General features: G+C 46.2%; 2 protein-coding genes across 9 annotated transcripts; both read left to right on the top strand.

Annotated features, from left to right (window-relative positions):
- The first annotated feature begins 15,321 nt into the window (after positions 1–15,321).
- Positions 15,322–30,911, top strand: LOC140119640 (apovitellenin-1-like). Its single transcript, XM_072138876.1, has 5 exons — positions 15,322–15,444; positions 16,973–17,078; positions 26,658–26,756; positions 27,170–27,233; positions 30,672–30,911. The coding sequence occupies exons 2-5, from the start codon at positions 17,024–17,026 to the stop codon at positions 30,760–30,762; spliced, it is 309 nt and encodes a 102-aa protein (XP_071994977.1). The 5' UTR covers positions 15,322–15,444; positions 16,973–17,023; the 3' UTR covers positions 30,763–30,911.
- A 43,703-nt stretch (positions 30,912–74,614) lies between these two features.
- LOC140119638 (OX-2 membrane glycoprotein-like) lies at positions 74,615–125,254 on the top strand. Of its 8 annotated transcripts, XR_011853409.1 has the most exons (13): positions 74,615–74,739; positions 83,390–83,713; positions 86,307–86,618; positions 93,927–94,032; positions 98,702–98,770; positions 103,284–103,429; positions 107,321–107,411; positions 112,676–112,735; positions 114,770–114,829; positions 116,307–116,366; positions 117,534–117,584; positions 119,865–124,184; positions 124,229–125,254. XR_011853409.1 is itself a non-coding variant. In XM_072138868.1 (12 exons), the coding sequence occupies exons 1-12, from the start codon at positions 74,688–74,690 to the stop codon at positions 119,878–119,880; spliced, it is 1,347 nt and encodes a 448-aa protein (XP_071994969.1). In that variant the 5' UTR covers positions 74,615–74,687; the 3' UTR covers positions 119,881–125,254. The 8 variants fall into 8 exon arrangements, 7 of the variants coding, with proteins under 7 accessions (XP_071994969.1, XP_071994970.1, XP_071994972.1 ...); XM_072138868.1 differs by having other exon boundaries at positions 119,865–125,254; XM_072138869.1 differs by lacking the exon at positions 112,676–112,735 and having other exon boundaries at positions 119,865–125,254.
- Positions 125,255–144,179: the final 18,925 nt, after the last annotated feature.

Genomic DNA, 144,179 nt, shown 5'->3' with positions numbered 1-144,179 from the left:
TGTCCCCCTAAGTGTCAGCGTGTCCTTGTCCTGTCCCCCCAAGTGTCAACGTGTCCCTATCCTGTCCCCCCGAGTGTCAGCGTGTCCCTGTCCTGTCCCCCCAAGTGTCAGCATGTCCCTGTCCTGTCCCCCCAAGTGTCAGCGTGTCCCTGTCCTGTCCCCCAAGTGTTAGCGTGTCTCTGTCCTGTCCCCCCAGTGTCAGCGTGTCCCTGTCCTGTCCCCCAAGTGTCAGCATGTCCCTGCCCTGTCCCCCAAGTGTCAGCATGTCCCTGTCCTGTCCCCCCAAGTGTCAGCATGTCCCTGTCCCCCAAGTGTCAGCGTGTCCCTGTCCTGTCCCCCCAAGTGTCAGCGTGTCCCTGTCCTGTCCCCAAGTGTCAGCGTGTCCCTGTCCTGTCCCCCAAGTGTCAGCGTGTCCCTGTCCTGTCCCCCCGAGTGTCAGGGTGTCCCTGTCCTGTCCCCCCAAGTGTCAGCGTGTCCCTGTCCTGTCCCCCAAGTGTCAGCGTGTCCCTGTCCTGTCCCCCCAAGTGTCAGCATGTCCCTGTCCTGTCCCCCCCAAGTGTCAGCGTGTCCCTGTCCTGTCCCCCCCAAGTGTCAGCGTGTCCCTGTCCTGTCCCCCCAAGTGTCAGCGTGTCCTTGTCCTGTCCCCCCAAGTGTCAGCGTGTCCCTATCCTGTCCCCCCGAGTGTCAGCGTGTCCCTGTCCTGTCCCCCCGAGTGTCAGCGTGTCCCTGTCCTGTCCCCCAAGTGTCAGCGTGTCCCTGTCCTGTCCCCCAAGTGTCAGCGTGTCCCTGTCCTGTCCCCCCAAGTGTCAGCGTGTCCCTGTCCTGTCCCCCCAAGTGTCAGCGTGTCCCTGTCCTGTCCCCCAAGTGTCAGCGTGTCCCTGTCCTGTCCCCCCAAGTGTCAGCGTGTCCCTATCCTGTCCCCCAAGTGTCAGCGTGTCCCTGTCCTGTCCCCCAAGTGTCAGCGTGTCCCTGTCCTGTCCCCCAAGTGTCAGCGTGTCCCTGTCCTGTCCCCCCCAGTGTCAGCGTGTCCCTGTCCTGTCCCCCAAGTGTCAGCGTGTCCCTGTCCTGTCCCCAAAGTGTCAGCGTGTCCCTGTCCTGTCCCCCCCAAGTGTCAGCGTGTCCCTGTCCTGTCCCCCAAGTGTCAGCGTGTCCCTGTCCTGTCCCCCAAGTGTCAGCGTGTCCCTGTCCTGTCCCCCCAAGTGTCAGCGTGTCCCTGTCCTGTCCCCCCCAAGTGTCAGCGTGTCCCTGTCCTGTCCCCCAAGTGTCAGCGTGTCCCTGTCCTGTCCCCCAAGTGTCAGCGTGTCCCTGTCCTGTCCCCCCCAAGTGTCAGCGTGTCCCTGTCCTGTCCCCCAAGTGTCAGCGTGTCCCTGTCCTGTCCCCCAAGTGTTAGCGTGTCCCTGTCCCCCAAGTGTCAGCGTGTCCCTGTCCCCCAAGTGTCAGCGTGTCCCTGTCCTGTCCCCCAAGTGTCAGCGTGTCCCTGTCCTGTCCCCCCAAGTGTCAGCGTGTCCCTGTCCTGTCCCCCCAAGTGTCAGCGTGTCCCTGTCCTGTCCCCCCAAGTGTCAGCGTGTCCCTGTCCCCCAAGTGTCAGCGTGTCCCTGTCCTGTCCCTCCAAGTGTCAGCGTGTCCCTGCCCTTTCTCCCAAGTGTCAGCGTGTCCCTGTCCTGTCCCCCCAAGTGTCAGCGTGTCCCTGTCCTGTCCCCCCAAGTGTCAGCATGTCCCTGTCCTGTCCCCCCAAGTGTCAGCGTGTCCCTGTCCTGTCCCCCCAAGTGTCAGCGTGTCCCTGCCCTTTCTCCCAAGTGTCAGCGTGTCCCTGTCCTGTCCCCCCAAGTGTCATCGTGTCCCTGTCCTGTCCCCCCAAGTGTCATCGTGTCCCTGTCCTGTCCCCCAAGTGTCAGCGTGTCCCTGTCCTGTCCCCCCCAAGTGTCAACGTGCCCCTGTCCCCCCAAGTGTCAGCGTGTCCCTTTCCTTTTCCCCTAAGTGTTAGCGTGTCCCTGTCCTGTCCCCCCCAAGTGTCAGCGTGTCCCTGTCCTGTCCCCCCAAGTGTCAGCGTGCCCCTGTCCTGTCCCCCAAGTGTCAGCGTGTCCCTGTCCTGTCCCCCAAGTGTCAGCGTGTCCCTGTCCTGTCCCCCAAGTGTCAGCGTGTCCCTGTCCTGTCACCCCCAAGTGTCAGCGTGTCCCTGTCCTGTACCCCAAGTGTCAGCGTGTCCCTGTCCTGTCCCCCCAAGTGTCAGCATGTCACTGTCCTGTCCCCCAAGTGTCAGCGTGTCCCTGTCCGGTCCCCCAAGTGTCAGCGTGTCCCTCTCCTGTACCCCAAGTGTCAGCGTGTCCCTGTCCTGTCCCCCAAGTGTCAGCGTGTCCCTGTCCTGTCCCCCAAGTGTCAGCGTGTCCCTGTCCTGTCCCCCAAGTGTCAGCGTGTCCCTGTCCTGTCCCCCAAGTGTCAGCGTGTCCCTGTCCTGTCCCCCCAAGTGTCAGCGTGTCCCTGTCCTGTCCCCCCAAGTGTCAGCGTGTCCCTGTCCTGTCCCCCCAAGTGTCAGCGTGTCCCTGTCCTGTCCCCCCAAGTGTCAGCGTGTCCCTGTCTTGTCCCCCCAAGTGTCAGCGTGTCCCTGTCCTGTCCCCCCAAGTGTCAGCGTGTCCTTGTCCTGTCCCTCCAAGTGTCAGCGTGTCCCTGTCCTGTCCCCAAGTGTCAGCGTGTCCCTGTCCTGTCCCCCAAGTGTCAGCGTGTCCCTGTCCTGTCCCCCCGAGTGTCAGGGTGTCCCTGTCCTGTCCCCCAAGTGTCAGCGTGTCCCTGTCCTGTCCCCCAAGTGTTAGCGTGTCCCTGTCCTGTCCCCCAAGTGTCAGCATGTCCCTGTCCTGTCCCCCAAGTGTCAGCGTGTCCCTGTCCTGTCCCCCAAGTGTCAGCATGTCCCTGTCCTGTCCCCCAAGTGTCAGCGTGTCCCTGTCCTGTCCCCCTAAGTGTCAGTGTGTCCCTGTCCTGTCCCCCCAAGTGTCAGCGTGTCCCTTTCCCCCAAGTGTCAGCGTGTCCCTGTCCTGTCCCCCAAGTGTCAGCGTGTCCCTGTCCCCCAAGTGTCAGCGTGTCCCTGTCCTGTCCCCCCAGTGTCAGCGTGTCCCTGTCCTGTCCCCCTAAGTGTCAGTGTGTCCCTGTCCTGTCCCCCTAAGTGTCAGCGTGTCCCTTTCCCCCAAGTGTCAGCGTGTCCCTGTCCTGTCCCCCAAGTGTCAGCGTGTCCCTGTCCCCCCATGTGTCAGCGTGTCCCTGTCCTGTCCCCCCGAGTGTCAGGGTGTCCCTGTCCTGTCCCCCCAAGTGTCAGCGTGTCCCTGTCCTGTCCCCCCAAGTGTCAGCGTGTCCCTGTCCTGTCCCCCTGAGTGTCAGGGTGTCCCTGTCCTGTCCCCCAAGTGTCAGCGTGTCCCTGTCCTGTCCCCCCGAGTGTCAGGTTGTCCCTGTCCTGTCCCCCCAAGTGTCAGCGTGTCCCTGTCCTGTCCCCCCGAGTGTCAGCGTGTCCCTGTCCTGTCCCCCCGAGTGTCAGCGTGTCCCTGTCCTGTCCCCCCAAGTGTCAGCGTGTCCCTGTCCTGTCCCCCAAGTGTCAGCGTGTCCCTGTCCTGTCCCCCCAAGTGTCAGCGTGTCCCTGTCCTGTCCCCCCGAGTGTCAGCGTGTCCCTGTCCCCCCATGTGTCAGCGTGTCCCTGTGCTGTGTCTTTACCCTGTTCTCCTGACATTTTCTTTACAGATCTTTCCTGCGTCACACAGATACCTGGGTCTCAGCTGTTGGGGTACAGTCATGCGTCTGCAGTTTATTGCCATCACCTGTTTTCTGCTCCTCCTGTCTTATGGTTGGTACCTGGAGCCCCTTGGGCTCATTTGCATAATTTGTAAAACCTTTTTTTTGTAAACGCAAGGGAATAAGAAGCTTAAAGTAGAGCAGAACAATTGTTCCATTTTTAGAATATAATTTGAGTTAACTTTAAAAAAAGACTAACTAAACACTCCTGTGTATACTGCAGACAGTATACAGAACGAAGAGGGAAGCTCCTGGGTCACGTATAGTAACATGCCCTCCTTTTTCCAGTTTCCAATACAAAGCCCATAATAAACTACTGCAGTGTTCCAGTACCATGTCCCAGCTGCTGGGGGTAGTAGTTATTCGGTGTCTAGGGAACACTTTATATAATTTTTTTGTCCATGTAAATGTTCATGACTCACTTGGATAGTGTCTTGGATAGGAAACAGTGAAGCTCCACATAGAGACAGGGAAACTTGTAATGTCCCGGTGGACGGGTCATCACTAAATTTAGCTCCAGTTAGTTTCCTGATCGGCTGGAGAGGGTCTGGCCATCTCTCCTATTCTACTTTTAGACTTTCTTTGCTCTTAAGGCTGGAGTTCCCAGGCTTGACGTCTATTCAATAGTTTTGCTTTGTAGGCCTTGGGTTGGGTTGCAGCTCTGTTAGCATTGACCTGAGAGACTTTTAGGAAAAAGGAAGAAACCCACTAAAAAGTCCAAGGAGCCCAGGTTGCTTTCCCATGTCTCTGTGCCTCATTCACTACCTGGGGCACTATCTCATGTACCACTGACCAGGCACTACTACTACACTGGGGGGATGGGGGAACCACTGTGCATCCGGGGAATGGGAGAACCACTGTGCATCCGGGGAATGGGGGAACCACTGTGCATCCGGGGAATGGGGGAACCACTGTGCAACCAGGGAATGGGGAACCACTGTGCATCCAGGGAATGGGGGAACCACTGTGCATCCAGGGAATGGGGGAACCACTGTGCAACCGGGGAATGGGGGAACCACTGTGCAACCGGCGAATGGGGGAACCACTGTGCATCCAGGGAATGGGGGAACCACTGTGCATCCAGGGAATGGGGGAACCACTGTGCAACCGGGGAATGGGGGAACCACTGTGCAACCGGCGAATGGGGGAACCACTGTGCATCCAGGGAATGGGGGAACCACTGTGCATCCAGGGAATGGGGGAACCACTGTGCAACCGGGGAATGGGGGAACCACTGTGCAACCGGCGAATGGGGGAACCACTGTGCATCCAGGGAATGGGGGAACCACTGTGCAACCGGGGAATGGGGGAACCACTGTGCAACCGGCGAATGGGGGAACCACTGTGCATCCAGGGAATGGGGGAACCACTGTGCATCCAGGGAATGGGGGAACCACTGTGCAACCGGGGAATGGGGGAACCACTGTGCAACCGGCGAATGGGGGAACCACTGTGCATCCAGGGAATGGGGGAACCACTGTGCATCGGGGAATGGGCGAACCGCTGTGCATCCAGGGAATGGGGGAACCACTGTGCAACCGGGGAATGGGCGAACCGCTGTGCAACCGGGGGAATGTGGGAACCGCTGTGCAACCGGGGGAACGTGGGAACCGCTGTGCAACCGGGGAATGGGGGAACCGCTGTGCATCCAGGGAATGGGGGAACCACTGTGCATCCAGGGAATGGGGGAACCACTGTGCATCCAGGGAATGGGGGAACCACTGTGCAACCGGGGAATGGGCGAACTGCTGTGCAACCGGGGGAATGTGGGAACCACTGTGCATCCAGGGAATGGGGGAACCACTGTGCATCCAGGGAATGGGGGAACTGCTGTGCAACCGGGGGAATGTGGGAACCGCTGTGCATCCAGGGAATGTGGGAACCACTGTGCATCCAGGGAATGGGGGAACCACTGTGCATCCAGGGAATGGGGGAACCACTGTGCAACCGGGGAATGGGCGAACCGCTGTGCATCCAGGGAATGGGGGAACCACTGTGCATCCAGGGAATGGGGGAACCACTGTGCATCCAGGGAATGGGGGAACCACTGTGCATCCAGGGAATGGGGGAACCACTGTGCAACCGGGGAATGGGCGAACCGCTGTGCAACCGGGGGAATGTGGGAACCGCTGTGCAACCGGGGGAACGTGGGAACCGCTGTGCAACCGGGGAATGGGCGAACCGCTGTGCATCCAGGGAATGGGGGAACCACTGTGCATCCAGGGAATGGGGGAACCACTGTGCATCCAGGGAATGGGGGAACCACTGTGCAACCGGGGAATGGGCGAACTGCTGTGCAACCGGGGGAATGTGGGAACCACTGTGCATCCAGGGAATGGGGGAACCACTGTGCATCCAGGGAATGGGGGAACTGCTGTGCAACCGGGGGAATGTGGGAACCGCTGTGCATCCAGGGAATGTGGGAACCACTGTGCATCCAGGGAATGGGGGAACCACTGTACAACTGGGGAATGGGGGAACCACTGTGCAACCGGGGAATGGGGGAACCACTGTACAACTGGGGAATGGGGGAACCACTGTGCAACCGGGGAATGGGGGAACCACTGTGCATCCAGGGAATGGGGGAACCACTGTGCAACCGGGGAATGGGCGAACCGCTGTGCATCCAGGGAATGGGGGAACCACTGTGCATCCAGGGAATGGGGGAACCACTGTGCAACCGGGGAATGGGGGAACCACTGTGCAACCGGGGAATGGGGGAACCACTGTGCATCCAGGGAATGGGGGAACCACTGTGCAACCGGGGAATGAGCGAACCGCTGTGCATCCAGGGAATGGGGGAACCACTGTGCAACCGGGGAATGGGGAACCACTGTGCATCCAGGGAATGGGGGAACCACTGTGCATCCAGGGAATGGGGGAACCACTGTGCATCCAGGGAATGGGGGAACCACTGTGCAACCGGGGAATGGGGGAACCACTGTGCAACCGGGGAATGGGGGAACCACTGTGCATCCAGGGAATGGGGGAACCACTGTGCAACCGGGGAATGGGCGAACCGCTGTGCATCCAGGGAATGGGGGAACCACTGTGCATCCAGGGAATGGGGGAACCACTGTGCAACCGGGGAACGGGCGAACCGCTGTGCAACCGGGGAATGGGGGAACCACTGTGCATCCAGGGAATGGGGGAACCACTGTGCAACCGGGGAATGGGCGAACCGCTGTGCATCCAGGGAATGGGGGAACCACTGTGCATCCAGGGAATGGGGGAACCACTGTGCATCCAGGGAATGGGGGAACCACTGTGCATCCAGGGAATGGGGGAACCACTGTGCAACCGGGGAATGGGCGAACTGCTGTGCAACCGGGGGAATGTGGGAACCAATTTGCATCCAGGGAATGGGGGAACCACTGTGCATCCAGGGAATGGGGGAACCACTGTGCAACCGGGGAATGGGCGAACTGCTGTGCAACCGGGGGAATGTGGGAACCGCTGTGCAACCGGGGGAATGTGGGAACCACTCTGTGCCCCTCCTTATCACTGTTGCCCCAGCAGTTTCCAGGACAGGTGTGATCATTCAGTGCCTCGAGGAACTCGTCAGCCTCCATCTGTTTTACTATCTTTTGATTTTGCTGCAGGAGTAGAAGGAAAAGCCGTGTCCAAGAGACACATGCCCAGAGTGGACTGGGCGCTGCTTCCGGCCGCGGCAGCCGAGTATTTATTTGGTGTTGTGGATAAGATCTCTCCAGAGGTTGGGAAGAATCTCAGGGAAAAGTATAAAGAACCTCTGGACCAAACATGGTAACAACTTTCATGTACATTTTCTATTAACCATTTAGAATATATAAAAGGGATTTATCAGAGGTGTCTGAGAAGATGTAGTAGGTTCATTAGATCCCCAGAACGATGGTACTGATTTGTCCAATAACATCGTAGCCGGTGCTGCCCGGTTGTAAGCACCATAGTTGTCACTTCTGTACCCCCCACCCAAACCTCAACCAGAGCAATCAATGTCATTATTTTTGTACTGTCAGATGGGCGGAGCTAAGCTTTCTGCTCAAGCCTTGGACCACACACCTGACATTACAGAACCTAATTAGCATAAATTCAGATTAGCTTCAATATGCTAATTAGGTCTCTACAGTCAGGTGGGTGGTCCTGGGCTCTGCCTGCTACATGAAGAGGCCCTGGTCTCCTGATGTATCTGGCGGGTGGCAGTGCTGGAGTACAAGGGGAACGTTCACATGGTCTAGGTAGTGCACAGGCCAGGGACAAGGAACACCAACACCGGCCAAGTCCCCCTATACGCCCCTCTACACCCACTTTTTGGCTTACAAATTAGATTTAAGATTGAAAACAGTAAACTTTGGTGTCAGAAATGAAGAATCAGTCCGTAACAAAAAATGGATCAAAGAAAGATCCATGAAAAAGAAGAACCAATCTGACAATCTGGTTGTTTTGTGTTACGTCGAACTTGTAATTCATGATTTATGGTCATGCAGACCTGACACATGCTAAGGCACCTACCTCTACTATGTTAGGTGCCTTAGCATGAGGACTCTGATGCATGAGTTGTCTCGCTCCTCGTGCTGGATTGTTTAACAACCTCTGACTCTGGGGGAAGGGCAGAGAATCCTACACTGCAGGGTCAAGTTAAAGTAAGGGGTATATTAGATTACTCGGCCACTTACAGGCTTCCGCTCCACCAGTTTCTTTACTTCCACATTGCTCACATCGAGTAAACCTCTACATGTTCCTCCTCTTCCTATTTGCTTGCGTTCTTTGATCTTTAGCTTCCTCGGTTCTTAGCCTGTGGTTGTTTCACCATCAGTCCATGGATGGTCCGTGTAACTCTCACGTTCTTCTCCTCCTTTTACTTTCTATATCATAGACTTGACCTCTTCCTCAGATTATGTTTTTCTTTCACAGGAAATTCTTAAGGGAAGAAACTGATGAATTTTTACTGGAAATCGCACTAATCTACCAGCACATCTCCATGGTTGTGCAGGGGACGGAGTGAAGTTCAGGTCAACAACGAGAAGACAATCCTCAGACATGTTGTGAAGTCTTCCTTCTGACCATGAATGGTCCACTTTTTCCAATGTTTTGGATTTTCCGTTCGGTGTTGGAGCATGTGGCAAATATCTATGAGATCAATGACTGTAATTCATTAAAATAATTACTGAAGACCTGGTGGTTGTCAAATTATTGTTTAGATGAGTCCAGGGTACAAAAAGACCCTTCCATTCCCTACCATGACGCCACAGGTACTCAGTGTGACCCTACAGTAAGCCTCTTCCATGGGATGAGAAAGGGCATTCATCTTATTCGAGGCTTAGGGTAGATTATTAATGAACACTTAAAGGGGTTACACAGGATTGGGTGTAAGTATCAGATCCTGGTGAATGGGCGCTGTGGTCCAGCATCAATCTGAACTTCATTTCACAGACCTGTAGGCCCTTGTTCTCATTGGGGTCCAGACTACCCCTGTACATCTCTGAGGCCGCACATTAGTGGGTCCCTATGATTCCACTTGTAGGGTTTTTGGCCTTCTTCTGGATCCACCCTGAAGGATTTTAGGTTAGCTTTGATGATTCTTACTTCACCGATGAGATAAAACATGACTTTGAGTTGTATAAAGCTAAAGCCCAGATGTATAGTGGATTTCATCCCAGAATGATGATAAGGGACGATCACTGATGATCCATGGACGGGTGTCAGGGCAGGTCTATTTCTACTGGGTTGGGCTAAATTCCAGCTCCATCACTGAGCAGATCTGTGAATCACATCATCTCTAATGTCAAAGTACAGGAATTATACACACAGTGATGTCAAAGTAAAGGGATAATACACATAGAGATGTGCAACAACCCTGCCAATGCATAGCCGGGCTGGTAGTTGCGAATAGCGAGTCGTGAACCCTCTAGGAAGGTTCTAGAATCTGGGTATTGTGCAATTGCAGCTGTAGATACTGCCTGGGAAGGTAACAGTTAACTGGTGTATGTAACTATCCAATGACAGTTATATCAGCTGGAATGTGATTGGAGAGGTGCTACCACCTGACCAGGGGTTTATAAAACCCCCTGCTGGGTGAGAGCACATGGTCTTAGTCTGGGGTCTTATACCAAAGAGAGCACCTTCAGTGCTGGCTCAGCCATCCATCCCAGGAACTTCTAGTGCCTCAGGCCTACTGCCTGGCACCCAGGGAAGTCTGGAGACTTGAGCCCAGAACTGCAAATTCCACCACTTGGACTCAGTTCCACCTGAACCAGCCCAGCCTGGGCTCTCAGGCTGGGCTCTCCATGACCACTCCAGCTACAATGAATTTGCTGTTTAACAAAGAACTGTAAGTTGATTTGCACAACGTTGCCTCTGTCTGATCCCTGGATATGGCTGTTACCACCATGGGCTCCCCATCCATTACCCAGAGACATATCTTACAGACACTCAGGGGTTGCCCGGGGGAGAAACCAGTACAGAAGCCTCTCCCTCCATATTTCTGCTGGAGACTTGCCAGGCTGTAGGTCAGTCCTCCGGTACCCATACCAATGTCACAGTACAGGTATATGTACATGATGTCTGAGTGCACGGATAATATACTTAGTGATGTCTCAGTACAGGGATAATTCATGCTAAAGTTGCCAAATAAGGAATTTAAAATAAAAAATGGAAAAGTCTCTTCATAGATAATATTATGTTGTATATGTAGAAAATCTGTGATGATGAGTAATTGCTGTGATACTTTTTCTCTTGGTAAATCCTTCCTAATCTCTATCAGTCTTCCCTTCTCCTCCTTCCTAACATATTTGGCTGAGTACTGAGCTTCATCAGAAGATGCGGGAAACCCTCCTCACATCAACCTCATTAACAGAAACATCATCTTGTATCATAGGAAGCGATTATCCGCTGCGCTAGAGGTCATGGAGACAGCGGGATACGGGAATGGTGTAATCCTATGGAAAGAGCGGAGGAGGAACTAATCAGATTATTTGCATCACTGGCAGAGAAAAGATAATGTCACTTACCTCCTCCACAATAATGTGCATAGGGGACGTCATGGAAAGCCGTGGGGGTGGCCACTAATGACTCTCGTGACTTCTTCCTATCGTCATCACATTCCTATGGCCAGATACTGGTGTATAACATCCTGGTACTGGTCTACACTACCCTCCGGCAGTGGTTCTACTGGGTGAACATATAGCCCGGCATCAAAGCCTGGTTTGGGGAGTGCCCAGCCTGTGCCATTGCTCAGGGAGAGACATAATCAAAGGGCCCCTCTACACCCCATTGTGAGCCATCGCCCTCTGGAGATTGTGGACCTAGTCCACATAAAGGTGGAGCCCAGCAGATCTGGTCATGCCTTGCTCATCCGGTCAGAGATTTCTCCGCTAGAGCCACTGTGGTGGCCCTTTGGAAGAGTTTCATCCTCCCCTACAGCTGTCCGGATAAAATCCTAATGGACCAAAGGGCGGCACTTAAATCTCAAGTGTTCCAAGAGCTGTGCACCCTCTATGGCTGTAAGAAGTTGCGGAGCACAGCCTATCACCCGCGAGAAAAGTCAGTGAGAAAATAAACCAGACCCTCATCAACATGCTGAGGACTCTGACCCCTGCAGAAAGGGCTGACTGGCCCAAGCTTCTACCGGAGCTGGTCTATCTATACAGATATTGCTCCACCGGATACACTCCCTACTACCTCATGTTTGGGAGACACGGCCATCTTTCCGCCAATATGTCCTTGGACATGGAAGCCCTTGACTCCCAATCTTTGCTCCCCCAGACAGATTGGGTCCAGGAACACCAGAGGCGTCTGGCGGATGCCAGGGAAATTGTGGATCTACGGGTAGAGGAGGCCCGGGACAAACAAAAGAGACCCCTGTTGCGGAGTCTCTTGTCTTGAGTGTGGCTGCAGAACAACCATCCCACTAGTAAGTTAGATGGGCGTTGGGAACGTGAGCCACACCTAGTGAGGGACAGTCTCTTCCCTGAAGTCTTCGAGATCTCAGTTCTCCGGGAACCGGCTGAAGAGATGTCTTTGTTCCATCACCCCTGAGTCAACATCTCTGAGCCCAACACCCATGTAATACCTGCGCCTGACTCTGAGGATGATGATGACGAGACAGTGTTTTTCTCTCAACAGGCACTCCGGAGGTCTCAATGAGAGACAAGAGGAAAGGCTCCTGCCTACCTGCAGGATTACCAGCTTTCCCAGAGCAAGGGTCGTAACCCTAAGCAGGTAAATTTCTCGGACCCTGAGGTCCTAACCACTGTTGCAGACTCAGACAGGGAGTAACTCCCTGATGGGTTGAAGCCCTTATCAGGATGTATATAGTGTACTGCTTTTTGATTTTTTTTACTTCAAATTGGGCTGTGCCCATTATCCTTATAGATCCAGAGACTCTCATCCCTTGCTAATAAGTTAAGAGACTCTCCATGAACTTCTTCCCCGGTGTGTTATGAAAGCACCCCTCTTTTCTGATGCAGAGCTGCCTATTCAAGAGGAGACCCTTTGTATTATTTCTTCTACTTTTACCTCCACCAAGGACTGTGCCCAGAGGATGGACTCTCCACAATAGAGCTCTCTGAGAGACTTATAGTCAATTTGCTTTGTATTTATTGTAATGTTATGTGACGTTCTAAGCGTTGTACCCATTGGGCTGTTTAAACCCTTGTAATTGTTTGCACAACTATGCTAACAAATAATAAGTCAGGTTGCAATGACCTTTAATAGGCTTTACAGCTGAGTCAAGACTGTGTTGGACCGCCTCTCCATCTATATATCTTTATGATGATGCCACCTAGGTGACGTGTCCCCGGACAAATTTCAGGCCTTGGTGCAAGGAGTGGATTAGAGGACATGACACCACACCTTCCCTAAGAAAACAGCTGGTTTAAGGGCATTAGCTACCAACTGTTGGGACCTCATTTAAGTAAATTAAGTCCGACACCAACCCCGGTTCCAATAGCCAGGACCATGGGCGGCTTGTCTTCTACACACTTTATGTGCTGCCCATAGCCTAAGCATTTTGTCAAAGTGCATTGTATTTTCGCCCCTTCAAGTCTGTAGCGTGCATGGACCATCTGGAGGTTTTGTACTATGTCCGGCCCCAGCCCTTATACCCATCAGGTCCATATCTGAGCCGTGGACAGCTTGTTCAATTACTAGGGGGGTATGCAACACTCCTGCAGATGCAAAAGGTTAGGTAGGTGTTGCAAAAGGGTGAATCTCCATGTCAGAAGCTTTGACATAAGAAAATTAGAAAGATTAGAGCTTGAATATACTGCCTGGAAAGGCAACAGTTAAATTGGTGTAAGTAATTATCCAATGATGTGGCTGTATTGTTAGCTGTAGTGTGATTGGAGAGGTGATACCACCTGACCAGGGGGAGTATAAAACCCCTGTGCAGTGAGAGCACATGGTGTTTGGTCCTGGTCAGTCAGTCAGACTTCAGAGACAGAGTGAGTAGCCAGTGTGTGCAGCGCACCTTCAGTGCTGCCACAGACTCTAATCCCAGATAGTGCCTCAGGCCTACTGCCGGACACAAAGGGCGAGTCAGGAGACTATAGCCCAGAGCTATAGCTTCCACAATTTGGACACAGCTCCACCTCAACTATCCCAGCCTGCATCTACTATAAGGCTTGTGCACCATTCCTGCAGATTCCTCTCCATGACCAATCCAGTAATCCGACTTTACCATGTTTATCGTTTGGCCATTGCCTGCTGTCTGAAGTTCAATAAAGAACTGTAATTTGATTTGCAAAATGTTGCCTCCCTCTGATCCCTGGATACAGCTGGCACCACCACGGGCTCCCCATCCATTAGCCAGGGATCTATATTACAGACACTCAGGGGTTGCCCCATGGAAAACCAGTACATCAGCCTCTCCCTCTACATCTCTTGCACACACCTCCTGCTGGAGACCTGCCAGGCTGTAGGACAGCCCTCCGGTCCCCATATGAAGCACTGTGACATCAGCGTGTCTAGTACACCACCGCCAGCCACTCCGGTATTCTAGGCCCCGGCTGCCTCCAGGCCCCCAAGAAAAGTCTGGGACCTGGTGGGGGATGTTGTACATTGTCTTGCAACACAATTTTTAAGTTAAATCCCGTGCTCAGTCCAAATCAGTCGGAACGTCCGACAGCACGATCCCCAATTTCTGTTGCATAAAAGCAGCGCAGCTGCGCCAAAATCCATTCACGTGCGACACAATGTCAGTGCAGACCCCTGTTAAATACCTGTCACAGCTGTGTAATCCTTGAAAACGTTGAAACGTGCGCGCAAGGAGCCTTAGTACATAAGCCCCAATGTTCTTACTCTACACTTGGGGGCTACAAACTTTGCCAATGGTTTCAGTGGCAGTAGATGAGCTTGTGCTGATTTGCCTTCTGCACAGATCATATTAAACTTTGGCAATAGAAATTTTGGATTCCCACCTGGCTCAGAACTCCATCCAGTGGAAAGACTATGACCCTTTGGAGTGGACATGTGCAAGTTTCTTTAAAGTTTACCATCGCCAGAACCCTTCCCAGAATCATGGTGGGAACAATGAGGGTAAAGTATCCTCATAAAATTTGCGGATACTGTTACACCCAATCAGGCTTGAGTGTGAAGTGTCTGTGAAGTACAACTTAAATTTGTGTACTTAGTTAGCATTTTGTCCATATCCACCACACCTGTTAATCTCCTGTTGACTTTGTTCTGGGCTGAAGACAGTTAGCTGTGATGGACATATGCCTCCTCTACTCACATTTCTCTCCTGATAGTCTGGAGGTCACAGATCTGATACAATCACATTTCTGAAATATATGGTTTGCTAACCATTTCCTCTTTGCTTGCTATAATTCTACTTTGCAGCCAGCTGGATTCTTTGAGCCTTTGATTGGTTTTTGACTATCCATTTACCCATCAATCCTGTATTGCATTGGCATCTTGGTTCTAACCTGTATTTGTCAATTGCTCTTCTATGTGCATATTTTTCTAGTATTTGTCTTTGCAATTTGGAGCAGGAAGTAAATGTTGAAAAGTTGTCACCTACCACTTAGTGTAGGCTGGGCAATTAGGCAGGGAAAGCTGGGAAGGGGCTTACGTCTAGGGCTCACTGTCCTAGGCTATCCAAGCTCTTCCTGTTTCCACCACTACTATAGCTCAACCGGCAACTCCATCAATTACTGGGGATGGAAACCAACTAAGTGGTCGAAACCCCCTCTGATCAGATTGTTAACTGTAGGTAGGGGATAACAAAAGAACTTGGGACAACCCCTTCAATCATAAAAAAGCTAAATTATAAAATTATAGGTTCCCAAGGCCAATAACATTTCACCTTTCAACATCTTTAACTGTGAAATTAGCAAAATCTGATGCCGACCAAAGCTGAAAATTGTGGAGTAAAAAGTTACCAAACCGAAGAGCAAATAACAAATCAGTCATCTTCCTGTAAAAGCGGAGGATTTACATTTTCCGTGTCTTGTAGTTTCTTAATATTTTGTTCTTTTCCTGTGATTTGGAAATTTCCCGGTTTATAGGAATATAAAAATAAACATGACTTTTCCTGTAAAATTCCTGCAACATTGATTTAAGCTCGGTGCCAGTGTTACACAATATGGAGTTTGTCCTGTAAACAGTGATGTGAGGTTTTATATTTATCCCTCGCAGTCATCACTCAACAGAACCGACGCTGAGAGTGGGCGACCCGAGACTGCCGGAACCGGGGTAAGGAGAAGAGACAGGACACCGGGAGATTATACCCGAACCTCCGGATATGTACAGGAAACAGCCACTGCCTGCAGGATAACGTCACTGCTGTGTACCCCAAGTGTCAGCATGTCCCTGTCCTGTCCCCCAAGTGTTAGCATGTCCCTATCCTGTCCCCCAAGTGTTAGCATGTCCCTATCCTGTCCCCCAAGTGTCAGCGTGTCCCTGTCCTGTCCCCCAAGTGTCAGCGTGTCCCTGTCCTGTCCCCCAAGTGTTAGCATGTCCCTGTCCTGTCCCCCAAGTGTTAGCGTGTCCCTATCCTGTCCCCCAAGTGTTAGCATGTCCCTATCCTGTCACCCCCAAGTGTCAGCGTGTCCCTGTCCTGTCCCCCAAGTGTCAGCGTGTCCCTGTCCTGTCCCCCAAGTGTTAGCATGTCCCTGTCCTGTCCCCCAAGTGTTAGCGTGTCCCTATCCTGTCCCCCAAGTGTCAGCGTGTCCCTGTCCTGTCCCCCAAGTGTCAGCGTGTCCCTGTCCTGTCCCCCAAGTATCAGCGTGTCCCTGTCCTGTCCCCCAAGTGTCAGCGTGTCCCTGTCCTGTCCCCCAAGTGTCAGCGTGTCCCTATCCTGTCCCCCCAAGTGTCAGCGTGTCCCTGTCCTGTCCCCCAAGTGTTAGCATGTCCCTGTCCTGTCCCCCCAAGTGTCAGCGTGTCCCTGTCCTGTCCCCCAAGTGTCAGCGTGTCCCTGTCCTGTCCCCCAAGTGTCAGCGTGTCCCTATCCTGTCCCTCCAAGTGTCAGCGTGTCCCTGTCCTGTCCCCCCAAGTGTCAGCGTGTCCCTGTCCTGTCCCCCAAGTGTCAGCGTGTCCCTGTCCTGTCCCCCAAGTGTCAGCGTGTCCCTGTCCTGCCCCCCCAAGTGTCAGCGTGTCCCTGTCCTGTCCCCCAACTGTCAGTGTGTCCCTGTCCTGTCCCCCAACTGTCAGTGTGTCCCTGTCCTGTCCCCCAAGTGTCAGCATGTCCCTGTCCTGTCCCCTAAGTGTCGGCGTGTCCCTGTCCTGTCCACCCAAGTGTCAGCGTGTCCCTGTCCTGCCCCCCCAAGTGTCAGCGTGTCCCTGTCCCCCAAGTGTCAGCGTGTCCCTGTACTGTACCCCAAGTGTCAGCGTGTCCCTGTCCTGTCCCCCCAAGTGTCAGCGTGACCCTGTCCTGTCCCCCAAGTGTCAGCGTGTCCCTGTCCTGTCCCCCAAGTGTCAGCGTGTCCCTGTCCTGTCCCCCAAGTGTCAGCGTGTCCCTGTCCTGTCCCCCCCAAGTGTCAGCGTGTCCCTGTCCTGTCCCCCAAGTGTCAGCGTGTCCCTGTCTTGCACCCCAAGTGTCAGCATCTCTCTGTCCTGCCCCCCCAAGTGTCAGCTTGTCCCTGTCCCATCCCCCCAAGTGTCAGTGTGTCCCTGTCCTGTCCCCCCAAGTGTCAGCGTGTCCCTGTCCTGTCCCCCCAAGTGTCAGCGTGTCCCTGTCCTGTCCCCCAAGTGTCTGGTTTTCATAAAATTTTGTTTTTTACAGGTCCAGCCTCCGTCACACAGATACCTAGTTCTCAGCTGTTGGGGTACAGTCATGCGTCTTCAGGTTATTGCCATCATCTGTTGTTTTCTGCTCCTCTTGTCTTATGGTAGGTGAATCCTAACAGAGAATCACAATTACTTGACAGATACTATAACAGAACTAAGCTAAGGCTACATTCACACTGCCGTATGGGGGACATATATACGGCCGACGTATATACGGCCGATATACGTCCCCCATAGACAGCAATGGGCGCACGGCGCCCTACGGGTGCGGTATGGTGCAGCACACGTGCGGCACCCTACCGCTCTGTACCCTGGAAAAAGATAGGACATGTCCTATCTTTGTCCGTAGTATGGCGCCGTGCGCCATAACTTCCTATGGAGAGGTTTAGCATCTTTTTGACCCAAACTTATTGCTGTTCTCATGCGCCCATAAAGATCACTGTTGTAACTCCACAGTAGCTAATATAGTCACAGGTGGCCAACAGTAGCCAATATAGTCACAGGTGCCCAACAGCAACCAATATAGAAACAATGGGGCAGATTTACTTACCCGGTCCAGTCGCGAACCAGCGGCGGGTTCTCTGACGCTGATTCGGGTCCAGCCGGGATTCACTAAGGTCCGTGCGCCGATATCCACTAGGTGTCGCTGCTGCGCGGAGGTCCGCTGGAGTTCGCCGGAGTTCACCATTCTATTCCTGGTGCAGGTAAGTGTGTGTCAAGCAACACTTTAAAAAAAAAAAAAATACCCCAATATTTTTCCGAAGCCGTCAGGTTTTCCAACGGCCACGCCCCCTGATTTCCTTCGCATGCATACCGGCGTCGAAGCGCCACAATCTGATCGCGTGCGTCAAAAACCCGGGGCAATTCGGCGCAAATCAGAAAAATTCGGAAAACCCATCGAAAAAAAGCGATTCGGGCCCTTATCCTACTCAACACAACCCAAATGTTCCTCTCTCATTGAGGCAAGTTATCTAAGTAAATCCGCTCTAATTTGAAATGATACACAGTGTTATGGGCATCAGACAGATGATTGTTGGGCGTTACTTCTGGGAGGACTCATGTCTGGCTCGCCCATGGCCTAAGTGGTCAAGACCTGACTCATTGGAAATGACAACCCTTTGCCAAAGTCACTGCTTCTGTATAATCCACATATTGTCTATGGTGATGGTAGAACCTCCTCTCCTCTAGGTGTAGAGGATGCCCCCTGTCTATGGTGATGGTAGAACCTCCTCTCCTCTAGGTGTAGAGGATGTCCCCTGTCTATGGTGATGGTAGAAACTCCTCTCCTCTAGGTGTAGAGGATGCCCCCTGTCTATGGTGATGGTAGAACCTCCTCTCCTCTAGGTGTAGAGGATGCCCCCTGTCTATGGTGATGGTAGAACCTCCTCTGCTCTAGGTGTAGAGGATGCCCCCTGTCTATGGTGATGGTAGAACCTCCTCTAGGTGTAGAGGATGCCCCCTGTCTATGGTGATGGTAGAACCTCCTCTAGGTGTAGAGGATGCCCCCTGACTATGGTGATGGTAGAACCTCCTCTAGGTGTAGAGGATGCCCCCTGTCTATGGTGATGGTAGAACCTCCTCTCCTCTAGGTGTAGCGGATGTCCCCTGTCTATGGTGATAGTAGAACCACCTCTCCTCTAGGTGTAGAGGATGTCCCCTGTCTATGGTGATGGTAGAACCTCCTGTCGTCTAGGTATAGAGGATGCCCCCTGTCTATGGTGATGGTAGAACCACCTCTCCTTTAGGTGTAGAGGATGCCCCCTGTATATGGTGATGGTAGAACCTCCTCTCCTCTAGGTGTAGAGGATGCCCCCTGTCTATGGTGATGGTAGAACCTCCTCTGCTCTAGGTGTAGAGGATGCCCCCTGTCTATGGTGATGGTAGAACCTCCTCTCCTCTAGGTGTAGAGGATGCCCCCTGTCTATGGTGATGGTAGAACCTCCTCTCCTCTAGGTGTGAGGATGATCCCTGTCTATGGTGATGGTAGAACCTCCTGTCGGCTAGGTATAGAGGATGCCCCCTGTCTATGGTGATGGTAGAACCTCCTCTCCACTAGGTGTAGAGGATGCCCCCTGTCTATGGTGATGGTAGAACCTCCTCTCCTCTAGGTGTAGAGGATGCCCCCTGTCTAGGGTGATGGTAGAACCTCCTCTCCTCTAGGTGTAGAAGATGCCCCCTGTCTATGGTTATGGTAGAAACTCCTCTCCTCTAGGTGTAGAGGATGCACCCTGTCTATGGTGATGGTAGAACCTCCTCTGCTTTAGGTGTAGAGGATGCACACTGTCTATGGTGATGGTAGAACCTCCTCTCCTCTAGGTGTAGAGGATGCCCCCATGTCTATGGTGATGGTAGAACCTCCTCTCCTCTAGGTGTAGAGGATGCCCCCTGTCTATGGTGATTGTAGAACCTCCGCTAGGTGTAGAGGATGCCCTCTGCCTATGGTGATGGTAGGACCTCCTCTCCTCTAGGTGTAGAGGATGCCCCCTGTATATGGTGATGGTAGAACCTCCTCTCCTCTAGGTGTAGAGGACACCCCTGTCTATGGTGATGGTAGAACCTCCTATCCTCTAGGTGTAGAGGATGCCCCATGTCTATGGTGATGGTAGAACCTCCTCTGCTCCAGGTGTAGAGGATGCCCCATGCCTATGGTGATGGTAGAACCTCCTCTCCTCTAGGTGTAGAGGATGCTCCCTCTCTATGGCGATGGTAGAACCTCCTCTTCTCGAGGTGTAGAGGATGCCCCTTGTCTATGGTGATGGTAGAGCCTCCTCCCCTCTAGGTGTAGATGATGTCCCCTGTCTATGGTGATGGTAGAACCACCTCTCCTCTAGGTGTAGAGGACGCCCCCTGTCTATGGTGATGGTAGAGCCTCCTCTTCTCTAGGTGTAGAGGATGTCCTCTGTCGATGGTGATGGTAGAACCTCCTCTAGGTGTAGAGGATTCCCCCTGTCTATGGTGATGGTAGAACCTCCTCTAGGTGTAGAGGATTCCCCCTGTCTATGGTGATGGTAGAACCTCCTATCCTCTACGTGTAGAGGATGTCCCCTGTCAATGGTGATGGTAGACGCTCCTCTCTTCTAGGTGTAGGTGATGTCTCCTGTCTATGGTGATGGTAGAACCACCTCTCCACTAGGTGTAGAGGACGCCCCCTGTCTATGGTGATGGAAGAGCCTCCTCTTCTCTAGGTGTAGAGGATGTCCTCTGTCTATGGTGATGGTAGAACCTCCTCTAGGTGTAGAGGATGCCCCCTGTCTATGGTGATGGTAGAACCTCCTCTCCTCTAGGTGTAGAGGATTCCCCCTGTCTATGGTGATGGTAGAACCTCCTATCCTCTAAGTGTAGAGGATGTCCCCTGTCTATGGTGATGGTAGACCCTCCTCTCTTCTAGGTGTAGCGGATGTCCCCTGTCTATGGTGAAAGTAGAACCACCTCTCCTCTAGGTGTAGAGGATGTCCCCTGTCTATGGTGATGGTAGAACCTCCTGTCATCTAGGTATAGAGGATGCCCCCTGTCTATGGTGATGGTAGAACCTCCTCTCCTCTAGGTGTAGAGGATTCCCCCTGTCTATGCTGATGGTAGAACCTCCTCTCCACTAGATGTAGAGGACGCCCCCTGTCTATGGTGATGGTAGAACCTCCTCTCCTCTAGGTGTAGAGGATGCTCCCTCTCTATGGCGATGGTAGAACCTCATCTCCTCTAGGTGTAGAGGATGCCCCCTGTCTATGGAGATGGTAGAACCTCCTCTCCTCTAGGTGTAGAGGATACCCCCTGTCTATGGTGATGGTAGAACCTCCTCTCCTTTAGGTGTAGAGGATGCCCCCTGTCTATGGTGATGGTAGAACCTCCTCTCCTCTAGGTGTAGAGGATGTCCCCTGTCTACGGTGATGGTAGAACCTCCTCTCCTCTAGGTGTAGAGGATGCCCCCTTTCTATGGTGATGGTAGAACCTCCTCTCCTCTAGGTGTAGAGGATGCCCCCTGTCTATGGTGATGGTAGAACCTCCTCTCCTCTAGGTGTAGAGGATGCCCCATGTCTATGGTGATGGTAGAACCTCCTCTCCTCTAGGTGTAGAGGATGCCCCCTGTCTACGGTGATGGTAGAACCTCCTCCCCTCTAGGTGTAGAGGATGCCCCCTGTCTATGGTGATGGTAGAACCTCCTCTCCTCTAGGTGTAGAGGATGCCCCTTTCTATGGTGATGGTAGAACCTCCTCTCCTCTAGGTGTAGAGGATGTCCCCTGTCTATGGTGATGATAGAACCTCCTCTCCTCTAGGTGTAGAGGATGCCCCCTCTCTATGGCGATGGTAGAACCTCCTCTTCTCGAGGTGTAGAAAATGCCCCCTGTCTATGGTGATGGTAGAGCCTCCTCTCCTCTAGGTGTAGATGATGTCCCCTTTCTATGGTGATGGTAGAACCACCTCTCCTCTAGGTGTAGAGGACGCCCCCTGTCTATGGTGATGGTAGAACCTCCTCTCTTCTAGGTGTAGAGGATGTCCCCTGTCTATGGTGATGGTAGAGCCTCCTCTTCTCTAGGTGTAGAGGATGTCCTCTGTCTATGGTGATGGTAGAACCTCCTCTCCTCTAGGTGTAGAGGATTCCTCCTGTCTATGGTGATGGTAGAACCTCCTATCCTCTAAGTGTAGAGGATGTCCCCTGTCTATGGTGATGGTAGACCCTCCTCTCTTCTAGGTGTAGCGGATGTCCCCTGTCTATGTGGATAGTAGAACCACCTCTCCTCTAGGTGTAGAGGATGCCCCCTGTCTATGGTGATGGTAGAACCTCATCTCCTCTAGGTATAGAGGATGCCCCCTGTCTATGGTGATGTAGAACCTCATCTCCTCTAGGTATAGAGGATGCCCCCTGTCTATGGTGATGGTAGAACCTCCTCTCTTCTAGGTGTAGAGGATTCCCCCTGTCTATGCTGATGGTAGAACCTCCTCTGCACTAGGTGTAGAGGACGCCCCCTGTCTATGGTGATGGTAGAACCTCCTCTCCTCTAGGTGTAGAGGATGCTCCCTCTCCATGGCGATGGTAGAACCTCCTTTCCTCTAGGTGTAGAGGATGCCCCCTGTCTATGGAGATGGTAGAACCTCCTCTCCTCTAGGTGTAGAGGATGCCCCTGTCTATGGTGATGGTAGAACCTCCTCTCCTCTAGGTGTAGAGGACACCCCTGTCTATGGTGATGGTAGAACCTCCTCTCCTCTAGGTGTAGAGGATGCCCCCTGTCTATGGTGATGGTAGAACCTCCTCTCCTCTAGGTGTAGAGGATGTCCCCTGTCTACGGTGATGGTAGAACCTCCTCTCCTCTAGGTGTAGAGGATGCCCCCTTTCTATGGTGATGGTAGAACCTCCTCTCCTCTAGGTGTAGAGGATGCCCCCTGTCTATGGTGATGGTAGAACCTCCTCTCCTCTAGGTGTAGAGGATGCCCCATGTCTATGGTGATGGTAGAACCTCCTCCCCGCTAGGTGTAGAGGATGCCCCCTGTCTATGGTGATGGTAGAACCTCCTCTCTTCTAGGTGTAGAGGATGCCCCCTGTCTACGGTGATGGTAGAACCTCCTCCCCTCTGGGTGTAGAGGATGCCCCCTGTCTATGGTGATGGTAGAACCTCCTCCCCTCTAGGTGTAGAGGATGCCCCTGTCTATGGTGATGGTAGAACCTCCTCTCCTCTAGGTGTAGAGGATGCCCTCTGTCTATGGTGATGGTAGAACCTCCTCTCCTCTAGGTGTAGAGGATGCCCCTGTCTGTGGTGATGGTAGAACCTCCTCTCCTCTAGGTGTAGAGGATGCCACCTGTCTATGGTGATGATAGAACCTCCTCTCCTCTAGGTGTAGAAGATGCCCCCTGTCTATGGTGATGGTAGAACCTCCTCTCTAGGTGTAGAGGATGTCCCCTGTCTATGGTGATGATAGAACCTCCTCTCCTCTAGGTGTAGAGGATGCCCCCTGTCTATGGTGATGGTAGAACCTCCTCTCCTCTAGGTGTAGAGGATGCCCCTGTCTATGGTGATGGTAGAACCTCCTCTCCTCTAGGTGTAGAGGATGTCCCCCGTCTATGGTGATGGTAGAACCTCCTCTCCTCTAGGTGTAGAGGATGCCCCCTGTCTATGGTGATGGTAGAACCTCCTCTCCTCTAGGTGTAGAGGATGCCCCCTGTCTATGGTGATGGTAGAACCTCCTCTCCTCTAGGTGTAGAGGATGCCCCCTGTCTATGGTGATGGTAGAACCTCCTCTCCTCTAGGTGTAGAGGATGCCCCCTGTCTATGGTGATGGTAGAACCTCCTATCCTCTAGGTGTCGAGGATGTCCCCTGTCTATGGTGATGGTAGAGCCTCCTCTCCTCTAGGTGTAGAGGATGCCCCTGTCTATGGTGATGGTAGAACCTCCTCTCCTCTAGGTGTAGAGGATGCCCCCTGTCTATGGTGATGGTAGAACCTCCTCTCCTCTAGGTGTAGAGGATGTCCCCTGTCTACGGTGATGGTAGAACCTCCTCTCCTCTAGGTTTAGAGGATGCCCCCTTTCTATGGTGATGGTAGAACCTCCTCTCCTCTAGGTGTAGAGGATGCCCCCTGTCTATGGTGATGGTAGAACCTCCTCTCCTCTAGGTGTAGAGGATGCCCCATGTCTATGGTGATGGTAGAACCTCCTCCCCTCTAGGTGTAGAGGATGCCCCCTGTCTATGGTGATGGTAGAACCTCCTCTCTTCTAGGTGTAGAGGATGCCCTCTGTCTATGGTGATGGTAGAACCTCCTCTCTAGGTGTAGAGGATGTCCCCTGTCTATGGTGATGATAGAACCTCCTCTCCTCTAGGTGTAGAGGATGCCCCCTGTCTATGGTGATGGTAGAACCTCCTCTCCTCTAGGTGTAGAGGATGCCCCTGTCTATGGTGATGGTAGAACCTCCTCTCCTCTAGGTGTAGAGGATGTCCCCCGTCTATGGTGATGGTAGAACCTCCTCTCCTCTAGGTGTAGAGGATGTCCCCTGTCTATGGTGATGATAGAACCTCCTCTCTTCTAGGTGTAGAGGATGCCACCTGTCTACGGTGATGGTAGAACCTCCTCCCCTCTGGGTGTAGAGGATGCCCCCTGTCTATGGTGATGGTAGAACCTCCTCTCCTCTAGGTGTAGAGGATGCCCCTGTCTATGGTGATGGTAGAACCTCCTCTCCTCTAGGTGTAGAGGATGCCCTCTGTCTATGGTGATGGTAGAACCTCCTCTCCTCTAGGTGTAGAGGATGCCCCTGTCTGTGGTGATGGTAGAACCTCCTCTCCTCTAGGTGTAGAGGATGCCACCTGTCTATGGTGATGATAGAACCTTCTCTCCTCTAGGTGTAGAAGATGCCCCCTGTCTATGGTGATGGTAGAACCTCCTCTCTAGGTGTAGAGGATGTCCCCTGTCTATGGTGATGATAGAACCTCCTCTCCTCTAGGTGTAGAGGATGCCCCCTGTCTATGGTGATGGTAGAACCTCCTCTCCTCTAGGTGTAGAGGATGCCCCTGTCTATGGTGATGGTAGAACCTCCTCTCCTCTAGGTGTAGAGGATGTCCCCCGTCTATGGTGATGGTAGAACCTCCTCTCCTCTAGGTGTAGAGGATGTCCCCTGTCTATGGTGATGGTAGAACCTCCTCTCCTCTAGGTGTAGAGGATGCCCCCTGTCTATGGTGATGGTAGATCCTCCTCTCCTCTAGGTGTAGAGGATGCCCCCTGTCTATGGTGATGATAGAACCTCCTCTCCTCTAGGTGTAGAGGATGCCCCCTCTCTATGGTGATGGTAGAACCTCCTCTCCTCTAGGTGTAGAGGATGCCCTCTGTCTATGGTGATGGTAGAACCTCCTCTCCTCTAGGTGTAGAGGATGCCCCTGTCTGTGGTGATGGTAGAACCTCCTCTCCTCTAGGTGTAGAAGATGCCCCCTGTCTATGGTGATGGTAGAACCTCCTCTCTAGGTGTAGAGGATGTCCCCTGTCTATGGTGATGATAGAACCTCCTCTCCTCTAGGTGTAGAGGAAGCCCCCTGTCTATGGTGATGGTAGAACCTCCTCTCCTCTAGGTATAGAGGATGCCCCCTGTCTATGGTGATGGTAGAATCTCCTCTTCTCTAGGTATAGAGGATGCCCCCTGTCTATGGTGATGGTAGAACCTCCTCTCCTCTAGGTGTAGAGGATGCCCCCTGTCTATGGAGATGGTAGAACCTCCTCTCCTCTAGGTGTAGAGAATGCCCCCTGTCTATGGTGATGGTAGAACCTCCTCTCCTCTAGGTGTAGAGGATGCCCCTGTCTATGGTGATGGTAGAACCTCCTCTCCTCTAGGTGTAGAGGATGCCCCCTGTCTATGGAGATGGTAGAACCTCCTCTCCTCTAGGTGTAGAGGATGCCCCCTGTCTATGGTGATGGTAGAACCTCCTCTCCTCTAGGTGTAGAGGATGCCCCTGTCTATGGTGATGGTAGAACCTCCTCTCCTCTAGGTGTAGAGGATGTCCCCCGTCTATGGTGATGGTAGAACCTCCTCTCCTCTAGGTGTAGAGGATGCCCCCTGTCTATGGTGATGGTAGAACCTCCTCTCCTCTAGGTGTAGAGGATGACCCTGTCTATGGTGATGGTAGAACCTCCTCTCCTCTAGGTGTAGTGGATGTCCCCTGTCTGTGGTGATGGTAGAACCTCCTCTCCTCTAGGTGTAGAGGATGCCCCTGTCTATGGTGATGGTAGAACCTCCGCTCCTCTAGGTGTAGAAGATGCCCCCTGTCTATGGTGATGGTAGAACCTCCTCCCCTCTAGGTGTAGAGGATGCCCCCTGTCTATGGTGATGGTAGAACCTCCTCTCCTCTAGGTGTAGAGGATGCCCCCTGTCTATGGTGATGGTAGAACCTCCTCTCCTCTAGGTGTAGAGGATGCCCCCTGTCTATGGTGATGGTAGAACCTCCTCTCCTCTAGGTGTAGAGGATGCCCCCTGTCTATGGTGATGGTAGAACCTCCTCTCCTCTAGGTGTAGAGGATGCCCCCTGTCTATGGTGATGGTAGAACCTCCTCTCCTCTAGGTGTAGAGGATGCCCCCTGTCTATGGTGATGGTAGAACCTCCTATCCTCTAGGTGTAGAGGATGCCCCCTGTCTATGGTGATGGTAGAACCTCCTCTCCTCTAGGTGTAGAGGATGCCCCTGTCTATGGTGATGGTAGAACCTCCTCTCCTCTAGGTGTAGAGGATGCCCCCTGTCTATGGTGATGACCACTTCACCCCACGTATTTATGTGCAAACTATTCCAGAATACTGCCACATGCACATTAATGACTCTGGGCCAATGTCTGGGACCTTGTGACTATTTTTCTCTTATTGTTGCATATATAAATATCCCTTGATTTCTGTGCATCTATATATCTATAAATGCTAGCATCCTGTTGCCTCCTCAAGGGGGAGCTGATTGTGTACAACCAGGTACAAATTCTATTGAAGTGAATTGGTGTAATATAAAAACCTTTTTAGTATCTGTTCCATTCATTGGTGGCCAAATTTTGATGTGTTAATTTTCTAATCACCATGGTAACCCCGTAAGTGCTATTGTTCCTCTCTGCTGTATAGTACATGTAATCAATGTACCAGGGTCTAAACGTAGATGTGGGGAATGTCCAGTCTTTACCGTATGTTTGATCAATTTTATTAAGTTACGATTACTCCCGGTTCTCTCCCCCAACAGGAGCTGAAGGAAAAGCCGTCTCCAAGAGACACGTGCGCCGGGACTGGTTGATCATCCCGGATACGGTGGCCTTCTACATCTACTCAGCTGTGAACAATGGGGCAAATTTACTTACCCGGCCCATTCGCGATCCAGCGGCGCGTTCTCTGCTCTGGATTCGGGTCCGGCCGGGATTCATGAAGGCAGTTCCTCCGCCGTCCACCAGGTGGCGCTGCTGCGCTGAAAATCATCTCCACGCGCCGGAATGCACCACCTCGGACCAGGTGAAGGTAAGCGGCCTAAAAGCGACACTTTTTCGGTTTTTAAATGCGGCGGTTTTTCCGAATCCGTCGGGTTTTCGTTCGGCCCCGCCCCCCGATTTCCGTCGCGCGCATGCCGGCGCCGATGCGCCACAATCCGATCGCGTGCGACACAATCCCGGGGCAATTCAGGTACAATCGGCGCAAATCGGAAATATTCGGGTAACACGTCGGGAAAACGCGATTCAGGCCCTTAGTAAATGACCCCCAATGTCTCTCCAGAAGCCGGGCAGAAGCTCATGGATGCGTTTGGGAATCCTGTCATCCAAGAAATACGGTAACGATTTCTCTGTTTGTTATTTGTCTGAGTTTTATAATTTTTTCCACCTTTTTAAAAAGTTTAAAAAAGTCCCTTTTAAAAAAAGTGAAAATCTACTTTTCATATTGTAAAGGGTGAGGTCTAATCACTGGAAGTTACAGCTGCGAGGCCTTAGGCTGCACTACTGAGATATATCCGTGGCGGCCATTAGTGTGGACAGTTTGGTGATTTGGGTCTATAATAAGATGATGTTGGAGCCATGAGAAAGGACAGGTAGCCTTAGCAGTTATAGGAGGACACACTGCCCCCTGCTGGTGTGATGATGGGGGGGCATGGTATATGACAGTCAGTCACCTCTAGTAGTGATAGGAGGACACACTGCCCCCTGCTGGTCCGATGATGTGTGAGCCATGGTATAGGACAGTCACCCCTAGTAGTGATAGGAGGACACACTGCCCCTGCTGGTGTGATGATGTGGGGCTATGGTACAGGACAGTCACCCCTAGTAGTGATAGGAGGACACACTGCCCCCTGCTGGTCCGATGATGTGGGGGCCATGGTATAGGACAGTCACCCCTAGTAGTGATAGGAGGACACTCTGCCTCCTGCTGGTGAAATGATGTGGGGGTCCACGGTATAGGACAGTCACCCCTAACAGTGATGGGAGGAGGACAAAGGGGCTCATTTACTAAGGGCCCGAATCGGGTTACCCGAAAATTACCGGTTTCGGATTCGGAAAAACAGCGGTGTTTGAAAAAAAAAATGTGTCGCTTGACACGCACTCACAAACACCACGAAGAAGAAGGTGAACTCCGGCGGACCTCGGCGCTGCAGCGACACCTGCTGGATATCAGGCGCACGGCCTTAGTGAATCCCGGCAGACCCGAATCAACGTCGGACAACGCGCCGCGGGATTGCGAATGGACCGGGTAAGTAAATGTGCCCCAATGTCTGATGCTGGTGTGTTGATGTGGGGGGGGGGGGGGGGGCATGGTATAGGACAGTCAGTATTCTCTGAAAGTGATAGGAGGACACACTGTCCCCTGCTGGTGTGATGATTTGGGTGTCCAAGGTATTGAACAGACAGTAACCCCTAGAAGTAATAGGAGGACACGCTGCCCCCTGCTGGTGTGATGATGTTGGAGGGGGGGGTATAGGTGGGTTCTCAGTGACTGTACATTGCTCTGATAATTAATATACTCATAAAACAATAACCATGAGTCTTGTGCAGATACTACCTGGTGCCAGACATTGTACCTGGTGCCAGACATTGTACCTGGTGCCAGACGCTATTGACCAATTTGTTACCAAACCAAGATCAAAGACGTTTTAGCCGTTAATTGCTAAAACTAAGACTCCAGTGTGAGGTCGGATAACAAAGCCTCCGATAAATTCACTAAACAGGTTTCACAAGTGGGAGCGTTACGGGAGGAGGGAGGGGGATTCTGGGTCTTGTATGAATGAGCTGTATTATTGTGCTGTTATTACTGGTTGAGTGTTGGAATGTGATGGCCCCCACTCAGGTTACTGCTACCAGGCTGTGGCCCCTGAGGAATAGCTTATATTTTCTTGACTTGCGTTTCCTGGTTGCTGGATCATATATATATGTGATGAGATTAAGAACCTATTCACATTATTATTTTGTCCATGTCCATTGAGAATCAAAATGTTTGGGTGAATATAACATAACCAGTACATTTAGATTTATTGTATTGGGGATATGCCTTGAGTTACCTCGGTTATGAAGCTGTAGGATCTGACAGAATCCCTTTAAGAAGAGTATTGCGAGTCACATGCAGTTATGTGCCTTAGCATTAGTGCATGTGGTTGTTAGGTGCCTTAGCACTAGTGCAGGGACATGTTAGTTGCCTTAGCATTAGTGCATGGGGTTGTTAGGTGACATAGCATGAGGGCATGGAAGTGTTAGGTGCCTTAGCATTAGTGTATGGGGTTGTTAGGTGCCATAGCATAAGGGCATGGAAGTGTTAGTTGCCTTAGCATTAGTGCATGGGGTTGTTAGGTGACATAGCATGAGGGCATGGAAGTGTTAGGTGCCTTAGCATTAGTGTATGGGGTTGTTAGGTGCCATAGCATAAGGGCATGGAAGTGTTAGTTGCCTTAGCATTAGTGCATGGAGTTGTTAGGTGACATAGCATAAGGGCATGGAAGTGTTAGGTGCCTTAACATTAGTGCATGGAGTTGTTAGGTGACATAGCATGAGGGCATGGAAGTGTTAGGTGCCTTAGCATTAGTGCATGGAGTTGTTAGGTGACATAGCATGAGGGCATGGAAGTGTTTGGTGCCTTAACATTAGTGCATGGAGTTGTTAGGTGCCTTAGCATTGGTGCATGGAAGTGTTTGGTGCCTTAGCATGAGGGCATGGGGTTGTTAGGTGCCTTAGCATGAGGGTATGGAAGTGCTAGGTGCCTTAGCATTAGTGCATGGGGTTGTTAGGTGCCATAGCATGAGGGCATGGAAGTGTTAGGTGCCTTAGCATTAGTGCATGGGGTTGTAATGTGCCTCAGCATTAGTGTATGGAAGTGTTTGGTGCCTTAGCATTAGTGCATGCGGTTGTTAGGTGCCTCAGCATTAGTGCATGGAAGTGTTTGGTGCCTTAGAATAAGGGCATGGGGTTGTTAGGTGCCATAGCATGAGGGCATGGAAGTGCTAGGTGCCTTAGCATTAGTGCATGGGGTTGTTAGGTGCCATAGCATGAGGGCATGGAAGTGTTAGGTGCCTTAGCATTAGTGCATGGGGTTGTAATGTGCCTCAGCATTAGTGCATGGAAGTGTTTGGTGCCTTAGCATGAGGGCATGGGGTTGTTATGTGCCTCAGCATTAGTGTATGGAAGTGTTTGGTGCCTTAGCATGAGGGCAAGGGGTTGTTAGGTGCCTTAGAATGAGGTTAAGGGCGTGTTGGGTGTCTTGTGAAGGTGTGTCTAGGGGGCAAAGACTTGTGGTTGCAGGGTCAATTTTAAGGGACTGTTTCAAGTTTAAAATGTATCCCTTGTCCACAGTATAATTGTAGGGTCTCTTTGACCTGCTTCATACCAGATTTGGAAGGGCCATAGAAGTCAATGCGCCTCCGCTACTCTATTGACTTCTCCGGCTTGACTTACATGTTGGCCTAAACCAAAAAAAAGTCCTACTGCTATGTAGCAGGTTGGGCTAATTGTGGTCCCTAGTTGTGAGCATTGAGGGGCGTCTCAGTTGTGGAACCATCTATGTTCCTAAATTTATCCCTTACCCACCCTTAAATTTGATACAACCTTTTTAAGTGAGGACTGGTTCCCCACCGGCACAAGATTTTACGCATTGTAATAGATCATGGCGGTAATTTTGGAACATCACTAGGTCCAAACTGATGTTAGAAGATGCAAGATTAGAAAGTTCATGGAATTGAAAGACTAATAATAACCTAAAGGATATTAACATTCCCAATACTTGTCTTTTACAGGAGTTTATTAATAGCAAAAACATCTGAACTCTCCCGACAAACAGAGGAACTGTATCAAAAAGTTTTCGAGTTCTTCCAGGGGAAAGAGTGAAGTTCTACAGGTCAACCACGAGGTGACAATCTTCAGACAAGATCCAATCTGACCATCGATGGACGGGTTTTCCAGATAATGCTTTGGGTTTTCCTTTCCGACGGATATGTCTAAGAGAACAACAAAAAGTCATTAAAATTAACAATGAAGTCCTGGTGGTTGCCAATATATTGTTTCCTTGAGTCCAGGGTTGGTATGATGACACATGGTGACCCTACCACTGTCTACCATGAAGACTTGTGTCTCTTCTCATTATGAAGACCCCAGATTTACAGCCAATGTCAACTTTCTAGTAAATCTCATTACAGAATTATATCTCGGAGGTCTCGGGTTCATTTTCAATAGGGTAGATTAGTAGTGTTTTGCCATTTTCTACTCATATTTCCTATCCACAGGATTGGGCATAAGTGTCTGATCTTTAGGTGGACCAACCATGGACCTGCAATGACCACAAAAATGGAGAACTGCAATAGAGGAATGGTGCATTGAGTACCTAACCAGAGCTCTATTCATCTATGGGACTATGGATCAAGTTACAAAAGAGTGTATGGAGCATTGGTCAGGGACTCCAAAGGCTCCATTCATATGCAGGGGTGTGAACCTAAACCCTCTGCTGCCTGAGGCGAGTTACTCCACTCCACCCTATGCAGTAGGTAGGTTCTCCATGTAGTGTCTTACACCTGTAATGACAATGGGGCACATTTACTAAGGGTCCGCAGCCGCGAATCCGTCGGGTTTTTCCCGAATATTTCCTCTTTGCGCTGTATTTCACGGAATTGTGGCGCACGCGATCGATTTTTGGCGCAATCGCGCCGACTTTCGCGCAACAGAAATCGGGGGGCGTGGCCACCGGACAACCCGAAGGATTCGGAAAAACCACAGAATTTATAAAGCCATTTGTGTCGCAAGATCAAGCACTCACATACACCAGAAAAAAGCAGGTGAACTCCGGCGGACCTCGGCGCAGCAGCGACACCTGGTGAATATCGGTGCACGGACCTTAGTGAATCCCAGCAGAACCCGAATCAGCGTTGGAGAACCCGCCGCTGGATCGCGACTGGACCGGGTAAGTAAATGTGCCCCATTGAGTGTGAAGAGACAAAGGCCCAGATATATGAAAACTTGTGCAATACGTCTTGGTGCAGTTTGTGCCAGATATTGCATTAAAAAAAAAAACTAATGGACAAGTCTATTGAAAAAAACGGGAAAAAAATGGATCCGTTATTTGTCTGTTTTCAAAACAGAAATGTGAGCGCAGATGGGAACTCGCCTAAATTTTAATACATAAAAACTTACAATGTTCTTCAATAAGGAAGGACACAATCCCTATTGACTCCTGAGACACAACTAAAATTAAATGAATCCTCCCTTGGACCGTGGACGTAGGGCATAGAGACATCATTGAGGAGTGAAGTCCTTTCTACAAGCCAGGGTTCTGCTCCCCTTTTGCACATAGTCTGAAGGAGCCATGTTTATGATAGACCTTGGTGTTCAGGTGGAAGCCTCATACAATGGGCCATTAGGGTCCTGTCTGAGGGTGGAGGGCTCAGTAACTTATCTCTGAGCTGGAGAACGTATAACAGTAGGTCTATATAAGGGACAGATAATGGGTGTGGTGGTGTGTGTGTATCGCAATGGTCTCTAAAGGCATTCTAATCTACATCAGACAGTATGACTAGACTCGTAGCACCCGCTACCGGGTCTGACAAATCACCACCCATGTGGTGTAGGCTTTGAGGTCACAAGGAGCAGCTCTGATATGCATTAAGCAGAGGTATTATATCTGATTTGCTGTGGCAAAGACTGTCCAGAATTAGTCATGGTCACATCAAAGCCAATTCCCAAACCCCCTAAAGGCTCCTGTAGATAACCTTCTGTAGAGGTCCTGTAGAGGTCCTATGCACCGCCACTCCATGTCTCCATACACTTATAGGTCTAGAGGTGTAGGACTGACCTGTGTTCCCATAGCTTTGCTCAGTATTTTTGGTAAGTCTCTTCCAGTTTCCGCTGTCTCACTATACTGGTGAAGCAGGAAGCCATGGAAAACCGCTCCACCATTGTGCCACTGCCGTCCGCAGTTTTTAGGCTGTTAGATACGATTTGATGGCTTCATAGCAGCAAAAAAGGAGAACTTCTGAGAGGAAACGAGGAGAGGTAAGTATCTGATGAATAAGATGATCAAACATAAGGAGGGGGGCTACAAAGCTGTGGCTTTTATAAGGGGGCTACAAAAATGGGTAATAGCAGTTGGCTTCCATATAAAGAGGATGATTTATAAGTGGAGGCTATAGGATGGGGGGACTATGGAAGTAGCCGCTACAGGAAGGGGGCAATATTAGATGGTAGGACACATTTGAGGGATTGTAAATAGGTAAAAAAAGTCAGCAAAAATAAAAAAATTTATATGGGGACTTTTGGTGAAGCGTAAATGGATTTATGAACTGCGGTTTTGGGGCACATTTACGTAAAAGGTCACTGGAGTTCACTGAAAGTGCTCTGCCCGTATTTAATGCACGGCGCGACGAGTCACTAAGATCGTGCTCCAGAAATCATGAATGTGTCAGAAGCAGGAACCGGAGCAGGGTCAGAACTTTTTGGGGGTTTTTTATTAGACACATCTGCCCTGTTCCCCGGGAGCTTTACTGTGGTTCCCCAAAAACCCTTTTAGGCAAATACAAAAACCTCAACCAAAGGTAAAATCCCGTTTATTAGAATGACGCTGCCTGATGTGCATGAACACTGAAGCCTGGATAATGAGATGACTAGAATCACGCACTAGCCGGCACGTGAAAACCCAGCAGACAATGACTCTCGTCAGAAAGCGAAATGAGAAATTTCTTGCAAAAGCTTTTCCGGGAAAGTCATTTACTTTCACGTGGCTTTCTCATGATCACATTAGTTACAGTATCAGCCGTGCTCAGGGGCATACTGCAGCCTGCAAATGTCTGACTGGACACCAACATGAAGAACAGTAAAAAAAATAATAGTATCTATAATAATAATAATAATAATAATAACAATAGTATCTATAATCCGTGTGGCTTTCAGGAACTTCAGGCCCTCATGGACCATCCCCAGCACAGGTTCTAGTCTCTTATGCTGCAACATAACCAGTAATACTAACATTTAAAAAATAATTTTGGGGTTCCCAATGGCTATAAGGGCCCATTATCTTTCCTGACCGTGTTCTTTTCTGTATCATGTCTGATAGAATTACCAGGCACATGGACAGAGATTATCGCCCGCCCCCCCCCCATCCCTTGTGTGACTGAATACAACACTGTGCACGGCAGCCGGGTGTGACATACAGAGCTCTCCGCACCATGACCTGGGGCCATAGACCTCTTTGGGGGCCGTGATCTGGCCACCAATTTCAAGACAAGATCACGGCTCCTATAAGGGTCTCTGCAGGAATAACCCCCTCCCCCCCGACTCCCTGCCACAAGTCAACACATGGACCTCTGAAAATACAACAGTCACAATAGTGTCCCCTTTGGTTCCACTTGGGTTCAGCCTTTGACTCTATGCTGGACCCAAGAAGACTAGGAGATGACAGCCCAATGTGGAGACAACTAGGTTTTTTTTCTCTAGGTCTTTATAGAGGTTGGTCCTGTAGAATAATTTTATCTGTTAGGCCTAAAGAACCACTAAAGTAATTTCTGCATCTACCCCCAAGCATCAAGTCGCTATTTCCCCTTAGGCCTCACGCACATGAGCGTAAATGTGTGCTGTGAGCTAGCGGCACACGACCCAATGCTTGCGACCCGGAAATCATTTGTGTGCACAAAGCCTTAGGCATCATATCTACTCTCTCCCCAGACATGATGGCCTTACATCCTAGCAATCATAGATTACACTAGACTGCTGCATCCTGTGCCCATGTTGGATGTCACGGGTGCCCCCTGCGATCCATGTTTCACCTCTCCACGCTCCTGCTCCCATCCGGCCTGGTGCGCACGTGTGTCCCCGCACTCTAGGGCGCGCGCTCGCCGCTCTTCCTATGTTCCCTGCATTGTTCCTGTTCCCTGCTCTGCCATATTCCTGTTGTGACCTCGGACTTGATCTCTGACCTCTGCATCTCTGACGCCTGCCCTGACTCTGTGCCCATTTCTGATGTTGAGCCTGGACTCCGATTCTGTACCTCTACCTCGGCTGCCACCGCGGGCCTAGTCGTGGACCTGTGGAACAACCTGGTGGCACTCCGCCACAGCAAGACCATCACGCTTTGGTGAAAACCAGGTGCCACTTAGACTCCGGTCCCAGGTGTTGGCTAGTACCACCTCCCGTGGTGGTCCAGAGGGTTCCCGGAACCAGAACCCTTGACATTGGATACCTCAGAAGGCTGCAGTAAGGGAATGTTAGTCCTGAACCCCTGAACTTGCGGTTTTCTGTAGATATATTCTTCTATAATATACAGAATGTAGTTGACCATGTCCTCGGGGACACTTGGGTGAAGACAGAAGGGTCTTGATACAAACTAGTAAAACATTAATGGGTTGTCCAAGATTAACTTCTTTAACACTGGCAATGAGTAACCGGGTTACTGCAAATATCCTCATTGCATGTGACCTTTCCCTTTTGCCGGCCATTCTCTCTATGTGAGCCCTAAAGCCTCATCTTCTGTGGTTCTCCAGGACAGTAGTTTCCTCTATAATGTACAACAACACAACTTGGTGAACTCTTCTGTAAGTCGCTGATAAGAGCAGCCTAGATGAGTTCGGTTTGGATCAGGATTGGTACCTGGTTAATTTTCAACTACAGAAAGTACCTGCTTCTCCTTTTGATGACCAATCAAAGCTGAGCAGTGTGAACATGTGACATGATCGTACCACATCAAATCCCTTGGTACCCAGCGTTAAAGGGAACCTACCACCCCGATTCTACCTATAAAGGTAGAAGGGGTGGTAGGTGGATGAATGGGACGTGAGGATAGCCCTTTTTTGGGCTATCCTCACGTCCCGGGTGTCTTTTTAGAAAACTTTATTGCAGGTATATGCAAATTTTTTTACGCGGCTACTGGGGCGTGGAGTAGCCGGACATGAGGTCTATTCTAAAGGTCCATAGGAGCCTCCCACCCATCACCTACTGTCCACCTACACTTAGGAAGGGTCATCGGGACAATGGGGCACATTTACTTACCCGGCCCTCTCACTAAGGTCCGTGTGCCCGATATCCACCAGGTGTCGCCACTGCGCCGAGGTCCGCCAGAGTTCACCTTCTTTTTCCCGGTGCATGTAAGTGCTGATCTTGCGACACAAATTCTTTTTTAAATTATTCGTTTTTTCCGAATCTGTCGGGTTGTCCGACGGCCACGCCCCTTGATTTCTGTTGCGTGAAAGCCGGCGCCGATGCAGCAAAATCTGATTGAGTGCGCCAAAATCCTGGGGCAATTCAGCGCAAATTGTCGACGAAAGTGAGCGATTTGGACCCCCAAAATGTACTTAAGTCTTTGATACATGGGCAGCCTGTGCATGATTATTTTAGCTCCCACCATCTGTACCTATCTCCACCTTTGCAGTACAGGTGGTCCCCTACTTAAGGACACCCGACTTACAGACAACCCCTTGTTACAGACGGACCCCTCTGCCCCCTGTGACCTCTGGTGACCTCTCTGGATGTTACTATAGTCCCAGTCTATATGGTCTATTTTGTTACATTTTTTCCCCTGTAGATCCTTATATAAACTGTTTCTATGGTAACAGACTACAGGAAAACTCTGAGTAGTCTGAAATTATACAATTTTTCATTTATCTCTTATTCTAAATGAAAATCATCTCTTTGTCTCAGCTGAGGATCATTTTTTCCGTTCTCCAGGATCCTTGAACATCCCTCCCCCAGATAATTATCTCTCATCTGTCCCAAGTCCAAGATTATCTCTATCCTGAGGTAGCACCTCCCATCCCAGAGCCGGCATCCGTCTATGTGCGCCCCAATATACAACCTCCTCTGTACCTCCTGCCATGATCTTTCCATACCTCACCCGTGGGAGATGTGACGGCGGCCATATTGGTTATTACTTTTATTTATTTATTTTTGTAGAAGAAATTACATCAAACAAGAATCGGGTAAAAAGTGCAAGTTTTAGTCTTCATTTAAAGCATGTATGCAAATATATGCAAATTAATCAGGGAGAACTGTACAGATGAAGCCCCTTTAGGTTACAGTATAGGAACTCTATATAGAGTTTGGGGACACTGTATTGCAAAGTGCTCCCAATGCATTTGCGTGTATATAGTGCACTTGATTGAATTTGCATATATACAACGCCCCCAATGCAGTGTGTGTGTATATGCAAATGATCGGGGGTACTTTAGAATTTATATGAAAAATAAATGTACAGAGCCTGATTCTGTTGCTGTATTTCTGACAGAGCCCAGTTCTGGTGCTGTATTTCTGTACAGAGCCCAGTTTTGGTGCTGTATTTCTGTACAGAGCCCAGTTCTGGTGCTGTATTACTTTATGGCTCTGGTGCTGAGTTTGTAGGCAGTTCTTGGTTCTAGTGCAGAGCTGATGCACTAAGCTTGTTGCAGGTGATGTATTTATTTTCTGAGCTATATTGTGATTTGGCGCCTGGTACATATTTCAATTAAGTGGGGGGGGGGGGGGGGGGTGTCACTGTCCATGCAAAAACTATTTTAAAGAAGCAAAGTGAATACTAGCTCAGGGGGTCGTACTGCATATACTATTATTATAGTTTTGTTTCTCATTGGTCCTGGCAGTAGAGCGGAAAGAAAACTACACGAGTTATTTGAAAACCTCCCACGGCATGTTAATTATTAAGGAGCGCCTTAAGAAAAGTGTAAGAAACAGCTGTAGGGTCAGCAGGGCCACAATTTTTCGGATTTGGGAATCAATTTTTCGGATTCTTATTTTGAAGTTGACAGTAGGAATGGCAGCTGCCTCGGGGGACTTATCTTCTTGTGGTTGACATGACACAGGGATAAGATCACTTGTTCAGCTTTGCTTGTTAAACTGATTGCTCATTGTGTTGGGGGCATCTTTATTTTTTCCCTATTAATAATTAATAATAATTCGTTATGTATATAGCGCCTACAGATTACGCAGCGCTGTACAAAGCTTGCCAAATTGGTTCTTGTCCCCAAGGGGCTCACAATCTAATCACCTACCAGTGTGTTTTGGAGTGTGGGAGGAAACCAGAGGACCTGGAGGAAACCCACGCAAACACGGAGAGAACATACAAACTATTTGCAGATGTTGACCTGGGTGAGATTCGAACTCAGGACCCCAGTGCTGCAAGGCAGAAGTGCTACTCACTCAGGCCCCATGCCGCCTATTACATTGTATTGGGGCAGGGTGTCTGTTGTGAGGTCGATAGTAATTGTCAGTCCCCAACAAATACACAGGTGAGGACGGTAGATAAAGGAACTACCTAGTAAATTGTAGCACAATTTCAATGCCAAGATTATGGGGCAGATTTACTTACCCGGTCCATTCGCGATCCAGCGGCGCGTTCTGTGCAGTGGATCCGGGTCTTCCGGCGATTCACTAAGGCAGTTTCTCCGATGTCCACCAGATGTCGCTGCTGCGCTGAAGTTCCCTGAGGTCCGCCGGAGTGCACCATCCTATACCTGGTGAAGGTAAGTGCGTGTCCCGCGACATTTTTTTTTTTTAAATGAGGCGGTTTCTCCGAATCCGTAGGGTTTTCGTTCGGCCACGCCCCTGATTTCCGTCGCGTGCATGCCGACGCCAATGCGCCACAATCCGATCGTGTGCGCCAAAAACCCGGGGCAATACAGGGAAAATCGCCGCAAATCGGAAATATTCGGGTAACACGTCGGAAAAAGGCGAATCGGGGCCTTAGTAAATGACCCCTCATGTTTCAGCCATGCAAATTTGCTGCACAACCCACAGTCATGATGTAGTCTGAGCCCGCAGGTTGATAATGATGGTTCCCTTGAATAATTGGGCAAGTATCTATATGTCACAAAGAGTAAATGAAATATCTGAAGCCTTCACAGGTTCCTAAACTTCCACCCATCCACTGGAATGAGCGTCAAGCACGAACGCGGCCACTACAGTTATAGTTTATAAAATTTATGGAGCTTGATGGAGCAGCGGTGGACATGGGACATGGACCTCTGCTCTCCTGGGATATCATTATTTCTCAGTGTTTTTATTGTTGTCACTACACAAGATGGTAAAACAGGTTGTAGTGGCAGAGGTCCATGTAGTCAGCACGTTATCTTGCTTGGTGAGCGGTCAGCTCTTTTCTCGTCCTGGCCCTGGTCTTGTTGCTGTACTTTGGCCACTCCATCTCCCAGGCCTATAGGGTGCGAGCGTGGCGTTATGGCTCTTTCTGCCTTCTAATGGGCCACCACATGTCCTGAGCCTTAAAGAAACTCTACCAGTCTTATTTAGTAAAATTAAATTAAACGTACATGTCTCTAGCTGTCTTTTCCAAGATCCCGGTGATGGTCTTCTCTAATTTTGCCGGGATTGCTGTAAAAAAAAAAAGAGTTATAAAAAGCAACTACAGAGCGCCGGACAGTAAAGAAGACCAGCACCGGCATACTGGAGAAGACAGCTCTAGGTGTGTATGTTTGGTTCAGTTTTACTTAATAACACCGGTAGATCTCCTTTATGTTTCGTTGTCTCTTAGCTCCCTCTGAATGTAAACCTTCGTTCTGACATGATGTTCCTGTTGTTGGCTTCTGACCTGCTATTCTCTCGTGAGAACTCCAGGTCTCCCCGACTACAAATCTCCACCTGACCTGAGCTGGCCATGCTCTTGACTTTTCATTGCCTGATGCCTGATTTACTGCACAGTAAATGGATGACCATGTCAAAGCAAAGTCAGATAGATATATGTACATACAACTGAATCCACCATCTGGAGCACCAATTGAGGAAGTCATTCATGTCACACCTGCCTTCACTCCCATCGGCCAACTCTCTTCCCATCTCCTTCTGTCTTCTTTGTCAGCCACTCCTGTTTCAAAGGTCCTGTCCAGTATCATCCAACGTCATGTGCCTTCTGCTGTGCCTCAAAGTTAAATAAAGTAGAGAGTGACCACACCTTGTACCCAACCTGGTTTGTGTGGTGGACTTTCACCTAGATATTTTCCTGAAGAACATCTGTTCCTATCTCACTCCTAATTGGATGTTTTGAGCACAATATGACCTTGGCAAACATTGGCACAAGGTACCGTTCATATCAGTTATTGACATGTGCAGAAGACACATAGAGGAAGGATCATCTCATTAGTAAAAGTTGGTAGAGAGTGGCTGGATCTAGCTGAACATATGTTTCAAACTCAGGGTCGTTCGACTACTACAAGGTGTCTGTTCTGTTAGGTGCACTCCGACAGCACCAAGGAAGCCGCACTCTGTATAGTAGAGGCGGCCACTCTAACAATTAGGTCACACCATTGGAAGTAACCTCAGTCTAAACGACACAGTGAGACCACATCCCACTGATTGTTACACATACCACGATCCATAGAGATGCCTTCAACTTGGGTTAAGTCTTCCTCCTTCTCTTACCAATCCAAGCAACATGTCTGCTAGATGTAAGGTCAGGGTCCAAAAATAAAATATGCAGAATGAAAGAAAAGTTTCTGACCCGGTTATTGAGGCTCATCCTTCATGCCCACGTCTTCCATAACATCCAAGTGAAAGCAACTCCTCATACCCAACCCTACAGCTCTTACTCTTCTTGTAGCACACACACAAGTGTTTTTTGGACCATGACTATGGACGGCAGATGCTACTGAAGAGTGATATGCGTTACTAATCGTGGGCGGTCAAGGCCTGCCATCTCTTTTTCCCTACTGATCCCTCAATCATTGTGAGTTTCATTTTGCCTGGGTGTAGGGGCTTTGCGACCTGGTCATACACTGTTCCCAACTTGATCCTCCAGCATGAAGTCCATTGGAGTGTCTGTTTTTCTCTTTCCACCCACTGCTGGCTCTAAAATAAGAATTAATAAGAAATAAGTTATTTAGTTGGCTTTCAAAATTGATGTTTTGGTTGCCGCCTTATATCGTAATGTCTGAGAAGATGATCTTATTAAGATGCCAGTGTCTCAGCTCCACAGATGTCTTCTGCTTTGCTGCTGCTTGAGGTCATTGTTGACAGCTCCACTTGCTGAGAGATTTTGAGCTTGGAATTCATTTGATAATGAATGATCTTCTGTGGAAGAAATTCTATGTACCAGACGAGAGAGGCGCGCTGAAGAGGACATCCTACTAAGAACAAATGTAACATTGCGAAAGTTGCCTTCACAATTGCTGTAGTCCTTCACTCTTCCCTCCACCTAATTTCTTCTTCTTTGCCCAGTCCTGATTCCAAGGTCCAGTCCCGCATCATCTACCGTCTTGTGCCTCCTGCTATTACCCAAAAATATAGTAGTGAGAGACAAAATTTTTTTTCCAAACCTACACAGAGGGGCAGATTTACTTACCCGGTCCTGTCGCGATCCCGTGGCGCGTTGTCGGATGAGGATTCGGGTCTGCCGCGATTCACTAAGATCGTACACCCGAGTTCCTGCATCCATCGAGATCCGCCGGAGTTCGACAGCTTCTTCCCGGTGCTTGTAAGTGCGTGTCTTGTGACACAATTCTAAATGTTAAATCCTGCGCGTTGTCCGAATCCGTCAGGTTGTCCGACGGCCCGCTCCCCTGATTTGTGTAGCGTGCCAAGCCGGTGCTGATGTGCTAAAATCTGATCGCATGTGGGGCAATTTGGCGCAAAATGGAAATAGTCGAAATCCCCGACGAAAATGCGTCCGGCGTACCCTTAGTAAATGAGCCCCAATGGGTACCACCACTATTGACTTTACTGAGCAACCTTCTTCATTTGACAACTGATCTATGGCATCTTGACACATAGTAACAACCATTGAGTGTAGGTCCTTCTGAATAATAATAATTCTTTATTTATATAGCGCACACAGAATACGCAGTGCTGCACAAAGCTTGTCAAAGTGGTCCCTGTCCCCATGGGGCTCACAATCTAATCACCCTACCAGTATGTTTTGTAGTGTGGGAGGAAACCAGAGGGCCCGGAGGAAACCACGCAAACACGGAGAGAACATACAAACTCTTTGCAGATGTTGACCTGGGTGGACTTCTTGGTAGAACTTCTCCTATTTCCTTCCCTGGTAAGGTAAAGCAATACTTTTGGCTATAAAACCCCTACAATTTATCATTAACTTTAAAATCACAGGGTAAATTTTAGGATTCTGAAAGATTTGCAAGCTGAATACTTGGTAGTATAACAACCTCTGTCCTCCTCACCATCAGTAATTCAAGACGCAAACATGAACCATCTCTACCATTTACATATCACTGCATTCGATCAAAATCAATGGTGGTCCCATATCAGAGGGTTTAGTATGAGAGGGATAAGGCTCCATTCACACCTTGCTCTATGCTTCCATTTGAGGTTCATGTTGGAAATTTTTCATTTTTTTGCAAATTATTCTTCCAAAGAAAACCAAACCTTAAAGAGGGCTTCCTTCTGCACATCACTTTGCTCTTATTCTCCTCCTTCCTTTACTCCTTTTTACTCTGAAATTCTGTCTTGCTAGCAAGATGGAGGGAAGGTCACCGAGGTGTCAAATTACATAGAAGTCTATGGAGAAGGAAGGGGGTGGAGTGAGTCGCTCACAGCAGCTAAGTTATCAGCGAGCAGCACAGGAAAGATATAGAAAGGACAAGTACAGGCCGCAGAGATTGTGCTGCTGGGAAATGACTACAAGCCATAAAATGTCCAGAAAGAGTCTGACTCCTCATGTGCACAGACAGTGGACTGTGACCTATACTATGGGGCACATTTACTTACCTGTCTGAGGAGGTCACAGAAAGTGCATTGTCCGTGTATAATGCGCTGTGCGGGGAGTCACTAAGATCCTGCGCCCGATATCCTGCATGTGTCGCTTCCCCGCTCAGGTCCCCGGAGTTCATCTTCTTCTTCCTGGTGCATGTAAGTGCATTGTCCGTGTATAATGCGCTGTGCGGGGAGTCACTAAGATCCTGCACCCGATATCCTGCATGTGTCTCTTCCCCGCTCAGGTCCCCGGAGTTCACCTTCTTCTTCCTGGTGCATGTAAGTGCATTGTCCGTGTATAATGCGCTGTGCGGGGAGTCACTAAGATCGTGCACCCGATATCCTGCATGTGTCTCTTCCCCGCTCAGGTCCCCGGAGTTCACCTTCTTCTTCCTGGTGCATGTAAGTGCATTGTCCGTGCATAATGCGCTGTGCGGGTAGTCACTAAGATTGTGCGCCCGATATCCTGCATGTGTCGCTTCCCCGCTCAGGTCCCCGGAGTTCACCTTCTTCTTCCTGGTGCATGTAAGTGCATTGTCCGTGTATAATGCGCTGTGCGGGGAGTCACTAAGATCCTGCGCGCGATATCCTGCATGTGTCTCTTCCCCGCTCAGGTCCCCGGAGTTCACCTTCTTCTTCCTGGTGCATGTAAGTGCATTGTCTGTGTATAATGTGCTGTGCGGGGAGTCACTAAGATCCTGCATCCGATATCCTGCATGTGTCTCTTCCCCGCTCAGGTCCCCGGAGTTCACCTTCTTCTTCCTGGTGCATGTAAGTGCATTGTCTGTGTATAATGTGCTGTGCGGGGAGTCACTAAGATCCTGCATCCGATATCCTGCATGTGTCGCTTCCCCGCTCAGGTCCCCGGAGTTCACCTTCTTCTTCCTGGTGCATGTAAGTGCATTGTCCGTGTATAATGCACTGTGCAGGGAGTCACTAAGATCCTGCGCCCGATATCCTCCATGTGTCGCTTCCCCGCTCAGGTCCCCGGAGTTCACCTTCTTCTTCCTGGTGCATGTAAGTGCATTGTCCGTGTATAATGCACTGTGCAGGGAGTCACTAAGATCCTGCGCCCGATATCCTCCATGTGTCGCTTTCCCGCTCAGGTCCCCGGAGTTCACCTTCTTCTTCCTGGTGCATGTAAGTGCATTGTCCGTGTATAATGCACTGTGCAGGGAGTCACTAAGATCCTGTCACTTCCCCGCTCAGGTCCCCGGAGTTCACCTTCTTCCTCCTGGTTCTTCTTCCCGGTGCTTGATCTTGCGACACAATTTGAAAGTTAAATCCCGCGCTCAGTCCGAATCATTCGGATCGTCCAATGGCACACCCTCCAACTTGTGCATGGAGAGCTGCGCCAAAATCTGATCACGTGCGACACAATCGCAGCGAAGACACCTGTTAAATACCTGTCACAGCCGATGAAAGGTCATCACGCGACACTCAGTAAATAAGCCCCTTTGTGTCAATAGGTCCTTATGCAGCTGCTATTTTTGTCCCCATGATGTCACCCACCAGAAATACACTGGTAGGAGAGGAATGTGTAGTGAGACAATGGAACCTTTGTAGCTGCTGCTACAATGTGGCTGTTACCAAGCTCTCGGGAAAGGTCCCTGTTTAGGCCTTAACTTTTTATTGACCCCTCACACCGCGTAGCATTTTGCGATCGTGATGGTTCACTTTTTAAAAATGTCCTTTTTTAAAAATTTGATTTGGGGTAAACGGTATGAAAACCATAGTAAGTAATCCACTTTTTTGCACATAAATTTTGTTGTGCTGACATTTTTTGAAATTCTATATATTATATTATGTTTATATAATATTTTAAGAATAAATTATTATATGTTTTATATATACTTAAAATATTAAATTAAATCCTTATTGGAATCTATGGGGAGTATTTATAAGGACATCTATGCTGCAAAACTGGGGTAGAAGTCCCATAATAATCATAAATGTTAGTGTATCGCCAGCCCTTGTGATTATTTTCCCAGGGGGCATGTGGGAGCGTAAAGTAGGGGCACAGCCTGTGTGTGTGTGTGTGTGGGGGGGGTCAGCGCGACCGGTGCTGGAGTCATAGGACCTAGCATAGAAATTAAACACCCGCCGAATGCATCAAGAGGTGTATGATAAATAACTGATCTATTTCATATCTATCTATTACAAATTGGGGCTCATTTACTAACAATAGTGCAAACTGTACTCTATGCATTTCCCTGTGTAGTGCGCACGGTTTGACTTAGCCCTTAATTTGTGTCACATGATGATTAGCCCCCTGTAGTGTATAGTCTGCCAACCCCTGCAGTATATAGCCTGCCAGACCCCTGTAGTATATAGCCTGCCAGCCCCCTGTAGTATATAGCCTGCCTACTGCCAGAGGGTATAGCCTGCCAGCCCCTGTAGTGTATAGCCTGCCTGCCCCAGTAGTATATAGCCTGCCAGCCCCTGTAGTCTATAGCCTGCTTGTCCTTATAATATATAGTCTGCCTGTACCTGTAGTGTATAGCCTGCCTGCCCCTGTAGTATATAGTCTGCCAGCCCCTGTAGTATATAGCCTGCCTGCCCCTGTAGTCTATAGCCTGCTTGTCCTTATAATATATAGTCTGCCTGTACCTGTAGTGTATAGCCTGCCTGCCCCTGTAGTATATAGTCTGCCAGCCCCTGTAGTATATAGCTTGCCAGTCCCCTTTAGTATATAACCTGCTTGTCCCTGTAGTATATAGTCTGCCAGCCCCTGTATTATATAGCCTGACAGCCCCCTGTAGTGTATAGACTGCCCCTGTAGTGTATAGCCTGCCCCTGTACTATATAGCCTGCCAACCCCCAGTAGTATATAGCTACCCCCTGTAGTATATAGGTAGCCAGCCCCATTTAGTATATAGCCTGCCAGCCCCCTCTAGTAAATAGCCTGCCAGTCCCCTGTAGTATAGTAGTATATAGTCTGCCTGCCCCTGTAGTGCATAGTCTGCCAACCCCTGCAGTATATAGCCTGCCAGCCCCCTGTAGTATACAGCCTGCCAGCCCCCTGTAGTATATAGCCTGCCTGCCCCTGTAGTATATAGCCCGCCTGCCCCTGTAGTGTATAGCCTGCCACCCCCTGTAGTATATAGCCTGCCTGCCCCAGTAGTATATAGCCTGCCATCCCCTGTAGTATATAGCCCGCCTGCCCCTGTAGTCTATAGCCTGCTTGTCTATGTAGTATATAGTCTGCCAGCCCCTGTAGTGTATAGCCTGCAAGCCCCTGTAGTGTATAGCCTGCCTGCCCCTGTAGTATATAGTCTGCCAGACCCAGTAGTATATAGCTTGCCAGTCCCCTTTAGTATATAACCTGCTTGTCCCTGTAGTATATAGTCTGCCAGCCCCTGTATTATATAGCCTGACAGCCCCCTGTAGTGTATAGCCTGCCAGCCCCTGTAGTGTATAGCCTGCCTGCCCCAGTAGTATATAGCCTGCCAGCCCCTGTAGTATATAGCCCGCCTGCCCCTGTAGTGTATAGCCTGCCAGCCCCTGTAGTGTATAGCCTGCCCCTGTAGTGTATAGCCTGCCCCTGTACTATATAGCCTGCCAACCCCCAGTAGTATATAGCCAGCCCCTGTAGTATATAGGTAGCCAGCCCCCTCTAGTAAATAGCCTGCCAGTCCCCTGTAGTATAGTAGTATATAGTCTGCCTGCCCCTGTAATGTATAGCCTGCCAACCCCTGCAGTATATAGCCTGCCAGCCCCCTGTAGTATACAGCCTGCCAGCCCCCTGTAGTATATAGCCCGCCTGCCCCTGTAGTGTATAGTCTGCCAGCCCCTGTAGTGTATAGCCTGCCTGCCCCAGTAGTATATAGCCTGCCAGCCCCTGTAGTATATAGCCCGCCTGCCCCTGTAGTATATAGCCTGCTTGTCCATGTAGTATATAGTCTGCCAGTCCCTGTAGTGTATAGCCTGCAAGCCCCTGTAGTGTATAGCCTGCCTGCCCCTGTAGTATATAGTCTGCCAGCCCCTGTAGTATATAGCTTGCCAGTCCCCCTTAGTATATAACCTGCTTGTCCCTGTAGTATAAAGTCTGCCAGCCCCTGTATTATATAGCCTGACAGCCCCCTGTAGTGTATAGCCTGCCAGCCCCTGTAGTGTATAGCCTGCCCCTGTACTATATAGCCTGCCAACCCCCAGTAGTATATAGCCTGCCCCTGTAGTATATAGGTAGCCAGCCCCCTTTAGTATATAGCCTGCCAGCCCCCTCTAGTAAATAGCCTGCCAGTCCCCTGTAGTATAGTAGTATATAGTCTGCCTGCCCCTGTAGTGTATAGCCTGCCAGCCCCCTGTAGTATATAGCCTGCCAGCCCCCTGTAGTATATAGCCTGCCAGCCCCCTGTAGTATATAGTCTGCCAGCCCCTGTAGTATATATTAAATAACAAAGCAAAAAAACCAAATCAGCCCCTATAATCCACAACAAATTATATGCGCCTCTCTAACTATACAAGTCAGAAAATACCAAAAAATAAGAACCAGAGCTGCAGAAACACTTTTTCTATATAAAAATAATATCCTTTATTGCAAGTAAACACAGATATTATACATATATATCCCTCAAAGGGGAAAATCCACTACAGTATGTAGGGGACACAAGTAGCCCCAGATGAAAATAGGGCAGCACCCGAATATTTCCGATTTGTGCCGATTTCCCCTGAATTGCCCCGGGATTTTGGCGCACGTGATCGGATTGTGGCGCATCGGCACCGGCGTGCACACAACGGAAATGGGGGGGCGTGGCCGAACGAAAACCCGACGGATTCGGAAAAACCGCCGCATTTAAAAAAAAAAAATGTGTCGCGGAGCTTGCACTTACCTTCACTCAGCCCGGCTCTGTGTATTCCAGTGCGTTCCGATGCTCTTCAGCGCAGCATCGGAGGAACTACCTTAATAAATTCCGGCTGGACCCGAATGCACCACAGAGAACGCGCTGCTGGATCGCGAATGGACCGGGTAAGTAAATCTGCCCCAATATGTCAACAATAATAAAATAGTCAGTCCAGAGGTAGAACCAGTAGGGGTAAAGTGGTAGCAGTGCAGTGAAAAGAATAATAGATAAACCGGAGGTACCTTCCAGTGTTTAAAAAATTTAATTTTGCTATAGCACAGTTCCCCGCAAACATAGCAAACTCATCCGAAAAACTGACGCTGGGCAATCAAAGGGAACACCCCAACGCACGTTTCGCACTAATGCTTTGTCAGGAGGTGGTATACCGGTGCCATGTCTGACATTTTATATTCTCCAACGGCGTCTCTGCTTCAAGACGCGCCCACCACGTGACGCGCCACGTGCCACCAGGAAGCGCCACCCCAAATCACATGATTGGAGAGACGCCCCCATGGAGACGCGGCCCGCGACTGTGCACTTCCCCATGCACGCACATAGGCGTGTCAACAGGATGCCGCTAGATCATATTACATAAATGTACGGTAAGTATCTACGTGTCTTAGCCCAACATATTTAATACAAAAGTTGATGAAAAATATTAAAAAACATCTCGACACATACATATCATAATGGTGTAGGGAAGTGATGCATAGCCATAATTTAGATTGTACTAGCCGGATAATCCAGGCATAAGGTGCTACTCGTACACAAGTAGACAAGTGCATAAATATGAATAAAATACAAAAATAACTGTGTTGACCTTAATGAAAAATCAAACTGAAAGTGCTGCTAGTGCATAAGTATCAGGTGCACGAATGTCAATAAAAGGAGCAGTCATAACAACAATAAAGTGCTCATGCAGAATACTAAAAACGGCTTCCATTTATAACCCTAGGTAACAAAAAACATATAAGGATTGGGGTGCAATGAAAATTACAATGGCAAAGTGTAATTAAATACCCCTAAAAAAGCCTCAAAAGTGAATAGTCGTTAAAACGCAACTTATATACTTGGTACAGTATAAAAATGTATAAAATATACAGTAAAGAACACACCTGTACATACACAATGTGAATACCCTGAGTGATAATAAAAAAAATAAATAAAAAAAAATTCCCCCTATAATAACTATATACAGTCCAGGGTAAAATAATAAAATTGTACTCACCTTCCATCGTTCCCCCAATGCGCGCCGACCTCCTTTCCCTTCCCTCACGGTGTCAGAATAGTGGATATCAGAGGTGTACCAATAACTTATTGTTCCCTCGCTCTGCCATAGAGTGGAGTTGGGGCACATCTGCTGGATACGGCCTGGACCTAAATACACTGTGAGCAATTCGGACGGTCACGCGACCGTCAAATCGCCCACATTCAGTGGGGGCCCCTTTGAGGGCAAAGTGGTGGGGGCCCCGGGCGACCTCCCTATAATCCGGCCCTGGCTGTATAGAGTCAATGCTGTGGGACTGTATATAGTTAATCCTGGGGGGCTGTATATAGTTAATGCAGGGGAGGGGCTGTATATATTTAATGCTGGGGGGTGCTTATAGTGATTACTAGGGGGCTGTATATAGTTATTGCTGGGGGCTGTATAAAAAATAATTACTGGGGGGGCTATATATAGTTATTGGAAGTTGCTGTGTATAGTGATTACAGGGGGCTGTATACAGTGATTGCTGGGGGGCTGTATATAGTGATTACTGGAGGATGTATATAATGAATACTGCGAGTTGTACATAGTTATTGCTGAGGGACTGTAAATATTTATTGCTGGGGGCTGTATATAGCTATTGCTGTGGGACTGTATATAGTGATTACGGGGGGGGGGGCGCTGTATATAGTGATTGCTGAAGGTTTGTATATAGTGATTACTGGGGGCTGTATATAGTGATTACTGGGGGGCTGTACATAGGGATTGCTGGGGGGCTGTATATAGTGATTGCTGGTGGCTGTATATAGTGATTACTAGGAACTGTATATAGTGATTGCTGGTGGCTGTATATAGTGATTACTAGGAGCTGTATATAGTGATTGCTGGGGGAGCTGTATATAGTGATTGCTGGTGGCTGTATATAGTGATTGCTGGGGGAGCTCTATATAGTGATTACTGGTGGCTGTACATAGTGATTACTGGGGGCTGTATATAGTGATTAGTGGAAGCTGTATATAGTGATCACTGGGGGTTGTATATAGTGATTGCTGGGGGTTGTATATAGTGATTACTTGGGGCTGTAAATAGTGATTGCTGGGGGCTGTATATACTGATTGCTGGGGAGCTGTATATAGTGATTACTTGGGGGCTGTATATAGTTGTTTCTGGGGGAGCTGTATTTAGTGATGGCTTGGGGCTATATATAGTGAATACTAGGCACTGTATACAGTGATTACTGGGGAGGCCGTATATAGTGATTACTTGAGGCTGTATATAGTGATTGGTGGGGAGCAGTATATAGCGATTGCTGTTCCCTTTCTCAACTACATTCAATGGGGCCCCCGCCCCACCATATTTTGCACTCAGGGGCCCCCACCAACCTTAACCCGGCCCTGTGAGGGGAATCAACGGTTAGATGATTCAACTGACACCTGATCACATGGCAATGATAATTATTCCCATCAGTGTGACTAAGAGCAGCCGGTGCCATGTAATAACGATCACATCCTCGGGCATCAATATGAATATTCAATATAATAACTGCGTGCGTTACTCATGTGGGGTGAATCATACTGCTGCCTCGTGGTACACTCTGGAGATTCATTCATTTTCTTGAACATTCCATAGATTTGTTACATTAGATTTGTTACATTACATCAGTAGAAAGCAGAAGGTTGTGGAAGCTCGGACCAACCTCCGGGAGCCCTGACCTGGAGCCTCGTCCTGGTGCTGGCAGGATTCCGGATCGGACCTCCCGATCTTGCCTTGTCCTGTTTCTCTTGCCAAGTTCATGGTTGTCCCTGAGCATGGACAGGAGACATGTCTGTGGTTTCATGGGGAGACTGGGAGGTTGTGGAAGCCCAAGCCAAACTCTTGGAGTCATTTCCTTCAACCGCCCCAGTTGTGGTTGAATTTTGGCCAGGACCAGGAGGCCCTCAAAAAGTAGCTGAGTGGACTCTCTGTGGGAACTGCAGCTGTGGTTCAGTACTTGGAGGAGGGCTCCAGGAGCTCGGATATGTGGATAATTTCGCAATGTGGGAAAGGGCTCCAGGAGGTCAGTCACAGCTTTCACGACCTCCCAATATCGGAACTTTGTTACCACTAATATATTCAGATCACAAAATTTGGGTTGAAATACACTTAACCCAATTTGATTAGCTCATCTCTAGTTCACATATGTAATACAAACCGCAGCTGCTGCAGAACATCATAATATACACCCCAGCGATTGGAAAACCTCATATTACACACCACAGCTGCTGCAGAACATCATAATATACACCCCAGCGATTAGTGAACCTTATATTACACATCTCAGCTGCTGCAGAACATCATACTATACACCCCAGCGATTAGTGAACCTCATATTACACATCTCAGCTGCTGCAGAACATCATAATATACACCCCAGCGATTAGAGAACCTTATATTACACATCTCAGCTGCTGCAGAACATCATAATATACACCCCAGCGATTAGAGAACCTCATATTACACATCTCAGCTGCTGCAGAACATCATAATATACACCACAGCGATTGGAAAACCTAATATTACACACCACAGCTGCTGCAGAACATCATAATATACACCACAGCGATTGGAAAACCTAACATTACACACCACAGCTGCTGCAGAACATCATAATATACACCCCAGCGATTGGAAAACCTCATATTACACACCACAGCTGCTGCAGAACATCATAATATGCACCCCAGCGATTGGAAAACCTCATATTACACACCACAGCTGCTGCAGAACATCATAATATGCACCCCAGCGATTAGAGAACCTCATATTACACACCACAGCTGCTGCAGAACATCATAATATGCACCCCAGCGATTAGAGAACCTCATATTACACACCACAGCTGCTGCAGAACATCATAATATACACCCCAGCGATTAGAGAACCTCATATTACACACCACAGCTGCTGCAGAACATCATAATATGCACCCCAACGATTGGAAAACCTCATATTACACACCACAGCTGCTGCAGAACATCATAATATGCACCCCAGCAATTGGAAAACCTCATATTACACACCACAGCTGCTGCAGAACATCATAATATGCACCCCAGCGATTAGAGAACCTCATATTACACACCACAGCTGCTGCAGAACATCATAATATGCACCCCAGCGATTAGAGAACCTCATATTACACACCACAGCTGCTGCAGAACATCATAATATACACCCCAGCGATTAGAGAACCTCATATTACACACCACAGCTGCTGCAGAACATCATAATATGCACCCCAACGATTGGAAAACCTCATATTACACACCACAGCTGCTGCAGAACATCATAATATGCACCCCAGCAATTGGAAAACCTCATATTACACACCACAGCTGCTGCAGAACATCATAATATACACCCCAGCGATTAGAGAACCTCATATTACACACCACAGCTGCTGCAGAACATCATAATATGCACCCCAACGATTGGAAAACCTCATATTACACATCTCAGCTGCTGCAGAACATCATAATATACACCCCAGCGATTGGAAAACCTCATATTACACACCACAGCTGCTGCAGAACATCATAATATACACCCCAGCGATTAGAAAACCTCATATTACACATCTCAGCTGCTGCAGAACATCATAATATACACCCCAGCGATTGGAAAACCTCATATTACACATCTCAGCTGCTGCAGAACATCATAATATACACCCCAGCGATTAGAAAACCTCATATTACACATCTCAGCTGCTGCAGAACATCATAATATGCACCCCAACAATTGGAAAACCTCATATTACACATCTCAGCTGCTGCAGAACATCATAATATACACCCCAGCGATTGGAAAACCTCATATTACACACCACAGCTGCTGCAGAACATCATAATATGCACCCCAGCGATTGGAAAACCTCATATTACACATCTCAGCTGCTGCACAACATCATAATATACACCCCAGCGATTGGAAAACCTCATATTACACACCACAGCTGCTGCAGAACATCATAATATGCACCCCAACGATTGGAAAACCTCATATTACACACCACAGCTGCTGCAGAACATCATAATATACACCCCAGCGATTGGAAAACCTCATATTACACATCTCAGCTGCTGCAGAACATCATAATATACACCCCAGCGATTGGAAAACCTCATATTACACACCACAGCTGCTGCAGAACATCATAATATGCACCCCAGCGATTGGAAAACCTCATATTACACACCACAGCTGCTGCAGAACATCATAATATGCACCCCAACGATTGGAAAACCTCATATTACACACCACAGCTGCTGCAGAACATCATAATATACACCCCAGCGATAAGAGAACCTCATATTACACATCTCAGCTGCTGCAGATCATCATAATATGCACCCCAGCGATTGGAAAACCTCATATTACACATCTCAGCTGCTGCAGAACATCATAATATACACGCCAGCGATTGGAAAACCTCATATTACACACCACAGCTGCTGCAGAACATCATAATATGCACCCCAACGATTGGAAAACCTCATATTACACACCACAGCTGCTGCACAACATCATAATATACACCCCAGCGATTAGAGAACATCATAATATACAGCCCAGCTGTTAAAGATCCCTACAATACACCGCTGCTGCAGAACACCTCAGCTGCTGCAGGATCTCATAACACGTGGAAATCCCTTCAGTACAATAACCCGGCACATGGAACCTCTGACTAAGCAAAGCCGGCGCCAGCTGCTTCCCTTCTGCATCTATTGTGATGGTAGAAGCAATGGGGCAGATTTACTTACCCGGTCCTATCGCGATCCTCCAGTGCGTTGTCCGACATGGATTCGGGTCTGCCGGGATTCACTAAGGTCGTGCGCCCGAGTTCCTGCAGGTGTCGCTGCTGTGCTGAGCTCCGCCGGAGTTCACCTTCTTCTTCCCGGTGCATGTGAGTGCTTGATCTTGCAACACAAAACCTTTTTTAAATTCCGCAGTTTGTCCAAATGCATCAGGTTGTCTAGCGGCCACGCCCCCCCCGAAGCGGCACATTCCGATCGCCTGCGCCAAAATCCCGGGCCAATTTGGCGCAAAATGGAAATATTCGGGAAACCCGACAAAAGTGCAGCGTTCGGACCCTTAGTAAATGAGCCCCAATGTCTTACACCCATCTGAGTCCTAGCTGATGTATAGGGACAGCATGTAGCTTTAGTTCTCAGGTCCGTGGCTGCTGTGGTTCTGCATCTGGAGGCCGAGTTCCCACATAAAATGAGGTGGTGGGATGTGCACTTGACAATTGTATCGCTATATACTGTACATAGAGCTGAGCTGCTGTATCTAAGCTCCCATCATAGATCTACCATGCAATGATTCCATCATGCGGCTGCATTTTTCGTCCGGTTTTCCGAATTTTCAGGGATTGTGTCGCATGTGATCAAATTTTGGCTCAGCGCCGCCGGCTTTCATGCGACATTTAAATTTGTGTTGCAAGCTAAGCACTTACACCGGGAAGAAGATGGTGAACTCCGTCGGACCTGATCTGGGAAGCGACACATGCAGGATATCGGGCGCAGGATCTTAGTGAATCGCGCCGGAGTCCATGATCGTCGGACAATGCACTGAGGGATCACGCAGGACCAGGTAAGTAAGTGTGCCCCATTGTATCTAAGCTGCCTTTGTAGAAGTATATACCTTAAATAGAGGTGAGCTAATGTATCTAAGCTTCCACTTTAGACAATTTCTGAAGATTTGAGAAGTCACTTTAGATGCTCCTACCTAGGGGCCCATAGCAGCTAGAACCACAGTTCTGGTTTCATTGTAAAGTTCAGAATACTCCTGACTCCGCCTTCAACTCAACCACACAAATAATTCACAGAACCACAGCCCTGATGTATTGTGAAAGATGAACTAAAGGAGGAGATAAGATTCTTCTACTTGGCCCCGGTGAAGGTTGACAGTGAGTAAATTGTTGCAGTCTATGAAGACATAATGGAAAGCACTGTCTTCCTTATTACTGTATGGGGTCATATAATGGGTGTGACGCCTCTTATTGCATCCTACACATTATAGCGGCACATTACTCCAGTTACCAAAGAGTAGATAGAGGGCGATACATGTGACTCCGCTGAGAAAAGTTGCGTAAATGTGCATTTGGAAGCTCAGAAATGAGTGTAATAAGTGTAATAAGTGTCCTCGGCAGTAATTAGGGTGAGTCAGACGTGTGACCCTCACTTGTGTAATGTCTTCAGATTACTAAATATGTTCCTTCCAAGCAAACATTAAAGGAAATAACTTGATATGAAGCTTCCTCCTAATCTACTGGACGTGATGACGAAGGACGGCTCCATCCAAGTTTCCATCATGGCCACAATTGTCCATTCATTCCCTGTAAGAGATGTAGAAGTGACTGCACCTGCACCATAAACAGTGCGATCAATGGGGTGAGTCACCCCGAGGATATTATTCACCTCTGCGTAAGACCTTCCTGGAGGAGTCATGGTGTCACACCCAGAAGTTGTCTGTTCTGGTGCCAGTGCTGGACTGGTCCACTAGTACCAGAGGATCCCCCAGTGCTTACTGTGTTTTCCCAGGTCTGTATGGAGGAAACTGCTCAGCGACTGTAGATTTTACTCCATTCCCAGCTCTACAATAAGAGAAGACGTCACCAGATGTAACCTGAGCAGAATCACATCTCACTGTCCACCATAGATCTAATCCATATTATCACAGGTGACACACAGTAACGTCACGGTGCCATCAAGGCTCAAGGGCTGAGCCCTCCTCATACACTGGGGGGGTTTGCTGCATAATACAGCAAACACCCACCAGTCACACTAACAATCAGTGGCGTAACTAGGAGAAACAGGGCCCCCTATCGAGTTACTGCATGGGGCCCCCTAGCGGACTACTGCATGGTGCCCCCCTTCCCACTTAAAAAATATACATATTAGTATACCCACACATGCGAGTTACAATCACATGTGCATACACAGCATATACACATACATACATACAGTGACATATGCAACATACTCACATACAGTGTATACAGACACCATATACACATCACAGATACTGCATATATACAGCACAGTATATGTTATATACATATCATGCTGGACATGTGCAGTACAATATATACGTAATGGTGCACATCCTCTATTCTTTATTGTGTCAGGTGGGATGACATGGCCCCTGACACTGCGGGCCCCATAGCGGCTGCTATGGCTGCTACCGCTGTAGTTACGCCCCTGCCCACAATGGGTCCTGACCCCGATCTTGGATATAAAACCTTGTAAATATCTGATTGGTGAAGTTAGTAACAAACCTATAGCTTGACCGGAGATTCGCCACTTGTAATCCATAGAACAAGATGTTCCAGCTCCTCCATTGTTACATTCCATGTGCGAGTAGGAGAAGGCACAGCAAGGATAAAGCGCTGGCCGGAATCCAGGATATCCGTGAATAGATCCAAAGAAGGACAAAACCATCCCACGCTGTGTGAAGAAGTTTTCAAGCTTTATTATTCTAAAATGAATTAAAAAAATAACTAAAATTAATTTTTTATTCCTGATGGAAGAATAAAGCTTGAAAACTTTTTTACACCGCGCTGGATCTGTTTTGTCCTTCTTTGGATCCATTTATGACTGACCGGAGAGTTTTATCTTTCACAGACAGAGACTGAAGCTATAACAAAGTGTCAGCAACTATGCCGGGCAGGTCATGTATACAGTTCACAAGATACGGAATGGAACTGGTAGACCAGGTGGCAATGTGTTTTTGGCTGGATATCACGTAGTGGGGAGTCAGGACTTAGAAATGACAGTGTCAGACGTACTTACTGGGTCCACCCTAACCAGTTACTAACCAATGGCCAGTAACTGCTTGACGTTCCCTGGAGGACACGAAAAGAAGAATAATGAGTGGTCTGGGTAACAACTGAGATAACAGGTACAACACAAAATCCAAAGGGAAAGTCAGAAAACGTAAGCCGGGATCAGATCACCAGACATTCAGAAGTAACAATAAAGCGAGTCAGAAAATATAACAAGTAGAAAACTAGGTGTGAACAGGATCTATATGGGTGGGCAGAGAGCCTCAGGCCCAGGTGAGTGGAGCAGAACTCACACAGCAGGGTAGCTGCTGCAGTACCAGAGCTGCAGACTAACTAGGTGATGTACAATTAGTCTCAATACAGCCAGTATCATGAAGCACAGTTCACACAATGAGAAGTCAAACAAAAACACAGAGAATTTTAATGCATCTTCAACACCCCCCACCGGGGCTTAGCCTTTTCTTGGGGCCTGGAGGCAGCCGGGGCCCTGAATACCGGAGTGGCTGGCGGTTTGGGCCTAGGGCATGCTGCGGTCGCGGTGCTTGGTATGGGGACTGCAGACAGCCTGGCAGGTCTCCAGCAGGTGGTGTGTGCAAGAAATATGGAGGGAGAGGCTGATGTACTGGTTTTCCTTGGGGCAACCCCTGTGGTGTATATAGGAGTCGCTGGATGATGGAGGTTGGGGAACCCATGATGGTGATGCAGCCTGATCCAAGGATTACACTGAGGCACGGTGTGCAAATCAACTTACAGTTCTTAATTCAATGGCAACGGCCAAACAGTAGCAGCAGGTTCAGCAAGCTGGAAAGCTGGTGGGAGATTGCTGGTCCACAGGAAGGTTACTCACAGCCTGGTAGTAACTACAGGCTGGGCTGATAAAGATGAAGCTGAGTCTGGATGGTGGACCTCTGCTCTGGGGCTTAAGTCTCCTGACTTGCCCAGGGGGCTTGAGGCGCCTCTTCTTCCTGGTAGTTGGTCTGGATGGCAGCTCTGCAGGAGCTGCACACTGGACTTTGCTTCTCAAACTAGAATCCAAGACCAGGTGGTCCGGCCCACCAGAGTTTTTTATACTCCCTTTTTCAGGTGGTAGCACCTCCAACCAGCTTCAAGCTTCCTTTACAATAGTATAAAGATTCCTATTGGATAACTCCTGTCTTCCCAGGCAGTGGATCCAGCTGCAATACAAAGTTCTCCACTACTTAGAGACCTCCTAACAGATGCCATTGGCAGGGGTGTTGCACATCGTAAAGCCACAATTTGTAGAAAGAGGAGAAGACCGGCACATTTATCTACTATAACGATCACCTACAAAGTATCCCTTGAAATGAGCTGAGAAGAGCCACTATTTAGCTGAGTGAGACACTTTTAGCGGATGATGGGGAGCATAACTTCAGATGCCCCCAACTTGGTTTCTATAGCATTTACAAACATTGTTCTGTTGTCATTGTAAAGATAGGAATCTTTTATTCCAAATTTCCCATTGAAGGTTATGTCCATGTTTTTACAACATATTTTGTTTAGGTCAAAATTTGAAGATATGTGAGAAACGACTGCCTGTAGCTGCCACTAGGGGGAGCTGTAAGAATCGAGGGATCATTTAGTAAATGGTGAGACTGACACTATTAACCCTCTATTATCTCTTTCCTCCTGTGTGTCGGCTCTGATGACTCCGCTCTTTATCCCCCACATTCTCCCTGATTTAGTCTCCAGGACCTGTCAGCGTTTCGTTCTGGTGACCTCATGGCTGCTGCATGTGGAATCAGCAACTAAAATGCAACGAGTCAGGATGATCGTGGCCCCGGGATCCTCTCTGCTGTCAGGGCAAGTTTTATAATTAGAAAATACAGACAAAGGAAATCAGAGGGGGAAAGGGTTCATCAGGTCGGAAGTGAATGGGTAAAACTGGGGTGACGAGGTCTGGAGGAGGTAAAGGGTCTGCACCGATCTGATTGGTTGGAAGGCTGTGAAGGAGTAGGGGGCACAGGAGGGCTCGGGGGTCTTCAGGCAGCCCACTGCATTGCATTGTAAACTTTTCAGACTTAACTTTAGTTTTTATATTTATGTAAATCGGCTTCTCAGTGCACCAGGGGCGGGGCCTTCCCCTTGGATGCACCTGATTTCTTCCTTTGGAGCTTTCCATGGATTGTGTTCAGGGGAGTCACTGAGTACAATGAGCAGCACAGAAGGAAAAGGGGGTGCACTAGCGACCCCCCCTTTGGGCACAGATAAGCTCATTTGCATAAAAATAAAATTGGGATTTTCTCAAAAAAAAAGGTTTCAGGGTAAAAAAATATAAACATAATGGGGGTCATTTACTAAGGGCCCGATTCAAGTTTTCCCGACGTGTTACCCGAATATTTCTGATTTGCGCCGATTTTCCCTGAATTGCCCCGGGTTTTTGGCGCACGCGATCGGATTGTGGCGCATCGGCACTGGCTTGCATGCGACGGAAATCGGGGGGCGTGGCCGAACGATAACCGGACGGATTCGGAAAAAACGCGGCATTTTAAAAAAAAAAAGTGTCGCGGGACACGCGCTTACCTTCACCAGGAATAGGATGGTGCATTCTGGCGGACCTCGGGGAACTTCAGTGCAGCAGCGACATCTGGTGGACGGCGGAGGAACTACCTTAGTGAATCCTGGCCGGACCCGAATCCACCGCAGAGAACGCGCCGCTGGATCGCGAATGGACCGGGTAAGTAAATCTGCCCCATTGTTTCACTTGAGCATGGGTATAGGTGAAATCTATAGCTTTAAACTATATTGGCCTCCTGTGGATGCAGATACAGTTACAGGGGTTGGACATGTCTGTTAGACATGTCTCTGCATGTACATGTACCCGTGCCTTGTCTTTTTTTCCCGCTTCCCAGTACACAGCATGAATTATTAAATTCCGTCACTATGAAGTGCTAGATGTCTATTTACTACCTGTCCAGGATAATCTCCTGCATCGCTGTGTGAAGTCCCCCCCCCCCACTACGCACAGATATTGGGACACATTTACTAAGAACAGTGCAGTGTGTACTATGTGCAGTGTCTACTATGTGCAGGGTGTACTATGTGCAAGGTGTACTATGTGCAGGGTGTGTACTATGTGCAGTGTGTACTATGTGCAGGGTGTACTATGTGCAGGGTGTACTATGTGCAAGGTGTACTATGTGCAGTGTGTGATATGTGCAGTGTGTGCTATATGTAGTGTGTGCTATGTGTAGTGTGTACTATGTGCAGTGTGTACTATGTGTAGTGTGTACTATGTGCAGTGTGTACTATGTGCATTGTGTACTATGTGCAGTATGTACTATGTGCAGTGTGTACTATGTGCAGTGTGTACTATGTGCAGTGTGTACTATGTGCAGTGTGTACTATATGCAGTGTGTACTATGTGCAGGGTGTGTACTATGTGCAGTGTGTACTATGTGCAGTGTATACTATGTGCAGTGTGTACTATGTGCAGTGTGTACTATGTGCAGTGTATACTATGTGCAGTGTGTACTATGTGCAGGGTGTACTATGTGCAGTGTCCTGTGTACTATGTGCGGTGTGTACTATGTGCAGTGTGTACTATGTGCAGGGTGTACTATGTGCAGTGTCCTGTGTACTATGTGCAGTGTGTACTATGTGCAGTGTGTACTATGTGCAGGTTGTACTATGTGCAGTGTGTACTATGTGCAGTGTGTACTATGTGCAGTGTGTACTATGTGCATGTGTAGTGTCCTGTGTAGTGTGTACTATGTGCAGTGTGTACTATGTGCAGTGTCCTGTGTAATATGTGCGGTGTGTACTATGTGCAGTGTCCTGTGTACTATGTGCGGTGTGTACTATGTGCAGTGTGTACTATGTGCAGTGTGTACTATGTGCATGTGTAGTGTCCTGTGTAGTGTGTACTATGTGCAGTGTGTACTATGTGCAGTGTCCTGTGTAATATGTGCGGTGTGTACTATGTGCAGTGTCCTGTGTACTATGTGCGGTGTGTACTACGTGCAGTGTCCTGTGTACTATGTGCGGTGTGTACTTTGTGCAGTGTCCTGTGTACTATGTGCGGTGTGTACTATGTGCAGTGTCCTGTGTACTATGTGCAGGGTGTGTACTATGTGCAGGGTGTGTACTATGTGCAGTGTCCTGTGTACTATGTGCAGGGTGTGTACTATGTGCAGGGTGTACTATGTGCAAGGTGTACTATGTGCAAGGTGTACTATGTGCAGTGTGTGATATGTGCAGTGTGTGCTATATGTAGTGTGTACTATGTGCAGTGTGTACTATGTGTAGTGTGTACTATGTGCAGTGTGTACTATGTGCGGTGTGTACAATGTGCAGTGTCCTGTGTACTATGTGTAGTGTGTACTATGTGCAGTGTGTACTATGTGCAGTGTGTACTAAGTGCAGTGTGTACTATGTGCTGTGTGTACAATGTGCAGTGTCCTGTGTACTATGTGCAGTGTGTGTACTATGTGCAGTGTGTACTATGTGCAGTGTGTACTATGTGCATGTGTAGTGTCCTGTGTAGTGTGTACTATGTGCAGTGTGTACTATGTGCAGTGTCCTGTGTAATATGTGCGGTGTGTACTATGTGCAGTGTCCTGTGTACTATGTGCGGTGTGTACTATATGCAGTGTCCTGTGTACTATGTGCGGTGTGTACTTTGTGCAGTGTCCTGTGTACTATGTGCGGTGTGTACTATGTGCAGTGTCCTGTGTACTATGTGCAGGGTGTGTACTATGTGCAGGGTGTGTACTATGTGCAGTGTCCTGTGTACTATGTGCAGGGTGTGTACTATGTGCAGGGTGTACTATGTGCAAGGTGTACTATGTGCAAAGTGTACTATGTGCAGTGTGTGATATGTGCAGTGTGTGCTATATGTAGTGTGTACTATGTGCAGTGTGTACTATGTGTAGTGTGTACTATGTGCAGTGTGTACTATGTGCAGGGTGTGTACTATGTGCATTGTGTACTATGTGCAGTATGTACTATGTGTGGTGTGTACTATGTGCAGTGTGTACTATGTGCAGGGTGTGTACTATGTGCAGTGTGTACTATGTGCAGTGTGTACTATGTGCAGTGTCTACTATGTGCAGGGTGTACTATGTGCAAGGTGTACTATGTGCAGGGTGTGTACTATGTGCAGTGTGTACTATGTGCAGGGTGTACTATGTGCAGGGTGTACTATGTGCAGGGTGTACTATGTGCAGGGTGTACTATGTGCAAGGTGTACTATGTGCAGTGTCTACTATGTGCAGGGTGTACTATGTGCAAGGTGTACTATGTGCAGGGTGTGTACTATGTGCAGTGTGTACTATGTGTAGTGTGTACTATGTGCAGTGTGTACTATGTGCAGGGTGTGTACTATGTGCATTGTGTACTATGTGCAGTATGTACTATGTGCAGTGTGTACTATGTGCAGTGTCCTGTGTACTATGTGTAGTGTGTACTATGTGCAGTGTGTACTATATGCAGTGTGTACTATGTGCAGTGTATACTATGTGCAGGGTGTGTACTATGTGCAGTGTGTACTATGTGCAGTGTATACTATGTGCAGTGTGTACTATGTGCAGTGTGTACTATGTGCAGTGTATACTATGTGCAGTGTGTACTATGTGCAGGGTGTACTATGTGCAGTGTCCTGTGTACTATGTGCGGTGTGTACTATGTGCAGTGTGTACTATGTGCAGTGTGTACTATGTGCAGTGTCCTGTGTACTATGTGCAGTGTGTACTATGTGCAGTGTGTGTACTATGTGCAGTGTGTACTATGTGCAGGGTGTACTATGTGCAGTGTGTACTATGTGTCCTGTGTACTATGTGCGGTGTGTACTATGTGCAGTGTGTACTATGTGCAGTGTGTGTACTATGTGCAGTGTGTACTATGTGCAGTGTGTACTATGTGCATGTGCAGTGTCCTGTGTAATATGTGCAGTGTGTACTATGTGCAGTGTCCTGTGTAATATGTGCGGTGTGTACTATGTGCAGTGTCCTGTGTACTATGTGCGGTGTGTACTATGTGCAGTGTCCTGTGTACTATTTGCGGTGTGTACTTTTTGCAGTGTCCTGTGTACTATGTGCGGTGTGTACTATGTGCAGTGTCCTGTGTACTATGTGCAGGGTGTGTACTATGTGCAGGGTGTGTACTATGTGCAGGGTGTGTACTATGTGCAGGGTGTGTACTATGTGCAGTGTCCTGTGTACTAAGTGCAGGGTGTGTAAAATGTGCAGGGTGTACTATGTGCAAGGTGTACTATGTGCAGTGTGTGATATGTGCAGTGTGTGCTATATGTAGTGTGTACTATGTGCAGTGTGTACTAAGTGCAGTGTGTACTATGTGCGGTGTGTACAATTTGCAGTGTCCTGTGTACTATGTGCAGTGTGTGTACTATGTGCAGTGTGTACTATGTGCAGTGTGTACTATGTGCATGTGTAGTGTCCTGTGTAGTGTGTACTATGTGCAGTGTGTACTATGTGCAGTGTCCTGTGTAATATGTGCGGTGTGTACTATGTGCAGTGTCCTGTGTACTATGTGCGGTGTGTACTATGTGCAGTGTCCTGTGTACTATGTGCGGTGTGTACTTTGTGCAGTGTCCTGTGTACTATGTGCGGTGTGTACTATGTGCAATGTCCTGTGTACTATGTGCAGGGTGTGTACTATGTGCAGGGTGTGTACTATGTGCAGTGTCCTGTGTACTATGTGCAGGGTGTGTACTATGTGCAGGGTGTACTATGTGCAAGGTGTACTATGTGCAAGGTGTACTATGTGCAAAGTGTACTATGTGCAGTGTGTGATATGTGCAGTGTGTGCTATATGTAGTGTGTACTATGTGCAGTGTGTACTATGTGTAGTGTGTACTATGTGCAGTGTTAACTATGTGCAGTGTGCACTATGTGCAGGGTGTGTACTATGTGCATTGTGTACTATGTGCAGTATGTACTATGTGTGGTGTGTACTATGTGCAGTGTGTACTATGTGCAGGGTGTGTACTATGTGCAGTGTGTACTATGTGCAGTGTGTACTATGTGCAGGGTGTACTATGTGCAGGGTGTACTATGTGCAGTGTCCTGTGTACTATGTGCGGTGTGTACTATGTGCATTGTGTACTATGTGCAGTGTGTACTATGTGCAGTGTGTACTATGTGCAGTGTGTACTATGTATAGTGTGTGTTCTATGTGCAGTGTGTATTATGTGCAGCGTGTACTATGTGCAGTGTGTACTATGTGCAGTGTGTACTATGTGTCCTGTGTACTATGTGCAGTGTGTACTATGTGCAGTGTGTACTATGCGCAGGGTGTACTATGTGCAGTGTTTACTATGTACAGTGTGTGTACTATGTGCAGTGTGTGTACTATGTGCAGTGTGTACTATGTGCATGTGCAGTGTCCTGTGTACTATGTGCAGTGTCCTGTGTAATATGTGTGGTGTGTACTATGTGCAGTGTCCTGTGTAATATGTGCGGTGTGTACTATGTGCAGTGTCCTGTGTACTATGTGCGGTGTGTACTATGTGCAGTGTCCTGTGTACTATGGGCAGTGTCCTGTGTACTATGTGCGGTGTGTACTATGTGCAGTGTCCTGTGTACTATGTGCGGTTTGTACTATGTGCAGTGTCCTGTGTACTATGTGCAGTGTGTACTGTGTGCAGTGTGTACTATGTGCAGTGTCCTGTGTATTATGTGCAGTGTCCTGTGTACTATGTGCAGTGCCCTGTGTACTATGTGCAGTGTGTACTATGTGCAGTGTCCTGTGTACTGTGTGCAGTGTGTACTATGTGCAGTGTCCTGTGTACTATGTGCAGTGTGTACTGTGTGCAGTGTATACTATGTGCAGTGTGTCATATGTGCAGTGTGTACTATGTGCAGTGTGTACTATGTGCAGTGTCCTGTGTACTATGTGCAGTGTCCTGTGTACTATGTGCAGTGTGTACTGTGTGCAGTGTATACTATGTGCAGTGTGTACTATGTGTATTGTGTCCTATGTGCAGTGTGTACTCTGTGCAGTGTCCTGTGTACTATGTGCAGTGTCCTGTGTACTGTGTGCAGTGTGTACTATGTGCAGTGTCCTGTGTACTATATGCAGGCTCCTGTGTACTATGTGCAGTGTGTACTATGTGCAGGGGGTGTAATATGTGCAGGGTGTACTATGTGCAGGGGGTGTACTATGTGCAGTGTGTACTGTGTGCAGTGTATACTATGTGCATGGTGTCCTATGTGCAGTGTCCTGTGTACTATGTGCAGTGTGTACTATGTGTCCTGTGTACTATGTGCAGTGTGTACTATGTGCAGTGTGTACTATGTGCAGGGTGTACTATGTGCAGTGTTTACTATGTACAGTGTGTCCTATGTGCAGTGTGTGTACTATGTGCAGTGTGTGTACTATGTGCAGTGTGTACTATGTGCACGTGCAGTGTCCTGTGTAGTGTGTACTATGTGCAGTGTCCTGTGTAATATGTGCGGTGTGTACTATGTGCAGTGTCCTGTGTACTATGTGCGGTGTGTACTATGTGCAGTGTCCTGTGTACTATGTGCGGTGTGTACTATGTGCAGTGTCCTGTGTACTATGTGCAGTGTGTACTATGTGCAGTGTCCTGTGTACTATGTGCAGTGTGTACTGTGTGCAGTGTGTACTATGTGCAGTGTCCTGTGTATTATGTGCAGTGTCCTGTGTACTATGTGCAGTGCCCTGTGTACTATGTGCAGTGTGTACTATGTGCAGTGTCCTGTGTACTGTGTGCAGTGTGTACTATGTGCAGTGTCCTGTGTACTATGTGCAGTGTTCTGTGTACTATGTGCAGTGTGTACTGTGTGCAGTGTATACTATGTGCAGTGTGTCATATGTGCAGTGTGTACTAAGTGCAGTGTGTACTATGTGCAGTGTCCTGTGTACTATGTGCAGTGTCCTGTGTACTATGTGCAGTGTGTACTGTGTGCAGTGTATACAATGTGCAGTGTGTACTATGTGCATTGTGTCCTATGTGCAGTGTGTACTATGTGCAGTGTCCTGTGTACTATGTGCAGTGTGTACTGTGTGCAGTGTGTACTCTGTGCAGTGTCCTGTGTACTATGTGCAGTGTCCTGTGTACTATGTGCAGTGTGTACTGTGTGCAGTGTATACTATGTGCAGTGTGTACTATGTGCATTGTGTCCTATGTGCAGTGTGTACTATGTGCAGTGTCCTGTGTACTATGTGCAGTGTTTACTGTGTGCAGTGTGTACTCTGTGCAGTGTCCTGTGTACTATGTGCAGTGTCCTGTGTACTGTGTGCAGTGTGTACTATGTGCAGTGTCCTGTGTACTATATGCAGGCTCCTGTGTACTATGTGCAGTGTGTACTATGTGCAGGGGGTGTAATATGTGCAGGGTGTGTACTATGTGCAGGGGGTGTACTATGTGCAGTGTGTACTGTGTGCAGTGTATACTATGTGCAGTGTGTCCTATGTGCAGTGTCCTGTGTAGTGTGCAGGAGGCGCCAGATTCAGAATTTCTGGTGCATGTTCTTCATGAATCTGGCGCCCCCTGCCCACTGGGTAGCTACGAATAAGGTCCTCAACCTTTTAGAACCCATCTAGTGAGTCTGATCAACTCATAAGGAGGGAATGCAGTAAACCTCAGTTAATCAGCAGCTGTAGATTCTGCTTGAACAGGCAAGGGTTAAGTGGATGTGATTCTGTCTACCAATTGTATTCCACCATGTACACTGGAGTGTGATTGGAGAGTTAGCCACCACCTGACCAGGATAATAAAAACCCCTGGACAGGGAGGGGCAAGTCCTCTTACCAGGAACCTCTTACCAGAGAGGTCAGATCTTAGAGCACATGCTCTGACCACAGGCCTCCTAGGCCTCAGCTCTCACTATAGAGCACATCCTGTCACAGAGGAGAGAAACAGCATCTGTGCACCTTCAGCACTGACACTCAGCTAAACCCAGGACAAGAGCTGCAGCATCCACAACTGGACACAGCTCCATCCCAGTTTGTACCTGCTACCAGGCTGGTGAACTATTTCCTGAGGACCCTCTCCATGATCACTCCAGTAATCCGGAATCTGTACCGAGATAGATTTGGCCACTTGCCTGCAGTTGTTCTAATAAAGAACCATGAGTTATTTTGTACTACGTTGCCTCCGTGAATAAGGCTGTACCACCAAGGGCTCCCCATCCATCACCCAGGGATACATACCACAGACACTCAGGGGTTGCCCCAGGGAGAACCAGTGCATCAGCCTCTCCCTCCATATTTCTTGCACACACCACCTGCCGGAGAGCTGCCAGGACATCCCTCCGGTCCCCATACCAAGCACCGTGACATCAGAGCGCCCTAGGCCGCAACCAGCCGCTCCGGTATTCCGGGCCCCGGCTGCCTCCAGGCCCCAAGAAAAGGCTAGGCCCTGGTGGGGGATGTTGCACAACTTTGTATTCCGATGTTAAATACCATTAAAGAAACGTGTTCCCGATAAAAGGTCAGACCTCCGCATAGGAAGACGAAGCAGCAGCTACTGGGTGTGAGTAATAATCGGCACCACATGTGCTGACACATAAAGTCCAGGGGTCAGCGGGGGTCAGCGGAGGCATCAATGCGTCTATAGAAAAACTAAAGTTTATTTTTATTGTATAAAAACCACAAACCGCTGACTCACGGCTGCCCAGCGTATCCTGTCATCCCCTGCTGATTATATGGGCCCCATGGAATGTGTGATAACAATACCGTTTTCACAAATGTCTTAAGGGGGTTGTGTCAGGATTAACATTTAACCCCTATCCAATGGATCTTTGGGGGGTCTGATAGGCGAGACCCCCCCACCCCTACTCCACTGTGAGTTCACTGACTCACTCCGTATCAGCAGGATTGTAAAGTCGGACATCCTTGTATCGAATGCTATGGGATGTACAAATGTATTCTGGTAGCAGTTATTGTGTAACTGATCAGTGTTAGTGCAGGGAAGGTAGGTGCACCAGCTCCGCCTCCAGTGCACTGAGCTCATTTGCATAAAATGATAAATCTCTAGGAAACATGAGAGGTGTTCCCGGAAAGCTCATACTGCACCCTCCACGATGCTGGAGCTGCTGCTAGATTTTCTGCATTACTCTGCACTGCAGTGATCTCTACATCGTCTGCATTGCTGCATTGTTACTGCGGAGGAGCCAACATCATCCTGCTATAGCTGACACTACATGACATTATCTGCACTGCTGCATTAGTCCTCTTAAAGGAGTTTCAGAAAAAGCTGTGTTAAAAAATGGGAAATAAATAGACTTACCTCTCCGGAGAGCCACCCATGGCCCCAGCAGGGGCTCTCGCTCAATGGTCCCATCAGAAAGGAAGTGCTCAGGCCATGTCACAGGTGCACTGGGATGTTATTCCCTCCATCTATTGAATGTGAACACCAGGGGGAGCTATAACAAGAACATATCTGTAATATCTGCAGCGTTTATGCAACACCCCTGCAGATGCAAAGGGTTAGGTAGGTGTTTTGCGAAAGTGTCGCTCTCCATGTCAGAAGCTGTAACATGGGAAACTTAGTAATTGCAGCTATAGCCACTGCCTGGTAAGACAAGAGTTAAACATGCCAAAAGTTATTGTCCAATAAGAATCTATATACTATTGTAAAGCAAGCTGGAAGCTGATTGGAGAGTATATAAACCCCTGGTGGGTGGGAGCACAGGAGGAGAGTGAGAGACTCCATCTGGAGCACATGTCAGTGATGCACCAGCCACTATCCTAATACCAAGAACCAGAGGTGCCTCAGGCCCCTGCATCCAGGGCAAGTCAGGAGACTTAAGCCCCAGAGCAGAGGCCCCCCTTCTGGACTAACCTGAAGCTACTACCAGGCTGTGTGAAATCCTTCCTGTGGACCAGCTCTTCAATAACCTTCCAGCTCGCCGAATCTGCTGCTTCTGTTTGGCCGTTGCCTGCTGTTTAAAGTTGAATAAAGAACCGTGAGTTGATCTGCACAACATTGCCTCCTTCTGATCCCTGGATACGGCTGTTACCACCACGGGCTTCCCCCATCCATTACCCAGGGACTTATCTTATAGACACTCAGGGGTTGCCCCAGGGAGAACCAGTACCACAGCCTCTCCCTCCATATTTCTTGCACACACCTCCTGCTGGAGAGCTGCCAGGCTGTAGGACAGTCCTCCGGTCCCATACCAAGCACCGTGACACTAGCGTGCCTAGGCCGCAATCGCCAATCACTCCAGTATCCTGGGCCCCGGCTGCCTCCAGGCCCCAAGAAAAGGCTAGGCCCCGGTGGGGAATGTTGCATTTACAATTTCTGTAATAATGCATGTTGCATGTTGAATTATTAACCTTAAAATACCTTCCCCCTTTCGTGTTTATTTCCTTTCAGCATATGTGTGGCTATTACCTGATAATCATCTTTACTTTAAAGCGTCGCTATTAGTCCCATGATGCCTCAGCATCACATGACTATTTGGAGCTGTGGATGCTCTAGTCTAGGACTTTCCTCTTCTTCTATTACATTTGGACACTAGGTGGCGCCATTACATGAATCAGCACCCGCAGTGTGTTATATCTCCTCATTGACTACAAAGAAACTCTGTAATACATAAAGAATCTTCTGAGATATTTTAGCTCAAATCTTCCATGACTCAGTGATAGGGCAGAGGAAATGCTCTAAATACTGTGTATCACCTGACTTTCCACCCTGGACAATGGACGGTAAGCGGGAGATTTCCCTTTTCTTTTGTTTAATATATCACATAATACAATGGTCATTATGTAAATCGTTCCATTTATAGGACCTATGTTCTCCTTTCAGGGTTTTCAAAGACTTTGCATAAGTGTGACACATATTTATGGCCATTAGATTGTATTCTGCAGTGTTTAGCGGTTTTCCCCTCACTAACTCTCTTGTGTCATTACTGGTGTCTGGAGACTAGATGCTATGATGCCTCCCACACACAAAAGGGTCATATAGGACCTGTACTGATGGAAATGAAGCACTTGGGGTGAGATAGAAACTTCCAGTTATCTCCAGCATCCTCTGTCTGTGCCTGTGTGTCCCTCCTCTGTCACTTAGAAGCATTAGCAGGACCATATAGGACATTATAGAGAAGTACTGACCTGTACTGATGGGGATAAACCACTTGGGGTGAGATAGAAACTTACTGTTTCTCCAGCAGTCGCTGTCTGTGCCTGTGTCTTTCCACTCTCACAGAAGCAGCAGCAGGATCATACAGGATATTATAGAAAGGCACTGACTTGTACTGATGGGAATAAAGCACTAAAGGTGAGATAGAAACTTACTCTTTCTCCAGCAGTCGCTGTCTGCGCCTATGTCTTTCCACACTCTCACAGAAGCAGCAGCAGAACTACTGACCTGTACTGATGGGGATAAAGCACCAGGAGTGAAATAGAAACTAACGTCTGTCTCCAGCAGCCTCTGTGTGTGCCAAGTCTCTCCTCTGCCCCTCAGAAGCAGTAGCAGAAAATTGTAGGACATTATAGAGAATTACTGACCTGTAATGATAGAAATAAAGCACTTGGGGTGAGATAGAAGCTTCATATTATCTCCAGCAGTGTCTGTGTCTCTGTCCCTCTTCAATCACTTAATAGCAAAAGCAGCATCGTATAGGACATTATAGAGAAGTACTGACCTGTAATGATAGAAATAAAGCACTTGGGGTGAGATAGAAGCTTCATATTTGGGGTCATTTACTAAGGGCCCGATTCGTGTTTTCCCGACATGTAACCGAATATTTCCGATTTGCGCCGATTGTACCTGAATTGCCCTGGGATTTTGGCGCACGCGATCGGATTGTGGCGCATCGGCGCTGGCATCCACGCGACGGAAATCGGGGGGCGTGGCCGAACGAAAACCCGACGGATTCGGAAAAACCGCTGCATTTAAGAAAAAAAATGTGTTGTGAAAATTACACTTACCTTCACCAGGTATAGGCCGGTGAATTTCAGGGCATTCCAGCGCGCCTCCGGGGAACTTCAGCGCAGCAGCGCCACCTGGTGGACCATGGAGGAACTACCTTAGTGAATCCCAGCCGGACCCGAATCCACCACAGAGAACGCACCGCTGGATCGCGAACGGACCGGGTAAGTAAATCTGCCCCATTGTCTCCAGCAGTGTCTGTGTCTCTGTCCCTCTTTAATCACTTAGAAGCAAAAGCAGCATCATATAGGAAATTATAGAGAAGTACTGAACTGTACAGATGAAAATAAAGCACGTGGGGTGAGATAGAAAACTTACTTTTATCTCCAGCAGCTACTTTTTAATTTTTTTCCCCCCTCTACTCTACATAGACTTATATGTAATTGGAAACATCTGTAAATCTAGTCTGCTTTGCTCTAGTGCAGGTTTTACGGATTCAGCAGAGATTTTACTACAATCTTCTACAGACTTTACTACTTTGCCCAGTGGCTTAAAGAAAAAAGTATCATCACAGTATCATAGTTTATACGGTTGAAAAAAGACACTTGTCCATCAAGTTCACCCAAGGAAGGGAAGGGATTGGATGAGGAAGGTATTTAGGGGAAGCAATTCTATATAACGTATAATGACCCTTCTTGAAGCTCTCTGCTGTCCCTGCTGTGACCAGCGCCTGAGCTCGGCTATTCCACAGATTGACAGTTCTCATAGTAAAACAGCCCTGTCACCTCCGGTGATTACAGAGATGGATAGCAAGTGGGGAATAAGGAACAAAGAGCTCATAGGGTGATAATGTAACAGAAAGTATTTTGTATGTATATGAATACTGCTCACCTAGAGTGGTTGTGCATCACATAAGGCACATCTCTAGTAAAGGTGTTTTTGAAGGTTTTTTTTTCCTTTTATGAGTGCAGCCGTGATCTAGACGTCTCGAGTCTGGGTTGCTTGTCCAGCCAGAGTGTGGGTGATTAAACCTTGTTTTCTCTAAGCGGAGACAGTGCCCCCTTGTCTTTTGAGTTAATCTGGGTGGAGTGCAGAGTCTCCTGGCTTGTGATTGGCTCTGTTTCTGGCCGCCAAAAATCAAAACAGCGGGAGATGCCATTTTCTCGAGCTGGCGAAATACTTGTCCGAGCAACGAGCAGTTTCGAGTACGCTAATGCTCGAACGAGCATCAAGCTCAGACGAGTATGTTCGCTCATCTCTAATCTAGACCCTTCTTGAAGCTCTCTGCTGTCCCTGCTGTGACCAGCGCCTGAGCTCGGCTATTCCACAGATTGATAGTTCTCATAGTAAAAAAGCCCTGTCGCCTCCGGTGATTAAACCTTGTTTTCTCCAAACGGAGACAGTGCCCCCTCGTCTTTAGATTTGATTTGATTTAATCTGAAACAACTTACCACCATATTGTTTGTATGGACCATTCATATATTTCTATAAATTAATCATGTCCCCTCGTAGTCGTCTCTTTTCCAGACTAAATAAATGTAATTCCTTGAATCTTTCCTCATAATTAAGACCCTCTGTACCCCTTATCATTTTTGTGGCTCTTCATTGTCCCCTCTCCACCTCCGGGTTTTCCTTTTTATGGACCGGAGCCCAGAACTGGACAGCATATTCCAGGTGAGCGGAACCAATGCCTTGTACAGTGTAATATTACATCCCTATCCCCAGAGTCCACATTACTTTTGAGTATTTTTCTCTCTGTTACAAGAGCCATAATAAGACATTGCCTATGGGAACCAGACAGGGTCACCCTGCACCCTGCACTCAGTGCACTGATAATATGGAGGGGCTGTAAATAACTACCTTACTTCCTGTTCTCATGGTCAAAGTCTAAACATAAATTTGGCCTTTAAAATTCTTCAGATCTCATCTAATTGTGGGAAAAAGCCGGAAAACAAATGGTGCATGGAGGTAACACATCCCACGCTCCAGGGTAGGGAAAAAAATGACATGCAATTAATTATCTTCCTCTGTTATGGCCAGGGCTGGCCGGCTGCGGGCCCCTATATCACCTGCTCACTTCAGTATAAGCCAAGTGCACTTATACTCCAGTATATACGGTATATAATGTTTAGTGTGTTTGCATATATTTAAAAAAAGAATCTTTGTTTTGTCATATTATTATCATTCCCTTTACTTTTTCATACTGGGGCTCACAATCTAATCAATCTACCAGTATGTTTTGGAGTGTGGGAGGAAACCAGAGGACCCAGAGGGAACCATTGCAAACACAGGGAGAACATACAAACTCTTTGCAGATGTTGACCTGGATGGGACTTGAACCCAGGTCCCCGGCGCTGCAAGACTGTAATGCTAACCACTGAGCCACCCTACATGCTCATATAGTGGCACTTCTATGCCCAAAGGTGTGTAAGACACTTCCTGTATTCTGGGAGCTATAACCTTGGATCCCTGGCACCTAGAATTTCCATTTGTTTTTTCTCTGAAAGACAATAATCTAAAATTGTGTTTTATAAATCCCTCCCGATTGTCACTTCAGCAGTTTTATATCTCTGGTTCCCTGGCATTTAGAAACAGTCCTAGATTCTTATTAAAAAGGAGATTCTAGGTGCCAGACATCCAAAGTTATAGTACTCTAAAGTGTGGCCCTCTCCAGCAGAACGCAGGAAAAAGCTAGAGGGAGGTGCCCAGAGAACGTCCCACATATAAATAAATATTGATATTGTCACTGCTGGATAATAAATGGACTGTGAGTTGGATATCACATGTCTCCCACACTGGTGCCTTATGCCAGGAGAGAGTTACCATGACAACCACTTAACTCCGGGACTGTTGTTGCCCCATGCTCTGACTCACACATATACACAAACATATATGTACACACATACATACACACATACATACACACCACACACACATATACACATACATACACATGTACACACATACATACACACACACATATACATACATATACATACATACACATACATGTACATACATATATACACACACATACATACACACTCACATATACATACATACACATACATGTACATACATACATATACACATACACCCACATACATACACACAAACATATACATACGTACACATACATGTACATACATATATACACACACATACATACACACTCACATATACATACATACACATACATGTACATACATACATATACACATACACCCACATACATACACACACACATATACATACGTACACATACATGTACATACATACATACACATACATACATACACACACACATATACATACATACACACACATATACATACATACATAAATACATACACACATACATACATACACACACATATACATACATACATACACACACACATACACACATACATACATACATACACATACATATACATACATACATAAATACATACACACATATACACACACACATATACATACATACACACACAAATACATACATACATACATACATACACACACACATACACACATACACATACATATACATACATACATAAATACATACACACATACATACACACACATATACATACGCACATATACATACACACACATATACATACATAAATACATACACACATACATACACACACATATACATACACATACACTCAGCTTTATATATTAGATGTACGTTTTCATGTCATTTTAAAAAATAATAATAATTTGCGTTTGTCACAAAGTTGCAACTGTTAAACAAGACAAATGCACTCGCCAGGTTGTCTGCTTTCAAAAAATCTACAGGTTTTAGGGGTGCCTTTACTTTATAATGTGTTTATATTCTGCAGGTTGTAGTTGTCTTAACATTTCTAGCAGAAAAGTAGATTTTTGGCCGTGTCCGTTTTAGTGCTATTATGATCATTTATTCATGTGAACATATGACCATGAGGTATCTATGAACTCCGCACATGTTCATCTATTACATTTGGGAGACATAAAGCGAATTATTTTCTCTTTTGAAGCCCGTTTTTCGCCTTCAAGGTAAAATTTTATGCATTTTTAAAAAAAAAAATCAAATTGTACAGTTTGAATCAAAATCGCTTGAAGGTGCAGATGTCTACAAACTCCCTCGTGCAATTTTGAAAACAAAGCAGGCGTCCGCTTTCAGACAACATTTGTTTGGGTTTAGTAATAATTCTTTGTGCTCTTTTATATCAGTTTTATCTGTTCATGTAAAAAGTGCACGTGGCCGCATCCCCCTGTGCTATTGTAACAGACCCTCAGCTCTTCAGCACTATGCTATAAGTTACAGCTGTCTGTAGAGCCGGCAGAGCAGTGTGAGCTGTGATTGGTCAGTTCTGTGGATGACGTCTCTATAGACCTTCCCTCCTCACTACATTCAGAGACTGATGGGGACAGGACGAGGACATGTCTGCGCTGCTCCGTGTGTCCCTCCTGCTACAAGTCGTCTCCTGTCAGGGTGAGTGACCTCCTCATGGCAAGGAATATCCTGCATTAACCCTCTGCTGCATGTACTGTATTGTGAGCGTCGGAGCTGTATGTAGCAGAGCTGAGTGTGTCACTGATCACCTATCTCCAGCTCCCGCCTTACAATATCAGGGATACAACATGCACATGGCTCAGGACACAAAGGAGGGGGGGGGGGGGGGGGTCAGGTGCACCCAAGCCCCCGCCATCTGCCCCACAATACAAATAACAGAACAATAGTATAGGATGCATGGAGGATGTGACTGGATACATTGTAGGTTGTTATACATTTTTGTTACAATTTTGTAAACGATTCCAGAGTTTTAGCAGATGTAGGAAAAATATTTGGAATTTCTGGCGTACGAGCCCTGAAATAATCGCAATCCCTGAAGAACACAAACAGGAATTATGATTATTTCCCCCCTTAATCCACCTCCAAGGGGTGAAGGAGACCGGGGAGGGGTGTCCCCATCCTGTGTCCAACTATAGCCTGCACCCCATCAGGTTAAAACATGAAAATCATATATACCGCATATACTGAACATTCAGGCTTTTGCATATACAGGCGGTCCCCTACTTAAGGACACCTGACTTACAGACGACCCCCTAGTTACAGACAGACCCCTCTGCCCACTGTGACCTCTGGTGACCTCTCTGGATGTTACTATAGTCCCAGGCTGCAATGATCAGCTGTAAAGTGTCTGTAATGAAGCTTTATTCATAATCCTTGGTCCCATTACAGCAAAATAATTTGGAAAACCCAATTGTCACTGGGGCACAAACATTTTTTGTCTGGAGCTACAGTTATAAAATATACAGTTTCGACTTGCATACAAATTCAACTTAAGGACAAACCTCCGGAACCTATCATGTACGTAACCCGGGGACTGTCTAAATCAGACATTCTAACACCAATCGCAGACCTTAACCCTTCGAACCCTTAAATAAAAAGCATACGGCGCATGGGCTTGGATCGTCGCTGTGCCGCCATATTGGCTTAGATTGTCGCTCCTCGTGACGTCTTAGTGAAGCGGTTACCATGACAGCCTTGGGTCATCTAAGTGATTTGCGCATTGTAATAGATGATGTGGAAAATCTCCATATACTGCCTCATTGTAGTATATGGTAGGATCAATCAGACAACCTAGGGTTAAAGTACCCTAGGGGGGTCTGATATATGGTAAAAAAAAAATAAATGTAAAAAATAATTAAAAAAAAACAATAAAAAAACCCCGAAAAATTCAAATCACCCCCCCTTTCCCTAGCACTACTATAATCAGTAACAAGTATCGCCGTATCCCAAAATGTCCGATCTATCAAAATACAATAATGATTAATACCAGTGTTTAAATTTGTAACGGAAAATAGCGCCCAAAGTTAAAAAATAAGACTTTTTCACCATTTTGCAACATATAAAAAGTGATCAAAAGGTCGCACAGTCCTCAAAATGGTAGCATTGAAAACGTCATCAAAAGTCACAAAAAATGACACCCCCCCCACAGCTCCGTGCACCAAAGTATGAAAAAGTTATTAGCGCCAGAAGATGGCAAAATTTAAAAGAAAAAAAAAAATTTACAGGAGGTTTTAATTTTTGTAAATGTATGAAAACATTATAAAACCTATACAAATGTGTTATCCACGTAATTGTACCGACCCAAAGAATAAAGTAGACCTGTTATTTGGGGCGCTCAGTGAAATCCGTAAATTCCAAGCCCACAAGAAAACGATGCAAATGCGACTTTTTTAACCATTTTTCGCTGCATTTGGAATTTTTTCCCGCTTCCCAGTACACGGCATGGAATATTCAATACTGTCAGTATGAAGTGCAATTTGTTACACAGAAAACAAGCCCCCATATAGATCCTTACATAAAGTTTTTTGAAAAATGGAAACGCAAAAACAAGGGCCAGGTCGTTAAGGGGTTAAGTAACGCGTGACAGAGAAGTCGGTGCATCAGGTCATCTGCGTCCATGTGATTAAATGGATCATCAAAACGAGTGGAGATTTGCAAATCATTAGATTTTCTGCTTAATGTCGGGTGTTGCTGGTGAAGGGTCGTTGGGTGCTGCCAGTGACTGGGTGATGGGTGACCCTGGTGATGACACGTGTACACACCCCATCCTCAGCATCTCCAGAGATGATAAAGGTCAGACACCCAACGTGAGGTTGTTCTGAGGAGATGACCCGTCTGCTCTCTCATCGTTAGCACAAAAAAAGTGACTGATCTCTTCTAGTCCTGCCTGACACTAATTGTATATAATATTATAGGGGTCCTGCCCCGGTTCTGGGGTCTTCTTCTAGGTTTCTTCTGCTCTCTCTATATACAGGACTGATGAGAGTAGAGGGTTTGAGCTTTGTCATAGCAGAGCCAGGGCTGACGGAGAGAGTCCCAGCCCCAGGATTAACCCCTTACTGACGCCCCCAGTAATATTCCGGTGCATGTCGTGTGCTGGTACATGGAGAGGGCTCACGGGCCGGTAAGCCAGCAAAAGTCTGACTTACCTGTAACACCGATTGTGGGTGTTATCCTGCCGATTGCCGGCTTCAAAAAGATGGTGGCGCATAGGCGCCGCCATCTTGCCGAAGATCGCCGCTCCCCGTGACGTCATCGGGGAGTGGCGATCCGTTACTATGACAGCCTCAGGTCTTCCGAAGACCCGAGGCTGTCTCTTTTTAACCCATTCATTACAAAATGCTAATTGCACATTGTAATGAATGAGGATGAAAATCCCCTGTAGTATGGCAGTATATGATAGGATCGATCAGACAACCTAGGGTTAAAGTACTCTAGGAGTTTGAAAAATAGTAAAAATAAGAATAAAAAAAAGTAAAAAAAATATTATAATAAAAAAACATAAAAATGTAAATTCCCCCTTTCCCTAGAACTGATATAAATATAAATAAACAGTAAAAATCATAAACACATTAGGTATTGCCGTGTCCGGAAATGTCCGATCTATCAAAATATAATAATGATTTTTCACCAAATTTAACCCCATAATGGAAAATAGCGCTCAAAGTCGAAAAATGGCACTTTTTTGCCATTTCGAAAAATATTGAAAAAATGAATAAAAAGTGATCAAACTGTTGTACAGTTCTAAAAATTGAAGCATTGAAAATATCATCAAAAGTCGGAAAAAATGACTCCACCCGCAGCTCCGTGCACCAAAGTATAAAAAAGTTATTAGCGCCAGAAGACGGCAAAATTAAAAAAAAAGATTTTTGTACAGGTTTTAATTTTTGTAAATGTATGAAAACATTAAAAAACCTATACAAATATATTATCCCCGTGATCGCACCGACCCAAAGAATAAAGTAGACATGTCATTTGGGGCGCACAGTGAAAGCCGTAAAATCCAAGCCCACAAGAAAACGGCGCAAATGCGTTTTTTCACCAATTTCACTGCATTTGGAATTTTTTTCCCGCTTCCTAGTACGCGGCATAGAATGTTCATTACCATCACTATGAAGTGCAATTTGTTACGCAGAAAACAAGCCCAAACACAGCTCTGTACATGGGAAAATAAAAAAGTTATAGATTTTTGAAGGTGGGGAGTGAAAAATGGAAATGAAAAAACAAAAAAGGGCCAGGTGGTTAAGGGGTTAAAGGGGAAACCATGACATCTGGCTGGTAATTAGCCATGTAACCTCTCGCCTCCAGGACTGTTGCTCTTAGTCCCTGGTGAGGACATTACACCACCGCCATGCGAGTCGCTCCCATCCGTGTGATTCCCTGCTGTAAGACGGATTTTCCACATATCTGTAACTGCTGGTGACTGTGTGATGGAGTATACAGGCGGTCCCCTACTTAAGAACACCTGACTTACATACGACCCCTAGTTACAAATGGACCTCTGGTAATTTGCTGTACTTTATCCTTAGGCTACAATAATCAGCTATAACAGATATCACAGGCGTCTGTAATGAAGCTTTAGTGTTAATCCTGGTTCTTATGACAACTCAACATTTTTAAAATCCAATTGTCACAGAGACCAAAAAGTTTTTGACTGGGGTTACAATAATAAAGTATACGGTTCCGACTTACATACAAACTCAACTTAAGAACAAACCTACAGACCCTACCTTGTATGTAACCCGGGGACTGCCTGTATACTGTATCACAGGAACCTAAACACATGGATGGTTAGAATGTTCTATATCCAGACACTATTTATGGGAGTATATACTCAGTACGGTATAATCGTGTCTGGCGCAGCGTCAGCCTGTAATCTTTATCATTCTGCTGATGACGTGTCGGTTGCCATTGGCTCCATGACGTGTGCGATAATCTGGCGGATGTAATCGCCCTGGACCTGGTCCTGCAGAGATCAAAGAGAAATCTAAGCCCTCGCAGGTTAGGAGCTGATAAGGGGCACAATACACAATACTTCCCATACGCCCTATAGAGGCACATGCAGGGCACAGGGTATAGCATGCGGCTGCATCATGTGTCCACTGTCACTCCTAACTACAGCTCTGTCCTGAATATATACAGTATAGAAATGGCACAGAACTAGTACTCCTACACTGGTACTACTCCCCCTATCCTGTATATAGGGGCACAGCACAGTACTACTACTCCTATCCTGTATATATGGGTACAGCACAGTACTACTACTCCTATCCTGTATATATGGGCACAGCACAGTACTACTACTCCTATCCTGTATATATGGGCACAACACAGTACTACTACTCCTATTCTGTATATATGGGCACAGCACAGTATATGCAACATCCCCCCACCGGGTCCTAGCCTTTTCTCGGGGCCTGGAGGCAGCCGGGGCCCGCAGTACCTGAGTGGCTGGCGGTTGCGGCCTAGGCACGCTAGTGTCACGGTGCTTGGTATGGGGAACCGGAGGGCTGTCCTACAGCCTGGCAGGTCTCCAGTAGGGTGGTGTTGGCAACAAATGATGAGGGAGAGGCTGATGTACCGGTTCTCCCTGGGGCAACCCTTTGGTGTCTAGAGTATGGGTCTCTGTGTGGTGGACAGGGTGCCGTGATGGTGACAGCCATAGTAGCAGGGACCAGACGGAGGCAGACGTTGAACAAAAACAACTTACAGTTCTTTATTGGAACCGACAGGAACAGTAGCAACAAGCCTTAACAAATGGTAGATTGCTGAGATGCAGTTGGAGAGGGAGCCACAGGATGCAGATCACCAGCCTGGATGCCGGGGCAGGCTGGGAGATAGCTGTGTCCTAGTAGGATGCTTCAGCTTGTCCTGGGTTACTTCAGATATCACCCTTAAAGGTAGGATGATATCCGTTTCCTCTCACAAACTCCTCAGAGCAGCTCAGGCAGTGAGCTGAGCTCCGGCTGCACTGGTCTCCTCTCTACTCTGATCTGGGAGTGAACTGTTCAGACTCCCTGGTCTGACTCCACTCTAGAACTTTCCTGACCAGGGGTTTTATTACTCCCACTGGTCAGGTGGTGGTTCCTCCTCCAATCGCATCCCAGCTTACAGATACAAGGTATAACACATGTGATTGGTCAACACAGATTACATCACATAAAGAATTAACTTCTGCCTTACCAGGCAGACTCTACCGCTGCGGTGCTCCCCTGTGTTATGTAGTGACATGCTGTGGGGTTGATCAGACCTTCACAGGCTGCAAGATACATGGTGGGACGTATTCGCAACAACCCCTCTGCCTTGCATCGGCAGGGGTGTTGCATATATATATGATAACAGCACAGTACTACTACTCCTATCCTGTATATATGGGCACAGCACAGTACTACTGCTCCTATCCTGTATATATGAGGACATCACAGTACTACTACTCCTATCCTGTATATATGGGCACAGCACAGTACTACTGCTCCTATCCTGTATATATATGGGCACAGCACAGTACTACTACTCCTATCCTGTATATATGGACACAGCACAGCACTACTACTCCTATCCTGTATATATGGGCACAGCACAGTATTACTACTCCTATCCTGTATATATGGGCACAGCACAGTACTACTACTCCTATCCTGTATATATGGACACAGCACAGTACTACTACTCCTATCCTGTATGTATAGGCACAGCACAGTACTACTACTCTTATCCTGTATATATGGACACAGCACAGTACTTCTACTCCTATCCTGTATATATGGACACAGCACAGCACTACTACTCTTATCCTGTATATATGGACACAGCACAGTACTACAACTCCTATCCTGTATATATGAGCACAGAACAGGACTACTACTCCTATCCTGTATATATGAGCACAGAACAGGACTACTACTCCTATCCTGTATATATGGGTACAGCACAGTACTACTACTCCTATCCTGTATACATGAGCACAGCATAGTACTACTACTCCTATCCTGTATATATGGACACAGCACAGTACTACTACTCCTATCCTGTATATATGGGCACAGCACAGTACTACTACTTCTATCCTGTATATATGGACACAGCACAGTACTACTACTCCTATCCTGTATATATGGACACAGTACTACTACTCCTATCCTATATATATGGGTGCAGCACAGTACTACTACTCCTATCCTGTATATATAGGCACAGTACTACTACTCCTATCCTATATATATGGGTACAGTACAGTACTACTACTCCTATCCTGTATATATGAGCACAGCACAGTACTACTACTCCTATCCTGTATATATGGACACAGCACAGTACTACAACTCCTATCCTGTATATATGAGCACAGAACAGGACTACTACTCCTATCCTGTATATATGAGCACAGAACAGGACTACTACTCCTATCCTGTATATATGGGTACAGCACAGTTCTACTACTCCTATCCTGTATACATGAGCACAGCATAGTACTACTACTCCTATCCTGTATATATGGACACAGCACAGTACTACTACTCCTATCCTGTATATATGGGCACAGCACAGTACTACTACTCCTATCCTGTATATATGGACATAGCACAGTACTACTACTCCTATCCTGTATATATGGACACAGCACAGTACTACTACTCCTATCCTGTATATATGGACACAGCACAGTACTACTACTCCTATCCTGTATATATGGACACAGTACTACTACTCCTATCCTATATATATAGGCACAGTACTACTACTCCTATCCTATATATATGGGTACTGCACAGTACTACTACTCCTATCCTGTATATATGGACACAGCACAGTACTACTACTCCTATCCTGTACATATGGGGATGGCACAGTACTACTACTCCTATCCTGTACATATGGGGATGGCACAGTACTACTACTCCTATCCTGTACATATGGGGATGGCACAGTACTACTACTCTTATATATGGGACATTTCCACTTCAGAATTTTTTAGATTAATTCTCTATTGTGTATTGTTACTATACACAGCCTAATTAACCCATTATTTACGGTACACGCCCCACACCCACCCTCTATTTACTGTACACAGCTCATGATTTAGGTGCCAATCATTCTATTATGTGAAGGCGCGTTCCTCCATGAAATTGAGAAATTCTTTTACACTTACTTTGGTTCTGCAAAATACTTACAAAAAATTATGGTGAGTTTCGTGTGAGCGCCTCCACCCAAACACACATCGCTGAACCCCTGGCAGTCAGTATGAAGGGGTAGTTATATAACCTCAGTATATACAGGAACCATTCATGTTTACAGGAAAGAATTCCAGCCATAAATGTATCCACTCACCCTGAGATCACCCCAGAAGCTTCTAGGAAGTTACCCGCTTCCACAATGAGTGGCCCCCTCAGACCTGGGAACAACTTTCCATGGAGGTGATGGCCCCTGGTCTGAAGGGGCCACTCATTTAACAAAATGGGGCTCATTTACTAAGGGTCCGAATCGCGCACTTTTTCCGATTTGCGCCAAATTCCCCCAGGATTTTGGCGCACACGATCGGATTGTGGCGCATCGGCACGGGTTTTCACGTGACAGAAATCGGGGGACGTGCCCGTCAGACAACCCGACGGATTCGGAAAAAATGCATAATTAAAAAATTTGTGTCGCGAGATCAGCACTTATATCCACCGGGACGGAGAAGGTGAACTCCGGCGGACCTCGGCGCAGCAGCGACACCTGGTGGATATCGGGCGCACGGACCTTAGTGAATCCCGGCAGACCCAAATCAGCATCGGAGAACGCGCCGCGGGATCACGACTGGACCGGGTAAGTAAATCTGCCCCAATATGTCCTGTGACCCTCCGGAATTTCTGCCTGGATACAACGTATAAAACTGGAAGCAGAATGCAGGAGCCGGAGAAGAAGAATTTGTCCTTTTTCCCCCCGTCCATAAAAAAATATCCAAAATTGCAGGAATGTGAGCGCTGAAAATGTCTAAAGCGCACACATCACAATTATCCTTTCAAGAGAAATTAGAATTAACGAGCAGTTTGCGTCTCCTTGGTTACAGACAACAAAGACACTTTGTGTAGTCTGACTCCTCCCACACACATCTGTTTCTCGTCTTTGCTTTACACTGAGTTAGTTAGAAGAGCAGGGAGGAGCCTGGGTAATACTTAGGGTTTGGGATGTGAGAGGGGCGACACGTTGACAGCCGTTTGTCAATTTCTGTGATGGGTGTAATACATATAATGATGGGAGTTGTACATGCTGACCTAAGCTCTTCTTGACACGTGTGTCTATCTTTCAGTGAGAGTGAATACAGAGGACTACGCCTGGTACAACTCAAGCAAGATCCTGAAATGTCAAGCTGATACCGGAGAGGAAATCAAACAAATCACCTGGGAGTGGCAAGGGGGCGGAGCCAAAATGACCTTTCTCACCTACAGGAATGACACTGGATCCATCCTTCAGAAGTCATACGAAAACAGAGTTAAATTCAAGGGTGACGGAAACAAAGACGGATCCATTGAGATACTCAACGTCGCCCTCGCCGATGAAGGCATCTTCAAATGTGTCTTCACCACCTACCCAACCGGAACCATCGAAGGGGAAATCCAGCTACACGTTTTAGGTGAGAAACCAGGCAGAATTAGAAATGTAAATTTTCTCGTTCTTCAGTTTTTCATCAGATACAACCAAAAGTCACCAGCCGGAAGCCTGAGGGTTCCCTTCTGATATTGATGGGGGTCATCAGTGGTGAAGCCTCAGCCTTTGTCCATCGTTGAGCCTCTGTATCTTCATGTACAAGTATCTTATTTTACATCTATAACATTGAGACCTTATATTGAGTTAAAATCCCAAAATTTGGTCTTGTGACCATAGTCATTGGTCATAGTTACCTCTGGTGACTGTAGGTCCAGCCTGGAATAGATGAGGTGACTCCGAAGTGTCTAGAACATGGACCACGCTGGACAGTCAGAGTCCGCGGGAGAGGTGGAGTTATACTGAACTTAGTCGCTACAGAGTGAGCAGGGGGTTCTTAGGGTGGTGATCTCCTCTTACAAACTTCTGTGTCCTTGTGACTTGTCCTATGAAGAGCTGGATTATTATATAGGTGGTTTGGGCAGTAGCCATGGGGCACAAGCCCTCTAGGGGCCCATGGCCAAACAAATGATCAACCAAATTTTAAACTGAGAAGGACCACCCATGAAATCCTTATACATTCTGCTCTCATTACACATGTGCACAAGAGCCATTTCAGGACCTTTAAAGGTCCTGAAATCGCAGATGGAAAGCAGGCACAAGGGACACATCCTCCATTCCCCAAGAAGCTGATTCTAGCACCAGATGTAGGAAGTGATTCCAGACTTGTGGGGGCTATAATATCCCTACAGCCCAGAGCCCCCCCTGACAATTGTACGGGAACCGTCTCCTTCTGTGTCCTTGTGACTCGTCCTAAAGCAACGCTCTGCCGGACACAGTGTTCTACTGGAGGAACAGAGCATTACATTGTCACCATTATAATCAATAGTCCGAGCAATGCCAGGACCTGCTGGATTTTTATCGATTCTTCTGAACACTGAGAGAATAAAAAAAAATGTTTCTTGGATTTTGTGGTCAAAATTATGACATTACTTATCCTGTACTGATCCTGAGTTACATCCTGTATTATACTCCAGAGCTGCACTCACTATTCTGCTGCTGGAGCAGTCACTGTGTACATACATGACATTACTTATCCTGTACTGATCCTGAGTTACATCCTGTATTATACCCCAGAGCTGCACTCACTATTCTGCTGCTGGTGCAGTCACTGTGTACATACATGACATTACTTATCCTGTACTGATCCTGAGTTACATCCTGTATTATACCCCAGAGCTGCACTCACTATTCTGCTGCTGGTGCAGTCACTGTGTACATACATGACATTACTTATCCTGTACTGATCCTGAGTTACATCCTGTATTATACACCAGAGCTGCACTTATTATTCTGCTGGTGCAGCCACTGTGTACATACATGACATTACTTATCCGTACTGATCCTGAGTTACATCCTGTATTATACCCCAGAGCTGCACTCACTATTCTGCTGCTAGTGCAGTCACTGGGTACATACATGACATTACTTATCCTGTACTGATCCTGAGTTACATCCTGTATTAAACCCCAGAGCTGCACTCACTATTCTGCTGCTGGTGCAGTCACTGTGTACATACATGACATTACTTATCCTGTACTGATCCTGAGTTACATCCTGTATTATACTCCAGAGCTGCACTCACTATTCTGCTGCTGGTGCAGTCACTGTGTACATACATGACATTACTTATCCTGTACTGATCCTGAGTTACATCCTGTATTATACTCCAGAGCTGCACTCACTATTCTGCTGCTGGTGCAGTCACTGTGTACATACATGACATTACTTATCCTGTACTGATCCTGAGTTACATCCTGTATTATACTCCAGAGCTGCACTCACTATTCTGCTGCTGGTGCAGTCACTGTGTACATACATGACATTACTTATCCTGTACTGATCCTGAGTTACATCCTGTATTATACTCCAGAGCTGCACTCACTATTCTGCTGCTGGTGCAGTCACTGTGTACATACATGACATTACTTATCCTGTACTGATCTTGAGTTGCATCCTGTATTATACCCCAGAGCTGCACTCACTATTCTGCTGCTGGTGCAGTCACTGTGTACATACATGACATTATTTATCCTGTACTGATCCTGAGTTACATCCTGTATTATACCCCAGAGCTGCACTCACTATTCTGCTGCTGGGGCAGTCACTGTGTACATACATGACATTACTTATCCTGTACTGATCCTGAGTTACATCCTGTATTATACTCCAGAGCTGCACTCACTATTCTGCTGCTGGTGCAGTCACTGTGTACATACATGACATTACTTATCCTGTACTGATCCTGAGTTACATCCTGTATTATACTCCAGAGCTGCACTCACTATTCTGCTGCTGGTGTAGTCACTGTGTACATACATGACATTACTTACCCTGTACTGATCCTGAGTTACATCCTGTATTATACCCCAGAGCTGCACTCACTATTCTGCTGCTGGTGCAGTCACTGTGTACATACATGACATTACTTATCCTGTACTGATCCTGAGTTACATCCTGTATTATACCCCAGAGCTGCACTCACTATTCTGCTAACACTCATTTATGATTTGTATTTGCAGTTTTACCAATCGTCACACAAGAGCTTAAGCAAGACGTCACGACTCCCTGTTATAATTTGGTGGCTGAATGTTTGGCGTCCTCAGCAAAACCTTCTGCGGAAATCCTTTGGATTATATATGGGATAAATTATACATCAGAAGAAAAAACCTTTCCAAACTCTAATGGCACATCGAATACGCAGAGTCAGCTGTACATGACGTCCACCCCGGGGCTGTACGGTCTTTCGATACAATGTTTGGTCTTTCAGCCCAAGATTCCAATGGAATATCAAAAGAACATCACAGTTACCAAGAACTTAACCAACATTCAGTGTAAGTTGTAAGTTTTGAACTTTTTATAATTTCATAAAAGTCAAACGTCACCTTTAACAGTACATTAGGTATCAGTCCTTATCTCATAGGGCAGTGATGGCGAACCTTTTAGGAATGGAGTGCCGAAACTACTAGCAAAAGCCGTATATATTTTTCCCAAAGTGCCAAATGCCAATTTAAAGTGATTCACAGTTTTCAAACGTATTGGCGCCCTCAGGACACCAATCCAGGAGAAAAAGTGAGAAATTTGGATTATTATTGTAGTTTTCCTCTAAAGTCCCCTTAACAGGATGAATCATGGGTCCGGAGAGGGGGCTACAATGATAATCCACCTCTGTCCACACCTCCTTGATTCAGGTCTTGAGTTCTGAATGGTGACCTTTGTGCTGGCTTGATGGCTTGGGTGCCCAAAGAGAGGGCTCCGAGTGCCACCTCTGGCACCCGTGCCATAGGTTCGCCACCACTGTCATAGGGGAACACAAGAGCGGAGGCCAATTATCCATAACTATCTGATAGAACTAGCTTTGATCTTTTTCCAGTTTTTACCACTACTTGGGGACATTGTCCACCATAAAGACAAGAATTTTTCCCGATCTTCAAGTCTTGTTCCCAATAATGAGAAATCCACTCCACAAGAACACAAAAACACTCCTCTTATTGAGAAGGTCTTGATGAGTTTCCCTCAGATCTGTGTTTTTGTACGAGATTAAACTGGCTAGATAGGAATATTCTACTTAAAGGGGTTGTCCATGGTTGGACAATGGCTGCATGTTACCAAAAACTTCCCCACACCTATCCATTGGTTGCGGCTGGTGTTGAGGTGAGTGGAGCTGAGCTGGAGTACACAGGTCTGGAGTTGTCGTGGAGGTTTTAGATCAAGTTTTTGTACTTGGATTGACTACGGTGTTGGGTCAGACTTATGATTCTCGAGTTTCAATTTTACATCCAAATTTGACATTTTAACAGGGAACATTTATGTAGAAATCCAAGGTGTTTACAACAAAATCCATGAGGTAGATCTTATCCAGAAGATATAGGAGTTGAGAACCTTCCATTTAAAATACAAAAGTTGGGTTCGGTTTCCTTCATTATGTATGGTCCCATGACAGGAAATCCATGAAGATGTGATGTTACCATGGCAACCCCAGAGCAAGCACAATACTTACCTTATTGTAATAAGAACAAAACCAAGCATGGTCAAGAATGGGTTGTGAATGGGTTAGGTTTTTGCTAAGTCTGACAGGTTCCCGCTTCTCTTCACACACTGATCTGGTCCTGTGTCGTCCTCCTGTGTTGGGCACTGTCTGGAATAAGAGGTGCCGGGGTCTGGGAAGGATAAAAGGAGATTATTTTTCTAATTAGACATTAGACACTCCTCCTCTCTCCACCCAACAGATGACTTGTGTCCGAAGTCTCCTGAAGGACCTCATACTGGATGGAGTGCAGGTCCGGCCTAGACTCTCTTCACTCCACAGGATTGTACTCCATTCAATATGGAACACTTATTGGGGGCCCATTATCCTAACTGCTGGTCACAGTGGTCAGACACCTATCCCCTATTATGGAGGTGACACATAAGTCTCTTTTGTGGTAGAAAACCTTTAAACTCTTACCTAAAACCCCTCTAAATAATGTTCTGACTCCTCTACATCCTACCCAAGTGCTCCCCTCATAGAGAGGGTAGAAACCTGATTGGCCCTCCAGCCACCTACATCCTACAAAATCGAGACACTCTGAACCTCACCTTGCCTGACACCTTTGACAAAGAGACACCATCAGCTGTTACCAAAACCAAGCAAATATAGAAATTGCCGTCTTGAACCTAGCACAACGGATGACCCAGGTGACAGACCATCCACCACCTGAAGAACATCCATGTTCTCCACATCCAACCTCAGGTAGCCTCAGAATCCAATCCAGACCTAACTCCTCCAGAGAGTCCTGTACCAATGTAAAAAACAAGATATCATGGCCTCCTGACGCTCTATATAATGATAGCTACACGAGAAAATCCAAACACAAGAGATGGTGCCAGGAGAACACCGGCCTCCTAGGAATAACCTAACACATGGCACCTGCCCCTGCTGCATCTATGGATGTCTCCTTGTCCTCCAGAACTATATCCAATATCTATTTGATCCCTCCAGTGCACGAATACTTCTCATCTACCTCCTCCCCATAGCCCTCACATAAGTCATTACCGGAGAGTAACCAGATCTTGGGATTTCCAAACCGATCCGTTTACTATATCCGATCCCCCGATAGGGATATCCATTACCGGCGTCTTGTATCCTTTTGTTTGTAGCTTGCAGATATGTGCTTACAAGCTGGCCTGCTATAATCCAAGGGTGCATGACAACTGTTAACACTTTCAGGACAGGGTAACTTTATATCTCCAGATTTTAGCCCCCCCCCCCCCCTTTGGCCTAGGGATTTATCTTGGGCGGGTGCTCTACTCTGTAGACCATATTCATCTCACAACTTACCATATAGTGCTACCCATTACATTCCCACCATTCTGGAGCTGTACTTACCCCATTTCAGGTCCATAATCAGGTTAACAAACCAAAGGAACCTCTACAAGGTTGACATTGTTCCTGCTGACCAAAGTGACTTCCCGGGCAGTCACTCGCAAGGTTGTCCGTGCTGGTTCTTCTGCCCCAAACCATGAGGGAACTTGTGATCTTTGGGACTTGTGAGCCTCTAGCCAAGGCTGTATCATACTAACTCACACACCTATAAACCGGCATCTCATAAACTAGTATGGTCTGTGGGAGGTGCCGTCTCATTGACTTTGATATCAAAGTGAAGAACCTCCTTATGTCAACCCATAGACGCCCATGTCAGATCATCAAGGGCCAATGGGTCCTACAAAACTATTATTAGATTACGCCTCTGCTTCCAAAAATACCAACATTTGTCGGAACCAAGGTCCTGTGGGGGATATGTGTTCAGAACCAGAAGTGTTGTGTTAATCAACAGCCCCACCGACCTTAGTAAAAGGCAGAATTCATCAACCGCCTACTTTTAGGATTGGTAATTAGTGTCCGTTTGGCCCAGGTCCGAAACCCTGAGCTACTGATACCCCCATGTTTGGAGAAGAGTGATCGTCGTCTTTGTACTGCACATCCACTACAGCCCCATAGGATGTATAGTGGATGTACTTGGTATTGCAACTCCACATGTAGGACCTGCTATGGTGAGATAAAAAAAAATTATAAATAAAAACAATCCCTTTAATAGGTGGATTATGCTATTATACCACCACTAGCTGCCATATAACCGGGACAGTCAAATGGACTTATAGGGGGAGATTTATCAGAAGTGTCTGAGAAACTGTTCAAGTGGCGACCAATCAGAGCTCAGCTGTCATTTTATAATCAGCTGTGGGAAAATGAAAGCTGAGCTCTGATTGGTTGCCACTCGAACAGTTTCTCAGAACCCTTCTGATAAATCTCCCCCATCGTTGCAGTCCACAAATGCTGAAAATAGAAGATTCCTTATTTATCTAAGTTTATAAGAAAATCCAAATGTTTCCAGGAATTTACACAGTTTCCAGGAATGAGCCGGCAAAAACATAATAAAAGATCCCAAATTATCTAAACACTGGCGCTGAGTTTATATAACTTCCCGTGTCCTGTCCCTTACACATCACACAGGTCCACACACTAAATTTGGAAATCCGTCAAGTTACACAATTTTTTTTAGTTCACAATGAAAACCGTAGAATATCAAATATTTACAGTATAAAAGAAGCAAAAAAGCAACAAAAATCACTAAGAGTAAATAGTAAAAAAAACCTCGTCCTAGGACTTTCCCTGAAAAGGAAGGAGGAAACCTGACCGTGTGTATTGTGTGTAATGAGGTCGATGTCCCGGATTTGTATATCCTGTAACCGAAACGATGAGCGACACCTGATACATCTTATTTATGTACAGACACATTGTACATTACTGACTGCGCTCACACTTACATTCACAATCACATGATAAAAGCCCAAGTCCTAAAACACCCATTTAAAGGGGTTTTCCCAAAAAGCAAGTAAGCCCTATTGAGGATTGGTGGATGTCTCAGTGATAGGACCCCTATGGATCACAAGAATGGGGGTCTGATGTACCCCCCATCGCACCCCTTGTCAACTTCCCAAGATGACTAGAGCATCTGGGCTGCCCCGTTCATCTCTATAGAGCTGATGGAGATTGACGAGCGCCGTACTCAGCAATCTCTGTTATCTCGGGGAGCTGTGGACAGGCCGTAACTTTTCCCCTTTAAGGGATAATTGGGCTTCTAGTGCAGCGGGGGTGGGGTCTCCTCTGCTGGTGCACCTGTTTCCTTCTTTCTATACCTTATTTTTACCAAGATATATCTGTAATTGTGTAAAAGTTCACGTTGGGGCTTAGAAAGCAGTAAATGGGTACAATAGGGGTCGCCTCAGACACTTTTTGTGTACAGTCATGTAGCGCCAAATAAATTTGCAATATTTTTGTTTTCAAGTTTATCCAGTTTGAAAGATTAGAGATGCACAACCAGAGCCGCCTTCCAACATCACCTCCATATTCTCCTGCTTACTCATTGCTTTACTATCAATCCCATGATGTCTCAGCACAGCTTAAGATAACTACTTAGAGACAGAACCGTTACTACTATCTGTATCTATACTCCTTATACCAGACATATAGAGGAAGGGAGACCAAACTGTGATCTCCTTATCTATAACATTGTGACAGGAACCTGTGTAATCATTATTAATAACTGTGATAGGGGTTTCTGCCTCCCCTCCTGTGGAGAGCCTGCGTGGTACAGTCCGGCATAGAGGGAGATCTGATGGGTGACATCTGGTTCTTCATAGATAAAGTATAGAAAGTGCGTCACAGAGGCGGAGTAACTCTGCTGCTAAGCAACCATCCCATTGTGTCAATGTGTATCCGTCGGATAAGATATTTATGTCTGTGGGTGACTTGCACCTATTTTTTTTGGGGGGGGGGGGGTGACTTCATGGAACTTATCATCAGTGTGAAGACACATGAGGATTTATTAGGGTTAAAATGAACTGGACGATATGTAACATCCCCTTTAAGCTTGTGGATAAACCTTAATGTTTATGTGATCCTTTTTTGGGTGAATTTCGGAGCACAGGTCTGAAGTCGCCTCCCCCACCGATGAGAACAGCCTTGGTTATAATTCAGAAAAATTTGCATTGTTTTCCACATTTCCTTATTTGGCTGCCATAAAGTTTTTTCCTGTATTGGAATCAATGACGTAAAGGGAACAAAGATTAAATAAAAGAAAACTTCCTGTGCAAAACCCCAAACAAAAGAGGGGGGTGTGTTACCAAATGTGTTGTTAGGTTTTATATGAAGGGAGGGCCTGATACAGTATATAATGTACAGGTAGTCATTTTGTTTCATTTTGACTGTTCTATTACTGTGCTGTCTACTGTCAATCCCATGATATCTCAGTACTGCATCACATGAGTATTCCGCCCAGTGCCGGACTGGGTTTCCTTAGGCCCACCAGAGAAAATCAATTTGGGGGCCAACACTTCATTATCTCCCAGGAAATATACTGCAGCAGCCTCCAAATTATGGTGTTTTCTGATAGACCTCTGGGGTTCAGTGTTGGGTTGAGCCAGGGGCCCACCGGAGGATCCTCTGGTACTCTGGTGGGCCAGTCCGACCCTGATTCTGCCTGCTGGGAGGATAGTGTCATTATCCTTCTCTCCATACAACCTGAAAACTCAATGAGACCAAAAGCAGGGGGCTACACTACCATCTCCTACATTATAACTGTGTGGCAGGACCCCCCTTACCCTGTCATCTGATGACTCCCCCCCCCCACTTATACTGTCAAACTCTAAATTTACAAAGAACAGATGCCTGTTAACTTGATAGTGAAGTTTGGTGACTCTTAGAGATGAAAAATTGGGAAAGCGGCTAGACGCGATCACTAGAACCGTGTGGCAGTGGCCATTACTCAGTACTGATCTTCGAGTGAAGTTATTTCAGTGTTACCCTCCTTCACACAGGTCATTAAAGGACATCTACCACCAGGATTAAGGCTTGTAAACCAAGCACACTTACATGTTGGTGTGTGCCCCCTCTGGCAGGATCTGCTCTTCTTTTAGCCTCCTAGGATCTTTACAAATAATGCAAATGAGTCAGAGGGGCTCCAGGCTCCGTTGACATCTATGGAGCCCCTCAGGCTAAAAGCAGAGTCGATCCTGCTAGAGGGGGCACACACCGGTATGTCTGTGTGCTTAGTTTACAATCTTTTATCCTGGTGGTAGATTTCCTTTAAGCGGATGAGATCTAGCTGTCTCCCCCCCCCGGACTCCCAGCACTTAGTCATCTATGTTCTGTGTGTGTCTAACCCTGAGGCCGTGATTACATTAAAGGACAGGCGCTCACAGCAGCATAGGAGATTATATGTGACTGTGCTGCTGGGAGATCAGGTCACCACATAGTGTCTAGTCTGGGAAATACAAGTAACTGCCATATATTACAGACAGATCATGACACTTAGATAGTATTACAGTCCACAAGTTTTTGTCTGTGGATTTATTAGCTGAATATGTGGCAATCAGGGCCCACTAGGCAATTGGCAATAACGGTCCAGGAGGCGAGTGGCGTCAGTAAGTCCTAGCTGGGTGTCATGGTGACTCTCCCTTGGCAGGTAACTCTATCGTTTATGGTCGCAGGTAGAGATGATCGGACCCGATGTTCTTGTTCAGGTTTGGCCGGACGACCCAGACAAATTGCCAGATTGGCAGCTGAACAGTCAATCCGACATCGCTAGCTACTAGCCATGGCTATGATTGGCCAGGGGTCTCGCTAGCCACAATCAACGTCCTGGAGTATTGTAGCGACAAGACTCCCCCGGGTTGAGGGGCTGTCCATAATTTTGTAGGAAAATGAAAAAAATTCCTGAAAGATTTACGTCCGAGATAAAACCTTACCAACATTTCGGTGAAGCTTCAGTGAAGTGAATCTTGCAGTTTAGGGTCTGTAGGATTCCGGTCTATGTGGTCAGGGGGTCTGTGTTTATCTAGAGGTTGGAGCTGAGGGCTATATTTATGCGAAGGTTTTTGGGTTGTTCTGGTTTGTAATCTGTATTCATTTAAGGTCCAGGGTCTGTAGGGGGAAGGTCCAAATTTTAAAATGTGGTAAACATTTGAGATATAGAGCGTCTAACTTACCTGTAGAAGGTAAGTGGATCAGGTACCAGGTCACCAGGTGGATGTATAATACAGGAGAGGTGATAGTAATATAAAAATCAGCAAATGTCTTCTTATTGTTTTTTGACATTTAGTTCCTCCTCAGATGGTGGAGATCGAGGTTCTCAAAAACGACAAAGAAGCGCTGCAGCTTTTATGCAAATCTGATGGCAACCCAAGACCAAAGTACAACTGGAAGAGGTAAGTAGAAGGAGGACAAATGATGTAATCTGTAATGTTTCAATCCAGAAGATATCTCTGTTCATATCAATCTGCCACAAAAGACGGCTTAGTCCATCAGATCCAGTGAGGGTAATTATTTAAGATTGGTGTTCGGAAGACAAGTCTTAAAGTTCTCCCTACTGTTGGTCCTGTGCTCGTATCCACTAAGAGGCCCCAGTTTCGGTGCAACCTCTGCCCGTTCCAACCTATAGACCAGGTCTGAGCTGGCAGAGTATTTTTTTACTATAGTCTCTGCCGGTTTTCCGGAGAAGACTGTAGTACATATAGCGTGCCGAGCGTTCATACCCCTTCCTACCTGCTCCGCTCTCAGCTCGTTCTCCACCCTAACACACCTGAACCCAAAAACAGACATGAAGAGGGAGATTCATTCTTCATCTACCAGAAAACTGGTGGAGAAGGCATAATAACATGTGTATAGATCAGTGATTTTCAACCTTTTTTGAGCCGCGGCACACTTTTTATACTTAGAAAATCCTGGGGCACACCACCAACCAAAATAGCACAAAATGACACTAAAACAGTCATATTATACATATAGTTAATAATATAGATTCTAAATTTATTTTACTCACTCAGTGTGAAACCTGGGCCTGTTTCGATAAACACAAAAGGGATATCCTGGCAGGAATGGTGGAAAGACACACACGAAGCTCTTCATCAACAGTTCTCAGCTTCTCCCTGTTTTTAGTATATGGTGCTGATTATTATGTCGCTCATATACTGCAAAATAAAGGGGTACAATGAGAAGTACTATGGCCATGAGGCCAGAGTACAAGTGCCAGCTCATAAACTCAGCATATGAGCTGGTACTTGTAGTACTCCAGCCTCATGACTATAGTATTTCTCATTGTTATATGCAGTATACTGCTGGAGTACTAAAAGTACCAGCTCATATGCTGAGTATTCTGCCAAAAGCTCATATACTCAGGTAAAAGCTCATATAGTCAGCATTATTGGTGGGCATTACCTTGGCGGTGGGCAAATGCGAGAGTCTCTCCGCTCTCAGGATGATGCGCCGGCCTCGATGACGTCATTTTGTCGCACGAGGTTCAAAGCTTGTGCATGTGTTATTGTACACGTCTCCTACATTGTAAGAAGACGTGACTGCGCATCTCTGCGCATTGCTGGGAAACAAAACACATGGGGCACCATAGTTTGGGGAACTTTCCCCCGCGGCACACCCGTCCATGTGTCGTGGCACACTAGTGTGCCACGGCACACTGGTTGAAAATCACTGGTATAGAGGACAAAGGACTCTTTTGGGAGAACCACAAGTGTAACCCTATTACCAGAGGGGTCCTAAATGTCTCCCTGGCATGGGCATAACTGAAGGGGTAGCAGCCACAGCAGCTCTTAGGGGCCCACAGTGTCATGGGGCCCCAACATTTTTGATATTAGGTGTGTTTATAATGGATTTGTGTGTATAAACCGTATGTCTGTATATGGTGATGTGTATATGCTCTATATGTTATGTGTATATGCTGCACGTGTGTATAGGGTACTATATGTACGTATGTTTATTCTGTATGTGTGTATATGCTGTACATATATAAATGTGTCTATATAGGAGTGTATAAATTTGTTGGATTCTACCTCACATGTGTGAGTAAACAAATATGGATTTTTTAAGAGGGAAGGGGGTGCCCTATTCAGAAGTCTGCTATGGGGCCCTAGTTACATGCCTGCTCCCTGGTGTATTTTATGGGGGGCTCAGCTGTAGATTTTGCATTAGGGCCCAAAAAGCTTCAACTTATACCATACATGTACTTATTCTCAAAAGCAATGTTAGAAACAAGGTCCATAGGTGACCAGAACCCCAGAGGATCCTCCAGTTGGGCCGCCATTGGAGTAATACAGGGCTCCAGAGGTCTATCAGAAGACAACGTGATTTGATGGTTGCTAGAAACTATTTTCTGGGGGTTAATAGAGAGTTGAGATGTTTTGACCACTTAACTTAATGTTTTTTGTACTGTGTGAGGGGCGAGATATCATGTAACTTACCAATATACATCTACTAAATCTTCTGCCCCGCTCTCTTCATATGTGAAGTGAAGCCCTGAAAGGTCCTTCACCTCATCGACCAGAGATCACTGTCCATAAAATGGCCACAGACGGAGGGTCATGTGATCCTGACTGGTTATCTACCTTCCAGGACCTTATGGTAATGTTCATGATGACAATATGAAGGTCCTGGGAGGTACATTAGTCATGGACAGTTCGAGATCACATGGACCTTCCATCTTATGGCCAGAATCTCCGGCTGACGAGGTGAAGGACATCTCTGAACCAAGAATCATAACTTTACAGCAACTTTAAAGCAAAGCAGAACTATTAATAGATGTATATTGGTAAATTACCAAATGTCCTGCCCTCCACATGGTACAAAATGACGTAAAGAAAAGTGGCCAATCCCTTTAACTAGTACTGGTTATGTTATCTCAATCACATTTATGGCCATATAGTATACAGATATTTTATTATATGGCCATATAGCGGCTGATATAACAGTTTGGGGTCTATCCCACCACGGTGTAGGCCTCCCCTGATATCCAGGATCCAGCTAATTGCATTATGGGTAAACAACTCTTGGAGACAGCCAGAGGGCCCAGAAAGTAAGAAAAAAATCAATTTCTAAAACTTTAACTTTATGTGGGAACATCAGGCAACTTCCCCTTTCCCAGTAGTCAAAAATGGGAAGCGATGTCCATCCCAAAGGGAAGTAGTTCCAGATAGGAGTCAGTACACTGTTGGAGGCATGACCTGGCATGGGACTTGTAGTCACCTCAAATATCCTTAACAAAACCTCCTTAACCCTAGTTTAAAATTTTGGTCAGAATTTCCCAAAAATCCATTGTAAAATAAGTCCAAAAATAGTCCAAAAACAACAAAATTAGAACATGACGCCATCTACTGTATCTGAGAACAGTTTGGTTCTTCTGCCCTGGCCGACACTGGAGAACCTCCCATAAAAGACACGATACAAAATAAACTCACCCTCTAGTACCCATGGATGGGCGTAACTACGGTATTACAGATACCAGAAATTGAATAAATACACAAAAGCATTGGGAAATCCTAATAGAGCGTTGGCTTGGGCCCTGGTGACTCTGGATCCCATGTAGGACATGTACTTGTATCCAGAACATGAACCAATTTGGATTGGATGCTTTGGCCCCAGGTATTTACCGTTTACGGTCCACAGTTTCTACTGTTTGCTCTGAGTAAGAGCTGAAGGAGCTTTTTGGTTGAATATTAAGTTGTCACTAATTGCAAAGGGGAGGACATCTCTTCCCCATGCATGGAGAAGCTACAATCCTGGAATAACCTGTTAATCCATTCTTGTAGACTTTCCACTCTACTACGTAATTCCATCTTCATGGTTCATGATTTCCGTTGTCAAACCTGCCTATAGAATACAAAAAAAACCCTTATACATTATATTAGGGAATTTTGAGATAAAATTGAGGGATGTCTACAGCTTTTAATCATAAGGAAGAGTAGAAACAAAAGAGATTCTATGGCGGATGAGGAGGTTTTGTTGAAGAGAAGGGCGTGAGCAGAAAATTCTATTAAAACTTAAGTATCCTGCACAACTCTTACTTGTTATGACGTGTCCTTCAATGCCTCAAACTCAAGCTCTTATCTTCTCAGCAGGAGCGAAACGCTCCGTTTACCTTCAAATTGTTAGCTTGACCTTTGCTTAATAAGGGACCATTGTTCTGAACCTGTGGGAGGTGGGAATACCATCCAACACAAGACTGCAATAACATACTTCTCGGAAGTTGATTCTAGGAAGAGGGTTACAAGAATTGTGATGCTTTTCTCCTTCTTGAATAACTTCTTAGTTAGAAAACAAAGTGTTAGAAATCAGTCCAAGTCTTACAGAGAGGAGGTAGAAGGATAAAAGAACACCAGGTCCTTCTCATCCGGTCAAAAACTGGATCCATAATGATCGGACAAAATTCTGGCCAGAACAACCTTTCGCAACTACATAGGTCTCTTCATCAGACCGACTGGAAGTAGTCTAGAAAGTTTTGTTATCTTTTGACCATGAACCAACTCAACCTAGATAACAGAAGATCAATGAGGATTTGGAAGGAGACGTTGTAGATGTTCCACCATCCAAGTCCTTTTGGTTGGTAATTGTATCCAGTCAGTTCTAGATCCACCTCACTGATATGTCTGCCTCGCCCCAATCCACATCACGGAGAGTGGTGTTAGATTCAGAACCAACTTCAACTAAGAATATCGGGAAGAACTAAAGCCGCTCCTTCGGGTTTGGAAATGACTACAAAGGTTAAGTGAAGGGTGTGGAGGCTAAGAATCTTTAATATCTTCTAATGACCTGGGTAGGGCACAAATTATTATTAAAAGAGGTTAAGAATCCTGAGGAGGCAGAATAATACGTGAATTGTTATCATCTTCCTGGGAAGATGTTCTTAAAGGTTGTGAAGAGTTGGAGTCACATGTGGTCTTCTATAATATACAAAAAGTTTCCGAACTATTAATAGTCTCCAACTGGTCGTTCTCCAGCTCTGAGCGTTGTAGGGTTCTCACACCTGGAGGGTGACGCATTGGACTGTATTACCACCATGAAATAATAGGCTCCTTTTCTTGTGATCCACAGAGGTACCAATCTAGATCTGGTAAATAGTGTGGCACAGGACTGGCCTAAGCGTGGAGTCTCCACAGGTAGGTATGTAGAGTGTCTGAACAAGGTCCGGCTTCCATGTTATATTCTGCACATTGCATGTTCCTTGTGTGCCATGTTAGCTGAGAAGGGAAAATATTTCATACACATAGAATCTAATGGAGCCCAAATGCCACCAAACAGTAGAACATGCCAGGTATGAAAGAAGCCCCCAAGACCTATGCCAGAGTGCTGTGACTATAATTCGCACTAGGAGAGGCTTTTGATGGGAATGTTTTACTTCAATTAACCTCTTTGGATTGAATTTGTTATCTTGGAGTAGGGGCCCCTTCTTCCCACCTCATTAGGTTCCTTCAAAATCTTGCATGAAGCTCTGTAGGGAAGTGTAAGCCTTTTACGGACAGAACATTGTTCCATGCGGCTGCACCAAGACTTAGTTGGATGTATTCCTTTGGTCTAGATTAAGGAAACCTGCTCAAGTTAGAGGGGTTCTACAGTGATGGCAAGTTATACCCTATCCGCAGGATCAGGGCAAACTTGCTGATCGGTGGGGGTAACAGTAATGGGACTTACATTAAGCACGAGAACGGGGGCCCATTGTACCCCAGATGAACAGAGCAGCAAGTCCTGCATGTGCCGGCGGCTCTATTCATCTCTTTGGCGCTGATGGGCATAGCTTAGTACGGCACTTGGGTATCTTCGTCAGCGCCACAAAGATGAATAGAGCAGCCGGCACATGTGGGACTGGCTGCTCAATTCATCTGGGGTACAATGGACCCCCATTCTCAATATCTGAGACTACCCATTACTGAGACCCCCACCAATCAGCAAGTTATCCCTTATCCAGTGGATAGGAGCTAACTTGCTGTCACCTGATATTCCCTAAAAAGGTCTAAAAGAAAATTATACAAACTTTAGGCCGATTCTCAAAAATTGTCTATAGCGAGGGTAATTCCCAATTTAAAGTGTCCCCATAAACAGTGCAAACTTCTATAAAATGGGATAATATCCACAGAATGGGGGCTTGTAAGTGCTTCTCTAGAGAGGCCCAGCTCTTTGGACTCCAAGAAACCACAAGAATCAGTCAGTCCTGTAGAAGTATTTGGAGCACAACCCCGACCGATTTACAGTGGATAGTAAGGACAGACTTTGCATGGGGTGGGCTTGATGTTTTACATGTGAGGAGCGGGTTCTCCCTCTTCCCTTCTTCTTGTAGAAGGATTCTTAGGTTGTGGGGGAGATAGGAAGTGCCCTGGAAAATGTATGTTATTGCAGTGTGTCCTCCATTCAATGTCAGTGTCAGGGAGGAGATAAAAAAAGCTGATGAGTCAAGGTTCCCGTAAATGTGTCAAAATTGCTGTGTTATTTCTCAAAAATTAATGTAAGACGAAGGATCTCATAATTTTGTGTGTGCTGAAGGCTTACATGATGGTGCACGTGTCCCTATAGAGTGTCAACCACTGTGTGCCAAAAATAACGCCAACTACATGGTGCTTCCATAACTGAGCCAATCATAATGTGCCTCCAAAAAGGGACCAGAGGGACCAGAGCGTGGCTCCAGATTTAAAGAGAACCCGTCATGCAAAATAACCCTCCTAATCTAAATATATTTTCATAAACTGCCATTAGAGAGCATTGCCTCTATCCCTTCATTGTCCCTCTACATGCCTGTAAACCTAAGCAATGAGGTCCTAAAGCTGTATGCAAATGACCTGTGAGATGTCCAATGAGTCATTATCATATTCAGGCTGTCCAGCTTACTCATGAGTGGGAGGTACAGCCACACCCCCAGTGCATGACTGACAGCCTGTATAATAGTGTGAGGTATAATGGTGTAATGGCTCCTCCATGTGCTTCCTGGTGCTTGCGCCCCCTGCAGATACAACAGCTCCAGGCAGCCATGTTACAGCAGAACATGTCAGGTACTTGTGTAGCTGATGTCTGTGTCTCTGTATATTAGGAGGATGCAGCATGTCAGCAGATGCAGCACACACACTAGCCATGCTTTACTATACATTACACACAGACATGAGCAGGGGGAGGAGAGGGGAGGGGTAACAGGGGTGACATCACTGCCCCTGACCATGTGACCAGCCTCATTTACATGATAAAGAATAGATGATTTTATAATGATTAATGTATGAAATACCTAGATAAAGGCTGTGATGGGATCCTTGTGAGCTGCTCCAACAGGTAGAGGTGACAGGACAAGTGACACAGACCTGATGACAGGTGTCCTTTAAGTCCAACCAGACTGTGCCCCCACAAGCTGGAAGTAGAAGGAGGACTTTTACCATGAGGGCTCACAATCTATATGGTGGAATAGATCAAAACACTAGGGGAAGAAACAGAGCAGTGGGGTCATTGCATGTTGTAGGGTTTTCAGGCTACAAATAAAGTTTTGGAAGATGGGGAACAGTCTGAGGTCTTCTAAGAAGAAGTTCCAGAGTTTGAGGGATACATGGGAGAAGTCCTGGAGATGGTTGTGAGAGGAGCGGATAGTAGGAGAGCCAAGCAGACGGTCTTGTGAAAATTGGAGATGACTTGTGGACAGTATTGGGTGATGAGGTCACAGATGTATGGAGGGAACGTGGTGTGGACTGGAGATTACGTGTGGGGAGGTATCAGGAGATTATGTCAGAGATAGCAATGGAGGCAGATGAGACATGAGGTGGAAGATGGATTAGCTGGGCAGCATTGTTAAGGAGGGATTGGGGGGCATTAGAGAGTTAGATAGGAGGCCACAGAGAACAATGTGGCAATAGATGTGGGAGATGATGAGAGCATGGACCAGCAATTTTAAAGACTCTGGTTTGAGGAAGGCTCAAAAGTTGGTGATGTTCTTGAGGTGTAGGTGGTACAGGATAAGGCACAATCAAAGATGGCTCCAAGGTGTTGGACTTTTGGAACTGGTGAGAGTGTGAAAACATTAATGGTCATTGATGGATCTGGTGGAACGGAAATATTAGATGGAAGAATCTTCATTGTGTCCACCATAGATGAGGCCAACACGATTGCGCTTCCACAAACCATGTCATTATGGTGCGTCACCATAAATAGTTCCAACCACAGCGTGCCAAGCAGATCCTTCATTTTTTTTAAACAATGATGAATGAATAGCAATTTATGATGTATAATCCTTTAAATTGATGTATAACTCAATGTCTGCATCAAAGTGTGAGGCCAGAGAGGGAGCCTACTGTACCTTCATCCCTTGACTTAATGGGGTTTGCCCATGAAGGAAAATTCTCAAATTTCAAGTGATGTTTGCGCAATAAAAACCATTTTAACCCCTTACTTTACCATTTTAGTTTACCGTTGTATTGCTGTTTTAGCTATCACTCAGTGTAAGATTCCAGATTGTGCTGTGAGATGCTGTGTGCTGACAATGTGTTTAGATTATCAGGGTACAGGGTTTATCTACACTTTTATTTAGCTTCTGAACATTCACTAATATCTGACACATAGAAAGAGAGATGAGACAGATCAGAGATGAGATGATGAGATCCATGAGAAGCATATTACATGCTCAGCTCTGCTACATCTCAGATACACACACACTGTCAGGTTTCATATGCCTCTCTCCTCCTCCCCTGGATAAAGACCTCATCTGTCTGTAGCTTTACTCTTCTCACACTGTTCCCTGCTGGCAGAAAGTCTCTGTGTGCAGAGAACAACTTAGTGCATCAGACAGAAGAACAATGGGGCTCATTTACTAAGGGTCCGAATCACGCATTTTCATCGGGTTTCCCGAATATTTGCGCCAAATTGGGATTCGGGGGCGTGGCAGTCAGAAAACCCGACGGATTCGAGAAAAAAACGCGTAATTTAAAAAAAAAAATTGTGTCGCAAGAATAGCACTCACATACACCGGGACGAAGAAGGTGAACTCCGGCTGACCTCGGCGCAGCAGCGACACCTTGTGGATATCAGACGCACGACTTTAGTGAATCCCGGTAAGCTCCGAATCAACATCGGACAACGCGTCGCAGGATCGCGAATGGACCAGGTAAGTAAATGAGCCCCAATATGTCTTCTCGACCATAAAGTCAGAAGATTGATGGTCAGATCCTGGGGCAATCGAAATTGTGTACACCAGGACTGATTGGAATTATATCTGTGAAATGCTGTATTTTTGTTAATAACAGTGAATTAGAGAATGTGACATTTTGTTAGTACATATAAGAATCTTGTCTTCGTGACCCCTTTAATGAGTTCAACTGATTGACTCATGGCCTCAGATACTGATGTTCTCATGTTAAAAGACTGTATGATCAATGACGTGCACTTATCTTAGGAATTTATGACACATCTACATGTTATGTCGTACCTGATCGATGAGAGTCCCACCTCCGCACACCCACTGTCCAGGGGAATCCCAAGGTGCCACCTACATCTCTGGAGTATTTATGACACATCTACATGTTATGTCATAGCTGACAGATGAGAGTCCCACCTCCGCACACCCGCTCTCTGGAGTATTTATTACACATCCATAAAACTAACATTACAAAATGAGAGAAAAATAGAGAAAACCTTTTTACATTTTATGTTACAGGAGAAACAAAGAGAAAAGTGTTCTCCTGCATTCATCATCAGAGACTCTGAACTTCACTGCTGCACCTGACGATGGACTGTATATCTGTGAAGCGGAAAACAACGTAGGGGTAAACCGAGGATATATATACATGCATCCATTAAAAAGTAAGAACATATTCATATATTACAGTTATACCCCAGAGCTGCACTCACTATTCTGCTGCTGGTGCAGTCACTGTGTACATACATGACATTACTTATCCTGAGCTGATCCTGAGTTACATCCTGTATTATACCCCCAGAGCTGCACTCACTATTCTGCTGCTGGTGCAGTCACTATGTACATACATGACATTACTTATCCTGTACTGATCCTGAGTTACATCCTGTATTATACACCAGAGCTGCACTCACTATTCTGCTGCTGGTGCAGTCACTGTGTACATACATGACATTACTTATCCTGTACTGATCCTGAGTTACATCCTGTATTATACCCCAGAGCTGCACTCACTATTCTGCTGGTGCAGTCACTGTGTACATACATGACATTACTTATCCTGTACTGATCCTGAGTTACATCCTGTATTATACTCCAGAGCTGCACTCACTATTCTGCTGCTGGTGCAGTCACTGTGTACATACATGACATTACTTATCCTGTACTGATCCTGAGTTACATCCTGTATTATACACCAGAGCTGCACTCACTATTCTGCTGGTGCAGTCACTGTGTACATACATGACATTACTTATCCTGTACTGATCCCGAGTTACATCCTGTATTATACTCCAGAGCTGCACTCACTATTCTGCTGGTGCAGTCACTATGTACATACATGACATTACTTATCCTGTACTGATCCTTAGTTACATCCTGTATTATACCCCAGAGCTGCACTCACTATTCTGCTGCTGGTGCAGTCACTGTGTACATACATAACATTACTTATCCTGTACTGATCCTGAGTTACATCCTGTATTATACCCCAGAGCTGCACTCACTATTCTGCTGCTGGTGCAGTCACTGTGTACATACATGACATTACTTATCCTGTACTGATCCTGAGTTACATTGTGTATTATACTCCAGAGCTGCACTCACTATTCTGCTGCTGGTGCAGTCACTGTGTACATACATGACATTACTTATCCTGTACTGATCCTGAGTTACATCCTGTATTATACTCCAGAGCTGCACTCACTATTCTGCTGCTGGTGCAGTCACTGTGTACATACATGACATTACTTATCCTGTACTGATCCTGAGTTACATCCTGTATTATACTCCAGAGCTGCACTCACTATTCTGCTGCTGGTGCAGTCACTGTGTACATACATGACATTACTTATCCTGTACTGATCCTGAGTTACATCCTGTATTATACCCCAGAGCTGCACTCACTATTCTGCTGCTGGTGCAGTCACTGTGTACATACATGACATTACTTATCCTGTACTGATCCTGAGTTACATCCTGTATTATACTCCAGAGCTGCACTCACTATTCTGCTGGTGCAGTCACTATGTACATACATGACATTACTTATCCTGTACTGATCCTGAGTTACATCCTGTATTATACCCCAGAGCTGCGCTCACTATTCTGCTGGTGCAGTCACTATGTACATACATGACATTACTTATCCTGTACTGATCCTTAGTTACATCCTGTATTATACCCCAGAGCTGCACTCACTATTCTGCTGCTGGTGCAGTCACTGTGTACATACATAACATTACTTATCCTGTACTGATCCTGAGTTACATCCTATATTATACCCCAGAGCTGCACTCACTATTCTGCTGCTGGTGCAGTCACTATGTACATACATGACATTACTTATCCTGTACTGATCCTGAGTTACATTGTGTATTATACTCCAGAGCTGCACTCACTATTCTGCTGCTGGTGCAGTCACTGTGTACATACATGACATTACTTATCCTGTACTGATCCTGAGTTACATCCTGTATTATACTCCAGAGCTGCACTCACTATTCTGCTGCTGGTGCAGTCACTGTGTACATACATGACATTACTTATCCTGTACTGATCCTGAGTTACATCCTGTATTATACTCCAGAGCTGCACTCACTATTCTGCTGCTGGTGCAGTCACTGTGTACATACATGACATTACTTATCCTGTACTGATCCTGAGTTACATCCTGTATTATACCCCAGAGCTGCACTCACTATTCTGCTGCTGGTGCAGTCACTGTGTACATACATGACATTACTTATCCTGTACTTCTCCTGAGTTACATCCTGTATTATACCCCAGAGCTGCACTCACTATTCTGCTGCAGGTGCAGTCACTGTGTACATACATGACATTACTTATCCTGTACTGATCCTGAGTTACATCCTGTATTATACTCCAGAGCTGCACTCACTATTCTGCTGCTGGTGCAGTCACTGTGTACATACATGACATTACTTATCCTGTACTGATCCTGAGTTACATCCTGTATTATACTCCAGAGCTGCACTCACTATTCTGCTGCTGGTGCAGTCACTGTGTACATATATGACATTACATCCTTTATTATACCCAAGTATACTCCAGAGCTGCACTCACATTACAGACTTTGGGTTGTCATTGTATACATTACTAGATACATACTGAGATTTTAGTTTTTTGGGCGACAGTATTTGAGTGTATTGTCTTGGTAGTTGTTATTCTGATCTCTTGCATCTCTCAGCTCTTATAACTTGTATTTGGAGCTCAGGTATATAACATTTAGAGGATTTGTTCCCTGCAGTGACCTTCTAGAATGTAAAGAATGTAGAGTATTTGCTGACGTGAGTCTGGTCACCGTACGCCCGGTCATGTGGACCTCTTCACCTGCCGGTCATTCCTCCGCTCTCACAGGAAGGTTCTGTAATGAAATTCAAGGATCTTATGAGATCTTACAGTATAAAGCCACGGACACGGCTCTCACTAGAAGCCTCCGCAGGGATGCTCCATGGATTGGGAGTGAGAAGTTTGTCACATCGCGAGGCACAACGGCTGCGCGCAGCGATCTTGTCGCACCCCATGACGTCACATGGAGCGACGACCCCAGACATTATGGTCATGTCCCATTTTCCCAAGGATCTCCAAGCGACAAGATCACTGCCAAAATGGCAGCACTAATTTGGCTCCAGGCCAGCTCTGTCCACACCTTCTCCCTCCTCTCGTAGTTCCAGGCAGCTAAAGATGTCCAGCTCTGTCCACTCCTTCTCCTTCCAAAGATGGGACACTTTAAAATAGCACTTACCATGGCACGTCCAAGACTTCCTGCAGGAGATGGCCAGAACCAATTTAATACATATTCACGGCACCAGAACTAAGCTTGGTACATACAGACAGCACCAGAACAAAGCCGAGTACATAAAGTAAATATAGCACCAAAACCAAGGTTTCAAATATTTACAACACGTGAACTAAACCCAGTACACAGTAGCCAGTAGTCAGAGTGCCTGCCCCACAGTAGTCAGAGTGCCTGCTCCCAGTATCTAAAAGTAACAGTTCTTGTCCCAGTAAAAAAAAAAGTTTATGATTGCCGCCTGTAATCAATAGTCACAGTGCTTGCCCCTAGTAGTCAATAGTCACAGTGCTTGCCCGAAGTAGCCAATAGTCACAGTGCTTGCCCCTAGTAGCTTTTAGCCACAATGTCTTCCCCACAGTAGCCAATAATCACAGTGCCTGCCCTAAGTAACCAATAGTCACAGAGCTTTCCCCGATACCCAATAGTCATAATGTCTGCCCCAGTAGCCACTAGTCACAGTTCCTTTCCCCGATATTCACAGTGCTACCAAATGACACTGGTTTGGCCATTAGGTCAATTTGAGCCCGTGGATGTGCCTGATATTTTTCCCAATGCATATGACATGTAACTGTACAAACTAAAGTACATTCTGAAAAAAGCCATACAGAGGCAATCCAGAACCTCCCAGGGGCACCATATGGCGGTATAGGTCGCCATGTAAGATCGCTATGTTTTTTCTTGTTGTCTACATAATCTTAAAATTCTTACATCTGTCTTGTGTTTTACATCCATATTTTAGGTTCATCCCGTCAGCGTTACGGACTCCTATACAGCATCATCTCTGTGGGTTTCTTTCTGTTCCTGATTATGAGTTATTTTATCATATCCAGGTGAGCATTGCTGACTGAGGATGGAATTATACAGCTTAGGGATCCGAGGCTACTGATTGGTCACCGCGGGTCTTGTGGTCCTCATGCTAGCGATGTCAGAGGGATCCGAGGCTACTGATTGGTCACCGCGGGTCTTGTGGTCCTCATGCTAGCGATGTCATAGGGATCCGAGGCTACTGATTGATCAATGCATTGCATCCACCCCCATTGACCTCAAAGTTGTTTCTTTCCATCCTGCCATTTGTGCTATTTCAATGTCTGCCAATATATATCTATGTCTACGCTGAATGTATATGTTGGGGGATGTCCTAGAGCATATGCTCAGCATTTACCTAAAACGTGGTGTGAATTTAGCCTTAGAAGCTCTGATTGTCCCCATTGTGATCCATAAAGACGTCATCACCTATACCAGTGGTGGCGAACCTATGGCATGGGTGCGAGACGTGGCACTTGGAGCCCTCTCTGTGGGCACCCAGGCCATCATCCAGAACATAGGTCAGCATACAGGACTCAAGGCCTCCTCCAGCAGTCACATATAGCCCAGGATGTGCCACGTTCAGCGCTATCTCAAATCAAATGGAACTGCAGGAGGACCAAGGAAATGTGGTCTGTGCTGAATTAACATTGGAGCTCCTTCTCCAGCTCCTGTGATTCTTCCTGCTCAGGGTAGCCTGGAGGGAAGCTACAATGATAATACAAATTTCTCCTTCTTTCTACTGTATTGGTGTCCTCAGGATGTCGATATGATTGAAACCTGTGATAGAACAGGGAGCAAATGCCACTTAACTGGCCAAGAATTGTGGGTTTTGGTGGTAGTTTGAACACTCAGTCTCCCAAAGGTTCGCCATCACTGACCTCTACGGTGACCATGTGCTTCAGTAGATCATCTAGTAAGGAGATGATAACATAAAACATAACATCTGTATGGTCTTATTAGTTACTTGATGATAAGGGCAACTCAATGGGGCACATTTACTTACCCGGTCCAGTCACGATCCCGCGGCGTGTTTTTCCCAACGCTGATTCAGGTCTGCCGGGATTAACTAAGGTCCGTGCGCCCGATATCCAGCAGGTGTCGCTGCTGCACTGACGTCCGCCGGAGTTCACCTTCTTCATTCCGGTGCATGTAAGTGCTTGATCTTGCGACACAAATTCTTTTTTAAATTCCGCATTTTTTCCTAGATCCGTCGGGTTGTCCGACGGCCACGCCCCCCGATTTCTGTCACGTGAAAGCCGCCGCTGATGTGCCACAATCCGATTGCGTGCGCCAAAATCCTGGGGCAATTCGGTGCAAAATTGTCAGGAAACCCGATGAAAGTGCGCGATTTGGACCCTTAAATGAGCCCCAATGAGTTATTTTTGAAAAAAAATATTTTTTGATTTCTTTAAATTTTGAGGAAGTAATAAAAAAGGGAAATCTAAAAACATCAGCTAATAGCTTCTTTTCGTAAAACCCACACGGATGGTTTCCAGTTGACAATGGTCCACATTTACTAACGGTTTGCCTTACTATCGTGCAGCGTGCGCCAGATTCATGAATACTGGAGCCTCAACTTCATGAATCTGGCACATGCCGGTGGCGCCCAAAGTGCATGAACTGAGTGCAGCAGTTTTTTTCTGGTGCAACTCAGCTTAGAGGGCGTTCCCCACAATTATTTTGGACATATATGTGGCAGCCATTGTGAATGTGCACTGGAACGTTCCCTTGTGTGCACAGAGCAGCCGCGACACAATACTGGCGCAAACACTTCATAAATACACGTGCAGCCAGTTTGCACCTATATTTATGTCCAGTCTACACCAGAATTCTAGCGCCGACTGTATAATAAATCTGGGCCACTGTGTTTGAGAGGATCTGAACCTCTGATAGGTATTTCGTAAAAATCTGTACCACCTCTTCTTAAATGCATGACATTTTATTGTGAAAGCTTTATACATAAATACTTAGACTTTTATGGATCCATATAAAGAAAACGGTTTGGCAGAAATTAGTCCAATTTTAGACACAAGTTTTGGTTGAAGAAAGAAACCTGTTTGACCGAGTCATCTTGATGGTGGCCATCTTGAATTTTGCCATCTAGGTTGACGCCACTATTGTGCTCTCCTGTCTCCTTTACGTCTTTTACCGTGGATATCATATGCGTCTGTGCTTCTTCAGTCTCTTCGTTAGGATTGCCTGGACTGTATGGAGGGATCTTATACATCAGGGGGAAACTCTTACGCCCATATAGTCGCTTACACCTCAATTTCACAACCTTGATTTTGCACTTGGGTTAGCTAGGGGCAGGTTCCTCTTCGGGCAGCTGCAGATGACACATGCATGTGCAATATTTTAGGAGATTTTCTTCTACTGTCTAAAAGTGACATGACCTGTTGCCTGGACGCAGGTGAACTATCTTGGTTGGAGGACTCACAGTTGAGCTCTTTCCTCAGAGCTCCTGGAGCAAACGCAACTATCTCCTACTGCTTACAGCTTTTGACCTTCTCTTTCCGACCTTCTCTCGCTGGGGTATTATATCTTACAGATATACTCCATATTGGCACAGAAGTCTGGCACCTCGGCTTTATAGTGGGATGGGAATGCGACCTTGATAAAGAGAAAAAAAAAATGATAGTTGATGTGTTGCTTATTAAATCCATAGAATTTACCAGCATGGTGGCTCATGTGGGAATAGCCCGGTCTTCACTTACCTAAAGCCCTCAAGAGTCATGTACAGAGGCCGCAGAAATCAGGCCAAACCTATGTTGAGAAGAAGCTTATACCACTTTATTCTCATGTTAAAGCAGTGATCTTTCTTCTGTGCAGGTGATGTTGACGATGACGTTATCATAACCAAAGTTCTTGAGATCATTCTCAATTTTGATGGACATTCGTCATCACAGAAGATTTTAATCAAAGCCACCGAAACCGACCTCCCATTACCTGCAACGCTGTTGCCAAACTTCTTGGCACATTCTGAGGAACAGCTTCTGTGACCAATAGGCCAAAAGTTGATGGACCCAATTCTTCTACAGTTTTATTGACATCAACAGTGTTCCGGTCCTATTCAGCAAGTGCCTGCTACATAAAGAGGCTTAGCTATGCCCCCAAGGACTAAGGACGAGCAAGGATAGAAAGTCCAGAATGGGTCATACAACAACTTTAGATACATTCCAAACATTTCCTTCTCAATTTTTGAAGTTTTTTACAGTAAACGACTTCAGGAGTTCAATGAACGGAATTACCGATTCTGGTTGGATGCCAAACATCACAGGACTGGTGAATTTAATGACCTCATCTAGTCGTGCCATTTATGGTGTATAAACTATCCAAATTGTGGGACCATTTCTCATTGATGGAAGGATTTTCTTACACAAATTTGTCAGGAGAAGCCACGCTTCCTCAAATGTATATTGGTCATGCTGGTGCATTTGTTTGGCCACCATGTTCTCCATGGATTTGTGGGTTCATGCCAAAGCACTTTTAACTTCCGAAAGGGTTTTTATTGAAGTATTACAGTGTCAAAGAACTTTTTTTTTCTAGATGTTATAAATCTTAAGAGAGTATATAGCACTATAGCACTTTACAACAAAAATAGCTGATGCAAGAATTTCGAACACATTCTATAACGCTTATGATAAATTCGCTATTTTAACATGAGAACAAATAAAGTTATGTTTATATGAAACGCGACATGTTTTATTTTTTTCTTGAGAAATACTTTATGTGTAATGCATCTACCTACCAATTAACTAAAACTGCTGTAAGATGTGAGATGGTTGCCATGTTCTTGATGTGGTTTAGCAGGTTTCTTTCGTACATCACAGCTTGTGTATAAAATTGGATCAATGTGTGCCAAACCATTTTAATATTACTTTTTAGACACCTTATAGGATTTATAAATTCTCCTAAAATAATCATTGCTGCATCCAGTAAGGAAATGACTTTTTCTTGAAGGTCTAGTTCTTTTTGAATAGGGAGGTTCCCTAGAAGAGCTAGAGCTAAAAAACCTTCAAATTGTCATATATGGTGGAGGATACGGGCACAAAAATGTTTTCTGCTTGGAAATATTTAGAGGATTTATAAATTCTTCTAAAAAATTCTTTCCATCCCGAAAGGAGAAAACTTTTGCTTGAAGGACAAGTTACTCCTGAATCAGTAGGTTTTTTTTTAAGGAACAGGGTTCACTGCAGCAGCTAACAAACCCCCCATGTTGTTACATATGGGGGAGGATGTAGGCACACAGATTTGTTCTGCTTGGAAATACTTGAAAACCCTCATGGGACTGTCCCTGGATGACATGTGTTGTTGTCAGGTCTGAGCTGATGAGCACCTCCATTCATATGATATCACATATGAGCTATAGGGAGGTTTCCAAGAAGCTGGGTCATGCCAAACTCTAATAAACCCACAAGTTGTCATTTATGGTGGAGAATACGGGCACAAAAATGTTTTGTGCTTGGAAATATTTTTGAGACACCTTAGAGGATTTATAAATTCTCCTAAAATACTCATAGTTCCATCCTTTAAGGAGAGGACTTTTAATTAAAGGTCAAGTTACTCCTGAGAGTAACACTCTACAGACGAAAGGTCTCTGATCATAAAAGCTTACACTCTATAGGAGAAAGGTCTCTGACCATAAGAGCTTACACTCTAAAGGAGAAAGGTCTCTGACCATAAGAGCTTGCACTCTACAGGAGCAAGGTCTCTGACCATAAGAGCTCATACTCTACAGGAGCAAGGTCTCTGACCATAAGAGCTTACACTCTATGGGAGCAAGATATCTGACCATAAGAGCTTACACTCTACAGGAGCAAGTTCTCTGACCATAAGAGCTTACACTCTACAGGAGCAAGGTCTCTGACCATAAGAGCTTACACTCTACAGGAGCAAGTTCTCTGACCATAAGAGCTTACACTCTACAGGAGCAAGTTCTCTGACCATAAGAGCTTACACTCTACAGGAGCAAGGTCTCTGACCATAAGAGCTTACACTCTACAGGAGCAAGTTCTCTGACCATAAGAGATTACACTCTATGGGAGCAAGGTCTGAGCATAAGAGCTTACACTTTACAGAAGAAAGGCCTCTGACCGTAAGAGCTTACACTCTACAAGAGAGCGGTCCTTGACCATAACAGCTGACACTCTACAGGTGATACAAGAGTAGTTAGTTGCTGTGATCTTGTGAGGCAGAATAAAACACTCTTGGATATTTTAAATATAATTTTTATTATTTTAAAATAATATTATAATTTCTTAACTTATACAATTTTTTTTTGGCACAGGAACCGAAGAAGTGAAGACCATGAAAAAATTGTTGCCCCTTTATTGCAAGGAAGTGAACGGTGAGGATATTGTGTGATTCTTCCAATCTACATTGTATCTTCTATACAGTAACTCAATATTATATTAATGTGGTGGAGAATGCGGGTACAATCTCTGCAGCACAGATCACAGGATTGGGTCAGGTTGATCCTGATGAGAATATTATTTACCTTCTGTCTTCTGTACTCCATACATAGTGACAAGACATCATGTGACCCCCGGGGGTTGATGGTTCTAATGACTCCTGAACCTATAGGGGCTCATATAGATTCCACAATTACAATGGAAAACTTTAAAGACAAATATAAAATATCATTAGTCCATGGGGATCTAGGGCAAGTTAATGGGTTGGGCATGTTTTAAGTAGGAGCACCCAAGGGGTTGTTGACAATAATTCTTAGATTTGAGACACTTAAAACCACATCACATCACAGGCGAGGACTTCTTCTTGAAGGTCTAGGGAGGTTTCCTAGAAACTGGGTCATCCCAATTGCTAACAAACCTTCAAATTGTCATATATGGTGGAGGATACGGGCACAAAAAATGTTTTCTGCTTTGAAATATTTTTGAGACACCTTAGAGGATTTATAAATTCTCCTAAGATACACATAGTTCCATCCCGAAAGGAGAGGACTTTTGCTTGAAGGACAAGTTACTCTTGAATAAGTAGGTTTTCAAGGAACTGGGTCACTGCAGGAGCTAACAAACCCCCCATGTTGTCACATTTGGGGGAGGATGTAGGCACACAGATTTGTTCTGCTTGGACATACTTGAAAACCCTCATGGGACTGTCCCTGGATGACATGTGTTGTTGTCAGGTCTGGGCTGATGAGCACCTCCATTCATATGATATCACATATGAGCTATAGGGAGATTTCCAAGAAGCTGGGTCATGCCAAACTCTAATAAACCCACAAGTTGTCATTTATGGTGGAGAATACGGGCACAAAGATGTTTTGTGCTTGGAAATATTTTTGAGACACCTTAGAGGATTTATAAATTCTCCTAAAATACTCATAGTTCCATCCCCTAAGGAGAGGACTTTTAATTAAAGGGTCAAGTTACTCCTGAGAGTAACACTCTACAGACGAAAGGTCTCTGATCATAAAAGCTTACACTCTATAGGAGCAAGGTTTCTTACCATAAGAGCTTACACTTTACAGGAGCAAGGTCTCTCTCTTACCATAAGCACTTACACTTTACAGGAGAAAGGTCTCTGACCATAAGAGCTTACACTCTACAGGAACAAGGTCTCTGACCATAAGAGCTTACACTGTACAGGAGCAAGGTATCTGACCATAAGAGCTTATACTGTACAGGAGCAAGGTATCTGACCATAAGAGCTTACACTCTACAGGAGCAAGGTCTCTGACCATAAGAGCTTACGCTCTATGGGAGCAAGATCTCTGACCATAAGAGCTTACCATCTATGGAAAAAAGATCTCTGACCATAAGATATTACATTCTATGGGAGCAAGGTCTCTGACCATAAGAGCTTACACTACAGGATCAAGGTCTCCTATCATAAGAGCTTACACTCTATGGAAGAAAGGTCTCTGACCATAAGAACTTACAGTCTACAGGAGCAAGGTCTCTGACCATAAGAGCTTACACTCTACAGGAGCAAGGTCTCCTACCATAAGAGCTTACACTCTACAGGAGCAAGGTCTCTGACCATAAGAGCTTACACTCTATGGAAAAAAGATCTCTGACCATAAGAGCTTACACTCTACAGGAGCAAGGTCTCTGACCATAAGAGCTTACACTCTACAGGAGTAAGGTCTCTGACCATAAGAGATTACACTCTATGGGAGCAAGGCCCGAGCATAAGAGCTTACACTCTACAGAAGAAAGGTCTCTGACCATAAGAGCTTACACTCTACAATAGAGAGGTCCTTGACCATAACAGCTGACACTCTACAGGTGATACAAGAGTAGTTAGTTGCTGTGATCATGTGAGGCAGAATAAAACACTCTTGGATATTTTAAATATAATTTTTATTATTTTATAATAATATTATAATTTCTTAACTTATACTAATTTTTTGGCACAGGAAACGAAGAAGTGAAGATCATGAAAAAATTGCTGCCCCTTTATTGCAAGGAAGTGAACGGTGAGGATATTGTGTGATGCTTCCATTCTACATTGTATCTTCTATACAGTAACTCAATATTATATTAATGTGGTGGAGAATGCGGGTACAATCTCTGCAGCACAGATCACAGGATTGGGTCAGGTTGATCCTGATGAGAATGTTATTTACCTTCTGTCTTCTGTACTCCATACATAGTGACAAGACATCATGTGACCCCGGGGGTTGATGGTTCTAATGACTCCTGAACCTATAGGGGCTCATATAGATTCCACAATTACAATGGAAAACTTTAAAGACAAATATAAAATATCATTAGTTCATGGGGATCTAGGGCAGGTTAATGGGTTAAAGGGTTGGGCATGTTTTAAGTAGGAGCACCCAAGGGGTTGTTGACAATAATTCTTAGATTTGAGACACTTAAAACCACATCATATCACAGGAGAGGACTTCTTCTTGAAGGTCTAGGGAGGTTTCCTAGAAACTGGGTCATCCCAAGAGCTAACAAACCTTCAAATTGTCATATATGGTGGAGGATACGGGCACAAAAAATGATTTCTGCTTGGAAATATTTTTGAGACACCTTAGAGGATTTATAAATTCTCCTAAAATACTCATAGTTCCATCCCCTAAGGAGAGGACTTTTAATTAAAGGGTCAAGTTACTCCTGAGAGTAACACTCTACAGACGAAAGGTCTCTGATCATAAAAGCTTACACTCTATAGGAGCAAGGTTTCTTACCATAAGAGCTTACACTTTACAGGAGCAAGGTCTCTGACCATAAGAGCTTACACTCTACAGGAGCAAGGTCTCTGACCATAAGAGCTTACAATCTATGGAAAAAAGATCTCTGACCATAAGAGCTTACACTCTACAGGAGCAAGGTCTCTGACCATAAGAGATTACATTCTATGGGAGCAAGTTCTCTGACCATAAGAGCTTACACTCTACAGGATCAAGGTCTCCTACCATAAGAGCTTACACTCTATGGAAGAAAGGTCTCTGACCATAAGAACTTACAGTCTACAGGAGCAAGGTCTCTGACCATAAGAGCTTACACTCTACAGGAGCAAGGTCTCTGACCATAAGAGCTTACACTCTACAGGAGCAAGGTCTCTGACCATAAGAGCTTACACTCTACAGGAGCAAGGTCTCTGACCATAAGAGCTTACACTCTACAGGAGTAAGGTCTCTGACCATAAGAGATTACACTCTATGGGAGCAAGGCCCGAGCATAAGAGCTTACACTCTACAGAAGAAAGGTCTCTGACCATAAGAGCTTGCACTCTACAGAAGAAAGGTCTCTGACCATAAGAGCTTACACTCTACAAGAGAGCAGTCCTTGACCATAACAGCTGACACTCTACAGGTGATACAAGAGTAGTTAGTTGCTGTGATCATGTGAGGCAGAATAAAACTCTTGGATATTTTAAATATAATTTTTATTATTTTATAATAATATTATAATTTCTTAACTTATACAAATTTTTTGGCACAGGAAACGAAGAAGTGAAGATCATGAAAAAATTGCTGCCCCTTTATTGCAAGGAAGTGAACGGTGAGGATATTGTGTGATTCTTCCAATCTACATTGTATCTTCTATACAGTAACTCAATATTATATTAATGTGGTGGAGAATGCGGGTACAATCTCTGCAGCACAGATCACAGGATTGGGTCAGGTTGATCCTGATGAGAATGTTATTTACCTTCTGTCTTCTGTACTCCATACATAGTGACAAGACATCATGTGACCCCGGGGGTTGATGGGTCTAATGACTCCTGAACCGATAGGGGCTCATATAGATTCCACAATTACAATGGAAAACTTTAAAGACAAATATAAAATATCATTAGTCCATGGGGATCTAGGGCAGGTTAATGGGTTAATGGGTTGGGCGTGTTTTAAGTAGGAGCACCCAAGGGGTTGTTGACAATAATTCTTAGATTTGAGACACTTAAAACCACATCACATCACAGGAGAGGACTTCTTCTTGAAGGTCTAGGGAGGTTTCCTAGAAACTGGGTCATCCCAATTGCTAACAAACCTTCAAATTGTCATATATGGTGGAGAATACGGGCACAAAAAATGTTTTCTGCTTGGAAATATTTTTGAGACACCTTAGAGGATTTATAAATTCTCCTAAGATACACATAGTTCCATCTCGAAAGGAGAGGACTTTTGCTTGAAGGACAAGTTACTCTTGAATAAGTAGGTTTTCAAGGAACTGGGTCACTGCAGGAGCTAACAAACCCCCCATGTTGTTACATTTGGGGGAGGATGTAGGCACACAGATTTGTTCTGCTTGCACATACTTGAAAACCCTCATGGGACTGTCCCTGGATGACATGTGGTGTTGTCAGGTCTGAGCTGATGAGCACCTCCATTCATATGATATCACATATGAGCTATAGGGAGATTTCCAAGAAGCTGGGTCATGCCAAAATCTAATAAACCCACAAGTTAACATCATGTGACCCCCGGGGGTTGATGGGTCTAATGACTCCTGAACCTATAGGGGCTCATATAGATTCCACAATTACAATGGAAACTTTAATGACAAATATAAAATATTTGTCTAAGGGGATTTAGGGCAGGTGAGGGTTAATGGGTTGGGCATGTTTTAGGTATGAGCACCCAAGGGGTTATTCATAATAATTCTTAGATTTGAGGCACTAAAAATCACATCACATCCCCCAAACTAATTGGATCTTTTTTGATAAAGGAATCAAAGCAGTGAAAATAATGAAGACACCAATATGGAGGAATCTGAAAGGTGAGAAAATATTTTTCAATGTGATTCCAGATTATATTTTGACACATTATCATCTTAGGATACATACTGTATACACGTATCCTTTAAAAAGTAAGAAAATATTCATATATTACAGTCATGACATATTTATAGTTATGGGTCTCTATTTGATGTTACATCCTGTAGATCTTTTATTAATTAAAATGTATAATATAAAACATAACAAACACAGAAAACACAAAACTGATCCTGAGTTACATCCTGTATTATACCCCAGAGCTGCACTCACTATTCTGCTGCTGGTGCAGTCACTGTGCACATACATGACATTACTTATCCTGTACTGATCCTGAGTTACATCCTGTATTATACCCCAGAGCTGTACTCACTGTTCTGCTGCTGGTGCAGTCACTGTGTACATACATGACATTACTTATCCTGTACTGATCCTGAGTTACATCCTGTATTATACTCCAGAGCTGCACTCACTATTCTGCTGCTGGTGCAGTCACTGTGTACATACATGACATTACTTATCCTGTACTGATCCTGAGTTACATCCTGTATTATACCCCAGAGCTGCACTCACTATTCTGCTGCTGGTGCAGTCACTGTGTACATACATGACATTACTTATCCTGTACTGATCCTGAGTTACATCCTGTATTATACCCCAGAGCTGCACTCACTATTCTGCTGCTGGTGCAGTCACTGTGTACATACATGACATTACTTATCCTGTACTGATCCTGAGTTACATCCTGTATTATACTCCAGAGCTGCACTCACTATTCTGCTGCTGGTGCAGTCACTGTGTACATACATGACATTACTTATCCTGTACTGATCCTGAGTTACATCCTGTATTATACCCCAGAGCTGCACTCACTATTCTGCTGCTGGTGCAGTCACTGTGTACATACATGACATTACTTATCCTGTACTGATCCTGAGTTACATCCTGTATTATACCCCAGAGCTGCACTCACTATTCTGCTGCTGGTGCAGTCACTGTGTACATACATGACATTACTTATCCTGTGCTGATCCTGAGTTACATCCTGTATTATACCCCAGAGCTGCACTCACTATTCTGCTGGTGCAGTCACTGTGTACATACATGACATTACTTATCCTGTACTGATCCTGAGTTACATCCTGTATTATACCCCAGAGCTGCACTCACTATACTGCTGCTGGTGCAGTCACTGTGTACATACATGACATTACTTATCCTGTACTGATCCTGAGTTACATCCTTTATTATACCCCAGAGCTGCACTCACTATTCTGCTGCTGGTGCAGTCACTGTGTGCATACATGACATTACTTATCCTGTACTGATCCTGAGTTACATCCTGTATTATACTCCAGAGCTGCACTCACTATTCTGCTGCTGGTGCAGTCACTGTGTACATACATGACATTACTTATCCTGTACTGATCCTGGGTTACATCCTGTATTGTACTCCAGAGCTGCACTCACTATTCTGCTGCTGGTGCAGTCACTGTGTACATACATGACATTACTTATCCTGTACTGATCCTGAGTTACATCCTGTATTATACCCCAGAGCTGCACTCACTATTCTGCTGCTGGTGCAGTCACTGTGTACATACATGACATTACTTATCCTGTACTGATCCTGAGTTACATCCTGTATTATACCCCAGAGCTGCACTCACTATTCTGCTGCTGGTGCAGTCACTGTGTACATACATGACATTACTTATCCTGTACTGATCCTGAGTTACATCCTTTATTATACTCCAGAGCTGCACTCACTATTCTGCTGCTGGTGCAGTCACTGTGTACATACATGACATTACTTATCATGTACTGATCCTGAGTTACATCCTGTATTATACCCCAGAGCTGCACTCACTATACTGCTGCTGGTGCAGTCACTGTGTACATACATGACATTACTTATCCTGTACTGATCCTGATCTACATCCTGTATTATACCCCAGAGCTGCACTCACTATTCTGCTGCTGGTGCAGTCACTGTGTACATACATGACATTACTTATCCTGTACTGATCCTGAGTTACATCCTATATTATACTCCAGAGCTGCACTCACTATTCTGCTGGTGCAGTCACTGTGTACATACATGACATTACTTATCCTGTACTGATCCTGAGTTACATCCTGTATTATACCCCAGAGCTGCACTCACTATTCTGCTGCTGGTGCAGTCACTGTGTACATACATGACGTTACTTATTCTGTACTGATCCTGAGTTATATTCTGTTTTACATCTTTCTAACAATATTAAAAAATCTCTTTCTTCCAGGGCTCCAGAAACATGACAAATTACTTATTGGGTCATCACCTTGATTGGTCTTGTTGGGACCAGGGGCTGATGTCCACCTCTTGCTTGACACCTCCTCTAGTCCCACCCCCGCTTACAGGAGCAGAAAACGAATTGAGATCTCAAAAACATACGATGAGGACCAACACGATGCCCATTTCTACAGGGATCAGAGATGGAAATTCACCAGGAGTTCTTGGAACAGCATTCCCTAGTTTTTCTACCATATTTATTTATTTATTATAATGACTTGTTAGATTATTTTCTTTTTGGGAAACATCATATTCCGAAGTGTATAAAAACGTTATAAATCACCTGAAAAATTGCCAGGACACTGCAACGATTCAAGTATAGGTCTCCATGATTGACACGGATACAATAATTATACAAGGGGTCGGTAACAAGGGAAGGAGACACTAAAACGTCTCGGAGAGAGATGAATGTAACAATAGATTATGTAATATTATTCTATTTGACTCTTCCTTTTTACCGCCCATCAATAAAAAGCTCCTTTGAATAGTTGCTGATCCCTGGAATTTTTGAAGGTGATTTGTTAATATTGATAGATCAGCCCAAATTCGGTTAGCAAAGAAGTGGGGGGACAAGACACGGCCGCGGGGATAGACTGATTAAGTACATTACTCCCCGGTTACCTTTCCCCTTGTGGTTTTTGTTCCATTTTTGGCTGTATAAAAGATTTCCAAATTGGAAAATTTCTCTGCAGGTCAGTTCTTGGAATGTTGAACCCAAAGACAACCAGTCGAAACATTTGGATACAACTTCCATGTCCTTATGATCCTTGGTCAGATTGGAATCCAAGACACCATCGGTTGGAACCAATGAGCTGTTGGGGTTCTCTGTTTGAGCAAATTGTAGTCAAGAACCAACAAATTGGGGGTCATTTACTAAGGGCCCGAATCGCTTTTTTTTGTCCGGTTTCTTAAATTTTACCGATTTGCACCGTTTGTCCCTGAAATGCCCCGGGATTTTGGCAAACGCGATCGGATTGTGGCGGAAATCGGGGGCAGTGGCCGTCGGAAAACCCGACGGATTCGAAAAAAACCCGGAATTTTTTTTAAAAAAATGTGTCGCTTGACACGCGCTTACCTGCACCCAGGATAACATCGTGAACTCTGGTGAACTCCGGCGGACTTCAGCACACCAGCGACACCTGGTGGACATCGGCGCACTACCTTAGTGAAACGCCGGAAGACGTGAATCCTCCTCTAAGAATGCGCCGCTGGAAGTAAATGTGCCCCATTGGGCCCCATCGGGCGATTCCCTAAGGTCGTGCGTCCGAACCACTGGGAGTCGCTGCTGCGCTGAAGTTCGCTGAAGTTCGCCGGAGTTCATGATCCTATCCTGGGTGCAGGCAAGCGCGTGTCAAGCCACAAATTTTTTAAAAAAAATTCTGCGGTTTTTCCAAATCCGTGGGGTTTTCCCACGGCCACTCCCCCTGATTTCCGTTGCATGCATGCCGGGGCCGATGCGCCACAATCCGATCGCGTGCGCCAAAATCCCGGAGCAATTCAGGGAAAAAACGACGCAAATCAGTAATATTCGGGAAACTCGACGAAAAAAAAAGATTTGTGCGCTTAGTAAATGACCCCCATTGTGTTTATACGGTACTTTTAGAAATCCATTGCAATGCTGCCTATAGAAAGTGGAAACTCCATGCCCGGTGCCGCATTACCTGCTGCAATCACCACCCAGTTCCTGCTTCTCTCCATGCTCCTCATGCTCTGACCCTTGCACCATCCTGTTCTGTTCCTGCATCCTTGGGCACGGCTGAAAGTCTGTTCCCGATATTTAAAGAGTCATCGTGCACACATCTATCCTGGCCCCCACCAACCAGTGCACACCTTTCCTGATAAAAGGCACCATTCCCAGTTGGGAGGTGCCTGAGCATTGTGGTTCTACTATTCCCAGAAAAGATGTACAATACTTCTTCTACCTGATCATGTTTGACTCCAGCTCCGGACTCCATTTCAGCTCCATTTGTCCATATTCACCTTGGCTGGACCCTGGCCCTCGTCTGCCTGCCCTGACCTCTGCCCTGTACCTTGGAGTGTTCCAACCTTTGGCTTGTTGCAACCGGAGGACATCAGGACATTCTCAAGGTCTTCCGCGGATTCTATGAGGACACCTTTTCCTCCAGATTGAGGGACAGGCCATCAGAGATTGAGGCCTTTCTAGATACAATCACCATGCCTACACTCTCCAGGGAACAGAGGAGGATGCTGGAGGCCCCGATTAATTTAGAAGAACTAGAGGAGTCCCTTAAAACAGTACAGAATGAAAAAGCCACTGGAGCAGACGGTCTACCGGGAGAGGTCTTCAAAACCTATGGTCCCTTACTGCTTCTAGAATTGCTAGAGGTCAGTAAGGTTGCGGAGGAGATGGGTGACTCCATGAGTGATGTAATTATTGTTGTCATACCAGAACCTTTGGCTTGTTATATGGATTTTTTGGATTGCTGACTACCCTGAAACCCAGACTGTTATCCGCTCACAAGTGGTAAAGGCCTTGCGATCCCTTCGCTAAACAAAGTCCAGATCCCCGTGGAGGGGTAAAGTGGTGAATATCTGAGGGATTCGGGGACAACAACCTTAGTGGTGGCCCAAAGTTCACAACCCGCTGTTTGTTACAGTCAGATATGCCATTCAACACTACTGTGGTCCAAAAGTATTACAAAAATACCACGGATCATCTCCTCAATGTCACGATGGACAAGTCATCCACTAGAGACCAGAGGAGGAAACTACATCCTATGACTTATCCATGTGAATAAACCTGCTTTATCCAGACTCTAGAATAATGGATACTGACCATGACATGACTCTGCAGATCATGTCCCAGGCTATACACCACAGCTAACAAGGGAGCAACAGAAACCTCAGTCTCCTGGACGAAAACTGGAATATTTAATGTCGTAAAAAAAGGTCAAAATAATGATATTACTTTTTTTTTTTCAAAGCTGCCTAAAATAAAATCGAATTTTTTTAAGATACTTTTGAGAAAACCAGTCGTGACTGTACGATAGCTGACTCTTGTCTGTGACTGTACTTGGGAGCGCTCTCTTTAGATTGGGCAGATATTGTATACAGGATGAGATGCTCATGTGACTGTGGTAGGGACTCCTGTGTTTGCACTATACATGTTGTGTTACATTATGTTTGGTCGTGTGTTACTGCTTTACTGTATATGCTGTACAACGACGCTACCATTGCTGAGTAGTGTCATAGTAGAGAAGGTGAAATAGAGACAGAGGTCCATCAAGTCAAACCTCTCATCCTACAGGATGACCCAGAGCAGTGATGGCGAACCTATGGCACGAGTGCCAGAGGTGACACTCAGAGCCCTTTCAGTAGACACCCAGGCTGCCACCCCAGGACAGAGCTCACCAGACAGGACTCGAATCTAACTTCAGTTCCAGGCATCTTGAGATGCTGCTCTCAATGCTTTTTTTAAGGTGACACATCCTTGACTGATTGGAACTGCAGGAAAAGTGAGAAGGTGTAAACGGGGTCGGATTATCTTCCCCTTACTGGCCCCATGATTCTTCCTTTACAGAGAGAACCTTGTGCTTTAAATTGTATTGGTGCCCTCAGGGAGACAAAACAATTTAATGTGGAAGAACGGGGAGCAAAAGGTTACGGTTTAAATTGTCATGTTGGCACTTGATGGTAAAATAGTTGGACTTGGTTGTAGTTTGGACACTTCGTCTCTAAAAGGTTCGCCATCACTGACCCAAAGGAAGGCGAAGGCCGATACCAATGGGTCCATATTTAGGGAAAATCATTTCTCGACTCCAAATATGGCTGCCGGGATAAATCCCTGGATGAATCTTGAGAATCTCGTTCCCATAACCTGTTGTGTTCTAACATGTAGACATCCTGGACCTACTGGTGCCGCCATGACATCCTCTGAGGTCCATAGTGTCTCAGCTCTTATTACCATAACAATATTGATACAACTCACCTCCTATAGAGGACACCTACATGGGCCGAGGTGTAAACGATCATACGATCGTCCAGTAAAGTGTAAGTACTATGTAATTAGATTGCCCCAAGACGGTCTATCCCACCCTGGTATAATAACCTGACCTTGTACTCTAATTGTCCCATAACCTTTTAGGATTAAAGGAAGCCTACCATGTGATTTGATGCATTATGAAGCACACATACCTGGGGAATGCTGTAGATACACTGATGCAGGATCATATCTTGGTGAATCCCTGAGCTGAGGGGTTTTGCTGAAAAAACAATGATAACATTCAGGACCTTGGGAAAGCTGCGTCAGGCTTGCTGCCTCAATCAACACTGAGCTTGTAATTACAAATGGAGGTTAGTCAAGACATGACTAATCAATTTGAGCTAGATAACTCATACACAGCAGCTGGGGGATGGTGCAGCAATTGATTATTCAGTCTGGCAGGGAGAACAGTGATTACATCATCCTCTCCTGCAGAGATAAACTCACCTGCTAGGAGAAGCGCTGAACCAGCCATATAAGGAGCAGAGCTTCATTATCATAATGTTATATCTGTTTTATCAGCAAAACCACTCAGTTCATGGATTAACCAAGATATGGTCCTGCATCAGTGTGGCTACAGCAGTCTCCAGGTATGTGTGCTTCATAATGCATAATGGTAGGTTTCCTTTAAGGCTGCATTCAGAAGAATGTATGGGGGCGTATGTAAGTCCAAAAGCTTGTGGCTGTACATACGTCCCCCAAAGACAGCAATGGTCGCACGGATCGATGAGGTACTGCACGCGTGTGTCACATATCGCTCCATACACATGTCCTATCTTTCCCCTGTGTGCACGGCCCGTACGCCATGCATTGCTATGGAGAGGGGAGGGGTCACCCCTCCTCCTCTCGATGCCGCTGGACGTAGTCGTGCGGTAATACGTTCTTCTAAATGCAGCCTAAAGACACAACCAGTTTGGGCCTAAAGGCTTATTGATTATTATTCAAAATTTTCCTAAATTCTAAAAGCTGTAACTATTTGAAAAAAATGTTACTTTCTTTGGATGCAGCTTCCAAAGGTCTTGTATTTTTTTGATAGTTTTATTTTGGGAGACCCATTAATTATTCACAAATAAAATTTTTCATTCAAAGCCGTTCTGAATCGGTGACTTTAAATAACACAAGGTGACATCAGCGCTTTTTAAAAAAAAAATAAATGTGTTTTTATAGTTTGCTGTGTCATATAAATAATGTAACGCTGACATGTGTAAGATATGAAACAAGTCCATGAATGATTATTTTTTTCGTTTAATTTTTTTTACATTAATAAGACTGTGTGAAGTTTTCTTACAACTTTTTAAACATTTTTTTTGTATCTTTGTATTTTTATGTTTTAAATGTTAATAAACCAAAATCTTCCATAATCCTTCTAAAAATGTGATAACCCTCTGTGTTTGTGTACAGTGCTGCGATGGGATTCATATTACTAATATCTTAGCCATGTGTACACTATAGCAGTATTATTTATTTGTACTGTTAGTGCCATTAGTTATGTGTACGGTATTATTTATACTGTAAGCGCCATTAGTTATGTGTACCATATTATTTATACTGTTAGCGCCATTAGTTATGTGTACGGTATTATTTATACTGTTAGCGCCATTAGTTATGTGTACAGTATTATTTATACTGTTAGTGCCATTAGTTATGTGTACGGTATTATTTATACTGTTAGTGCCATTAGTTATGTGTACAGTATTATTTATACTGTTAGCCCCATTAGTTATGTGTATGGTATTATTTATACTGTTAGCACCATTAGTTATGTGTACGGTATTATTTATACTGTTAGCGCCATTAGTTATGTGTACAGTATTATTTATACTGTTAGCGCCATTAGTTATGTGTACAGTATTATACTGTTAGCGCCATTAGTTATGTGTACAGTATTATTTATACTGTTAGCCCCATTAGTTATGTGTATGGTATTATTTATACTGTTAGCGCCATTAGTTATGTGTACGGTATTATTTATACTGTTAGCGCCATTAGTTATGTGTACAGTATTATTTATACTGTTAGTGCCATTAGTTATGTGTACGGTATTATTTATACTGTTAGCGCCATTAGTTATGTGTACTGTATTATTTATACTGTTAGCGCCATTAGTTATGTGTACAGTATTATTTATACTGTTAGCGCCATTAGTTATGTGTACAGTATTATTTATACTGTTAGTGCCATTAGTTATGTGTACGGTATTATTTATACTGTTAGCGCCATTAGTTATGTGTACAGTATTATTTATACTGTTAGCCCCATTAGTTATGTGTATGGTATTATTTATACTGTTAGCACCATTAGTTATGTGTACGGTATTATTTATACTGTTAGCGCCATTAGTTATGTGTACAGTATTATTTATACTGTTAGCGCCATTAGTTATGTGTACAGTATTATTTATACTGTTAGCGCCATTAGTTATGTGTACAGTATTATTTATACTGTTAGTGCCATTAGTTATGTGTACAGTATTATTTATACTGTTAGCGCCATTAGTTATGTGTATGGTATTATTTATACTGTTAGCGCCATTAGTTATGTGTACAGTATTATTTATACTGTTAGCGCCATTAGTTATGTGTACAGTATTATTTATACTGTTAGTGCCATTAGTTATGTGTACGGTATTATTTATACTGTTAGTGCCATTAGTTATGTGTACTGTATTATTTATACTGTTAGCGCCATTAGTTATGTGTACAGTATTATTTATACTGTTAGCGCCATTAGTTATGTGTACAGTATTATTTATACTGTTAGTGCCATTAGTTATATGTACAGTTTTATTTATACTGTTAGCGCCATTAGTTATGTGTACAGTATTATACTGTTAGTGCCATTAGTTATGTGTACATTATTATTTATACTGTTAGTGCCATTAGTTATGTGTACAGTATTATTTATACTGTTACCGCCATTAGTAATGTGTACGGTATTATTTATACTGTTACCTCCATTAGTAATGTGTACGGTATTATTTATACTGTTAGCGCCATTAGTTATGTGTATGGTATTATTTATACTGTTAGCCCCATTAGTTATGTGTACGGTATTATTTATACTGTTAGCGCCATTAGTTATGTGTACAGTATTATTTATATTGTTACCTCCATTAGTAATGTGTACGGTATTATTTATACTGTTAGCGCCATTAGTTATGTGTACCGTATTATTTATACTGTTAGCGCCATTAGTAATGTGTACGGTATTATTTATACTGTTAGCGCCATTAGTTATGTGTACGGTATTATTTATACTGTTAGCGCCATTAGTTATGTGTACGGTATTATTTATACTGTTAGCGCCATTAGTTATGTGTACGGTATTATTTATACTGTTAGCGCCATTAGTTATGTGTACAGTATTATTTATACTGTTAGCCCCATTAGTTATGTGTACAGTATTATTTATATTGTTAGCACCATTAGTTATGTGTACGGTATTATTTATACTGTTAGTGCCATTAGTAATGTGTACGGTATTATTTATACTGTGAGCGCCATTCATTATGTGTACAGTATTATTTATACTGTTAGCGCCATTAGTTATGTGTACGGTATTATTTATACTGTTAGCGCCATTAGTTATGTGTACGGTATTATTTATACTGTTAGCGCCATTAGTTATGTGTACGGTATTATTTATACTGTTAGCGCCATTAGTTATGTGTACGGTATTATTTATACTGTTAGCGCCATTAGTTATGTGTACGGTATTATTTATACTGTTACCACCATTAGTTATGTGTACGGTATTATTTATTTGTTTGTCGGCAAAAAAATCTGCAAACATAGAATCATGAGACCAGTGAGGTGAGCTCTGCACTGTACCCAGCTATCTTCTCCGGTCTCATAGGCTGTGACTAGAGCTGATGTTTCCTCAGCTTCCACCCGTCCTGTGAGCAGGTTATATGTCTAATCTAAACCTCTGGACAAACCCTTTAAGTATAAGGACATTTCATTCATTCGTATCCTGTATGTGTGGGACAGTATGACTAATGCCCAGTGCTCTATCACAGATTGTGTGTCCTACTATGAGCAAATATTTTAAGAATTTATCAGCAACAAGAATTTTCTCTAAAACCACCTCCATGAGCCGGGCTGTGTCTGGGTGTGAATAAGCCCTCAGTGTGTAATGCAGCAGCTGTGGTGATTAGATATGGGCTGGCGCCATCCCTGGCTCATAGATTAGAAGCCGATTAGTCTCACCCGGTGGGAGAATACCGGTTTAACCCCTTCAGAACACAAAGACAGAATTTACTTTTCTAGTTTTAATCCACCGGTTCCTTATTTTTCTGCTTTTGCACTGATACATTGGGGGTCATTTCCTAAGGGCCCGATTCGCGTTTTCTCAACGTGTTACCCGAATATTTCCGATTTGCGCCGATTTTCCCTGAATTGCCCCAGGATTTTGGCGCACGCGATCGGATTGTGGCGCATCGGCGCTGGCATGCACGAGACGGAAATCGGGGGGCGTGGCCGAACGAAAACCCGACGGATTCGGAAAAACCGCCGCATTTAAAAACGAAAAATCTGTCGCGGAGCTTGCACTTACCTTCACTCAGCCGGGCTCGGTGTAATCCAGTGTGTTCCGATGCTCTTCAGTGCAGCAGTGCCACCTGGTGGACGGCGGAGGAACTGCCTTAGTGAATGCCGGCCGGACCCGAATCCAGCACAGAGAACGCGCCGCTGGATCGCGAATGGGCCGGGTAAGTAAATCTGCCCCACTGTACCTGTGGGGGGCGCGGTATGATAGAGATACATTGTTACATATCATTTTACCATCTCCCTTTAAGGCCTCAGACATCCGACTCTCTGCTTTGGTCGTGAGATGAGTGCGTAGAAATCGGCTAACTGGCCTTGGTCATGGGCTGGCGCATGTGCGGTGCTCCACCCCCAGTGGACATTTGGTTATGAGGTTGATGTTCTAAGGCCTTTGCTCCTTGTAGTATAAGACCCCCTCTTAGAGGCCGCTCCACCGTATTGACGCCCTTCACATACTACTACACCCCCTTCCGGTAGCCCGTTACCTATGATGCCCTTTTTCTTAAGCCCCGATCAACAGCACCCCCGTTCCTGTAGCTCCGCCCCATTTAAAATGCCCCTTTATTTTGTAGCCCTCCAAAGCCCCCTTTTATAGCCCCCCCCACTTATAGATCCCCCTCTCTATAGACCCCTTAACTTATGCCCACTTTTCTGTACACATATACAGTATAAAGGCTCCTATGTCTAATGCCCCCCCCTCACCCTCCTGTTTTCCATTTTGCCACCCTCGCACCCCATGGCTTCAGATCCCTCTCTAGATCCCTGTCCCCCCTGTGTTCTGCGCTGTGGATGGATCAGAAGCCATCGGCTCCTGCATCTGCTGCACACAGCAAAGACTCATTGGTGGAGCAGGAAGCTGATGGCTCCCTGGATCCGCATTACAATAACCACAGCTGCCGGGACCATCATATTCCGGAGCTTAACAATTCATAGGGGACAGATACAAATATAATATTACATTACAGAGTAACAGTCATAGGAGGGAGGGACCTGATCACAAGAGCTTACAGTCTATGAGGATGAAGGGGTGACACAAGAGCTTACAGTCTATGAGGATGAGGGGGGTGACACAACAGCTTAAAGTCTATGAAGATGAGGGAGTGACACAAGAGCTTACAGTCTATGAGGATTAGGGGGGGTGACACGACAGCTTAAAGTCTATGAGGATGAGGGAGTGACACAAGAGCTTACAGTCTATGAGGATGAGGGGGTGACACAAGAGCTTACAGTCTATGAGGATGAGGGGTGACACAAGAGCTTACAGTCTATGAGGATGAGGGGGTGACACATGAGCTTACAGTCTATGAGTATGAGGGGGACACAAGAGCTTACAGTCTATGAGGATGAGGGGGTGACACAAGAGCTTACAGTCTATGAGGATGAGGGGGTGACACAAGAGTTTACAGTCTATGAGGATGAGGGGGTGACACAAGAGCTTACAGTCTATGAGGATGAGGGGGGACACAAGAGCTTACAGTCTATGAGGATGAGGGAGTGACACAAGAGCTTACAGTCTATGAGGATGAGGGGAGTGACACAAGAGCTTACAGTCTATGAGGATGAGGGGATGACACAAGAGCTTCAGTCTATGAGGATGAGGGGGTGACACAAGAGCTTACAGTCTATGAGGATGAGAGGGACACAAGAGCTTACAGTCTATGAGGATGAGGGGATGACACAAGAGCTTCAGTCTATGAGGATGAGGGGGTGACACAAGAGTTTACAGTCTATGAGGATGAGGAGGTGACACAAGAGCTTACAGTCTATGAGGATGAGGAGGTGGCACAAGAGCTTACAGTCTATGAGGATGAGGGGGTGACACAACAGCTTAAAGTCTATGAGGATGAGGAGGTGACACAAGAGCTTACAGTCTATGAGGATGAGGAGGTGACACAACAGCTTAAAGTCTATGAGAATGAGGAGGTGACACAAGAGCTTACAGTCTATGAGGATGAGGGGATAACACAAGAGCTTACAGTCTATGAGGATGAGGGGATAACACAAGAGCTTACAGTCTATGAGGATGAGGGGGTGACACAAAAGCTTACAGTCTATGAGGATGAGGGGGTGACACAAGAGCTTACAGTCTATGAGGATGAGGGGAACACAAGAGCTTACAGTCTATGAGGATGAGGGGGTGACACAAGAGCTTACAGTCTATGAGGATGAGGGGGTGACACAAGAGCTTCAGTCTATGAGGATGAGGAGGTGACACAAGAGCTTACAGTCTATGAGGATGAGGGGAGACACAAGAGCTTACAGTCTTTGAGGATGAGGAGGTGACACAAGAGCTTACAGTCTATGAGGATGAGGGGATGACACAAGAGCTTACAGTCTATGAGGATGAGGGGGTGACACAAGAGCTTCAGTCTATGAGGATGAGGAGGTGACACAACAGCTTACAGTCTATGAGGATGAGGGGATGACACAAGAGCTTCAGTCTATGAGGATGAGGGGGTGACACAAGAGCTTACAGTCTATGAGGATGAGGGGGTGACACAAGAGCTTCAGTCTATGAGGATGAGGGGGTGACACAAGAGCTTACAGTCTATGAGGATGAGGGGATGACACAAGAGCTTCAGTCTATGAGGATGAGGGGGTGACACAAGAGCTTACAGTCTATGAGGATGAGAGGGACACAAGAGCTTACAGTCTATGAGGATGAGGGGGTGACACAAGAGCTTCAGTCTATGAGGATGAGGGGGTGATACAAGAGCTTACAGTCTATGAGGATGAGGGGGTGACACAAGAGCTTACAGTCTATGAGGATGAGGGGGAGACACAAGAGTTTACAGTCTATGAGGATGAGGTGAGACACAATAGCTTACAGTCTATGAGGATGAGGAGGTGACACAAGAGCTTACAATCTATGAAGATGAGGGGATGACACAAGAGCTTACAGTCTATGAGGATGAGGAGGTGACACAAGAGCTTACAGTCTATGAGGATGAGGGGATAACACAAGAGCTTACAGTCTATGAGGATGAGGGGGTGACACAAAAGCTTACAGTCTATGAGGATGAGGGGGTGACACAAGAGCTTACAGTCTATGAGGATGAGGGGTGACACAAGAGCTTACAGTCTATGAGGATGAGGGGTGACACAAGAGCTTACAGTCTTTGAGGATGAGGGGGTGACACAAGAGCTTACAGTCTATGAGGATGAGGAGGTGACACAAGAGCTTACAGTCTATGAGGATGAGGGGATAACACAAGAGCTTATAGTCTATGAGGATGAGGGGTGACACAAGAGATTACAGTCTATGAGGATGAGGGGGGTGACACAAGAGATTACAGTCTATGAGGATGAGGGGGGTGACACAAAAGCTTACAGTCTATGAGGATGAGGGGGTGACACAAGAGCTTACAGTCTATGAGGATGAGGGGGTGACACAAGAGCTTAAAGTCTTTGAGGATGAGGGGGTGACACAAGAGCTTACAGTCTTTGAGGATGAGGGGGTGACACAAGAGCTTATAGTCTATGAGGATGAGGGGTTGACACAAGAGCTTACAGTCTATGAGGATGAGGGGGACACAAGAGCTTACAGTCTATGAGGATGAGGAGGTGACACAAGAGCTTACAGTCTATGAGGATGAGGAGGTGACACAAGAGCTTACAGTCTATGAGGATGAGGGGTGACACAAGAGCTTACAGTCTATGAGGATGAGGGAGTGACACAAGAGCTTACAGTCTATGAGGATGAGGGAGTGACACAAGAGCTTACAGTCTATGAGGATGAGGGGAGGACACAAGAGCTTACAGTCTATGATGATGAGGGGTGACACAAGAGCTTACAGTCTATGAGGATGAGGGGATGACACAAGAACTTACAGTCTATGAGGATGAGGGGGTGACACAAGAGCTTACAATCTATGAGGATGAGGGGATGACACAAGAGCTTACATTCTATGAGGATGAGGGGGTGACACAAGAGCTTACAATCTATGAGGATGAGGGGTGACACAAGAACTTACAGTCTATGAGCATGAGGGGTGACACAAAAGCTTACAGTCTATGAGGATGAGGGGGTGACACAAGAGCTTACAGTCTATGAGGATGAGAGGTGACACAAGAGCTTACAGTCTATGAGTATAAAGGGGGTGACACAAGAGCTTACAGTCTATGAGGATGAGGGGGACACAAGAGCTTACAGTCTATGAGGATGAGGGGGTGACACAAGAGCTTACAGTCTATGAGGATGAGGGGGTGACACAAGAGCTTACAGTCTATGAGGATGAGGGGGTGACACAAGAGCTTACAGTCTATGAGGATGAGGGGGTGACACAAGAAGTATAAGAATTTGTCCATCCATTCTTTATAAGGGAATAGAATAAAATAATTTAATATAATTAACAAAAATTATTTAGCTTGATCCCATCATCAGCCGCATCTTATACAGAGTCCAGTGTGAATGTGACTATAGAGAAGCCTGGAGCTCGGTACTGGATAACAGACGGGTGGAGACACAGGACGGGTTAGTAAGGAGAGAGTTAAAGTTTTATGCACTTAGTTTGGAGGTTGGGTATTAGTCTGATAGTTCAGGGTAGGGCATTCTAAAGATTTGGTGCAGCTTGGAAGGAGTCCTGGAGACGCGGGTGAGAGGTTCAAATTAGGGAGATTAGAGATTACTCTAACATCACTGACAGATCGAAGAGCACTGGAAGGGCGATAGAGACAAAAGAGGAGAGGTAGGGAGGTGCAGCATTATGCAGAGCTTTGTGGATGAGCGTGATTATTTTAAACTGCATTCACATTAATTCATATTTTGAAGGAGACCCTAAGGCCCCTTACACATTTGCATTTTGTGCTGGCTGGAACATCTCAGCATGTCAAGTTAGTTCTGGCAGTCTGGTTCGGGCATGCTGCAATTTGGATGCATTAGGCTCGCACGCGTGTAAGGAGCCGGTGAAGCTCTGCAGTGATTCCATCCAACACATGGTTTCTGCTGCTGTTTTTGCTATGGACACACAGATCCTTAGGACTGTTGTTTGCAGCCCGAGAACTGCAGCTCTTGTGCAGGAGGCCTTGTTTATTGGGGATCTGTTTTGAGGCTGGAGAAAGCTCTTGTACGTGTCTGTGGCCGTGTCATCAGGACTCCGTATTGAGCACAATCCTGTGGCCTTCAAGGTGTTGGGATCAGCCGGTGACATCATTTTCCAGCCTTTCGTTTCCTTTGTACAAAAAACAAATGAAACCGACTATTTTTGTGGCTCAGAAACAGATTACAAACAGATGACACACGGACCACAAAAATGGACCACGGATCTGTTGTTTGCATCCCAAGAGAGCACTTAGGATTATGGTAGCTGATATTCCTGCTGGAAACTCCATGATTATATATGCAAGACCCATGATCTGGAGACCCATGATCTGGAGACCCATGATCTGGAGACCCATGATCTGGAGACACATGATCTGGAGACACATGAACTGGAGACATATGATCTGGAGACACATGATCTGGAGACCCATGATCTGGAGACCCATGATCTGGAGACCCATGATCAGGAGACACATGATCTGGAGACACATGATCTGGAGACACATGATCAGGAGACACATGATCTGCAGACCCATGACCTGGAGACCCATATTATGGAGACCCATGATCTGGAGACCCATGATCTGGAGACCCATGATCTGTAGACCCATGATCTGGAGACATATGATCTGGAGACCCATGATCTGGAGACATATGATTTGGAGACACATGATCTGGAGACCCATAATCTGGAGACCCAAGATCTGGAGACACAAGATCTGGAGACCCATGATCTGGAGACACATGATCTGGAGACCCATGATCTGGAGACACATGATCAGGAGACACATGATCTGCAGACCCATGATCTGGAGACCCATGATCTGGAGACCCATAATCTGGAGACCCATGATCTGGAGACACCTGATCTGGAGACACCTGATCTGGAGACCCATGATGTGGAGACCCATGATGTGGAGACCCATGATCTGGAGACACAAGATCTGGAGACACATGATCTGGAGACATATGATCTGGAGACATATGATCTGGAGACATATGATCTGGAGACACATGATCAGGAGACACATGATCTGGGGACACATGATCTGGAGACATATGATCTGGAGACACACGATCTCTAGACCCATGATCTGTAGACCCATGATCTGTAGACCCATGATCTGTAGACCCATGATCTGGAGACATATGATTTGGAGACCCATGATCAGGAGACACATGATCTGGAGACCCATGATCTGGAGACCCATGATTTGGAGATCCATGATCTGTAGATCCATGATCTGGAGACCCATGATCTGGAGACATATGATCTGGAGACCCATGATCAGGAGACACATGATCTGGAGACCCATGATCTGGAGACCCATGATCTGGAGACATATGATTTGGAGACCCATGATCAGGAGACACATGATCTGGAGACCCATGATCTGGAGACCCATGATCTGGAGACATATGATTTGGAGACCCATGATCAGGAGACACATGATCTGGAGACCCATGATCTGGAGACACATGATCTGGAGACCCATGATCTGGAGACCCATGCTCTGGATCTACATGTTGCCGCTGAAAAGATCTGAACTGCCAGTAAAATTTTCTGCGGGAAAAATCTGCATCATGTATTTGAGAGTTACAAAGTTTCATGAACACGACACGTGCAGCGCCACCTCTAGTCACAGGCCGTATCTGGTATTACAATAGAACATGCAGATGAATGTGCGGCCGGGGCGCTTATTTAAGTTGAAACATCAGGTCCTTTTTATAGTCCTGGAAAACAACTTTAAATATTTCCATCTGTTCTTTTTCATGTGGGAGCAGAAAACATACGGTAAGTGCCAAAACGCTATTTCCGCTTTTCATCTTAGCAATTTGATCTTTTATTAGCATCGCCAGAAATAGCCGACTCTCCCTTCAGTTCTTTTTATGTTTTGGGACTTAAATAAAAAGTTTCTTACAATGATTATTTTTCTTTACTTTTTGTATAATTGTATTTTGATTTGGGATATGTATTTGTTTATCACTGCTTTTTGTCCTTGGTTATGCTCTATGGCCCAGTTCACACCTGCGTTTGGCAGGTACCTTCCCTCTTTCTGTAATAAAATAGGAAAAAAATAGCGCAGCAGCGAGCGGCTTTTTCACTGTTGTAACAGAATTGTAGCCTTCTGTACATAAAAGTCAATATGAAAGAGAAGTTGAACGGAGACTTTCCATTCACCGTCTGTTCCTACACTAACCCCTGATCTTAGTGTGAACTGAGCCTTACATTGTTATCACAGGATAGCACTAAGGGCCATTGTTAAGGTGCTCTTGCACATAAGATTTTGTCAGATTAGGCCGACTACTATTTGCAGGGCTTTACTGACTTTCCTCTTATGTAGGATCAGAAGGATCAGGCATGTTGGATTTCATTATGTCTGATCCTTTGTTCCTGTTGGAGATAAGCTCTTCCTGTTAAAACATATGAATACTAAGCCAATGTCACGGGTGCTCCTGCGACCGATATCCCGACACCCGTGTGCCTCCCTTTGCACCCTCTTCCCTGCAGCAGCCTCACTCACCTGTCCGCATTACAACGGCAGTCTTCTTGCTCCGGCGCGTGCTCCTAGGGTGCGCGTGCGCCAGCGTTCTGAGATTTCAAGTGCCAGCGAGCCGATAATTGGCGCTGGCCGGCTGCCCTTCCTGTTAAATTCCTGGCTCCTTCCTGTGTCCCCTGCCGGATCTTTGTGCCTCGTGCTTGAGAGAAAACTTGTTCCCTATGCCTTGCGACTGTTTGCTGATTTCCCGTTGTGACCCCACTTCCGTTCCTGACTACGTTCCTTTGCAGCCTGCCCTGACCTCCTACTCTGATGTTGATCCTGTGCTGCCTGTCTTGACCTTCTGCCTGTCCCTGACTACAATTCTGCCTCACGACTCTGTATTTCGCCCTGATCTCCACTGCGGACAAAGTCACGCCTGTGGAGTGACCTGTTGGTACAGTGGCTCCACTACCTCTGAATCCTGACAGCCAACCAGGTGTGTGTGTGCATGGAGGGGTTGAGAGCAATAGCCATCAGAGGCAGGGACTATGACTAGGTTCACATCTCCTTTTATGTATAAGCAGAAGCCACCACATAGATTTCTACTGGCAAATGGCGCAAGCTCCATCTTTCCATCCTAATGCCTCCGGCTGAGTAACATGTATGCTCAGCGGAGGCCATTGAAGTCTATCGGGGGAGCATGTGGTGGTACTGCTCCCCCCACCCTCCGCTAAGCATGTATATCGCTCAGCAGGAGGGAGGACCCAATGATGTCACTGTCCATATAAGGAAAGTGACATCACAGGGGAAACACCCTGAACATCTGCAGCAGCCAATCACTGACCACTTCCAATGTTCAATCCACCTCCCACATTTAGGGGGAGGAGGAGGAACCGGAAGACACGAGGACACGAGGACCTGTGGTAAGGACAGGTCAGGAATCCTCCAGAAGGATCCTCACTAATGATGGTAAAAACAAGATACGAATCCAGCCCAATGACAAGTTCTTGCAGTGCATTGTACGAGCAATCATTATTCGCGGGTTTCCCAGTAATTGCTCGGAAGTCTAAATGCTGACACTAGGAAGAACAAGCCGCGGGCAGCTCTGTAAATGGAAAAGTTATGGTTAATGAAAGGTAAGGAAAATAAATGAGAAAACAAAAACAGTAAAGGTCGTAAATTGTGCGGGTCACTGCGGAAACATTAGCAGGAATGTTCCCATCTGGTAGAACATTCTGGGTCAGGAGGGATTTGTGGTGGGTGTCCGGCATAAGCATAAACATACAGTATATACACTGCCTAATACATAGGTTTATGGCACGGTACACGATATGACAGGTGCGGACCCACCACTGCGACACATATTCCGAGAGGTCAGCTGACGCCTTCCTGCAGCCAGGACAATGGGGAGTTTGATGCACATGCGAAGCCCCTCTCTATTCATGCCAAAAATAGCCGGGTGTATAGACTAGGTGTTCCCATAGACATGAAGAGGGGCATCAAACTATCCAAACAACTGTTCTCGAGGAATGTGGTGGTCCGGGAGGTAAGACCCACGTCTATCATGTATTCAATACATCGGCTTTGGATTCTTCCGTCTTCTGTGTTATTGCTGAGCCTCTGATTATCACAGCAGTGATACACTCCTGGGGCCAAATAACCACCACGAAACTTTGATTACAGAACAGATTCATAAAGAAATATCTTTATTAGATACATATAATAAAACATATACAAGATACAGACATAATTCTGTATAACAGACTAACAACAAGCTAAAGTCTATTACAGGTGAAGTTTTCCCACATTCCTCTGGGCTAAATTTCCAATGTCCTAACATGACCCTGTAAGTAAGTTAGGTAAATATAACATTCTCACAAGCCACAGACATATAAAGTATATCTAGAACACACACAAGGGGTCAGTGCATTGACCACAAAATGTGCTTTGTCCACCACTTTGTTTAGATGAACCCACATGTGTGTAGTTTGTATACTTTGTACGACTTATGTCTTCATTAGAGATGAGCGAACACTAAAATGCTCGGGTACTCGTTATTCGAGACGAACTTTTCCCGATGCTCGAGTGCTCGTCTCGAATAACGAACCCCATTGAAGTCAATGGGAGACTCGAGCATTTTTCAAGGGGACCAAGGCTCTGCACAGGGAAGCTTGGCCAAACACCTGGGAACCTCAGAAAAGGATGGAAACACCACGGAAATGGACAGGAAACAGCAGGGGCAGCATGCATGGATGCCTCTGAGGCTGCATAATCGCAACATTATGCCAAAATTATGGGCAACAGCATGGCCATGACAGAGTGACAGAATGAAGCTAGATAGCATGTAAAACATCCAATAATTGACCCTGACACTATAGGGGACGGCATGCAGAGGCAGCGGCAGCAGGCTAGAGAGTGGCATGGCGACATACCCTAAATGGACTCAGGCTTCAAACCAATGGGTGGCAGAGAGGAACCAAAGGAGGTGAGCAAGAAGCGCTCAAATAATATCGGTACATGATAAAAGTTTGCCAGTATATTTTGTGGATTACACAGCAGGGTGGCGACAAAGTTAACATGGAAGCCATGAAAACAACCCAAAATTCTGCCTGACACAGCTCGTTTGATAAGGGGACCATGTATGGAGGCAGTGAACTAGTAGTAGATTAAAGGTGCTGCAGTTAAAACTATGTTAGTTGGATCTTGGCATGGAGCTGGCGCTCCGCTGCCAGGCGAGCTTTCGCCAATCCAAGCCCCTGTCTCTAGGCTACTCCCCAAACAGCACTTCTAAGAACCTTTTGTATAAGATCAAGTGTAGTAGCGTTCTTATAAGTTTAGGATATGGCGGGTGAGGGGAATGTAAACAGATGCGCAAGAAGCGCTGAAATAATATCGGTTAATCATAAAAGTTTGCCAGTATATTTTGTGGATAACACAGCAGGGTGGCGACAAAGTTAACAACTTTGATGTGGAATCCATGAAAACAACCCAAATTTCTGCCTGACACACCTCGTTTGATAAGGGGAGGATGTATGGAGGCAGCTATATGGACGACTTTTGGAGGTAGCAATGGAGACAACGTGTGGAGGCTGCTATGGAGACAATTTAATTTGGATAGTGCCTGTATGTGGCAGTCCCAAAAAGTTTTCAAACCAGAGGAGCAGGTAGGTGTCCCTCCAGAAAAATGGAATAGATTGAGTGCCTGTATGTGGCAGTCCCAAAAATGTTTCAAACCAGAGGAGCAGGTAGGTGGCCCTCCAGTAAAATGGAATAGATTGAGTGCCTGTATGTGGCAGTCCCAAAAAGTTTTCAAACCAGAGGAGCAGGTAGGTGTCCCTCCAGAAAAATGGAATAGATTGAGTTCCTGTATGTGGCAGTCCCAAAAATGTTTCAAACCAGAGGAGCAGGTAGGTGGCCCTCCAGTAAAATGGAATAGATTGAGTGCCTGTATGTGGCAGTCCCAAAAAGTTTTCAAACCAGAGGAGCAGATAGGTGTCCCTCCAGAAAAATGGAATAGATTGAGTGCCTGTATGTGGCAGTCCCAAAAATGTTTCAAACCAGAGGAGCAGGTAGGTGGCCCTCCAGTAAAATGGAATAGATTGAGTGCCTGTATGTGGCAGTCCCAAAAAGTTTTCAAACCAGAGGAGCAGGTAGGTGTCCCTCCAGAAAAATGGAATAGATTGAGTGCCTGTATGTGGCAGTCCCAAAAATTTTTCAAACCAGAGGAGCAGGTAGGTGGCCCTCCAGTAAAATGGAATAGATTGAGTGCCTGTATGTGGCACTCCCAAAAATTTTTTAAAACAGAGGACCGGGTAGGTGGCCCTCCAGAAAAATGGAATAGATTGAGTGCCTGTATGTGGCACTCACAAAAATTGTTTCAAACAGAGGACCGGGTAGGTGGCCCTCCAGAAAAATTAAATGCATAAAGTACTATAGCTAGAGCCAGTTGGCCCTGTCAAAAAATAGCCAGTTTCCTCTGCTTTACTGTACAAAGAGGAGGAGAAGGAGGAAAATGAGGAGGAGGAGGAGTGGATCAATTATTCAGGTTGAGCTTCCTTCACCCGGTGGAGATTGGAAATTCTGAGAAATCCAGCCTTTATTCATTTTAATAAGCGTCAGCCTGTCAGCGCTGTCAGTCGACAGGCGTGTACGCTTATCTGTGATGATGCCACCAGCTGCACTGAAAACCCGCTCGGACAAGACGCTAGCGGCAGGGCAGGCAAGAACCTCCAAGGCGTACAGCGCCAGTTCGTGCCACATGTCCAGCTTTGAAACCCAGTAGTTGTAGGGAGCTGTGTGATCATTTAGGACGATGGTATGGTCAGCTACGTACTCCCTCACCATCTTTCTGTAAAGATCAGCCCTACTCTGCCGAGACTGGGGACAGGTGACAGTGTCTTGCTGGGGTGACATAAAGCTGGCAAAAGCCTTGTAAAGCGTACCCTTGCCAGTGCTGGACAAGCTGCCTGCTCGCCTACTCTCCCTCGCTACTTGTCCCGCAGAACTACGCACTCTGCCGCTAGCGCTGTCAGAAGGGAAATACTGTTTCAGCTTGTGCACCAGGGCCTGCTGGTATTCATGCATTCTCACACTCCTTTCCTCTGCAGGGATGAGAGTGGAAAGATTTTGCTTGTACCGTGGGTCCAGGAGAGTGAACACCCAGTAATCGGTGCTGGAATAAATTCTTTGAACGCGAGGGTCACGGGATAGGCAGCCTAGCATGAAATCTGCCATATGCGCCAGAGTACCAACGCGTAAGAATTCACTCCCCTCACTGGCCTGACTGTCCATTTCCTCCTCCTCCAACTCCTCCAACTCCTCTTCTTCTGCCCATACACGCTCAACAGTGTAGGACTCAACAATGGTCCCCTCTTGTGTCTCGCCAACATTCTCCTCCTCTTCCTCCTCATCCTCCTCCACCTCCACCTCCTCCGATATGCGCTGAGAAACAGACCTGAGGGTGCTTTGGCTATCAACAAGGGAATCTTCTTCCCCCGTCTCTTGTGACGAGCGCAAAGCTTCCGACTTCATGCTGATCAGAGAGTTTTTCAACAGGCCAAGCAGCGGGATGGTGAGGCTGATGATGGCGGCATCGCCACTGACCATCTGTGTTGACTCCTCAAAGTTACTCAGCACCTGACAGATATCAGACATCCACGTCCACTCCTCATTGTAGACTTGAGGAAGCTGACTGACCTGACTACCACTTCTGGTGGAAGTTGACATCTGGCAGTCTACAATCGCTCTGCGCTGCTGGTAAACTCTGGATAACATGGTCAGTGTTGAATTCCACCTCGTGGGCACGTCGCACAACAGTCGGTGAGCGGGCAGTTGGAGGCGGCGCTGCGCTGCCCTGAGAGTGGCAGCATCTGGGCTGGACTTCCTGAAATGCGCACAGATGCGGCGCACCTTCGTGAGCAAATCAGACAGATTGGGGTATGTCTTGAGGAAACGCTGAACTATCAGATTTAACACATGGGCCAGGCATGGCACATGTGTCAGTCTGCCGAGTTGCAGAGCCGCCACCAGGTTACGGCCGTTGTCACACACAACCATGCCTGGCTTCAGGTTCAGCGGTGCCAGCCACAGATCAGTCTGCGCCGTGATGCCCTGTAATAGCTCTTGGGCGGTGTGCCTTTTGTCGCCTAGGCTCAGCAGTTTGAGCACCGCCTGCTGTCGCTTAGCGACGGCACTGCTGCTGTGCCTAGAGCTACCGACTGATGGCGCCGTGCCCACGGATGGTAGTTCGGAGGAGGAGGTGGAGGAGGGGTGGGAGGAGGAGGAGGCATAGTAGGCCTGAAACACCTGGACCGAGGTAGGCCCCGCAATCCTCGGTGTTGGCAGTATATGACCAGCCCCAGGGTCAGACTCGGTCCCAGCCTCCACCAAGTTAACCCAATGTGCCGTCAGCGATATATAGTGGCCCTGCCCGGCAGCACTCGTCCACGTGTCCGTGGTCAGGTGGACCTTGTCAGAAACGGCGTTGGTCAGGGCACGGGTGATGTTGTCTGACACGTGCTGGTGCAGGGCTGGGACGGCACATCGGGAAAAGTAGTGGCGGCTGGGGACCGAATACCGAGGGGCGGCCGCCGCCATGAGGTTGCGAAAGGCCTCGGTCTCTACTAGCCTATAGGGCAGCATCTCCAGGCTAAGCAATCTGGAGATGTGCACATTAAGGGCTTGGGCGTGCGGGTGGGTTGCACTATATTTGCGTTTCCGCTCCAGCGTCTGGGGTATGGAGAGCTGAACGCTGGTGGATGCTGTGGAGGATCGTGGAGGCGACGATGGGGTTTTTGTGGCAGGGTCCTGGGCAGGGGGCTGACTATCAGCTGACACAGGGGAAGGAGCAGTGGTGTGCACGGCCGGAGGTGAACGGGCTTGTTGCCACTGAGTGGGGTGTTTAGCATTCATATGCCTGCGCATACTGGTGGTAGTTAAGCTAGTAGTGGTGGAACCCCTGCTGAGCCTGGTTTGGCAAATGTTGCACACCACAGTCCGTCGGTCATCCGGTGTTTCCTTAAAGAACCTCCACACTTCTGAAGATCTAGCCCTCGCCGCAAGAGCCCTCACCACGGGAGCTTCACTAGTTGACACATTTGGCGCTGATGCACCAGCTCTGGCCCTGCCTCTCCGTCTGGCCCCACCACTGCCTCTTCCAACCTGTTCTGGTCGAGGACTCTCCTCCGTCTCAGAAGCACTGTGTTCACCCGGCCTCTCAACCCAGCTTGGGTCTGTCACCTCATCATCCTCCGATCCCTCAGTCTGCTCCCCCCTCGGACTTCCTGCCCTGACAACAACTTCCCCACTGTCTGACAACCGTGTCTCCTCATCGTCGGACACCTCTTTACACACTTCCACTACGTCAAGAAGGTCATCATCACCCACAGACTGTGACTGGTGGAAAACCTGGGCATCGGAAAATTGCTCAGCAGCAACCGGACAAGTGGTTTGTGACTGTGGGAAGGGTCCAGAAAACAGTTCCTCAGAGTATGCCGGTTCAAATGCCAAATTTTCCTGGGAGGGGGCAGACTGGGGGGGAGGAGGCTGAGGTGCAGGAGCTGGAGGAGTGCCGATTTCGGTGACATGGGTGGACTGCGTGGAAGACTGACTGGTGGACAAATTGCTCGAAGCATTGTCAGCAATCCACGACATCACCTGTTCGCACTGTTCTGGCCTCAACAGTGCTCTACCACGAGTCCCAGTAACTTCAGACATGAACCTAGGGAGTGTAGCTCTGCGGCGTTCCCCTGCTCCCTCATAAGCAGGTGGTGTCTCACCCCGCCCAGGACCACGGCCTCTGACCCCTGCAGTAGTTGGACGCCCACGTCCCCGCCCTCGTCCTCTACCCCTAGCCCTCGGGTTAAACATTTTTAAAATGAGAGTTATAACTTTAATTTTTTTTTAACTTTTTTTTGTGTTTTTTGTTTTTTTTTGTGTTTTTTGTTTTTTTTTGTTTTTTTTGTTTTTTTTTGTGTTTTTGAGTTTTTAATACCAAACGATGCTATCCTATTGCTATGGCTATTTTCTAGCCAAGTATGAAAGCACACTGCTATGCCAGATGAGATGACGCTGAGTTATTAAACAAAATAAACGTAAAATAAAAAAGGACAAATGGCAGACTGTGCCTAATTGAAATCCAACCCCTACTAAATTTTCCCACTTCGGTCTTTGCAATGGATATGTGCGTCACTAAGCGCAAAACACAGCGGTCGCAAGTCTCACTACAAATTGCTCACAATTGGCTAGTAGATGCACTGCAGCAAGTACAGCCACCAGCAGATCAACCAGAAATCAAATATATAGAACGCTACTGTAGGCGTAAGTAAGCTCTTTGTATTCTCCTATGGCTATTTTCTAGCCAAGTATGAAAGCACACTACTATGCCAGATGAGATGACGCTGAGTTATTAAACAAAATAAACGTAAAATAAAAAAGGAAAAATGGCAGACTGTGCCTAATTGAAATCCAACCCCTACTAAATTTTCCCACTTTGGTGTTTGAGGTGGATATGTGTGCCACTAAGAGCTAAACACAACGGTAGCAAGTCCCCCTGCTAATTCCTCACAAAATGGTACTAGATGCAAATAAAAAAAAAAATTAGAACGTTATTGTAGCCCTAAGAAGGGCTGTTGGGTTCTTGGAGAATCACTCCTGCCTAACAGTAAGCTAATAGAACACCCTAACGCTTTCCCTG

This window comes from Engystomops pustulosus, chromosome 2, assembly GCF_040894005.1.
Source record: "Engystomops pustulosus chromosome 2, aEngPut4.maternal, whole genome shotgun sequence".
NCBI classification, from domain to species: Eukaryota; Metazoa; Chordata; class Amphibia; order Anura; family Leptodactylidae; genus Engystomops; species Engystomops pustulosus.
Note: the sequence above shows the minus strand (reverse complement) of the source record. Positions and strands in the feature narration are given on the sequence as shown.

Excerpts from the sequence above, each read along its gene's own strand:
- LOC140119640 (XM_072138876.1), top strand. The coding sequence starts at position 17,024 with ATGCGTCTTCAGGTTATTGCCATCATCTGTTGTTTTCTGCTCCTCTTG. Across the intron at positions 26,757-27,169 it reads CTACTCAGCTGTGAACAATG|TCTCTCCAGAAGCCGGGCAG; the intron begins GGGCAAATTTAC and ends TGACCCCCAATG. Across the intron at positions 27,234-30,671 it reads CCTGTCATCCAAGAAATACG|GAGTTTATTAATAGCAAAAA; the intron begins GTAACGATTTCT and ends TGTCTTTTACAG.
- LOC140119638 (XM_072138868.1), top strand. The coding sequence starts at position 74,688 with ATGTCTGCGCTGCTCCGTGTGTCCCTCCTGCTACAAGTCGTCTCCTGT. Across the intron at positions 112,736-114,769 it reads TTATTGCAAGGAAGTGAACG|GAAACGAAGAAGTGAAGATC; the intron begins GTGAGGATATTG and ends TTTTTGGCACAG. Across the intron at positions 114,830-116,306 it reads TTATTGCAAGGAAGTGAACG|GAAACGAAGAAGTGAAGATC; the intron begins GTGAGGATATTG and ends TTTTTGGCACAG.